The sequence below is a fragment of the Glossina fuscipes genome, unplaced genomic scaffold (genome assembly GCF_014805625.2).
Source record: "Glossina fuscipes isolate IAEA_lab_2018 unplaced genomic scaffold, Yale_Gfus_2 86, whole genome shotgun sequence".
Taxonomy (NCBI): Eukaryota; Metazoa; Arthropoda; class Insecta; order Diptera; family Glossinidae; genus Glossina; species Glossina fuscipes.
In genome coordinates, this window is record NW_023998440.1 from 2581628 (window position 1) to 2725806 (window position 144179).

Genomic DNA, 144179 nt, shown 5'->3' on the forward strand with positions numbered 1-144179 from the left:
CTTTCCTGCCGTCAGTGGATGGATCAAGTTAACTTTTCCCTTTAAAATATATATAATATTGGTATCCAAATACTGAATACAAAATTCTCACACTTTAACAAAATCGAATACACAATGTCCACACTACAACAAAATCGAGCACAAAATTCTCGCACTTGAACATTAACTATTAACAAAAAAAAAACCGTATTCTCTAGTCATACATGTGAAGTCAAAAAACGTCAGTAGTTTTCTATTCTTAAGCCGAGGGGGTGGGTAATCGCATATAAAAAATGTAGCTTTTGTTTTTGCATTCAGCTGTTTGGCTAAGACCGCTCAGAACGCCGGCGGAAGTTAACTTTCAGCTACGTAATTAACCGCAGCAGCAGAAAGAAGAGAAGACAAAGTGTTCTTATATATTTTAATATCTCTACAGATATCTTGATTACATGACAAGGAATTGTACTGTTTATTTGTAGTGAATTAGATTTAGGGAACAAATGAGAATTACGCAGAGGTAGCGAATTAATAATGGAAAGTTTGCCCTACAATTGTACAACATAGACTTGATGTATGACTCAATGTTTGTTATATTCGGAAATGTTTCTAGGCAGCAATCACGCCCTTTTATCAACTACATTTCTTTGTGCAAAATACCTACCTACACCTTTTTGTCTCTTAATATTGGAATCTTTACGAAAACCTGTTATCAATGGATTCCCGGCCTTGTGTGCAAACGACAATAGGCAATTTTGACAATTTGAAAGCATCGCAAAAATTTACATCATGTCATGAATTGTTGTCACATTCTGCTGGAAGTGAATTTCATATCACTTATGATGAGTTAATCGAATGTTGCAATGAAGTGGAAATTATGATGAAAGAAATAAACAACAACATAGACGAACCAGAAGGAGATCGTGGTGGGAACAAAAAGAAGACAATAATTTGAGGACTTTTCTACAACGCATTTTAACAGTCCTACAGCATCGCCTGAGAGCAATTTAACAGGCCAAAGACATAATGCAAACACCTTTAGGAATAAAAAACGGACAAGGATCTAGTGTTCGCATCTACATCTAGATGTGAGTGTATTTAATCAAAGACATTTACAACATATAGATTTCCATACTTAAGTAAAACTCTATATCAAATATTTTATTCTGCTCATTTAATGTTTTTAGGCAGCACCTACTGTAAATCGGTTCAGTAAAAATTCATAAGCTCTGTTGTGCTTATTTTCTTTTTAATTTTACATATTTTTTTCACGTGATGTGCAAAAGCCTATATGTGTACTATTATTTTCAAAATAAATTTTCTAATTTTTTTCAATTTTCATTTGGTTTGAAAGTGCAAACGAATTTTTTTGAATTGCATTGTGCGCCACTTTCATGTTATTCTGTATAGTTGCACTAGTTCCGCCACAACAACATTTTGCGTAGGTTTGACGAATAAGAACAGGAAATATATAATGAGTTGCTTGTATTTATGCATAAGATTCTTACAGGAGCTTCGCTTTTTGATAAGAGGTTCATTTGACTTTGACATCATAATCGTATAAATTATATTTTTACCCGTCCTAGCGGATAAAAATGACAATAATGCCTACAAACGGCTTTAAGAGGTGGCGCTTGGTGCACTAAGTAAATACAATACAAAAACTTTAAATGCAAACTTGCATCTAAAGCTTTTGATGAACATTATGCTAAAAGCTCCCATAAAACGAGTGTCGATAAGGCGTTTCTCCACTTCGAACCGTTACCGATTACATGCTACAACATCATTATACGTTGTATGATAAAAAAAATCTTTTTAGACTTACAAGCGAAACTTTCAATGCTCTTTAAGTAGATGGAAAAATTCAGCAAAGCGATTAATACCAACTGTGGAACACAGTTTCAATGTAAATTTAAAACTTTATATATATAACGTATAAGAATGGAAGCTTACATCCATGATTGCAGAATAGGGATTCAGTAATTTTATTATACGCCAATCTAATCAGATATAATGTGGACAGACTGTGATCGAAACTCAAGTAATTTGAGGGAAGAAAAATGCCAAAAATGTGGGACTCTCAAGATCTTTCGAGGTTGCGGAACCAAAATAAAAAGCAAACCCAATGTACAGTAGTCCTAATTGCCCACTGGTCCTATTCTCATTTTGCTATTTCAACGCTGGTACAAAGTCAAACTTTCTTTATTAATTTATTTTTATTGACTGTCTGCCTACGTATTTTGTAAATAAAGTTACAAAGCATGGATTTAAAGGCTGCCGGATAACTTAGATACTCTGCTCTTGCCTGAATTAAAAACTCTAACACATTTGAGATTTGAACTCGCAACGATTGGGTTGTTAGTCCGGATCCTTTGCCTATTCGACTATTCGTGCGGCAAAATGTTTATTTTTCCTTATCACCCTTTATTAATAAGGAATAAAAGAAATTTCTTTTGATATTATTCCGAAAAATTACATGCGGTGCCGGAGTTATGAGCAATCTTCTTTAGGAATTTGCGAAACAAAGAGATTGTCGGTATTCTTAGCAGCAATGTGGGCGTGAGATCGAAACCTACTTCTCACCACATTATTGTTTTTTTAATGTTTCAACTTTCTATTACCATATTTTTTTTTTTTCATACTTAAAGTTGGGCGTGTGTATGTGTGATAGTTCAAAAAGCTTGTGTCCTCTAAAGTGTATGTGTTAGGAATCAATATCTGAGTATTCTGAATCGATTTAGACATGTCTGTACGTTCGCCTGTCCATTGTCTGTCCATTGGTGCGGACATTTATGATAGACAAAAGTCAAGATAACGGTTTTAAAAGCTAAAACATATCGGCTAAAAGTTCTGAACTTTCTTGTATGCAAGCCACTAATTCAAATGGGCGGGACGACACTTCACGTGACAACGTAACCTGAAAAGAAGAAAACACGACTTTCTCGCTTATTACCCATAAGCCACGATAGCAACAACGATGAACGTCTCTCTGTGTTTCCTACGGGGAATTATCCCACGGCACTTGTATAAAAACAACGGAGGTCGTATAATTCACTATAGTAGAGTAATGAAAGTCCATCTTTTTTCGTTTTTGTTTTTCAGAATAAATGTACCGCGGGTAAAAGACCCTTCTAGCCGGAGAGAATTTCCTTAACTGCTTCAAAACGAAATCAATATGTCCCTTGTGAAAGTCATTGAAGTATTTCAGATCTGCCTGTAAATATAGAATTATTTCATATTCAAATGCTTTAAGTGTTATTTCAACTATACGTTTTTCCGTCCTTCTATCAATGTAATGATAAGGGTGATAAAGCTGCGCTCCTTTTAATACCTTTTTCGCAAATCAATTCTAAATTGAATTCGTTTAAAGACCCGCCTGCAAAAGCCAAAGCGACATTTTAAGGAGAAAACAGGGTTTCATGGCAACATTAGTATAATTGAGGTAAACGTGAACTTGAAATATAGCAGAGATCTTTAACGAAAACAATGGAAAGGATTTATTTAAAAATGATTTTATCGCCTGGATCGGAGCTATTCAAAGCTGCTGGCGAATATTCGCAACTGAACTTGTAAGGAATGCATTTTGATCCCAAGCATTGGAGTATGTCGCTGTTTGACTGTATTTATGTTTAATCTCATACATAAAGACATGCATGGTTTACTCGAATACGAGCCAACGTAGCCGATATCCGTTTGATCTATCTATCTGCCTGAGTTGTGTGTTTTCCCCCAATTTTAATTTACTTTTAGCTAATAACAGTAATTCCTTGTTCAAATTATTTTTTATGTAATCATTTTTTAGAATTCGTTTCGCTTCTAGCTTTTGTTGGGAAGAGGTACATTAACAATTCCATTGATGCACGGTAATCTAATAGTTATAATTTTCCATACATACAGTAAAGAGAAAATTACTATATACGTTCATTATCGTTACAACTTGATTGCCATAGCCAAGCTGGCCAAGCTTTTTCTTCTCTTAGAGTATGAGAAAAGAAAATTAAACTTGGTATGATACTCATTGCATTATTATCATTATACAAAATACTCGCACATGTACACACAATGCATACACGAAACTTAAATATGAAACGATTCATAGATGAAATGATTGAAATTTCCATATAATTATGTTATATAATTCTAATTATATTTTTTGACACAAGAGTGTTAAATATTTGCAAGTCGATTAAGATGCGAGATCCGTTTATTTGTAACACCAACTATTAGTTTAGTTAATTAAAAATATTCACTTTTCCACTTAACAAGTGCACAGTAATTGAGGCCAATGCTACTGTTTGCTCCATTAGAATTTTTTTTTAATGTTGTTGACATCGTTTGACTTTTAAAAATCAAAGTCTAACACGATTAGTAAAGCCTACTACCTACTTGACTTTTTATTATCGAAATTACTTAGAGAAACTCTTCGACTATTCTCGTAGTCTTTATGCCAAACTCGACTGCAGCAGATGATTGTCGTTAGAAAGAGACGCAGTAAGCAAATCAAAACATGCTCGAATCTGGCTATATATCCAACATCTACTAATATTTCTAAAGCGTGTTTTTTATACCGTTTACCTGATCAATCACTTTTCTTTTGCTGCTATGGACCAATAACTCTAACCGCTGGCAGCAATGACGCGCTTACGCAATAAACTTTCAATTGCATGAGCGTATCGCTGTTGGTTGACGGTAATTTTTTTGAAGTAATAAATAGGGTCGCGGTCGCAGCAGATATTTCCCAAGCAAGCCAATGCATGCAATTTTCGTCTCTTGATTAAATAATTAGGCTTTGCGAAAATTCAAGAAAGTTTCCGGTTGTTATTACTCTATGCATTTTCTCTCTTGCAATGACTGAACATAATTTGCGTCAAAAGCTCAACAATAGTTTTTTGTTTGTACTTTTTTGGGGTATCTCAGTGTCACCTTTTCTTTTGCAAAGACTGCGAAATGCATGTACACGGTCTATCGGAATGAGCGTCTGAGTTGGTTTAGTCATGTGCCCCTATTTCTGAAAGTCGTGGCAATCAACAATCGCAGCTTAATATATTTTCTCTAGATTTAATTAAATGATTAATTAACAAATAACTTTTGCCAATTTGTTGAGCATAAAACAGTAGGAATCTAGGCTACTGCCTGTTTTAAGTTACTGTTCTCTTCTTTATTGTTCTTGTCTTACTGTTGCTGCCTCCGTATGTCGAAGCATTTAGCAATAATTAATACTGAACGACTTCAACTTATTGTTTTGTTTTTATGGACGTGCAGGATTAATCGGAAAATGAACCAAATAAAATCACTTCCCGCGTGCAACAGCTTCAAACTTGAAGACAAGCGATAATATGGAAATGTAAGGTGTTGAAAAATTCGTTACATGCCATCGTGCACGCTGTTTCTTTTGTCTCAAGTTTAATATACCTTTTAATTATCTTTTGGTTGTTTTAAGTATACAGGTAGTTTTTATACAACATAGACCTATAAAAATACAATAAAATCGTATGTTTTCATGTTTATTATTGACTGACTGGCTTTGATCATAAAAAAGCTTTTTTTAACGTTGATAGATGTGGCCGATCGAAAAAATAGCGATGGCCTTCCGCGTTTATAACGCAGTGCAATACATTCCCAGAAAGAAGCAAAAATGCAAAAAAGTCAACGATCACCTCCTTAAATCGCGTGATGAAAACAAAGCGAAAGGAAGCTGTTAAGAACTTAAAAATATTCTCATCACATGGCGGCATGTGCAACCTGAAACCGATTCTGCGTCTGCTTTCCCATCCGGAGTTTATCAACTGTATGCACTTAAGCGCTCAAGCAAGTTTTTCAAGAAAAGGCTTTTCCTTCATAAAATTACATGAAATGCTTCCTTACGACGTTACGTCTTTTGAAATGAAGTGTGTTCCATCGTAAATTGTGATTATAGGACAGCATAGGTTTCATTTATAATTCATAGAAGACCTATTCGAAAATCGGTTATACACAAGAACTTATGTTTGTAATCTTCAAACGCTTCGGCTGCCCTTCTCCATTCAAATGTCAATAATCAAATCTCTTATCTTTCGCAAATATTGTGCTTATCCTTTTTGCGTGTATCCTTTTAGACGCGATCTACCAATGTCAAATATTCATCGTCCTTTTTTCGGTGAATTGTCGATGAATAAGCTTTGCCACACATTCCATCTGCATGAAGACATCTTCAAGTAATCTCGACTTCGCCAAATGGTAGGAGTTGGGTTCATAGAAAATCTGGTAGTTTTCATGTCTCAACAAGTGTGATGTGTACGTAGCCATATGAACACTCGATCATCCGATAAACTTCTATATTCATTCATTCACTCAATTTCTTAAGTAACCCTAAAGCCATAGATCTATTATCCAAGTACTTCCTGCACTTCATGTGCCAACAGAAATTACAACATAAGTGACTATGCAAGTCAGCTCGATGGCTGCAAATAGTAATTCACCTGGTATTGTCTTATCGTTTTAGCACTTTTACAAGATTACCCAGCAATAAAAGATTGTCATCCGCCTGAGTGGCCGAAGGCGAGGAATCTCGACTAGCAACTTTCAATGGTCGTGGGTTCGAAACTCAAGTGCGATAGAATTTTTAATGAAAGCCTTAGATGCTCGTGTTTTAAAAGTCTTAGAATTTATTTCTCTGGCGAAATTAATAATAATAATAAAAATAATGATAATAATAAAAGATTGCGAGTCCGTTTGCACTTTAAGCACAACAACTTTTACACATATTTATCTCGTGCTTTTCACAGCAGTTGACTGCTTATATTACTAAACTTTTATAGTTTTAATGCTCTCCACTTTAAGTTCAGTTACAGTTCTGTTGTATATTTAGGCGAGACAACTTGTCTCTCCTTTAAAGAATATGTTAAGGAAGTAAAGAGAAGTGAAAAAGCAACGTTCACCTTAGATCGATTTTTCGATCCCTATGAAGTGGAACTTGTAGACGTCTTTCGCATTGAAGTTCTTAATGTCCTACACAAGCATAGCCCTCTTTCCTCCAATCCTTAATCTAATCTCCTCCTAGTTGAGGTGTTGGCCACCGAAAAAAAAAAAAAGCATCGATCGATAAATAATTTTCGGAACTATCTCCTAATTACATTTTTCCATAGAAGAATTTGAAGTGCGATTCGGTTCTAGACAAAGATATACGTCAGCTTTTTATTTTAGTGCTTGTGATTGAGAATTCGTCCGTACCATCCAAATAAGTAAAAGCCGGGTGGATAAAGAGATCCGTATAGTTAAATCAAAATAGGATCTTTCATTGATGGGGGATTCTGATTTTCATTTGGGAATATGAGAAAAGGAAGGACAAATCTCTTTTATTCCCATAATTTTAATGCATGCAAAGGGACATATTCCCTTTAAAATTGCTTCTTCTTTTTCCGAATTTTTTATCGAAAAAGCATTGAGACGCCAGGGACGAGAGAGTTCTGGAACGGAAAGAGAAGTGATGAAATAATATTCAAGCAAGCTATGAAGGACACGCTCAAGTATAAAAAAAAAAAGGTATTTTCGAAAAATATCAAAATATTGCAACACCGCAGCCATTCTCACGAGACATGTTTTATTTAAGACCTCCACGGCCCATGTCTTTTTGATGCAATTTTGAATTTGAAAAAGAAAAAAAACAAAACATTCATATATGACTGTAGCCACAGAGTGAGAAAGATCAATTTCGGACCAGGACAGACAGTCGCTTCTTCAATAAAATACATGGAAACGAACTTTTCGAAAATCTCTCCTGAACTTTTCTAAAGAGTAATATTTTAAAGATATTAAGCAGACTGAAAATTGTGGCCTATTTTGACAAACGTTGTTCAAGAAAAGAACGGGTTTAAAGTTTTCGAAAGTGCTCTAAGTATGCGTTTTTATCACATTTTTATTAACTTTTTGTTATTGTTCGCCATTAATCTGCAATTCCAGGACCATAAATATGTTCTTTTACAATTGAGTTTTCTACGGATGGCGTCGCCTATATGCAGCAGTCGTTTATTAGTTTACAAGCAGCTGACGCCGTCTTCATATGCTAGATATTTATTGACTTATACTGCCTGTTGTGAAGCACTTTTCTATGTAAATAAATTGTTTTGTTAAAAATGCCTCGACATGAAAAAAAGTTGTTTATTTTTTGTTTTGAAGTTTATAGTGCATCATGTCGAAGTAATTTTTAACAATCTACAAGAAATAAAATGTGCCAAACCGATAATGTGATCGGCCAAACTGTTAATTGTATATTCATTCCTGTTTTGGACTGTTCATACATACCGCAAAAGATTATTAAAGAATATTATAAAATAAGTACAAAATTTATACAAACATATATCTGCCTGAGTGGCCGAGTACGTAGAGAGAGTCTAGGCTAACAACTTGACGGCCTTGAGTTCAAATCTCGAAGGCGGCTGATTGCCCTGCATGGTAGCGCTTTTAAGGCATTAATTTGAGAATTTATTTCTTTAGCCCAATTTAATAATAATAATAATATAAAGCGAGCGCAAGATAAAGCCGTACAGGTCATTGGGCAAGACCAAGAACGAGATGCACAATCAAGCGAACAGTCCTTGCAATGGCATCTAGCAAACGAGATATGGACATCGGTTTCGATGTCGCAAAGTATGGCACTGGCGTGGTCGCGGAAGGGTTCAAAGAATCTTCCTTATACTCATTCTTCGAAGATTGCATGCTTGAAAGAAGAGTGTACGTCTCTCAAAAACAGACAGACATCGTTTGGCTTTGCACTTTATATGTTGCGAACTGATCGAGAAAAAGTGGCCCAACCACAACTCACAACCAACTTTGAATACTTTATCTCAGCTTTTTCAATTCTTTGCCAGAATCATTGACACTTTTCGAAATGTGGTCAGTTTCACATGTATTCAAGGGAAGACACTCAAATATATTTTGGTTTGGCAGCGCTTTTCAACGAAACAAAAATTCTCTCAGTACATTAGAAACCTTAAAAATCTATAGGTAAGACATTAGACCATAAATTTCCAGCAAGGATGCATTTGGCTTTGGCAAAGCTAAAAATACGTACAAGGACTACATTCTTATCAGGTAACGCATTTTTTCCATGTCTTCTAACGGGTTCAAAGCATGCATTAAGTCAATAAGAAGAAAATTCGTTTTCTGGATAATTTAAAGTAGGTTGCCTCCCTCCAAGCACGGCCACCGTAACTTGCTGCGCAAGCTACCACAGTGCCGTTATAGAACCCATTTGGGCCCCAAGAGCTCTCATACAAAGACCACTGATACTAACGTGGTTAAAATATAGAAATCTATCAGTTAAAATCTCTTTAATAGAAGCTAAGCGGATGAGAAGGTAAACCAATCTATTTGAGTTTTGACTTCTAGTCGGTTACAGGAAGAATATATATATATCGATACATACTTTAGTCAAAGTTTAATTTTAATGTCTTCAACGAGTAGCGACGGACAGATGAATCCGTTGTTTATATGAAACAACAACAATTTTTTTCTTTTCTTTTTTTTTTGCAGAAAGTTAGTTAACACATTCCTTGAGGTACATATAAAAATGAAAGTTTTCCTTTTATTTTGCCAAGGTACAGCCGCATAATTTATTTTTGTATTTCTCTGTTTGTTTATGCATTTATTCATTTTTATTTGATAACTTTAAATTAAAACACAATCTACTTTAACCTAGTTTAAGAATGAATGTTCTATATAACAGAGATCATTATATACCTACATACATAGACATGCGCGCAGGGTATAGTGATAGCAACATTTTTCCACCATAAATAGCAGCATAAAACCGTTTTCAAGTAAAAGACCAAAAGAATGTAAAGGAAATCTAAACAGCAACCACATTATGATTTCCAAACCAAAGTCTCGTCAGTCTGATATGAACAAAACGCGTATATTAAATGTATTGAATGTACGCGGTGCGGCTCTTAGGCTCAGTGGTGCAATGTTTTCATTTGTAAGTTAAGCATAAAGCAACACAATCTAACACAAACACATGGTTTAAGACATGTTTTAAACTTTAAATCAGTCTTCAATAGAGACTTAAAGCATACAGACGTCACAGCGAATAGACGCGAAAAAAATATCATTTCACCCTACGAACGTCGAATAAAAATAACTCGTATTGTAAGCACGTTGTTGAGTACGCGATACATTAGATTGTCTTCTAGCTAGTAAACTGCATGTTGCTTTGCGGGCTATGGCTCTTACTCGCAACTGAAATGATCTTCATGATTACCATTGTTATCGTAGAATAATATATGTTCAACCTTGAGAGTTTTTTTTATTGGTCGTGTTGTTACTTGTGAAACTAAACGAGCGTGTAGCTACACATCGTTGTGCCATAGAGGAAAAACAAAAAACCAAAAAAAAAAAAAAAAAAAAAAACAAAAAAAAAAAAAAAAAAAAAAAACTGTGCAGTGTTTAAAGTTATTAGTGTCGATTAAATGGTAAATAAACATCGAAGAATTTCTATTTATTTATATTTATTTATTTATTCGCTAATGGTCAATACATGCATAGGCATTAATAGCGCGATATACATAAGTAGAACATTAACACTTTGTTAGAAATGTTTTGTTATGGTAATTGCTCTCGATCCGAATCTGAGAAAGCAAGCTCGCGTTGCAGCTGAAAACGAAAAAAAAAGAAAAAAACAACAAGGAAAATTCATTTCGTTTAACGCTAATATGATAAAATTACATTTTATCGGTCTAATAACAACAATTATGCGCAGCATGTTGAAAAATATTTAAAAAAAAAAATTGTATTTTCGAAAAGTTATTTAAAATGAAAAAAAAGGAAAAGCCTGAGTTGTCTGTCTTTTCAAAAGTCAGTGAAATTTTTTTCCATTTTCCTGTCATTAACTTTTTCATATGTAAAGCATTTAATAGATCAGAAATGAAAGAAAAATAACATCTCGTAGGAGTCAATGTTCGCGGCTAAAGCCTACTTGGACGTACCTATAGTGAGTGCTGTTTAGGTCAAGGCATAACACGAAAGCACAGCACCTCATCCGCTACGCCTCACTTTCCTCTTGCCTCTTCCTGACCGTTACTGTGTTGCACGTAAAAGAGTAATCAGCGGTTGATTGCACTAAAAAAGAAATAAACCAAAAACAAGAAATATTTATGATAACTTTGAGGCCCTTTTTTGGTACTCAGGGTACTTTTTGCCGAAAAGCATCAACAATTGAAAGTTGAAAGTCTTCCCGGATTGACTTTGAAAGTACTTAACTACTGAAAAATCTAATGGAAACCCTCCCGGAGAGCATCTATTCATTACTTGTTTTCTATAAATTATCTTTCGTCGTCTTTTGATTTCTTCTATTCAAAGAAACATTGAAGAAAGCGATGATCATAAATGTCGTTGTTTAATTAACGCAGTATTCCATGCAGACTCGTAAAGGATTTCCACTGAACCGATAAAGCTTTCAAAGAGAGCTTTGAAGCGATTACACACACTTTCCTCATCCCGATCGGCCACCCGAACATCATTTGAAGAGAATATCACTGACTTAAAATAGTCACAATTATGTTGAGAGAGAGAGAGAGAGAGAGAGAGAGAGAGAGAGAGGGATTGTGTAAAATTCAGGTCGATTGCTCTTGATATTGACATTTCTAATATATGCGTCCGATGTAGTTTCGCAAACACTTTGCGAGGACCGTACCTGCGTAAACATCATCGGCTCTGCCTTGGCACACATTGTGGTGAATGTTGCCATGAAAGGTGTCATCACCGCTCCGCATGGATAACCGGTTGCTTCTGTAGCAGAAAAATCCAAACCACTTCTAGTGAAGCCTTGAAACTCAATCTTTATATCCCGTTCTGCTGATGCCTGTAATAGCGGCATCAAGGATGATGCATACTCTAAATATCCGGATGTTAATCTGAAAGGGCACTGAACGCTTTTTCCGCAATTCACACGACTAGCTCCATACCTCCTCATACCTCCAGGCGAAGCCTAAGATATCTACTTTCTTGGTATCGATGGAATTGATGTGGGACGATCCACAAAAATATATAAAATATTGTGCAGATATCAATAATCAGATCTAAAGATTTAGTTTTACAGGAAAATTTGCTACGTGAAATCGGTTATACTAAACTAGTCCTGAGAATTGTTTCCGTAACGAATCATTCCACGATTCAAATTTATTGCTTTTGTCGTTAGTTTGACTTCGTTTATGAATCTAAAAAAATGTATATATATATGAACATAATGTGCTATAAACAGCCCTTACATAGGTTGATTTCGAATTATGTAAAATTCAAAAAACATTCGAAAAATAGAAGATAACCTGCTCGTTGATGCAAGTTCCGCATAGAGTTCGGTTCGGCTCATAGCTAGTAAAGAAATTATAAAAAGCGGTGCCGCAGTTGCGGTTCTGAATGGGTATGCACAGCTCCTCAATGTATCCTTGTCCAAAATTTTATCTTCGATTGGGTTCTTTCTGTCCAAGGTCCGCGATAGCGTGAGGCTATAAAGCGTTGTACAGTACCACGCATTTTGTGAAAGGGCGTAATTTTAACGCCAATATGTAACTCCAAATTTATAAATAGCCTTTTTTTGTGTTAACTGTTAGCTTAAAGCAAAGCAAAAACACCATTAAATGCTTTACATCTCTTCACTTAATATAATAGTTGATAAAGTGACTTTTCAAAATAAGACGTTGTGGGTGACTTGTAGGTTGAGCAACGGAAACCCAGACAGACAGCAGTGCAGACAAGCTTAGATCGTATCCGAAAGTCACTCTAAATCGAAGGTATGTGTGCGTCACAAGTACTGCAGGGTGTTATATAAATCTGATATGAAAGAATTTGAGAAATGCAATAAGAAAAAATTCTAAAGTTTGTAATGATCCTAAAATTTATTATGATATGATCTTTAAAGGCTCATCATATCTATTGAAAAAAAAAAAATTCGTCCAAAAACTATGTCACAATCGTTAAAGTGCCGGTAACTGAGATTAAAACTTGAAATATTTTCATCGCTAACTTGCTGGTAATAAAGTCTTGCGCTGAGCAAGTAAACACCAACGTTTTCTGACGTACTTAGTGTACATGTCAGTAATTCTTTCCTAAGGTCCGATATCCTTAATATTAATGTGACAGGACATTTTATTTTCATTTCACTTGCCCGTCTTTACCAATGATAGTCCAGAACACCTGGAGCTTCAAAAACATTTCGAATGCGTCTCACTATATAAACAAAGCGTAAAGAAAAAATTGATTTCATTTACTCCAATTATTTTCATTAAAACTATACCATCTTGCAAATATAGTTAGTTTATAGCACATTAATCGCAGAAAAAAAGAAACACCTTTGAACACCACTCAAACAAAATCATATCATTTTGCACAAACTGTTTAAAGCAATCTTCGGCCGATACCAACAAATCAGGTTTTTCTTTAAAATCTTTTTTTTATTTTTTTTTTTATCAAACCATAAAAATATAACATTTACATATATGGACGTATGGTTGAATTTAATTATGTTTTCACAATGAAATCGGCGATAATAATGGATCTGAAAGGTATATATACTTTCTTACTACAGTATGGACGCGCAACATCAAGAGAAATTTGTTGCGATCAGCGGCAGAGTTAGTTCATCGATTTGCGTGCCGTGCCTACTTATCGAAGTAAACGTCAATTTTTAGTATTTCGGAAGCCGACTCAAAGCGAAAAAGCAATATTCGTCTCAGATCTGTGGGCACCTCAACCCAACATATAAATAATTAAATAAAATTTTATTTAACTACAGGCATGTTAGTTAAGCGATTGTTGCTCTTTTTGATAGACGATCCTATAGACAGTCCCCAGTCCCTAGCCCCCGGAGAGAGAAGGTTACAATCAAATTTTGTTTTTCAAATTCCACCGGTAGAATATTTAAATCTCGGTCTATATCTTGAATCGCGCACTTGGTATTTCGCCTTCAGGAAGTCGGCAATGCTAATAGCAAGCTAGCATTACTAAGCGGGATGTGCGCCTCGGCTCAAAAATATGTTAAGGTTTCTCGGAAGACGAACAGACGACCGAACAAAATCTGCAAAGTCGACTTCTAAGCGTCACAAACACGAAGCTAAAGTTAACACACTTGTAACTTTCGTTAGAAAATATAAATTTTGTGACCATGTATACGAAACTAATTAATATTGGATGGCAATGTAATTTCAATGAAAGAGAAGACATCGAATTCTTTAATAACCGCCATCGCCGTACACCTTAAAAGAAGAATGGGAGGATATTTAGTATGAATCGAACCTTTCAATACGTGCACCGTGTTCTGACTATTAAACTGTGCAGAAACTGCGCAGACTAACAGACGAATCAAATGTGCGAAGTGATGTAGATTTTGTAAAAGCTGCAACGCTCATGGCACGTTCCTTAACATGTATTGAAAATTTCGCTTCTATTCGGTGCGAATAGACAAATCCGTATTATAAAAGTACATTATAATAGGGTCTGGAGAGTGGGCGCTAAACGAAAGATTTACTCGGACATATCTTACGAAATATTTGAGGCGGAGATTGGGTATTCCCGCTCGCTCTTGACAGGTATTGATGTAATTAACGTAGGAAAATCAGATTTCTCGAAACACATTTGATTTAAAGTTAAGCAAATAGAAAAAAAAACAAAGGACTCTGTTCACCCTCTTCGTGTTAATCTACTACTAACATGTATACTTTAAATAGATTCCAAAGTGCACGCTTTGTGGAAGTACAATTACAACTACCCTTTCTCTCTCTCTCTCCTTCTCTCTCCCCCTATTTCTCCTCAAATCTACCCTATAAAAAGTAAGTCCATTAATATGATAAATTAAAATTTTAAACACGTCGTATATGCGCGGACGTATCCTTACTTTAGAAGAAAATATGGTTTCTAGAAATCATATATCCGCCTGAGTAGCCGAAGGGGAGGAATCTCGACTAGCAAGTCAATGGTCGTGGGTTCGAATCTCAAGTGCGGTAGAGTTTTTAATAAAAAGCCGATAGCCTTAGATGCTAGTGCTTTTAAGAGTTTAGTCTTAGAATTTATTTCTCTGGCGAAATTAATAATAATAATAATAGTAATAATAGAAATCATAGAAATTGCGTTAAGCGATCTAGTCACACTTATATAATTGAAAAGATGTCGAATTCTTATTTTAGATAGGGTTTACTTGAAAACTATATTTGTGTCCTCTTTTTTTTGTGTCTCATTAAATTCTTAACCTCAATACAAAAGTGAAGTGAGTTGGTATGGAAATAAAAAGAAATGAAAAGAAATAATAAACACTAATCCTCACGTTAGAAGGCAATAAAATCTTTTGCAATATGCAAGCCTAACCAATCGTTACGATAATTTGATTCAAAGCGCTTGCAGGCCGGACCGGACCGGTTGCAAAATGCGTAAATATCTCCTTTGTATGCGTTTGGCTTTATATATATCTGTATATATATATGTAGGATTTTCCCTGGCTATCACTTTTGCAAAGATAGCAATTTCATTTTTGTTTTCTCATTTTCTTCTTCGTTTTCTTCTCATTTTATATAACTCAAAAGTATATTAACGTTCAAGTTGTTTACTATTTTCATGCGTTCACTAACCTCTTTTTCTTTTTTCTTTCATATTTCCTTTAGCGTAGTTTTGAATAACTCTTAATTTCTTGTAATTAATTGTTAAACGCAAGCAAAGAGACATCGATCATAGTTTTGCGGCGCTAATGCTATCCGATACATGTACATATGTAGATTTGTAAAGATCAATGATCCCACGCATTTTTAATACGTCTATATAATCATTTGAGTCGCAGCGATGAGAAAATCTATAGATAATTGAAAGCATGAGATCAAATAACAAGAGTATCGAATATGGTTACATACAATATCTTATTATTGATGTCGAAAAATTAAGAGTTGAAAAACCGCACAAATATTCAATTTCCTGACAAGCGTGTACGCTAACAATGAACTAAAAATAAACAAGTCAGTTATACGTAACCCATAGTGAATACTTGGGTATCGCCTCCTTAAACAGATGTGTAACAATCCTTCCTCGCAAAATTCTCTCCGTATTTGTGAAAATGACAATTTTTGCATTAAACTTTGAAACATCAGGATGAATAATTTCTCAATATTTTTGCAATGAATGACATTTGAGTACTGTTCTTAAAGACGGATTCGACTTTCCGGACAAATTATTGGCAGCACTATTTTGAAATCCTTCATTTGTTGCAACCGTTAATCATTCTCTGCACCATTCGTACTAGAACGGATATTTGTAGCGGCCAGGCGAGCTTAATTATCGTTTATTATACCGATCGGTATCATCATTCAGTCTAAACACTATGGCGTTTCTGGCAAAATCGTAGCAAAATTTTTGATGCTCTGTTAAGTGAAAACGCTGATAAGTAAAATCGAAACAAACGTTTATTGATATTCTGTTAAGCGAAAGCATTGGTGATTAAAATTACCTTTTTATGACTTAAGGTCATAAAAATGGAATCACTGAACGAAATTTGTAGCAGCGAAGATGAGTTTGAAATTGTGTTTAGATCGATTGATAACATTCTAAATGAACCTAAGGAAGATAGTGATCAAGACAATAGTAGGGAAGAGGGTGATGAAGTGTTTGGTAAGAGAAGAGAAAAAATTAGAATAATAGAAAGTGAAAGTGAAGATTCTTTTGAGTCAGACATATGTAAATAAAAATGAAACATGTACATAAACTACTCTTGTTTAAAATTCTTATGGTTGATGTCTTACAATTCTTTATTAAAACTACTGTCGGGTGGCTGAACACCCACACTAACAAATGGTTCGGGTGCAAAGGGGTAAGTCACTGCGAACGCATTTACGTACGAAAAACATTCGTATGTCCGTCGTGATATCTTCCAATAGGTTGTATTTGGTTACTCGAGTTTTCGAATACTTTTTTCTTGCAGTTATGTACTCTAAATCTCTCAACGAATGTTAATTTTTAAGCCGTAAATGGTTTGTGAATTATTTACGTTTGAAATCACTTCTAACAAAATCGTTTAAAGGTAGAAAATTGCGTGGTCTAGATAGCCTACGGACATGTGAATTCCTTACAATTATTCGGTCATCGAAGTGGCATGACATTAAGTTTATGGTTTCACGAGTTGTGTTCAACAATTTCTTTTGAGACAAAATGAAAAAATTCAAAAAGGATTTCTGGTTAGCGAAGTGAAAAAGTCTTTTTTCCCCCGAACTTACTATGAAAGGTTATTAGTGTTGCCAACGTTTAACAAATGCTAAATGAGAAATGGAATATGAAATTTGTGTACATATTCCCAATCATTAGCGAAAACCGCCGAACATGGTACGTGGATCGTGTTCGTAGGATTCTACTTTACTTAAATCTGATGAATTCCTTTTATTTTATTATTATTACTTAGCATTTAACGAGATCGGAAAGGATCACCAGACATCCTAGGGCACGTAAAACTTCCTTTAGACCTATTGAAGAGGAACTGTTGTCGCCCGCTTTTGAAATATCCGAAGGTACGAGCATTTTCTTCTATTTGCATATTAGTTTTGTTATTATTGTGCAAGCACCTAGTCAGAGAAGTAAATTCTAAGAATAAGGTCGTAAAGCAACAGCACTCTACCGCAGTTGAGATTTGAATCCATGAGATCCTTTGCCTTCGGTCATTCAGCCCAATTCTATTTTTTTAATACATAGAAATTTGACGTGAGTCACTCATTTGTACTTAGAAAAAACCTGATAGAAAGCTATCGTTGTAAACTTTACTTTAGAACAAGTTGAAGATATCTCAGCATCACCATGATCATCGATGCTCGGAACAATGATAATCAAATGCCCATTTGCACATTCCTGCGCAGAAACACACAAAACGCGCAATAAAAAACAATAGCTCAGACCGAGTCCGCAAATTTCCCAAATTCTGGAATTCTTTCGAAACATATGTTTCTAAAGAAGTGTTTGACATTGCATACTGTCCACGCGGGATTTTATTCACAGATGATCTCTCATTTCCTAAAACAACAGTTATTTAAACCCCTAAGGTTATCATTTGATAATACTTCATATCCGTGTAGAATGTTGAATAAAAAAAATCGCAAAAAAAAGTCTTAAGAGAAGAGTATAATCATACGTTTGCATAAAATGTATACGAAATTATAGTAATAGCTCAGCGCATTTTAACATTTTTACTAAAATATGTAATCGTGAACGTGAACGCAACGAAATGAAAGGAAGTCACCTTATGCGATAGGCATCATCAGCGAAAAACCGGTTTTTGTTCAAATGATGCATAGATGAGAGGAAAAGCATAAAGGCGTGTGCCTAACATTAAGCAAATCATAACTCTCTGCTCGTAGTTACACATGAATTTTTATATAAATGAAAAATTTTTAAATTTATGCATTTTTTTTTTTTTTTCTTTCAAACTATAATTTTTTTCTGTGTTATCGTAATTTCACGAGATAAGTAACTTTGGTGCTGCTTTCTTTCCGCCGTTTAAAAATGTTATGCTTCTGAAGTTAATTTCATTCTATATTTCAAGAGCAATTGGAAATTTTTCTTATGTATGCGCATATGGTCAAATATAGAACATTGTTTAATACGAACAACAAACAAAGTCGAACTACTAACCTACTTTTACACATGTATGCATGTAGCTGTGGAATTAGCAACTCTTCAGAATTAAAACAAAAAAAATTTAATCACAGCTACTGGGTATTAATCATTAAATTGGCAGTTTTGTTCTCATGTAATAAATATATGCTTCGTTCCTTTTATTATATTTAGATTCGTTTCTTTGTACCTGACATTCTGTTGAATGATTGTTTGTTATCGTGAATAATTACATATAAAAGTGTTAGGAGTGTGCGAAACTCTTCTCTCTTGACAATAGGCGGCAAGTCGTAAGAGCGCATCATTTCTAGCGAGTAATAATTTCGAACATGTCTTTCCATTTAAATTATATGCAGCGCTAGAAAAGTAGAATTCATATAATTTTAATTGTTTAAAATCTAATCAATAAAACATCAGAATTTGATCACAACCATTAATACTCTCTACCGAGGAACCAGTGAAAGGTTTCTCATCGAAAAAAGACAAACAAAGAACATCATTGAAGTCATGCCAATATATACGAGGATTGTGGGAAAAGTGCCCGAGGTTAAGTGAAAAGCTTTGTTTATTTCTTTGCCAAGTTCAATTCTGTTCATTAACATGGTCTTCTTCAAGAATGATGCATTCACTTCAAGCTTTCTAGATCCATTGATAGTAGCCTTCAAAGTGCACTTCATTTTCCACAATGATATCATTCTATGATGCAAAGCTATTTCCTTACAGTGTCGTCGTTTCTCGTTTTGTCAACTGATAATAGTCACGGCGGATTAGAGCGGGAAAACGCGGCGGGTAAGGCAGCAGATCGAACTTCCATTCATGCACTGTGCCGTCGGTGAAGTCATCGACTTGTTTCTCGGTATATTTATTCCGCAGTAAGCAAACTCGTCATCAAAATTTCTCATGTCTAAAAGTTGATTCAGTAGGACTCTGCTTTATCTCCAACTTCAATTATTCAGTGTGCCTCCAACCACTATTTGGTGAAACTTAACGATATTTTCGTCAATGGCTACAACTTTTTGCTTTCCCGAACATTCATCGCTACACAAGCTGGTATGGCGCAACCAAATCCTCTGTCGATAGTCAATTTCCTTCCCATTCGCGCATCAGTTCACTCAGACTACGCGTATAAATTGACCCGCGCTTATACAAAGGAAATATTCCATATCTCTTTTGGACAAATGCAGCACTCTTCGTATTCACTTCGCCGCAATGTAGCTGTTCTGCGCGGTAGCGATCTGCGGAACAAAGTGCCGCACTAGCTGGTTTTTGCCCTTATTGGACTTGGTAAATATCTCAGCCTGCTTCAACCGCGTCACTGATATCCTATAGGTTTATGTAGAAATCTGCTATTCATTCATGTGATATTTTTGCTTTAATTTACAAAATTAAATTACATGTATATATTATAAGAAGAAGAATAGAAACAAGTATTTTGACTTTACGAAATGGAAATAAATTTATAATAATTTTTACGCCTGACTACATCGCTCTATATCTCTCTCTAGCACCAGTAGGCATCTTTTTCGTTTACTCTTTTTAATTATGTTGACATACATTTTTAAACCTATTACCGAAGAATGAGGGGTATATTCATTTTGTCAAAATGTTTGCAACGCTCAGTAAGACGCTGCAGAGACTCCACAAAATTTGTATGTGTATTCTTAATGAGCCTCCAATTCTAAATCGATCTAAGCAAGTCAGTCGGTTTGTCTGTTGGGTTATCTGTCTGTGTAATGTCTGCTATAAATTCTCTTGGACCCAAAAATGAATCTACCGACTTCAAGTTACGAAGAAACATTAATAGTTCTTCCACGCACGTTGGTATCAAAACTGGACCAAATCGATTAAGGGACACGCATACAATTATGCGAAAAATGAGAACATATTTGGTTTTCAAAACATGCAAAAAGTTGGTTTTTTGCCCATTACTCATTACCTACAGCAAATAAATGTACAATAATATGGACCATGCCTTAGGACCATTAGTTAGTAGCAAATGGAAAAAATTGACCACACCTATCCACGCCTGGTGTATCAAAATTTAATTCTCTATTCAGTGCCTTTATAACGTGAAGAAACAAGCTTCAAAAACTCCAAAAAATGTATAAATTCTCGGAGAGTTTCAAATTTGGAATGCACCTTAACATGTTAATCTGGTCGAAGGACACGCGTGCGACACCCACACGCCAGCGCGACAAAAGGTATTATTTTGAAAATAGAAACAACCAGCCACACCCACTCGATGTTATAGAGCATGAAAATTTAGTTCTTTTGCTTCTTTTATCTTTTATCTTCGGTTACGGTGATGGGTTTAAGATAATTCAGTCACGACCGAATACCATTCCGATTTGTTTACATTTCCAATTAATAACTACAAAAGAGTACAAGCTTCTAAGGGAATCTCATTGGCGAAGGACGCTTTCAAATCTTTGCATTCCTAATTATTCACCTTAATTATTCATTTTTTTAATTAGTGATTGTCTACATATTTTGCAAATAAACGTACAAAGTGTGGATTTAAAGGTTGCCGGATAGCTTAGATCATATGCTCGGTTGCATTGAAAACTCTTGAGATTTAGACTTGCGACCTTTGAGTTGCTAGTCGCGACTCTTCGCCTAATGGGCCATTATTAATGGGAAATTATATAACGTAGTATATAATGTCGACATAAAGACGACATAGCTTACGGCCTCAAATTAAACTTCACAAATGTGCAAGTAGCGAAGTCTTCGTTATTTTTGTTAATTTGCGTATGAATGATGTTCTTCAGGCGGACATAAGTTCCGTTTACTTTAGGCTAAAGATTGGAACAAAGAAATTCAACGAAACGCGATTAAAATAACTTTAATTGAAAGGCAAGCGAGTATGCTGTGGATAGAGGACCACTGAACAGTAGATATATGCACCTGAAGGCGATACTTTCATTTGGAAAATCACGTAGAAATAAGGCTTTGTTTCTTTTCTCCTCTTTAAACTGATATACAAGCACTCTGCTCGTTAGTAAAAATTGCTCTCTCTTTTACGAAAACATTATTTACACAAAACTGCCTCGAAAATTTCTTTCTATAATTATTTCAAAAATAAAGTAAGATAAATGCGCATTATGTAATGTCTGCAGCTTAACTACGGTTGCACTTTTTTAAACCTTACCCGCAATGATTAGACTTTCAAAGGTCATCACCGAACAAAATTTATTGTTTAATAAAATAAATGAAGTAAAATCCAATTAATTTATGATTTTTTTGCACATTCAAAAACTTTCCAAAACTAAAAATGAACAAATCACGAGTACACATAAACTTACAATTTTGTCGATGTGACAAAGACAAAAAAATTGAAGGACGCAAACAACTTCCACAGCCTATGGAAACGATTAACCAAAATAAAGAAAATGTGTTAAATAATTCCGCAAACTATCGATTGCGACACTTTCTACAGTCATGGTAAGCAACGCGTAACTTTATCTAATGCAACGATGTGCAATGATTACGATTTTTTTTTTTCGTATGTTACTATACCGTACAGAACTTGTGGTACAAGAGTGTTTCGCAGAAAGACTTGAGACGAACCCCCCTTTTACTGTATCAATCAATTCATGATCACTTTCTAAATTGATAGAAGCTTCCGTTCCGTTCGTCAACGAGGTGCACTGATCTGTTTTGGCCCAAAGATGGACGCGAACCAATTTTTCGTCCCCTCGTTTATTAGAACAACTCTAGAGTGGCGTATGGTGTTGAATAGTGAGCCGTTGCCCACTATAGTGTTTTTGTTTGCTTATTTATTTTCAGTTTTTGCTTATTTATTTTCAGTTTCCAATGGATGGTTTTCGAATAAGTCGTTCCTTTTTAAATTAGCTTTTTTCAGAAAATTCATAGAAGAAAAAAACTATAGTTTTCCGATACTTATCACGCCCTCAGTTCGTGGACGTATGTAATGCGCAGGAGAGCTTAAGATCCATCCCGGTTTAAGCCTGTTTGTCTGCCTGTTTGCAGGTCGCAATTGGTGAAGCTCTCTGAAAGTGAATCTTGGAAACCAAGTCTACTAAATAGTCTATTAAATATTTTACGACTACCGAGTAGTGTTTTTTATTTGTTTTGCATTGATATCGAAAGGCCTTTGCACGCCTTCCATTGTATAAAAATTATTGTCAAAAATCAATTCTCGAATTTATCTAACATTAACGTCCTATTTAAATTTCTTTTGAAGCATTTTCTTTAAATCTTAAATGTCCATCTTTACTTTCTGATTTTTATGGAAACATTTACTTAAAATATAAAAAAACAACGCGTGCTCCAATACTTTTGCTCACTGGGAATGATTGCGAAAACTTTATTACTTTCTTTACTTAAAATTGCTAACGCGATGATTAAAATGTAAAACAAGTCAGGTTCAAAAAAGTGATCATAAATACGCTGCGTTTACATGATCTTTGTACTGAAAATAAAAAGTCAAATGTGAAGAAGAAAACCAGCCATGAAATCGACCTTCTGTCAAGAAATTGCAACCGATGTTTAAGTCAAGAAAATGCAAACGCAATGACGAATGAATTTTAATAGCAATCATAAAACATAAACAATTATGCCAACAACATATCACTGTGTGCGAAACGAATCTGCAAAGCGCAGACACTAATGAGCAAAATTTAGCAAACATATTAGTTACATAAATACATATATATTGCCAGTGTTCAACTGAATGAACGCATTTCTGGCTTAAGTTGACTAATCTTGAGATCTCGTCCATTCAAGCAAAGCGTAAATTGAGTTTCGCGATTAAAGTCGCGGAACACAGTGGCTGTGTTTCAACAATCGGAATAAAACTAGAGTTATCTTGATTGTTGATTTGATCGAAATATATCTTCTTTGTTATTTACCTCGACCTTATATAACGCAATAAATTTAATAGAAATTCTTATGTTGACAAAATGTGGAGTGTGAGAAAATTCTTATGCGACAACGCTTATGCTAGTGTTATATATAACGGATGCTTAGAATACAAAATAATGCGCGATGGTAAACAATGAATTATGGCGGAACGATAATACTACAATATATATATATATAATATGATCAATCAATGAACATGAATCAGAGAGAAACGAGGACATAGAAAGAGCTAAGAATAAAGCCGCAGCGGGGTAGAAGAGTGCCAAGCCGATAAGTGTTACGCCTTTACCGGCTGAGTTGAGAAGCATTTTGCAAGTATAACAAGCAAAATGGCAAAGTATGTAGAAGCTCTTCCTGTATAATGAGTGCAATGTGATCGTAGCACAAGATCAAACACATTATTCCAATCAGAACAAAGGCAATCTTACCTCAGACTCCATGTAGTTGACTTAACTCTAGGAAGAAAAATATTTGGAAAATATAAAATATTGAACGTAAATCGAATATAGGCAGAGGGTCACTACTTATGCTCCCAAGTGAAAGAAATACTGTGAAGTTTTTTGTCACTATATGGTGCTGGGAATCATGTGTCAGACAACACTTAAGCGTTTTTGAATGGTGATATTTCAAAACGTTTTGTACCTCGTTAATCATCAAAAATTGCATTCGTGCAAAATGAGTCAAATTTCCAAGAAAAAAATGCTCGACATTTTGAAAACGATGAAAATGCTACCTAAGCACTAGCAAAATTTCCTACGCTTCTGGTCAGGATGCTTTATCAAGCGCGACAGCATACGTGCGTGGCTGCCAACTTTTATTCTGAAAGTATTCATGTCAACAACGAGCTTCGCACTGCCGGAAAAAGTAATAAAATCACTTGCGCAAAGTCCTTTGTTGTTTATCCCATATATCCGTAGGGTGGTGTAGAGTAAGAGTAATTGTAAGCCGTGGCCGACTATAGTGTTCTTTGCTTGTTTTAACATATATTTCTAGAGAACAAAAATTATTGCTTTATTATTGCCCATCACTGTACATGATGTATTAGATTGCAGGCTTACGTTTTCCTATTTATTTATTTTCTCTTTCTCAGCTAAGAAGGTCACGTGTCACTTGTAAAAATTATAAGTAATCAGAGTGGACAAATTTTTAGATACCTGCACGAAATCATGGTTTCTTTTTAATTAAACAACAAACAAGACTTGCATCCAACACTGCAACGTATACGAAGTAATAATTACATCCAGTTGTTAGCAAAAACTTTAAACATTTATCGTTATTTTATCGTCATTTCATCATCATCATCATCATCATCATCATGTACAAGTAATTACGCATTTTATTATGACCATCAAATTCAGAGAAGTCTATAAACGTATATGGGGTAAAATATCCCACCTTCAACAAGAACTTTATTTTTCTTTTTCTCTCTTGCTTTTTCCATGAGTGGCTAAACAGGCCATGCGTGCATTTAAATCCTGAATCAATCCCAGATTATATATGCAGCCTTAAGTAGATATTTTAATACAAATGTAATACAACGTATGGTAAACAAAACCAGATTTCCTTAAAGCCGGCACATTTATGCTTATTGTGAAATGAAAATGAAAACGAAAACGAAAATCGACATTGTCTTCAAGATAGAGCGCAAATAAAAATATCTTCATCATTAGCTGTTTAGATAGCAAAAATTATTTTGCCGGCAAACACAGCACTATATCAATGCGTCAAACTTCATTACGAGCATTGCTTTGCAAAATTTTTATATCAAGATCAAAACTAGCCGATTATTAACAAAGTTAAAAGCCATGTAAACGAAACTAAATACAAGTTTCTTTCTCAGCTACTCATGAAAATGTTCTACAAGCGATCAAATAAGAGAAATTGTATGCAGCTCACGACGAATCTTTCAATGCTCTTCTCACTTTTATGCTCAAGAAAGTCGGCTATAGTAACAGGTTTCATTAGCGAAATAGAGATAAATCGAATTGAACTTATTTCACTTAAGAGAAAAAATTAACATAGGCTATGGTATTAAGTGTGTCCTTCATTAAAATGTAACTTTTATACCCTACCCCACTTGCTGTACACTGGCATATTAGGTTTGTGCGGGAGAACGCAACACCCAGAAGGACTTGGGATAGAGCCGCCATTTATTACACTGATGTAACTATGTCTATCCGCCTGTCCGTCTGTCCGTCTTATTTTCTTGTGTTTTGATGAAATTCGCTGCACTGACCTAGTTTGGGCCAACGGTGATTACTATTAGAAATGTTTTAGATGGGACCACTTTTTCGACCGCTTCCCGTACAACGTTTTACTTTAAGGAATCGTTATATGAATAACTGTAGAGCGGCTATAAAATTACAGTTTGTTCAATGCATTTGCTACCAGGGTACCTTAGGAGAAACATACCTCGCAGCTCAAACGTTTTTCGCGATTATATGATATCAACTGAAATAGGTTTTACGTATGCGTATGTAAAGCCTTCTAAAACAATACAATAAACGTTTTTTTTAAACTGGCATACATACGAGACGTCGGCCCATGTATATGTGACGTGTGGTAGCGAAGGACTTAAAAGAATTTCATTCCTTTTTATCCTTCTATATAGAAAGCTTAGATTAACTGACAAACCACACCCGATAGTTATAATCCGCTTCTCTTCATTCCTGTTAAGATAGGCGCACAAATAAATTTTGTGCATTTTTTTGATAAAATTGAGATTTATTTCAAAATACTTCTTGTGGGCCATCGGGCCCTCTTCGCATGTCTTCAAATTCGCAGAAAAAGCTGATCTCGTAAATACAGCTGCATTGATCTGAACCAGTGGTAAACCGAAAAAGACAGGTCTGGAGAATACGCCCCAATGGAGATGTGTTCCCAGCCGAAATTGAAGATTATTTCCTGAGTTGCTTTTGCTGGAGACAGCACCGTCCCTTCACATCTTCATTTACGGCGAACGGGAATTTCTTTACAAGTAAAACTTATATCTAAGCTTACTGTAGATGAGATGAAGTTAAGAAAGAAATGAACGCGTCATGTGCGTTTTATGAAGCAACATATTTTAATTTACAAAGTTCACAAAGTACACTTAATATTAGCTGCCTTGCTTACCTGATTTTAAGGATCGTAATGACGCTTGTAAATGCAAATCTACCATAACTGCAAATGTAGTAAGGAAGACCGTAAAACTTGACCGTGTACTGCACCGTATATTGATTGAGACCCTATCTAATGGAATATTGGTTCTAAAATATCGTTTTACCGGAAAGGTGAATCTAAAACTTGAATAAGTAGCACGGTTAGTATAATAAGGCAAAGATTTTTAAGAGTGGCTTGTTATTGAAGTTAAAAATGCAATGATTGGTTAAAGCGTAATATAGAGCTCTGATGATATTTTCTCAATCGATATTAGTGATTTTTCTGGCGAGCTTGTAACGGCCAGTAGCCAATGAAAAATTCAACAGTAGGCATAGATGTACGCTCCGTAAAATAATGTCAAGGACTTTATAAAACCACTTTAGATCCCAAAAGCGCTGCGTGTCCATGAATATACAGCTCCAGTTTGGCAACCGGAAGCGAAGTAGTTCGAGGTAGTTTCGTGGTGAATGTAAACAATCCTAATATTAAATATTTACCCTTCCACACACGAGAAGGTACGATTCGTACGGATATCCAGGGGTGATGGTTCGTGTATCTTAACATCTCTCGATCCACTAAAGATATGATAATTTCATAATCTACCTGACCACTCTAATATGTCGGACAAGCGCAATAACGAATTGAACATTCCTGTTTCCTCTACTGTGTGTGCGCTGGTGATTACACTAAGCAACAACAACAACAACAACAACTAGAAAAACTGCTGTTTGTAAACAAAAGTTATGAAAAGAGTAAAACATCTTCGGCCACCATCTGTTTAGCCGGCAGTGTACATATTCTGCATAAAGTTGCAGGAAATTGAGGTCATGTGCACGCATACGTAGAAATAGCTTTTTGCGATTGTCATCTTAACAAAATGTAGGTTATTATGCCATAATCACTATACTCTCTTTTCTATATAGAATGTATATCAAAAATAGTAAAATTCGTTACAAGCAAGCATAAAAACTATCCATGAATGGGAAATGGTTTTTCCACTATACAAATCTCTTACTAAATTTGCTTTACACACATTTTCTATACACAGGTTGTACATGTTCACATTTGTTCTCTATGTTGACCATTAAGGTGAATTAGGAGCTACACAAGAACAAACTATGTTTTCCTGCACATTATAAAAGGAATTCGTTGGAACAAATAAATCATTTAAAATAAACGGTTTATCAAGTTTGACACAAATATTGAAACAATAGCATTTAGCTCAGCTTCGTACAATATAATTAACGGGCATATCTAGCACGTCTGAAGAATCCATTAAAATTATACAAGTATTTTTCTATTCGAAGACTTTTACAATTGATTTAAGATAAAAAGCTTTTAACTTAGCTAACAGCAACAATGTAATCGTTTATCTTGACAAACCATTGTAGAAATGGTTATACAATCGGTACAAAAATACCGCAGTATTGTAAATTGCTTGAATTGAAAAAAATTACTGTGCAATTATCTTGCTGTAGCTATGAAAAACATTTGACGAAATCTTCCAATTACGCGTAGCACATGTGACCCATTATCTACATTTATACACTTTTTACTTAGAAAGTGGCTTTTACGCAAAGGAAGATAATGAAAAGAGCAACTGGCGCCAGGTAGGCCTAGTTCGCCCATTATTCATATCTGCTTGTGATTGCAATTAAAACATTGTCAAGCGAAATCGGGACAAACTTGTGAATAATTTAAAATTCTAGATCAATTATTCATCAATTAATTGCACGCAAAACACAATTGCTTTACATGATGAAATTATTCACAATCTATATACATATATGTATATATATATATGTATTCCTGTCTATATACATATATGTTTTTCATGAAATATTTTGTGACATAAAACATGTAAAAATGGCTTACTATTAAATACCCGACACCGCCCTACAGTTAGTTATTCATAGTAAGCTCTTCAAAGTAGATTCTTTTAGGGGAAGCCATTGAAAAAGTGGTTCAATCCTCACCATTTTCAATAGCATTCGAAACACGGCGAAAAAAGGCAGTGTGCCGGTATCTCCAAATAAACCCGCTTAGAGTCGCTTTGTAAATTGATCGGCCCAGAACCTATCGACTCAAAAGCATTTTCTGAATCGATATAAGCAGGTCTGTAAATCTGTCTGCCTGTCTGTTTATTTGTCGTACGTAAATTTGTGTTCAATATACAGGTCGGAATTTTCGAGATATTTTGATGAAATTTCATATAAACATTCTTACGAGAACTGAACCTTTATATGGTGAAAAGGTACAATTTTCAGTATTTGATGATGAAAACGGGTTCATAATAGTAAATTGACGAACAAGTTAACCTTATCCAATTTGGACCACGTAGGTCTAATTTTCCGATACCACCGCATTTGAGGATTCGCAGGAAATGTAAACCCTTATATGCCAAATTGCCAATGTTTTATGATAAAAACTTGTTTTTGGTAATAACTTGATATAAAAATTAAGCGGATGAAATTGGAACCACGTAGGTCTAATTCCTGTGCTCCACTCCATATATGATTTTTCATGAAAAATGTTTGCTTTTCAATATTTTACGATAAAAACTGGTCTGGCAACAAATTAACAGTACGGAATTACATCTTATAGGAAAGCAAGCTTTTGCATGTAGAGAGAGTATAAGTTCCATTCTTCTGTAACGGAAATTGCAATACAATAACATTTTTGGGGAGTAAATTAAGTTTGCCCAATTTGGATCGCGTCGTATGATGTTTTGGGAGTCCTAAAGTACGCTTTTGCCTGAAAATATTGTGTAATGTGACGTACAGACGGACAAACCAGCTTAGATCGATTCAGAGTTGTTTTCTAAATTATTTTCCAAACAGATCGGGGTAATAAAAGGTAGGCCTGTCTCAAGTGCTTCAGGGTGTTATATACATCCGCATAAACTTAATACACCCTGTACACAAATAGACCAATGCTGTCATTTAGAATAGTTTTTCAGAAGTACGTAATGCACAACACTCCCCAACTAGTTTATAAAGTTCTTTTAACCGATTAATATTTATTATAATTCTCTCTACGAACATGTAGTTCAAATAATAATTTCGATGTTTACACCATTCACCCCTTGTGCCACAAGGACTTCAGATAGGTCCATCTCTTAGTATATTGTTGAATTTACAATCAACAACAACAACAATTTTCTGTATAACTTTCTGAATCAATCTATACTTGTCTGTCTATCTGTCCTTCTGCTAACTGCCATTGTATTCATGTGTGCAACGTACAGGTCGCAAATTTTTGAGATTTTTTGATTAAATTTGGTCTAATAAGTAGTGTAGAGTATCTAATGGTCGGCCTTGCTCGGCTATAATATTCTTACTAGTTTCTTTGAGAATAGAATATATAATCCGATATATACGAGTTATATTTTAATGATGCACTGCACGATTTTTAGTCTTTTTTTTTTTCTTATCTGGTACTGTTTCTTGTCTTTAATATTTCTCTTGTCCGTAAGTACACTGTACATTTACGACTTGTACAAGTTTTTTATCAAATCTTCTTCGCGCGTGAACATGGGTTAAATATCTATTTTTTTATCTAAAAATGTTTTACACGTAAGTCAAACACATCTGTGAGAAAATGTAAGTCATATTTTGGAGACCTTTTATATGAAACGTACACACATATACGCAACGCTCAAAATAATTCCTTCTTCAAATAATAAACCGACTATTGTCTCTTTTTAAAGTTTGCGTTCTTGTACAAAAATATGATAAACATTTAAAATTTTCGAAATAACCGCCTCGCCATTGATGGAAAACTAATGTAACCCCTCTCACATATTTATGAGCAGCAAGGGAAATATATATTTGAAATACTATCAAACATAAATTGACGCCGATCCATGCACCATGGACGTCGAAATAGGGATCGAACCAATTATTAGCATATGCACTTATGGCACTATTGAAACATCTAACAGGTTAGCAGGAAAATTCTATCGTATATTACTACTTGCAGGCCATTTTACTCATTAGGTCAAAGTAACCAAGTAGAACCTCTTATGAGGTTTTATTGTTTAGCATAGTTCTCGTTATATACCAGTACTACTTGCAATTACCTCCATCAGTTAGTTGCGAAGTTTATATTAAATAAAGTGTAATGGGCAAAGAGGTTTTCAGACCGAATTTGGCATGAATTCAAGAAAGGAAGCAACTCATGGGCTGCTTGTAAAAACTTATCTGACACATTGGGAAATTAAGTTGTAAATATTCGGACCTGTCAAAGATAGTTTGCCAAATTTCGTCCGTCCGCGTTCGAGAGTATCCCAGAACTAACCGTTTTGCAATTGCAAAGGAACTCAGCATCCACTTTTGGATTGCTGTGGAACACATCATACATCCAATTCTAATGCTTCATCTAATATACGACATAAGCTTCCCGCCAACCTAATATTAAGCCATTATTAGCCTTTTGTGAGTCTATCTTAACCTTGCAAAGCTAAAGCTAGGAAAGGTTATGATCAGCTCAGCCCATTCAAAGAAACTCTATCTACTTCAGACCCAATTCATTTCATTTATATTATAATTCGTCTTTTGTCTCGTTTCTGAGACATTTAAAGTGCTATCGTCGAAACCAGCAGTGAATAGATATTGGGTACACCGATCGCAAAAACCCAGCCGGCGACATATCAACATGGCGTTGAAAGAACAAGAGTAAGGCAGAACTCGTTACGGCAGCGCCTAGTCCTTCCACTATCGATTCATCATGAGTGCAATTCTATTCGGTCGCAACTCTCGAACAAATGTGAAAGATCATCTAGACTTACTAAGAGACTAGTTCAAGGGGCTCGTAGCAAGCAGCTCTGAGGCCCCATCCCAACAATACTTTTGCGCTGCGAAATCCACTGCTTTTTAAATATTACAAACCAAAGGATAAAATTAAGATATCCTCGTAGAGCTTAGCGTAAGCCTTTCCAAAACTCAACCTTATATTAATTCAATGCCACAACTCTACTTACGTATGTTTTCACGTTAAGCGCAATGGGTTAAGTGAAATATTGTTTGAATAAAAGTAAAAAATATAATCAATTTTTTTCATTTCCAGTAACTTGCTTTTCCAATAACTTACACTTACAAAATGGGCAATTCTTTAACAAATCGTACGAAAACTCCCAACGGATCAACATATGCACCATCGATTTTGAACAAAAATACGTGGAAACGTGAAAGAAATCGCCAAGAATATGAATTAAGATCGAAAACTTTACCAGTACGTAGCAGTGCGCCTGCAGTAAATTTAGAGCCAACAGCCATAAAATCATTACCAAAAACAACAAAAACCGCAGCAACATCCGCGACAGCAACATCTGCACAAAACGCAGGCGAAACATCGCGTGTATTATTTTTATTGTATTTAATACATCGTACATGGAACGTTTTAACGGACAATAAAAGCAAAAGGTATACCGTACATACAAACATATTTATTAAGAATTATTTGAAAACTTTTTCACTCTTTTTATATTTCATTGCAGCTCTCATCACAGTCAATCCATGGCTAAAACAGTTAACGATTCGGCATATTTTGAATCGTCCGACTGTTCTTTGGCCGTAACAGATCTGCAAAGTGGCGGTGGCGGTGGCGGTGGCGATTCCATATCACAATGCTGTTCGCAGTACTCATTATGCAGCTGCAGTTCGTGTTACAATGAATTGCAACAACAAAATATTTATAGCTCTATAGACGAAGAGTATTCACAGGATTCGATAGGCGAAAAAGCGAAACATTTTAATAAAAGGTAGGTTTCTTTTTCCCCTTTCAACACCAGATGTACCGATATTTTCTATAAACCTTTTGTGATTCCTAAGGGAAAAAGGGAAAAGCACTACATTTTTATGTTCTAGACTATTGGATGGACGCGGCTGGTTTTGTCTGTTTTCAGAATAGGAGTTGAAATTTATACGGTGTGTGTGTGTAGTAATTCATGAGTAACAACCAGAAAACACGGAAAGCAGATGTGCTCACAGTTTTTGCTGCATAGACGTTTGGTCGTAGGCGTGTCCTTTCACGGGTTTAGGTTATTTTCACTTTTGTCGCAACTTCATAGGCGATATCTTCATTCTTGGTAAAGGGGTTTGTCATATGTACAACACATTTGGGTAGGGGGACAGATGGACAGACGAACAAACTGACATGTTAAGGCGCATTCTTCATTCATATCTCTACGTTCGCTAACAGAAGAATGTTTATCCCAAATACTACATATTTGGGTAAGCGGACGGATGGGCATGCTTAGGTATATTCGAAATTTGAAACCAGCCAAGAATTTGTAAAGTTTGTAGCGTTTTTGAGGCTTGTTTCTGCACGTTATAAAGGCACTGAATAGACAATTAAATTTGGATACATAAGGCGTGGGTAGGCGTCATCAATTTTTTCCATTTTTGCACAGGTACTACAGTCCCGCCCAAAGAACATGCATTCACATTTTGGTAAGTTTATCTGGTACAGATTATGAGTAATGGGCAAAACAGCAACTTTTTATTCCATTTGAATAACAGAGGTGCTCTCTGCTTGCGTGGTATTGTAGGCGTGTCCTTCGGCTAATCTGGCTCATTCTTGATATCAAAGTGTGTGCAAGATCTTCCAATGTTTCTGCAAAATTTAAAGACGATAGCTTCATTTTTGCGGCAGGAGAATGTTTACAACCGACATTGCACAGCTGGACAGACGGCCACGCTTAAATCGATTCAGAATTTGATGCTGATCAAGAGTGTATATACTCTGTGGTGTCTCTGAAGCTTCTTTCTGGGCGGTTTGACAGAATGAACGTACCGTTCATCACTTCCTGATTAATTATAAATGTGCGATTAAAAAGCGGACTAGACCCGTTCGAAGTAACAAACGATCTCAGAAAGCACTAACCATTTTTTCAAATTTTCGTCTATAACTTTCGATTCCGTAAATATATTTTTGAAAAAGCTAAGCATTCGCCAGAACCGCCTGCAAGTTCGATATAAATAGTTGGGCAGAAGCGTAGATGAAGAGTCGAATAGACGGACATGTTCGTGTGCATTCCGAATTTGAAACTGGCGAAGAATTCGTGCCATTTAAGGGGGTTATGAAGCGAAAAAAATTGAATTTTGATGCACTCTAGCTTAGGGAAGGCGTGACCAATTCCTTTGCATTTGCATTTGTACGGGTACTACAGCATCGTTCATGGAATATATGTTCAAATTTAATTGGCTTGTGAGTAATGAGCAAAAAACATATTTTCTATTCCATATGAAAAGTAAAGATGTTCTTGGCTTACCTAACACTTTCGACCTGTCCTTCGACCGATTTGGCCCATTTTGAATAACAACGTGCGTGCAAGATCTTTCAATGTTTTTGCCAAATTTGAAGTCGATAGCTTCATTTTTGCGGCCATAAAAATGTTTAGAACCGACGTTACACCAAGGGACAGACGGGCATAAGTAAATCGAGCCAGAATTTGATGCTCATCAGCAACAAACTCATATACCTGCTTTGGATTCGTTGAAGCTTCCTTCTGGGCATTGCAAACGCCCAGACAAATTCAATATACCTCCCATCCTTCGGTGATAGGCATAAAAATTGATCTCATTAAAACTATACAGCAACACTATAAATGTCACTTAGCAATTTAAGTAATGGGATACAAATTAAATTTCTACACTTAAGAATATTCTTTTTTTTTTTGAAAATAGGATACAATCGAATGCCACGCCTATAAAAATTGTATAAAACTATTCAGGAGACGTACAAGGGGAGATGAATTTATATTTTTGATACATTTATATAAAAAAGAATATATATTACATTTCAACCAAACCATTTCTGTGAATATATATGGAAAGAGAATATTCTTTTTTTTTTTGAAAATAGGATAAAATCGAATGCCACGCCTATAAAAATTGTATAAAACTATTCAGGAGACGTACAAGGGGATATGAATGCATATTTTTGATACATTTATATAAAAAAGATTATATATTACATTTCAACCAAACCATTTCTGTCTATATCGGTTTAGTAATACATCCATAAATAACGATAACATTTTAGTTCAAACTTTTTTACAATTCATTCTAGCGATCAACGAATGTTTGTGACGATTATCAGTTAACTATTTTAATTTAAATATTCAAAAAGGTGCCCGATCAAGTTTCGGTAAAAATATATAGAAACGCCGAAAGTGGGCTTGTCCCAGAAAAGGGAGTTGACATAAATATTCGCTGCTTTAGATCGTTAAAATCCAATATATAACATTTGAACATATATATTTTCTTATGCAGAATTTTTGAGCTAGAAATCACAAACCCGACAAATACAGTGTTAAGTGCAAACTGCACGGTTTACATCCTTCATGTTCACCGCAGCCATATCAGATTTTTGAAATAATCAGTGTTTCTCTTTTTGTCACATCGACAGTTTACCTAAAATAGAAATATTGTTGCGCAGCGGCTCGTCAAGTTATTGCAGCCTTCAAAGAAATAATTATTATTATGTTTGCCATATTGTGTGTTTGACAAATTTATTTATGTATTATTTGTTTTGATTCTCTCTAACGAAGTCAACAAATATAACCAAACAACAGGAAAAATTATATCTTGGTTGAATCTACAATTGAGTTAACAATGGAGTGGATAAAGCAGATTCAATTATGAAAGTTTTTTCACTTGAAAAGTGAAAAGGTTCGTGTCTACGATACTTGATTGAACCTGAAGTTAGGCAATACTTTTTTAATATTTAAAAGATTTACACTTGGAAAAATATTTAAAGCACTTCCAGGCATTGTAGAGTGCACAATACATCGGAAAATTAAAAATCAATAAATGTGATACTCCGAGCAAAAAGTACAGCAAATTGGGAATAAATTCTTTTAAAAACCATTTGCTTTAAGTTTTAGGAAAAGAAGGCCAAAGCATTTAATTCTCTCTAAAAAATAATGATTTGATTCTTGATTGGGAATTGCTGTGAACAAAAGGCGATTTCTGTGATTTCTTATGTAGCACATGAAAAGGATTCCTGATCTTTGGAGATTATCAGCAAAGGAAACAATATTGTCATAAGGATGGAACCACCGCCCAAATAAGCAATAAGTCCTCTATTGAAATCTGTTTTAACCAAAAGGAGTTATATGTACTGATAGCATTGTGAACAGTTAGGCATTCCAAGCTAGAATAGTAGGCATTTCCTGAGTGAGTTTTGCTACATGGAGCCGAATTTCCTTATACTGAAAACTCACTATATCAGGCGTTTTGGAATATTGCTCCCGCTTTTCATCTCATTGCAATCAGTTGGTGTTAGTAGCCTTCCTTAGGCCTTTTCACTATGCTTAGCCACTATAAATCGTGCCATCGTATTTATTCGGGTTTATTGTCGATTTTAATGATTCGGCCTCGTTGCGTCATGGCAGAAATAAATGAAAATCCGCAAATGCCGCAATAATTATTATTATTATTATTGTTATTATTATTCAAGCAGAGTAAAATTAGTTGCAATACTGTGCAACTTAAGGATAGTGCTTTCAAATGGACAAGTCACAGTATTGTTCAGTGCTATTTGCTCTCTCCATCTTAGAAAGAGGCGGACATTTATTCACACACCAGACGTATTACAATAAACAATCTTTCTTCAAAGACAAGTTCCCAGTAGTTTTTCGACATTTGATTTGTGTAAGTTATCATTTTAAATATTAGCTTAAAATTTTTTATTATATTTTTAAAAATTTGAATACTTTTTGAAATTTCATTATTCTATACCGTAGATACGCGGTGGTGTACACATTAAAACTCATTCCTAATTATTGATAAGACAGGCTGATATTTAAGTAACTGAAGCTAATAGCTTTGGTGCTTTTTTTTCTTTGTTATACATACGTACTAATATAAGAAAATAAGTACTATGGACAGTGAAAAAGTTCGCTTCAGTACTTTATTATCCACATCACCGCTTTATAGCTGTTAATAAAAAATGAAAAGGTAGTGACAATGTGCTTTGAGAGAAAGCAGATGATTTTCAAGTATCGCGTTAGAAACTTAAAAGAGAACAAATTCAAATCGTAACAGAGTGGGGAGAAAGAACAACAAGCGAAGAGCAATAGAAATCATGAAATAAAAGCAAAAACCCCTTTCGTTTACGTGCGTGAAATATTGTGCATATATTTGTTACTTGGCAGCATTGGGGAATTGTTGGCAATGCTGTTGAAAAGTTTGATTTACCCTGAGAGAAGATTTATTTGATCATTTTTCATCACAAGGGAATGGCTGGCATTGTTATTGCGAAACTTTACTTAATTAGTGATTGGAAAAGAGAAAAAGAAAGATAGAGAGAAAGAGGGGAAAAAAAAAAGAGAGAGAGAGAGAGAGAGAGAGAGAGAGAGAGAGAGAGAGAATCATCACTTTTTAACGAATGTTTGTCATAAGTATAAATTGAACTTTTTCTAATTCTAAACATTTTTCAGTCTCTTTTATTCTCATTACGCTTATAAAAGTCAAAACAAGTCTTATAAGAATTTACAGCAAAGACGGCAGCAGAGCAAGTTCGAACTGTTTTAAATCACATGCGTATATACATGGTACATATGTTTAGAATATTTAAACAAAATTTTAAATATATAAAAATAATATAATAAAAAAAAAATTTATTTATTAAATTGATATGTAAAGTAAAAAAAAGAAAAAAAAACATTTTGTGTTTATTTATATTTTCTCAATTTTCAATTTTTAACATTTAAAGTTAATCATAATAATTTCATTTTTTTTATATTTTTGACATTTTTGATGTCAATATGGCATACAATTTTACTTGATTTATATAAGAGACGGTTTGTGCGCATTTTGAAAAGACCCTTCAAATGTTATCAATATGTGAATGTTCTATACCTTTGTAGAAAGCATAAAAAGTTGTTTCCGGAGACCATCGCCCATAACTTTCCATAAATTTACATTGTCACATCTTGAATATTTTGAAAAAAAATTTAGAAGCGCATCCCCGAAATACCCCCGCTAAGCCCACTAAAGTTAAAAAAGAATTTAAAATGCGTACGGATTCTCCATGAGGTTATTTTTGTCGCACAGTATCTCTCCGATCTCTACGGCATTTCTCCATTCAACAATGCTCTGCAGCCTTTTGAACTCAAAAGGCTATTCTAAGGCTGAAATACCATCTAGTCCGTCCAGCTCATTAAGTTTGAAAAAGTTTCCTTTCTGGTCTACCGGACAAATGAAATGATATAAATTAAAAATGAATATAATGCGATGAAACTGTCCGTCCATATATTGTTTGTTTTTTCAATAGTAGTCAATAATAAAAATTAAAAATTAGTTTTTTTAAATAGCCTCTACTCAGCGTACAGAGTATTCGGACTACAGAGTACAATATTAGATTGTAAACATTCATTACATGGAAACTGACTCTGAGTCAAGTGCATACATACATATCTTATGGGATATATGAAGCTTCTCTCTGCTTGTTGCAAACATCTTGACAAAACGAACATACTTCTTATCTCTTGCTGTTAATCAAGCTAACATATCTCCCGTGTCTCTCGTGTTTGTTGCTGTTGTTAGTGCCTTTACATGCTCTCAGCAGTCGCAGTCTCAGCCTCAGTCTCCGTCTCCGTCTCCGTCGATTCAATGTTCATTATGTTTATTGTTTCATTTGCGTCAGTCAGTTTCAGTTTGAATTTAGTTTTTACACGAGCTAGTTGTATAAATTTCTTAACGCATGAGTTACTATTTTCTCTTTTCATTGTGAAGATGTGTAAACTTCTTACCGCGAGAACTCTTCCGAAACAATACTCGTAAATACATATGTAATAACACTTTTAATAAATTTAAAGTATTTAATTATTTCTTAATAAAACATTTATACGTTTAACCGCCTAAATGGGATGTAAAGGTAAAGATTCGCTCGTTTCGTAAAAAGAGAAGCTTAAAAAAATTGTAAAAAAATAAACAAATAAATAAACTAAAAATTAGTTAAAAATATATGCAGCATTGAATTACTAAATGTTATACGGTTTTCAATTTTTTTTTTTTTTTTTTTCGATTACATATTTATATAAACTTGGACAAAGTGAAAGAGGTCACTTTTTTCTTTTTTTGTTAGCATTTGCTTTTCAAAGATTGATTTGTATTGATAAAAACAATCGGTTGTGTGTGTTTTATTGTCGCGGTAAACAATTAAAATATTTAAAGCTTAGCATGTGTGAAACGCTTTAAAGAAAACTCATCACATCACGTTTTGGAAACAAAACAAAAAAAAAAAAACTCATCAAACGTATGCCGCAACCAGATAAGCAATAAAAAGAGGTAGCGATTTTATTAAGTGCTTTCATATATTTTTATGTATTCGCTCATTCATTCGTTCATTCATCCATTCATTCATTTATTTAATGTACTCAGAATAGTAGATAAATCTATACATTAATAAAGTAAATGTACGGTTATGTGTATGTGCCTCGGCCGGAGGACTCTGACGTCGTCCTTTCGTTGCAAAGTTTGTGCAACTTGCTAAGGCACGTGCCAGATTCCTTATATGCACGTGACGATAAAGTTAAGAATCCATCCTCTTAATGTTACAGCACACACTTTACAAACACAATGCCCCAATAATTGGAAAGCTCAAAAACATTTCAATATATTTTTGTTAACCATGTCCAGTTCGCGATTAGGTAACGTGACATTGTTACAATACGCGCGCGGGGAAGTATACTCTGAATTCACATAGGACATAAGAGAACAAGAATGATCAAATACTTGCAGCTGCATCAAGTAAAGCCTTTATCAAATCTTTTCTCAGCGGCCGCTCTATGTTTATTACTCAAAACCATATTACTAGTCCTCCAGCCTTAAGGCGACAAAAATTGAGGCAAACAGCTTAACCTCACAATTGGACCACGCGTGCATTATCTAAACAAGATAACTAAATTTGACGCTCGTAAAGAGGCGCAACTTTAACCAACCAGCTGTGTCGGCCTATTTAGTAACATACTCGTGTACTCGTCGAACCCAGAGTGCCCGCAATATAAAATTAGTGGCGTTTATGAAAAGACCTGACATTATTTTGACAAATCCAAACTTATAATGATAAAGTCTTACGAGGACATCCGACCAGGACGGATGGACGAGTTGTCATGTATGTATTCGTTGTACCTACTTAACTGGTCAAATGATTAGCAATACTGTATGCAGTGGTTGGCGGGAATAGAGCTGATATGTCTACGGATGTGCCCACGCCCAGATGACAAGATTAATTTTCTATTATTACACAGAAGTTCCCCAGAGAGAGACAGGGCGCGTTTTTAATTTTTCATTTATCCAGAAGCAACTATCTGTAAGCAGATAGTTCGGAGGTAACTACTTCTGCTGCGTATTTATTGTAGAGAAGACAGGGAGTCATTTCAGTGCTGTGCTTAGTGTTATTTTTTCTTCTTCTTCTCTTAATACATATTCTCATTTTCAATATTGATTGCAGGTGTACTTTGTATAATACGGCTAATTCGTACCGTGATCTATCCGAAATCGCTTTGTAATAAAATTTTTTATTTATTTCTTTAAACTAAGGTAAAGGGTAGGATAATACGATTTAAAGATAGATTTTTTTGTGACATGAGCAGTTACTTGGAGGATAAACTCTACTGCGCTGGTGATCCCGGACTTGATAGTCGCGATTCTTACCCACTCGGCTGTTCTTCGAGGCAATGTGCCGTCTTGCATGGGAACGTTGTCTTATATCAAAAGCGGGTTATAGTAGCCCCAAATTTTGCGGGCTTTAAGTGCTTTAAAGAATTGCGTTTTACGCACTATCGTGTTGTACGAGGAACGCCCGTATATTGCAAGCATAAATTTTTGCTAGAATTATTCAATATTTGTTGAGCAAAAAAAGAAACACAAAACCCGAACCTATCCTTCCTGAACATTTCTTGTTTTATTAAAGCTGCTTAACATTTCTGCTTGCTATTCAATAAATGTTTCTTTGTTTTTATTTTCGATTGTGTTCACTTGTGTGAACTTTCGCTAAGCTTTCATTGTGATTTCTTTACTCAAAATGATAGAAAATTTAAACTGAAATCAATAACTCTTATGGAAATTATATTCGCCTAAATGTGAACGAATCGTTCAATTGCGAATTATTTATGCCATCGCTTAAGCTGCTGCTAGTTTAGAATCGTAAGAAATCCTAAAGTCGTAAGCAGACTGTCCAAAAAGTGGTTAAATGTAAAAATCACTGACATATACTAACCTATGCAACCTTTCTAAATTTCAAACATCTTTCTATCTTTGCTATCTATCGCTCTGACGCTCTCACGTTGGGATTGGTTGCAACGGCTTATTTGCGTTAATTGCTTATGTGTTGAAAGGAACTTTATTGGGCAAAAAAACATTTACGATCTTTTTATGAACAAATCGTCATTACGTTCGCGCTAAACTTTCAGCTTAAAAGTCTTACTTAACATTCATAATAAATTTTATTACTGCCTCTGCATCAAATTATTAATTATTAATAATATGATATTGAAGTTTTCTTTACACGCTCTCTCTCTCTCTCTCTCTCTCTCACTCTTTCTCTCTCCCCCTCTCTCTCTCTCTCTCTCCCTCTCTCTCCCTCTCCCTCGTTCAACGCTATTAAGGTTATTGCAAACCTCCTGAAATCTAATACCCGACATCAACTGCTGTGAGCAGCAGCAGAAGTCTCTCACATCATGTCAATAGACAGTTTTGGATAAATGGATGCATAATCTCTAACATGGGATATCCGAGTAGAAAGATTCCGATTCACCTTTCCATGTTAGTTAATCTGAACCTAATAGAGTTTGCAGATATATAATGCGTACGACTGTGGTATACGCGAAAGAACTGCACTCTAGTTATCATATTATATTCGGTCATAACCGAATCTTTTATACCCATCACCGTGATCTTCAAAACAAACTAAAAAAAAGGAAACACAAAAATTTCATACATGGCTGGGCGCGAACGATTTTTTCTATTTTCGCAACAAAAATGGAAATTTGCATAGCGTATGTGTAATACGTTACGGGTAATAAGCAAGAAACATGGAAAGCAAGGGTGATCACAGTTTTTATCGCATGTAGACCGTTTTGTACATGTGGGCGTCGTATGCGTGTCCTTTAACCTGTTTAGGCTATTTTCGCTTTTGTTTCAAATTTTTAGGCGAGCAGGAGAGCATTCACCACAGATATTAAATAGTTGGGCATGCGGACAGACGGACGGACTGAATTTAAGAGTGGCCAACAATTTATGTAATTTGTGGGGTTTTTGAAGCTTGTTTGCGAGCGTTATAAAGTTATTGGAAAAAAATCAAGTTTTCATATACTATAATATTGGGCAGGCTTGGTTATTTTTCCCAATTCTATCATTCCTACTCACTGCCGCATCGCCATTTACGCTCAAATGTTATCTGCTGTAGTTTTCGAGGAAAACGGAGGTGTTCTCAGCTTTCATGGTACTGCAGGCGTAACCATCGACCGATTCGGCCCAGTTTCACTACCAAACTGCGTTCATGAACTTCCAATGGTTCTGCAAACTTTAAAGTCGATTAATTCATTCTTGCCGCCAGGATAATGTTTGGAAAAGACCTTACACAAACGAAAATGTTTAAATCGATCCAGAATTTGATGCTGATCATATATATATATATATATATATATATATACTTCGTGGTCTTCCATCCCTTTCATTCTTCGCTGATGGGCATAATAAAAAAATACTTATGACCAAGTCAATCTTCTAAAATAATGTCCTGCTTAATAGAGGAGCAGAATATCGAATGATTTCCAACAACATAGTCCAAAATGGACTAAATTTATTCTTTAGAACAAGTAAGGTTTGCGATTGACTCTTCTATACCCACTACCTTTACCTCGAAGCAAATAAAATTTCAATACTCTATAGTAACGGATTGGTGGGGGCGAATTTTTCCATTTTTATACGCCCATAGAATATTATTTTTCCTTTTGCTTTTAAAAACAAGTGTCTTCCCAGTTCATCTTGTATCGTGGACCTGCGTGCAAAAACTTCCAATCTCTTTGCCAATTTGAAGCCAATATATCAATTCTAGCGGCGCGACAAATATTTGTGTGGTGTATAGCCAGGCGGCTAGAAAGTCATACTCTTGTTGCAAAGATTTTGACAAAATGGATCTATGCTTATCTTTATAAGTGTGTGCTCAAAATGACAAAGTTTTTACACTGGAACTCCTTAAGCCAGGACATAAGAAAAATGCTAATGGACATATTTTTGCTCTTCGGTCTTTCTTTTGCGAAAATGTAGTATTTTGAGTCGTCTTCTTACCGTCTCCTTCTCTTCCATTGTCTTTAATTCAAAAATCTTACATTTTCTGCCCTTCTCCTCTCTTCTTAGTACAGTATTCTACTTACTCCTTCTACAACCTCCGCGTTCGTTTCTTCATTTACTTTATTGGCATAAAGTAAAGACATGAAGTGAAGTTTGAAAACTTTGTCAAAAATATACGCAAAAAATCGAGTAAGTAACCTTTGAAAGAAGTACGTCTGCCATTGTGTCTACTGGCCCCAACAACAGGCTCTAGATACACAATTATGTAGCGAAAACAACATACATTCTAGAAATTTATGTTACTGACTTTTATTTCAATCGTGTATTCAAATCTCTACTAAAGTCATAGAAATATTCTCACTCCGAATAATAGTGTTCTACCTTTGGAGTGAGCTTTGCTTCATCAATCTATTCATAAGCCAGCGAACCACATTTCCTCCGCAGTAGAAGTGAACGGTCCACTTTCTAAACCAATGATATCTGCTTCAAGTGCGATTGAGAACCACGCTTGATTTAAAGTCGGTGTTTTTCTTTTCCAAAACGCGAATCTATCAATTTTAAGATAAGAGTTTGCTTTGGGGCACGAGGAGGCACACGACGAAGGTTGTACTACTTCTTTAAGCATAACTTCTCCGATATTTGCAATTGTTTGTTGCCACGAAAACGGCTAAATTCGGAATGTTGAGGAGAGCATGTCTTGCAATTGTAGTATCCAGTCTAAACTCTTGTCTATTATTCCTTTGACCATCTCATCGTGAATCATCATCTTAAGGTACATATCCATTCACCGCGTGGTTTAACCAAACGACAAATAAGTGAAATTTTCCTTTTACTTTATTTACCAAACCGTGTAAATATGGTGTCGAGGACAAAAGGCTTCGTTTTGTGTCAACGGAATTTTTGAAACGTTTCGCCTTATGGAACGAATTTCTTCACGTACCGCGATATTATTTTCGAAAAATGTTGATATCTCTTCTTCTCTTGGTTCTTAAGTTACTTGCCGGCTTATAAAACGAGCAATACTAAGCGTTCTATGAATTACTGAGGTCAATATCCAGTTAATCATATACTTCCACATTCTTATGTATACACAGATTAGGATAAACAGTAAGTGCTGTCTTATACATTTAAGATCGATATCTTTCTTCTTCGCGAAGTAATAAATCCAAGAATTTTATTGTGACATAGAAAGGCGATGTAATCAAATTTGATACGACTTGGATAAATTTTAATTGCAAGCCTATGACGATATCAAGAAATGTTTTTTTTTTCCATTCTTTTATTTTAGAAAATTTCTAAATAACAAGAAAAACTAATTTCGAAACTTTAACATTAACGGTATTCCAATCAAAGTAATTGTTATTGCGTTATTACAACAACAATAACAATGACAACAACAACAACAAATTGAAAAAGAATTTTAACATTAGAACATAAACAACGACTTATAGAAGACGATGAAGAAATAAAAAAATAAAAATAAATAAATAAAAAATGTAAAAAGTATAGAAACTGATTACAAAAGTTGAGTAAAGCATACAAATCATACGTTAATCCCAATATATATATATATGTATATATATACATACATATAGCTAAAGGCTTACACAATGTCAATTATATTGATTATGAGATTTTGTGTAACAAACGCCAGCAAAGATTTGCTGTTAAGAGTCGTAAGCAAGCAGAAAAGCGACCATCGTCATCAAGTAAGCAATCATTGAGGCATTTGTTCTATGCATCATTGCATGCATAACATAAGCTTACGTACACGCGCGCGTACACTTACGTATATGTGGATAACGATCCTTTGAAAATAAAAAAAAGAGAAAAAAAACAAGAAAAGAGGAAACAAATGAAGTAAAAAAATCAACAAAGTATAACAACAGCTACTTTTCTACTTATAAACCGGACAGTAAACTTTGGTCTTTTTTTTCATTATTATTACTGCTGGTGCTGCTGCTGCTGTTGGTTGCTGTTACTTATCTTCTTACTATTATTGCTGTTGCTCTTGATGCGTTTGTCTCTAACAACGTATGCAACACATGTATGTTTGCTTGTGTTAGGCTAGTATTTCTGCAATTCTTCTTGAGATCATTCACTTGAATTCTAACGGTAAAACGGGTATTTTTTGCCTATACATACACGCACGCGTGCATGTAAATATATACACGAATATATTGAGAAGTGTATTAGCAATAGTAGCTACGAACCGAGACAACACCATTCTATCCATTCTGTAAACACAAACACACACACACACACACACACACACACACACACACACACACACACATACATATACATGCATCAACCAAGTTATATTTACGTTTAGCGTTGTTTGTTGTTGTCATTGTTCACATTGCTGTTGTTGTAATTTTTAATACAATTTCTTTACTCAAGCGCAAAGATGAAGATCAATATTTAAACAAGTAAGAAAGTTGTAGTCGTCTTAAAACGAAGCTTGGGTATACCACCTCCTAAACTACATAATAATAGTTAGTCTAAAAAATATTGCGACCAAAAGTTGAAACATAAAAACTTTATGTCAAATGATAAAACTCACGAGCGCAAGGAACTTAAATATTTTAATTGGCTGCAATGGGAAGGCTCAATACATTTTAGACTTTATAGTATATGCAAATGTATTTTTAATTAATACTAAGAATCGGCCAATTAAGAGCATGAAGTTTATCATTGACTCTATCATTGAGGAGAATCTTTTTTAAATTATCCGTCAAACGCCTTGATAATATACTCCTCTAGCGGCCAAAAGGTCGATATCAAGTTACAATTTGTCACCTCTACTTTAATGCAGTACTGACAAAGAACGGACTGACGGAGATGGGTAAACTAAGTTAGGCTGACATTGTTATCAGCTCCTTTATTCCCATACTGATGATAACTTTCAAAATCTTCACTCACCATTTGTAAGGATATACTCACGGTTTGGATTTTCATTGAACAAAAGTTTTTAAAGCTGTCGAACGGTCACTTTACCGGCAGGTCAAAGGAAGGAGGCCATCTTTTGAGGCTTTCGATTCCGTCCCAATCTTGAATGTTTCTGCAGGAATATTTTAGCCTTGTACATTTTCTTTCAAGACCCACGACTATTTAGTTATCACGTTATTGACTTACTTCGTAAAAGTCTTGACCTCTGCATTGATCTCTGCAAAACTACCTCCCAAAGATGTCTCACGCTGCCTCGAACGTCTGTAGTTCTGTCGAAAATCAGATGAGATGCAAGCGGTCATGATTGAAATGCAATCTTCTCTGAGCGTATTGCCCTGGAATAACAAGTGGAAAAGATATACTTCTGGGCACCCTTTATGGCAACTGCATGTGTTAAAGTCTCACTACTTTTTGCTATCCGTTCGAATTATCGTCGACCGTTTAAGCAGGTGTCGTAAACGTTTACGTCAAAGAACGCGTACATATTACGTACATTTACAAACTTGATATAAGCACCTCAACGGAAGATATATGGGTCAAAGCTTGCCCTTAAATCCCAACTCTTGTCACTTTCTGAATTCGAAAAACCAATGGCCTCGATAGATTGACAGAAAATTGTTTTCATTCTGCATGGAAATTTTAATACGTGTATCGAGAAGTTGTAAACCAATTGCTTTTAAGCCGTATGGCACCACCACAAAGAAACAATAAACAACAAAAGAAATCATTCTAAATTTTTTTATTATTTTTTTTATTTAATATTACTTGTTCTCCTTCCCATTTCGCTTATATTTTGAACACAATAATGACATGTAATAATGATGATGATGATGATGATGATGATGATGATTATGATTAAAAATATAAGAAAACTATTTACTAACAAACATTCTTGAACAAACACAAGAGAGTTTTATTCACATTGTCCAGTAAAAATAACACAACAAAAACGCATTAATCTTACACACACATGCGCGTACATGGCGTACGTATACGACACTAGCTTATAGAACCAGACCTATAAAATCAGCAAAACATTCATTTTTCATAGTATGTTGTAGTCTTAACCTATTTCGATGAAAGACAAAAAGTGATAGAAAAACACCAAAGAAATGATGTCAAGCACATAAGAAAAGCCGGGGAGAGAGAGAGAGAGAGTGAGAGAGGTCGAAAGAAGGAAAGACTAACAATCGTGTCCTAAATTTTGCTGTCAAGTGTGAGGTTGTGTTTTTTTTTTTGGAATTTTTTCTACTAGAAAACAAACAAAAAAAATCCTTAAGTAAATCCCGTAGAGAAGAATTTTTTCTTTAATTTCTTTTTCTTAAGATTTCTTATGTATTTTTATGGCTTGTTTTTTTTTCTTTATATCAAACAAATGTTATCGTTTCAAATTGCAATAAAAAAATATATCTCTTTCTTTTCTTTACATCCGTCACCGAAGGATGAAGGGTATATTCATTTTGTCCAAACGTTTGCAACGCCCAGAAGGAAGCGTCAAAGGCACCACAAAGCATATATATTCTTGATCAGCATCAAATTTTGAATCGATTTAAGCATATCTGTCTCTCCGCCTGTGTGTCTGTCCGTCTGTATAATGCCTGTTGTAAAAATTTTCCCGGCCGCAAAAATGAAGGTGTCGACTGGGAGCTCATGCACGCCGGTTGTTATTGAAAATGGATCAAATCGCTCGAAGAACACGCCCACAGCGCCACGTAAACTAAGAACGCCTCTGTTTTTTGAAAAAAATCAAAAATTGGAGCCTTGCAGATGTACAAAAATTCCAAAGCATATTCAAGTGGAAAATGGAAAATATTGGGCACGCCTGTCCGATATTATAGCGTATCAAAGTTTGACTTTTGTTTTCAATACCTTCATTACGCGCAGAAACAAACGCTTCGAAAACACCATAAGGTATATAAACTCTTGTCCTGTTTCCAATTTGAAATGCATCTTAATGTGTCAGTTTGTTCGTCTGCCCATAGGTCTGTATTTGTGGTAAACATTCTACCATTTGCAAGTGACTTAAATTTTCCAAGGGCACGCCTACAACGCCCACATGCCTATGCGACATAAAAGTTTTATGTGGCGAATAGAAAATACCAACCGCGCTGATTCCATATCCTAGAGCGAGCATGAAAATTTAGTTCTTTTTCTTGTCATTTTTAGGATAACGGTGATGGGTAGAAAAAATTCGGCCATGACCGAATATTATTTTCGTGCTTGTTGCTTGTTGCTTTTGAAAACAGCTACTATTTACATTTTGCTTAACGTTTTATTACCGGGTCATTGCCTCCGAGGCAGGTCAAAGTTAAACTGCAGTTGCTCTTTCAAAATCAGTCTTGAGAAATGAATTTTGTTGATCAAACTTACTCACGGCATTGATAATTAGGGCTATGTTAGCATAGCTTTATTTAAACACTTATAACTTTTTCTACATCAACTAATTAGTTGAGATTTCATCATTTCCTTCGACTTAGTCAACTAATTGAAAACTTTCTTCGTAATAAATGACTTGGCAAAAAAGAAAAGAGAGAAAAGAAGATGAAATTAATTAATATTTCTGCAAATTTGAATAAAAAATCAAATCGACTTTTAGGTCGAATGTGTGACATTGTGCCAATCGACCGAGAGACAGTCTCCGAAGCACTCGATCTGGGAAAAAAAGCAACCTAACAGTTTTGAAAAATGTGTCGTTATTTCGTTTTCTATCTTTCCACTTTTCGCAGTCATACTCGACAACATTCTTCCATAGTTGGTTTACATTGACAATCGTCGAGTTTCTCAAAATAGTCATCACTCGCAGACTCCACTTATTCATCATTACGAAATCATCTATCAATGAACCATGTTTTCAAGTTTGCAGAGAAAAACAACCAAGTTCGGCTAATAGCTACATGAGATGGCAATTAATAATTTCAACTGCTTGATGATCACGATAACGCATGTGCGAATTGGTGCTTTATCTTGATGAAGCGATAGTCGCTTCTTTGCCAAAGGTGACAATTTTTCAATCAATCAAGCATTGCGACAAGTTTGCATGATTCTCGCCATTGATTTTTTCTTGTCTTTGAGGAGAATCAATCAAAATTATGCCAAACATGTTCCCTAAAAAGCTAGAACTTAATTTTGCCAGAATTTGCTTCGCCCTGGTTCGAGCCGATCCGTCCTCCTCAATTCATTGTTTTGGCTTTTCCTTCGTCCCATATGCAAACCAATGAATTTAGGTTTGGTCCACGATTAAGCATTTATGCAAAAACGCGCCCAGCATTCGATTAAAGCGTCCTTATGATTTCTGTTAGGAAATCATGTCTACTAACTCGCACACCTACGACCTATGGATTTGTTTACTATGTTTAGCGACATCAACTGATTTGCTCGATCACCGTGATGGTCAACTTGGAAATTCGTACGAATTCGTTTCACTCTCCTTGCTAATATTTCATTGTCGTTAACCTAGAATCAGCGGTCTTTGATATTGATTGCACAGAGGCTCTTCAGACGAAACCATTATATCGCATATCGCTGACCAATTTTTTCTCTTTTTCTGCTCATTAATGTTGGCGTTTGGATAAATATTAAAGAGTATCGCGTCTTCATACTTTAAATCTAATCTTCATAAACTGCGATTATAGTAATGCTTTTTGAATAAACAAAGGCAATATATCTAGTCGTGGACTTTTCAAACTCTCGTCCTATTTCAGCTAATGAAGTATGAACTTTTGATTTGTTACGGCCTTTTCATAACTTATTGTAGTCCCATCCATGCATTCATGCCTGCGCAAATCAGAGTCGTTCGATTCTTTCTCTTGTTATCTCGCCATTAATCGATCGCTCGCAAGCGTAGACCGATGATTACGGAAATAATAAGTGCATCGACGAATTTTTTAAATCTATGATTTCTGATGATTGATCATTGGCAAACGGTCGCAGTATCTTAAATGTAACAGTCCTATCAGTTTTGTTTATTTATGACTCCATCCCTCCGAAGAATATCTACATTTTACATAACCTGTGGCACAAAATTTGTTAAACCCAGCTGGGCTTTTGTTATAGCTTTTGGTTAAGAACCATTTGTTGAATGCATCTAAGAATGTCTGTTCGTCTGTCTGTCTGTCTGTCTGTCCATGTGAACTGCGTTTAAGCTAGAATTTTCACGATTTTTGAGACATTTTAATGAAATTTTGAAAATAAACTGATGTGCTTTGTCGCAAGGATGAGTGCTATTGAAAGCTGTTTGGATCGACCACTTTTCGACCACTCCCCACTTTGAAAAGTTGTTATATGGAAAAAATTTCATAGTAAAAATGTATATTTTGAATATATCATGGTGAAAAGTGGTTATCATATTTGGACCAGAACAATTCTTTGGATACCACCATAGGGATTCATTCAATACACAAGCAACTGTGAAAGCTATGCCTTTGTCTGAAAGTAATGTGTAACTTTTAGTGTATTATTACCAAAACGAGATAATAACTGTATTACGCAAAGTGGTGTAGGGTACCTAATAGTCGACATCGCCCGACTATAAAATACATTTCTTTCTTGGTTTTTTTTTTAATAATATCCCCTGTCATGCATGTCCAGTTACAGGTTACGAGCGGATGTCGCCTTATATTTGAATACTTCCTCTTTACCTTTCTACTTGGTAAATGTTATTGCAATGACAATTATATGTAGACACTTGAAAAACAACCTGAATAATAGATTTGATCAAGATCTTAGAAAATTTCTGAAATATCAGCTACGTATTTTTTAATATGGGTATTTAGAACCATGCGAACCGACCGTCAGTGTTTACGGTGTTTGGGCGGTGGCGGCCAAAAAATAAGCTATTAATAGACTGTTGGTCGGTTGTTAATAATAAAGCAATATTCGTCCGCACTGGTAACACTTCTCTTATACGATATCTATGCCTAGTTTCCCAAAACGACTCCTTAACTACGTAACTTTTTTTACTTATATTTTCAATAGTCGCGAAGACTAATAAACAAAAATCGTCCCCAAGGGCTACTGATATAATTTGTACAATCGTAAGCCGCGTACAATTTTGCTCTACCGTGCATATAAAATACGTTGCTCACGTTCGAATAAACGGTTGATAGTTTATTACATTGCTTGCTATAATATTATTATTATTATGCGCTACGCTTCCAGTTCATTACAGACACATTCAATGAATCAATAAATGGAGCAGCACACAAATGAACACCCAATGAACTTTGTTAAATTTCATTTGATTTGAATGTACGAAGCGAAGCCAAGCTGTTAACAGCAAAATTAAATGTAGAGTAAAAGGAAAGAGTAGACCGTTAGTAAAACGATAAAAAAAGTAATTATCAATTTAATTGAAGATATCAAACTTTTATTATAATACCCATCACCGAACGAAGAAGAGTGCGTTCGTTTCGTCAAAACGTTTGCAACGCCTAGAAGGTAGTTTCAAAGACTCCAGAAAGTACGCAAATACGCTTGATCAGCGTGCTATTTTGAATCGATTTAAGCATGTCCATCTGTTCATCTGTGTAATGTTCGCTTTAGATATTCTCGTGGCCCCAAATATGAAACCGTCGGCTTCAAATTTGGCGAAAAGGTTTGGGTGTCTTGCACGGAGATTACTCGATAATAAATAGGCGAAAGACACGCCTACAGGACTACGATTGTCTTCCAGCGACGAAAGCATTGGTTTTTTGCTCATTACTCATTACAAACTACAACAGGTCGTCAACCTATAAATATATAATATGTTTACCAAGAAGGAAAAATCGACCGCGCCCACCCACTATTATAATATATCGAAATTTGATATAAACTAAGCTATATGCACCCTTGTATCTCATCTGTCTGTTCATCTGTCCGTCTATCCGGCACTGTGGATGGTAAGCATTGCCTACAAATTTGCTAAAGAATTTGGATGTGATCCAAACTGGTGAAAGGACACGTCCCCAATGCCCACAAAACTACGAAATAATAATTAATGACACTTTTGCTTTCCACGGTTTTTTTGCTTGTTGCTCATAAGATATCCGACATATGTTTCACCTTTTATTCTAAAAAAGAGAAAATTTAGTTTTCTTCCTTTTTTAAATACTTTTTAGGATAACAGTGAGGGTACAAAGGATAACCTTTTTACTTGGTTCGTTTTATTCATTTATTTATTTAATCAACAATCTCGTATAAAAGCGACATTTGCTCTGAATCATACTTTGGATACTCGTGGGAATATAAAGCAAGAAAAAAAGTTATAAGCGGTTGTGATCGAATCTTTTATATCCACTTGAATTTTGATGCTCTGTGATGCTGGTTGCGCATGGCCGTGTTTTCAATTTTTATACGGGTCTTGTAGCATCGTTCATAGAGTAGAAATTTTTTGATTGAAAACGAACGCGTTTCCATGCGAACTAAAAGTTAAGATTTGCCAGATGGTGTCTGCAATACGCAGTTAGATCGTCTTAATGAGATAAATTGTAAAAGATAATATGTTACAATCCATTGCCTGTTTTCGATATATGAAGAACTGTGGCCATCAATTAAGAGCATTCAGACGAACGTTGGTGATCCGACTGAGAATTTGTCCATAAGATAAAGTTCCAAGGCCATTAATCTAGATTGCACATTTTTCTTTAAGGAGTCTGATGCTTCTTCTTCGCCAATGCGTATTAAAACACCATTACTTTTCCCCACGTCTGCTTGCAGTTATAGGCAAATTAGAAATAACAATAATCAAAACTTTCATAATAACATTGTAGATATTTTTTCCAATTTGTGCGAATGAAAAATTGAAAAAAAATTTATTATAATTTCCATGGCAAACAATGTAACAATAGCAACAACGATTGCGAATGGAGTTGTAAAGCGCACAACTAATAATGATGGTGAAGATGATGAAGATTTTTATTAAAAAATTTTTTAAATTAGACCGGAACAAAACCATATTTTTTCTTGTCATTAGCGTTTAGTTTGTTTGCTCGTATAGCAAACGTTTGGTGGTTTAATACATTTGTCTTTCCGTTTGCTATGTAAGAGGAGTTCAATAGTGAGATGACTAATAGAAAATTTTATGTTCCAGGTGATCGTGAAGTTTTACTTTCACTGGTTTCTAAGTAAGTCAGACCGTTTGTCTCTCCGCGACCACACAGAGCTCGGAATGTATATATGTTTTTATTGGCTCATATCTACATATATATATAACCATTAAGATTCTTAATCCATAGAAGCCGCGAAAGAGACGTACGAAGTGGCCGTAGCCAGCAAAGTGTGCACGATCGAGAAATGTTGTGAGTATTCGCCATAGCTACGACCGTTAGTCGTTATCAAAGTGCTCTCTACGGCACCAAGAATTGAACCGATGTATGCCCGCTATTTGCCTATGCAATAGCAAAAGGTAGCGTAGGACACCGTTATCACGTCGGTTTTTAGCTGAAATCTTTACACACCGAGCTTGAAATTTCACCTAACATATGAGCAAATGCTTGATCTTATAATTAAACAGTGAATGTATCAAAGATTCGCCCTACGACGAACATAGAGCTGCCGTGATTACGTCATCGGACGAGATCTCTTCTTGAGAACATTTGGAAACTACACGATAGGCATTCAAGATGCGCGTTAAACTAAATTGCTATCTTTTTTCTTTCTCCTCTTTATTATTATTATGATGATGATGATGATGATCATACGGACGTTATGGTTAAAAGCAATCAAAACCATTATACTGTGGGCTAAAAATGAATTATTATGAAAATTATTTTATAAATTGTTGCTGCCCGAGAGTTAAAAATTAAATTTTACTTTTGCTTGCTTGCAATTAAAATATTTACAAATGAAAATTTCATTTCTTCTTCTAAGTGAAAACTGTGGCAAATGCTTTATGTATTTGAATGACCTTTTTCTTCGCCGCTGAGAAATTGAAAATGCTTTATATACATTTTTTTTGTTTTTAATTCTATCTCCGCTACCACCATAAGCATAAGATTAATTAGATAGAAATAATTGTTTTTATATTAATTTTTTTTTTTTTTTTTTTTTTTTTTTTTTTTTTTTTTGTTACATCAAGATATTAAGTCCAGCTTAAACGTCATTTCTCTCGTACTTTCTAATTTTCATATAAAATCTTTAAAAAGATTTTCTGCAAATTTTGTGTAAGTGTTCGCCAGATATTTGATTATAAATTTACAAATTAATACCGGCGCAGAAGAAGACGACAACTCTTACTTATTTAATTATATAGTTTTCATTTATTAACCTAAATTTCATTAATATAAACAAAGACTTGTCATTTCAATTATAAACATTTTATTTGAAAATTATGCGCTTATACGATTAGCGGAATGAAGCGTATATTATTTTAAGCAGTGACTAGCATTCGTGCGGATCCTTATTAATGCTTATTAGCGAAAACATTTAATGAATAGAAAAAAGAAAAAGAAAACAGCTGTCGATCATAAAAATTTAATTTGAATTTTATTGCAGTCAAGATGTTGTAGCACATAAATCATAGATCATTTTTGTTGTTAAACCGAAAAATTAATCAATTGCGCAGTACTTTAATCAACCACTTAACCCACGTACGACCAAAGCAATGCCACTGCATTCTCTGTATATCTGTATACCTGTATACCTAAATAGCTAATCTCTGTATCACTCATGGGTTATGTCACCCATTCGTGTAAAAGCGTGACGGTTGGAGAAAATTATGCAGAGAAGGAGAGAGGGAGGCAGAGGTGGCGGTAATAGCAACAGCGTACTGGATATGTGCCCAATTGGTAATGTTGTGTCCTTAAGGGCACATAGCCGAGATTCTTGTCTACTCAGTTACTCATGCCAATATTGACTGATAATATGAATATCAGAAAGCTATACGCATGTAATGTACAACTGTCTCTAGGTTATGAAGTAAAATACACCATCTTGTCCGATGGCCAAAGTCAAAACGTCAATTGCTCCTTCCCGCAATCTGTTCGCCAGATCTATCCCTATGAATGGTTTTCTCGTTACTGCTAGTTTGAAAACTGACTCGACGGTAAGAGATTCTCCAATAGAGAAGAGCCTTTCAGACTTCACTATAATCAAAGCCATCGCATCTGATAAAAAGTATCGTCGCAGTAAGATACCAGTAGCGTAGCCTTTCTTTCATCCGTTATTTCATGAAAGTAAACTAATTATTCTTATACGACTTTGTTGAATTGGAAGCGCAGATATTACACTGTTAAAAAACTTATCAGATAAAAATCGGCTTTAAAATATGCATGCTATAGCCTTTATATCATTCTGGATCATAATGGCAATGAATGCTCTAGCATTCACCTTCTTAAACGTACTAAGTGCACTTGAAGATCAGTGGAAGGTTATTAAAAGCTACAAAGCAGAAATGAGACAAAATTTTAGTTAAATGTATTCTGTATGCGAGAACCTCGACCGTCTTTGGGAACGAATTGCGACCATGTTTGCACCGAGTGTTCCGAGTGTAATCCGTAATAATTCGTGGTACAAACGGACTTGCCAGGCCTATGCGCGCCTATTCTTTCGTGGTGTGAAATAGGGGGTGAACGAGAGAAAGAAATTCGAGGCGCGGCCGCTCTCGGAAATGTACCTCTTAAACACTTGATATAAAAGTTTGAATGAAGCTAAGCGAAGCCTTGGCATTTAACCTTAGCATAGCATTCAAATGAAAAAATTTTATATTTACATATAATGCATTGCCCTTTTCAACTGCACTTTGCTTAGTTTCAATGGATTTCGTATCACTACCAAAACGGCTAAGTAGTCAAGTTAATGAAAATGTGTGAAAAATATTCCTAATCCATGATACGTCCGCAAAAAGGCGAATTAATAACAAAGTTTACAATCCTCGGTATAGCCGTGCATAAGGAGCATATTTCTGGAAATTGTTATGCAACAATAACTACAAAACACAAAAAAAAAAAATAATAAAAAGTTAAAACGTTATAGGGAAACAAGGCCGATTAGTAAATAGCGTAGACCGTTTCGCTTAATACAAATCCTTATTTACATTCGCGATAAAATGTCACGTGAAGGCGTACTTTTCATTAGAAGTCTTATATGGGGTGAGGCCCACGACTGAACAAGGCAGTCAAAAAAAAGATATCGTAGAAAATTTGTATCTCGAATCTGCGGTCGTAGTGGAATTTATGAGACAGACAGACAGACAAACAGATAGAGAAGCTTAAATCAACTCACAGCATGATTCCATATCAATAGATACAATAATAGTTAGATATATTTCAAGTCTCTATGGCTGCCATGAGATCCACCGAAACTAATTTGATAGACCCTAGGCAACAAGTGGTGCAGCGTATAGCTACGATTAAGAAATTCGATTAGGTTACTCAAAGATCGAATATTATCCTACCATAAAATGCCGCTAGGGCTCAAAAAGTTCAAGTTCAGATATGTGAAAATGTCGAAAGAAGCTGAAAGTATAACAATGACATCATCTCAAAAAAACAAGCGAGAACGTTGCACTACTATAAAGAGCATGTTTCAGTTTAGGCTAAAGTGGGAGTATTTTTAAGCAAAGACAAGGTTCAATTTCAATTGAGTAACTAAGCAGCTAAAGAAGCGTGCAAAGTGGATTTTTTCTGGATGTTTGCTTTCTGAAGAATCGTAAAAGTACAGATGCACAGAACGTAGCATCTTAGATTAATTAAAATTAAAAATACATTGTATGTAACCCTCGAGGGCATCGTTTAACACAACTTGACTTGATATAATAGTCCACAACACTTGTGGTGATAAATGTCCAAATGGTTGTATTATTCTACTCTTTCTCTACTAAGAATATCTTATGCTTAAAATAAGCAACCAATTGCGAAATATAGTGAGAAAATAAGGGATTGTTGTATTGTAGATTGTAATAAGCCCAATAGATCGCAAAATACTTGCACCAGTTGTGATGCAAGAGTATACTAAGTTTTGGCGGGTGTATGAAATACTCAGGATGACTGGAGATAAACTCAACTTTTATTATACTAATTGTTTTCGAGTCACTTTCTCAATCGACTTAAGCTTATCTGTTTGCCTTTCCGTTTTATTTCCTTTCCTATTTTGATGAATTTTTCAACACTGACATGTTTTGCTTCGAATCGTGGCCCTTTTTCAACCACTTCCTGTGCAATACCTTATGTTGAAAAGTCCTTGAAAGTGTACCTATATAGTGCCCACTCCAATGCCTTTGCTTGTTACTCTTAGACATGGTAACAAGCAGACCTTCTTAACTGGACAACGGACGTAAAAATTATTAAGCACGTCTGAGTTGCTGAGTTGAGCATGTAATTGACATAACTTTTCCATTATGTTTTAATGAAGGCAATAAATACATCCTCGTTTTAACAGCTATTGTAATATTTATCAAACAAAATTTCTCTTTTTCTGTCTTGACAAAAATCATTTGATTATCCCGTATCTATTTAAATGAAAAAAGAAAATAAAAATAAAAATCGTCTTATAAACAATGACCTCCGCCATCAAATGCTATAAACGTTGGATGTAACCTTTTCGGTATTTCGGATAAATAATGGGTTTGCGTGCTTTGTCTGACACATGCATCTCTACATGCAATAGCATTGTGTACATCTCCGAATGAACGAACAAGTGAGTGAAGCTCAGATATAATTCAATATAAACGCCATTAATGTCGTTGTCAGTTACTTTATACTGATGGTGATAAGGGGGAGGATAACCGGTCCTTAATTTTATTCAAAAAAATGTCTTTTTTTTTTGTCGCTTATAAATTTTACTTACCATTCAAATTGTATTGAATTTATGTGATGGTAAGAAAGTTGTACGCAGACACTTTAATGCAAAAGCTTTTAAACGATCCTACTGATAATTTTAGTTTTTTGCCTTTTAATTTCTCAAAGAGAGAAATTTGTATTTTTCGGCGGAATATTTATTTTCAAAATAACTTAAATTCAATGCTTCGTTCAATTAAATTTAAAATTACAATTTATTTAAAAAAAACGTCGCAGTGTTAGATGTTCTTTGTATACTCTACACCGCACTTGTCATACGAGGGCATATCTAGTTTGTGCGGATGTATGCAACATCTAGAAAGGCATGAGAAGAGCCCACCATTTATAAACCTAAGCTTGTCTGTCCGTCTTCTTTTTCTGTGTTCATCGTACAATTGATGCACTGACATCTTTCGGCCCAAGGACGAACACTTTTAGAAATGGTACGGACCAGACCATTGTTTCGACGACTCATCATGTATCCCATTATTTTGGAAAGTTATTACATTAATAATTGCCTTAGGTGAACTGATGTAGATAAATGTACCTTTTATGTGCGTCTGTCCGCCGGCCCGCCTTTCTTGTTTTCTTGTGTTTAGGTCGCAATTTTTAAAACACTTTGCAGAAATTCGATATATTAGTTGTTTTGGCCCGAGAACATAGTTTTCAATTAATTCAGAATTTCATGCTGATCAAGAATGTTTACATTTTATAGGGTCTTTGAAGCTTCCTTTTGGGAGTCGCAAACATTGTGACGAAAACAATATATCCCCGATCCTTCAGCGATGGATATAACAACTTGAAGGGGAAACTGAGTTAATTCTCGATGTGATGGATTGATATTTGCTTGAAAAATCTTCTGCTATGAATGTCACATAAAATGGCTTAGAATGGAGCGAGCGAATTGTCAGAGACTAAAAAGTAAAAAATCAATCATATAAAAAAATTTCTTTTAAATAAACTTTCTTTTGAATTATTGAAAACATTAACAGCGTCTTTTATATGAATCGGAGCAAAACAAACTTAATTAATAAGCAAATTTTGCTGTTCCCCTTTTTCTTTCTTTTCTCTTCTGTTACTTATTAAAGACACTAGTATTTGAATTGTTAACCTAACCTTATGATGTTTGATACATAAATTTATACATATTCTATCACGAATTTGATATCTGATGACTAGGCTCCAAGCTAATTGATAATTTGAATGCGTGAAGCAGTAAAGCTAATGTAAATATATATAGGGAGACTTTTAGTATATAAATGAATGCATTTACAGCCAACCCTGAAAGTTCAATTATGAAACTTCCTTAAGCTATGATGTGTAAAATCACTAAAGCATAACTTGATTGAATTTTCTGTTTTCTTTAAAGGCCTGAAGCAAAATTCAATTTCATTTACCTTAGATTCAAAAAGGCAAATGTATTCATCTCTTGCTTTTAAGGTGTGTGATTGAAAAATATTTTATCTGACTTTTGCTTTCAAAGCTTTAAGCGTAAAAAGCCTTTCTATTGTACTCGAAACTATTTATGTTGCATTAAATTTTCAAAGATTTTTTTTTTTTTTTTTTTTTTTTTTTTTTTTTTAAGGCCACTTATCGATTATGAACAATTGCTGTCCAGTATTTTTTTTTTATAAAGAAATCCATCGCAGTCCAGAAGAAAACTTTTTATTGTCTATTGTGTTATATACGATATGAAGCCTTTGAAAAGCGTACAATACAACCGGATGACTTTCCTTTTGCGATCATATTACATTAGAAAATAATGAAAAATTAATAATAACATCAAGAACAATTAGAACTCGTTTTTACACTTTAGTTTCATTAAACGTATATATATATATACATATATATTCTCTAAGAAATTCCATTTTAATAAAGACTTGATTTCTTGATTGAGCAACAATTTCTGATTACAAACGACTGAAGCATTCTTTTGCTACGTCTGCATTTAATGCGTTAATTAAGATTATCTGCACATTATTTATTTAACCGAGAAACATTTACTTGTTGTTTAACATTATTATACGTTTGGCTATTATCAAGGAAGGCGATACTATTTATTCATTTCTTTCGTATTCTTTAAAAGTACATGAAAGCATGTTCCATACACGTATTGCATTATCTAATAAAATAGCAACAGTTAGTTATGATGCGTTACAAAACTTGAAAACTATGATAATAATTTTTTTAAATATGTTTACATCATTAGTTAGATAAGAAGACTAATTAAAACAAATCGACGACTCGATCAAATAAGGCAGAAAGAAATAAACAGAAATGGTTAAGCAATGAAGTTTTTGATTGCAATTCACTGACTTTACATTCAATTACATACAATAGCTTGATAATGTTTTGACGAGCATTAAACAGAGTAAATTATATGTGTGTGTATATATGTATATATAGATGTGATGGTAGATAGCAGCAGAATGTTCAAACTAATATTTGCGGTTAGAAATCTTCTCATCATCCATAATAGCTATTGAGATCATTAGGTCATATCGGTCCATTTGTTATTGTTATTCTCAAAACGATTTACGCAGCATTTTTAAGTGTTTTCCATAGAAAGATGTGAAAATCGACACAAGTTAGAAGGCGAAAAGCATTAAATATACTACAAAATTTTCTAAAAATAAATTTCTCGTAAAATAAGGTAAGAAACAAACTTTTCATTCATGTTTGGATCTTGCCATTATTTGTGGTATACTATACAAACATAGCTAGCTGGACAAGGCATCGAAATTATTAAAACTTATTAAACAACAATGAACAAGCGGCAAGGTTTCGTGCATGGGTAAATGAAGCCCACAGTTGGTTAAATGGTGTCGCAAATAAGAAATATTACCCCTTAGTAAGACGAAAACCCACCCGCACCCGATGATCAGAAAACATATATAAACTTTATGGAACTTTCGAGGTAGGGAGGAATTCCGTTTAAAACGAATTTAAAGTCTCTACTATTCTGCCCACCGAGGAGTTCTCCTGTCGAACTAGTTGTTATAGTGCTTTAAAATAGTGCAATGAAGTACATAAAACATAGCTCTTCTATTCTCGATCAACTCCAACAGAGCAAATGACTTATCATGACATTAAAAATTTGCAACATTTTCTATAGGACTATCGTTGATCTCAAATATCTTCTTACCATTCTCGCCTAATATAATTTTATTTTTTCTTAAATTTGTTCATTTTCTTTCCATTTATTTCGAATATATTTGCAATTCGACCAAACTACGGAAGGAAGGAAGCAAGGAAAAAGAAGACAACTTATAATTTACATAAAAATGATTAATTGAGTGTAAAAGAAGAGTAAAAGCGAATAAAAAGAAAGCGTATTCACAGTTGGACCGGAACAATCTGAAGCGATATCCCTCGAACTAGGAATATATTAATAAAGTAACGCAAATATACAAAGGACTTGTAACTTCTCGGAACTATGCCATTTGGTACTTTTTCGCGCGATTAGGCGACTTTCTTAATGTTTTAACTTAGACATCGGCAACACTCGAGCATAAAAGAGAGTGGATTTCATTATGGTCTGTACAAAATGTGATAAATAGCTTAGCGTGTGAACATTCTTTAGAGTTTTGGAAGAGTTTTCGAAGGTCGAACAAGGACGTTGAAGTTTATATCACTTCACCTGACTTGCGGATTTGTAACATCACTTATTTATTAATTTTACTAAAAATGAGATTCCGAAGACAAGGCGATGGTGCTTTCCGTTAAAATAAATCAATGATTCCCTAGCTAAGGTAATGCTGTAAGTAATAGTCCGTTTCTCTATGATGACAATATTGCTTGTAAGTCGTACGGAAAATGTTATAATGTAATATGGGAAAATTTTTGGAACCGATTCGATGGCGAAAGTATAATGCTGTGTTCATGTAGCCAAAATCGTACACGATCTTCTTGTAACGTTTGCGTCAACGATTTCTCTTGACCAAAGTTGAATAAAGCCTAGCCCTGGACTTCTTCTTTTTTTTTTATACAAAAACAATATTCATAAAGCCCCATGAAATATGCGGTAGTTTGAAATCCCAAATAATACGGTAAAATGTATGAGTTTGGGCCTTAACAAGATTTTGGATAAGAATTTCTTGCTTAATATATAGATTGAGCTATCCGGTTTGAAAGGAATATATATATATCAGCAGAGTAATAGGAAATTTTTTTTGGGATATAACCCACCAATAAGCTGTAAATTAAATATCAAAAAGAGATGAGGGCTCGAATGCGTATGAATGCAAGGTGGATGCAGCGTTTATTGAAACCTCCGTTTTGATCGCACACGTCTTCTCTAAAGATCTAAAACTTATAAAGAAAAAGTTTCGACGAAAAGGAAGATCGGGTTGAATCAAAGTTTTAGCGCACACCACGGAGGAGAGTTCAGTACTTGCACCTCCAAGATAGTTACTATGCAATCAGAATTAAGGCGCCTTATATTTCGATACACGATAATCACAAGTCGAAAAGGAAGGCGGATTCTTTGAGCTGATGTTAATTCCAGAATATATAGTTGGAGGCCTTTCCCTTGAAATGAAGGTACCTGCTAGCCACAATCATAAATTTAGGCAAACTTCAAAATTTTCAGTGAGTACATGAATTTTAAAAGTTAAATAACTCGAGGTTAAGATACAGGCATTCTTAAAATGCTCATTCAAACCACGTTAATGGAAGCAATTATTGATGTTAGAGAATAGTTTATGCTACCGCTTCAGAATTCCGGAAATAAATACCGCTTTCGGAGGAGTTACTGCAGGTGCATCGTACAAAAAAGAGGAAAAAAAATTGCAGCCAAAAGTTGCATGAATGCATTTGGAGGGAACTGTATTTGAATGTACCCTTGCGGAGCCAGTGAAACCGAATAGGTAGGGGAAGGAGGATCAATGGTTGTCTCAGGAATGATGACGGGACAAGGTGGAACAAGGTTTGATGGTACAAACCATATATGTGTGATATGCCGGCTTCGATGATTCATCTCGTAACATATTCTTCAGCTACCTTAGGTTAATTGCTTGTTTCCAAGGAGAATTAGTAAAATGCGATATGTTTCTTAGTGCAGTCGATCACTCTATCGCAATTTCTGTGATCGAAACGCTCATATAACCAACACGTTACGTACATACCGCACTCTTTGGCTTGGCGTGAAATTGAAGTGTAAACAATTAATTATTGCTTTTGAATAAGTCACTGCGTGTGTATGAGTCTCTCTCTAAAAATATTCAACTACATGTTTTCGTGTAAATACACAACTTTTGAAGCAACGAGTTGAACGCTACCAAAACACGAGTTGCGTTGCCAAACCTTATGTGTATAACGCTTATAATAATATTTTTATATAATATTTAGACGAGCAATTAGAGAAAAAGTATAAGCTTTGGATGTTGCCGCTATCACTATTGTTATCGTTTTGATTATTAGTGCAATAAACGTTGGTGGAGTTATTGATTTATATTAGTGTTGTTGTTTTGTCGAAAAATTAGTTGATTCTATTGGTGAAACTGAATCTGTTATTACTGTGGCTGTCGTTGTAATTGATTGTAGTTGGCATTGATATACTGTTGTCACTGATTATTTACGCAGTTATTATCATCGTTGTTGTTGATGGTTCCTTCTCCTGCTGTTGTTCATATTGTTATGTTTTATTCCCGTAATCCCTTCAGGAGTTGCTTACAACTGTGTAAGTGATTGATTTCGTTACTGCCTTTGTTCGCAGTGCTCTGCTGATGTCTTTTTAGACTCGATTAGACTAGACAAGGAGAGCCGTTGCACTCCAGCTGTTAATTCTTTCCAGTTACTATTTTTATTTTCGTACTCACAGTTTATGTTGCTGTACTGCTAGAGGAGTTATTCCTGATGCTGTCACTCCAAATGTTCGTTCTGATTGATAATAAGAAAAAAGCTGTTGTATTCAATATTGATCTCACGAAAGTGCCAGCGCATCACGTGTCTGCACGGAGGGAACCTGCTATTGAAACCTCAAGCCCCGACAATGACCACAAAAAGATCTTGAAAAATAAAAGCGCACTTCTTTCAAAGTAACCGATTCAAATTTAAAAATTGAAGGAATGAGATGCTATGTTGAACAAAAATATCATCCGCAGAATATTCGATATATGATATAAAACATATACGAGATATAATATATTCGAAGATATTAAATATATACGATATGCGATGTAAAAACTTACAATGTATCATAAAGACACTAAATATTATATGCAGCTTACGATATGCACAACATATGGATTATAGGATATGAGAGACAAATGCATATATATATATATATATATATATATATTCATCAACGTATATATGTATCTTCAAGTTATTTTGCACATGTTTTGTACACAAGTCTACGCACATACGCTTTCACTTTGCGAAAACGTTTGCAACAATCAAAAGAGATGTTCAGAGACTCCACTGGGCACATATATTTTTGATCGACACCAAAGTCGATTCAACTTTTGCATGTCCGTCTGTCTGTGTAATGTCTGTGATAAACGTCCTGCTGTTCGCAGCAGATGATGTGTAGGCTTTAAGTTCGTGAATAGCATTGGAATTTATGGCAGGCATGTTGGCATTGAAAATGAGTCAAATCGGTCAAAGCATCCCACACGGTCACAGTAGAATGTAACGTGAAGGCTACTCGGTTTCTAAAACCAATTTGAATTTTTCCTTCTTGCTTACAAACTGCCACAGTGTATTTGTGTATTGTGTTTAAAAATAGAGGAGGTCTTTGATTTCGTTACTTGTTTTCATTTTCTCTGTACCTTTATATAATACATTAACTAATTGTTATAGGGAGTATCAGCAATAAAAATCCTTAGACTTACATAAACAAAAAACGACCAATTTCCAGGATAAAATAAAATTTACGAATACAACAACAAAACGATACCTATCTTGGTTCTGATTTTGTTTACCGCTGATATCGTTTGTAATTCCATAGAAATTGTGTGTTATCTCTTCTATACCTTCAGTCCATTCTATGCACATCCACTACTCATTCATTCTTTTTTAAAACTCATTAGCTTCGTTTCACTAATTCTCGATTCAATATTCTGCCATGTTGCTATTATTATTATTACACCTTACACCGCTTGTGATGCAGGTTATAGTAAGTTTGTGCGGACGAGTGTAACACACAGAAACGCTGACAATAGACCCATCTTTTATTATTAGGTGGTTGCATGTATTTCGATAGGTGAGTTCTGTAGATAAAAATTATATAGAAATAGGAAATACCATTGTACATAACGACTAAATTCGCTGATTTCGACTCTTCTCTATCTGAAATAACAGTTTTGCATTTAGTATTATTGAGTTTATTCAGTGCATGCAGACACTAATCATGGAATACTTGTGATTGCTTTTTCGACATTTTTCGTGACTTTTGTTGTTTAATTTGAGGAAATCTATCATACCACAATATTTGTTGTTGGTTTCAATCGGTTTAAGAGTGACGATTTTGATCAATCAATGACAAAGAACGGCCGGGAGGATCGAAAAACTTCGAAGACAGCGAATGCCAAGACTAATTGACCGAAAACCCAGCTCATATTCACAAGGAACTTTTGGACATCTTAGCAGTGAATAAATCAACAGTTTCTAGATGTTTACATGCGATGGGAAAGATCCAAAAGGAGAGAAAACGGCTATCATACGAATTGACTCAAAATGCCATTTCGAGCAATAGCACTTAAGAGACCCAACGTTATCCTCTTGCACGACAACGCTAGGCCACACGTTGCAAGGCTTTTCAAGCGTAGACTGTTGCAGCTATTGCGGGGCGTTCCGCCACACCCAGCGTGCTCACCAGATATGGCGGCTTCTGTTTACAACCTGCTCAGATCGATATACCATGGTTAGGCTGACACACGGCATATGCGAAAATGGGTCGATGATTGCATCGCTGCCAAACCAATATCGTTCCCTCGACACTTTGTCAACATGTTGCCAGAAAGGTGGGAAAAAGTTGTATAGAATGATGCAAAATATTTTGATTTATGTACACTGTAGCAATTTTTCTCAGTAATATAAGCTTTTCTGTCCATTTCTCCGTCTGTCTGCCCGTCCGTGTCCCGTCTGTCAATATAAATCTGTGTTCAAGCTACATGTCGCAATTCTTAAAATATTTTGATGAAATTTGATGCACTGACGTGCTTTGACACAGGGACGAACACCGCTCATAATGATTGCTCCAATATGCACGCTTTCATGAAAAGTATGCCTTTCTATGAAAATGTGTAACTGTTAGTGCAGTATTACCAAGGTGGGTGAAGAACTGTATTAGGCGAAATGGTATATCATATCTAATATTTTGTCTTGCTTGACAATCATATACTTACTTGTTGTTATTGTTAACTTAGCCAGAGATATAAATTCTAAGACTAAAGCCTTAAAGCACTAACAATCGATGGTTATCGGCTTTATTGCACTTGAGATTTGAACTCAGGACCATTGAGTTATCGGTCAATCACGTCCTTCACCTGGAGCAGCTTGCATCTCGCAGACAGCATAAATTTTTTGAACCACAACAACTTGGACTATGCCAGTTGCTTACTGCAAAAGCGTACTTGTTATGTTCCTACAGGAGTAACGCAGATAATTGTTCCTATTCGATCACTTGATTATACTCTCTTCTCAAGAATGTAACAAAAAATCCCACATCCTTTGTATAGAACCCTACTGCCGCACATGCCATTGAAAGGTTTACTGCTTATCAGGGATATTTTCAAAAAGACTCAGTACGCAATCATAAAAATAGCAAAAAAAAATACATACTGCACAAAATTATTCAAAAATGGAAAAAGCACACGGAACTTCATGTAACAAAAATCCCATTAACTTAAGCACAACAAAAAAAAAAAAAAAAAAAAATTTTGCATAATTGTTAAGGAAAGACGTCATAACTTATTTATTTATTTACTTACAACATAGTTGCGCTTAAGTTGCGTGCATGACTTTAGGTTTTTAAACTCAATTGAATGTTAAACAATTGTTCGGCAGGCAAGGGCTTTCTTATGATGAATCGATTTTCTTTACCAGAGTGTAAGAGAAAATTTCTCATATCGTTACAAACGATATGAGAAAATTTAGACATAATTACTCCATGCGTATGTGCCGCTAAAGAAACGTTAAAGAGAAACGTCAAAGGTTAAATAACCTTTCAAACTGATATTGACCAAGTCAAGGACCTTTGGAAGCAAAAATGGAAAAGGATAATTGAAAATGATGATGCGAACAACCTTCACACAAGCGAACAGCATACTTCAACGTTTCTATGAATCATTGAATTGTTCAATAATAATAACTATTATTAAAAATTTATTTCGCCACTTATTTATTTGTAGGTAAAATTTTCACTTGTTTCAAGATAAAACGTACGTGCATAACTTTTGTCAAGATTTATGTGTACAAGAAAACGTTCATTCACATGGCAAACAGGCATTAGATTTTCATCACTAGTTGTGGATGTACTTCACCTACAAACACACTTACCGATGACTAACTGCGCTATGGAAATAAACGTTGAAGCAGGAGACAACCTGTTTATCTTATTAGTTTTTTTTTTTTTTTTTTTTTTTTTTCTTTGAGCCAATAATGGATCATTTGTTATTTGCGTGTTGTTTTTGTTTTGACTGCAATTACTGTCACATTGCAAAATCATTTTTCATCATAAGCAAGTCGATTTTGTTATTATGAAAAAGTAAACAAATGAAAAATTTCACTTTTTTGTCTCGACTCTCTTCCAAAGGATGGAATATATTAACTTTATGACAATGTTTTCAACACTTCAAAATGCAAACAAGAGAACTTGTTAGATACCTACTAAGACCGTGTATTTTTTTCAGCGATTTAGTCAGCGATTTCCTAAATATTGAAAATTAGTACTAAATCTTAGTCGATCGGAGTTTTGCTTTTCTTTCCAAATTTGATCCATGACAAATTTCCATGAAGTCCATGAAATTTAGCTTTCTACGTCAGTTTTTTCAATCAAATCCTTCGCGTGGGCTGATTGAGAATAAGTAAGTTTTATACTTTGATGGGAATGAGGTCACTAACTACAGTCCGTCGTCTTTGCAGGCCCTGTCTGGAGTTTACAAGTGAAAGAACAATACCGCTATTGTCTTCACTCTTCAATCAGGTACATGAGAAAGTTTCCTGTTTTGATTATGAGATAAATTAATCCATTTTGCTCTTATTTACTAGTCATCACATCACTCTTGCTGATGAACTGAATTCTACTTCTGCTTATTTTGCAGCGCAAACATGAGAAAACTGTTACTCGTCTTACCTTTTGTATACAATCGATAAACTATTTCAATGCAACCGCATCATAACTCGTAAATTCCAAGTTATTCAACAGCAAACAAAACATGATGTTATCAAGTTATTTCACTGCTTGTCGAAAATGTGGGTATGTTGCGTTGAGTACATTGCTGGCAATATCAAAAATATCTACCGAAAGTTGCAAGTATTTTTCATCACATTAGAATTTCCAACATAGACACTTTCAGGACAATTTCTTTAATAGAAAAGTGAAACGTGGTAAATTTAGACTACGGGTGTACAGCATATTTAATGCAAATGTAAAATTTTAAAAAGCGGAATTCGGAAAAAAAGTGGTTACCCAAAATTGGCTTGAAATCAACGATAGAGTTATTTACCAGCTGGTGGACTTTATAAATATTTGCTCAATTTTTTTTTTTTTTTTTTTTTGCTACTTTGCTTAAATAGATATCTTCCATAACAGTAAAGTTATTTTAATATTATTTTAACAGTTATAGCGAATTTTATTTTTTTTTAATATTATAAAGTTATTGGAAATTAACGATATAAGAAGTTATGCATGTATACTGCATTCCTTCAAATTAAACAGCAAACTGTGGGCTACACTCACGCAAAGATGTGGAGAGTCCGAAACGAGAGTTTATTTAATACACTAGTTGTGATTAAGTTTTAAAATAATATCGATTTAATTTATTTGATTTTGTGTTATACAATTCTTAGTTTAATTTTTAACCCATAGTTAAACAGGCAAAAGGACGGCACTGGCATCCGTGTAATCAGAAGCGAAGAACAATTAAGAGAGAAAGAAAAAAAGTGTTCATTATTTTAGCGTTGCCTTCACCCTCCTCCTTACTGAGTTACCACCTTACAATGCATTATATAGTACAGTATGCAGTAATGAAATCCAATTTCAATGGTAAGCAAAGAACTCACTTCCTTAATTGAAATATAATTAAATAGCTGAAGATCCCTGCAACTTCTTTACATTTTCTTTCGTGGCCTTTAGAATTTAAGCGCCTTTTTTACACTTTGAATGAACTTTGTAAAACTCATACCCCATATACCCAATTTTTCTAATAAAGGAGGATAAAAATCCTACCTGTGATAATATTCTAAAGCTTTTGGGATTTTTGAGCGCAAAACCAAAGCAAGTGATTTGTAGAGACCTCCTTGAAATCAGCTTTATAGAAAGTTCCGCAAAGAGAGAAACAATTGACAATCGCACGTCGCAGACTTTATGATGGGTGTATAGAAAACCTTCTCCGACCTTCTCCCCTCAAGTCTTTTTCAGCTTTTGCCGAACTATTGATCCTGATGATGAACTAGGACGCCGACTTTCCTATTGATCAATTTTGCGAGTTTTAATTGCTTTAGTTATTAATAGTAGAAAATGGTATCGATATTATTTGACTAGATTCCAGCAAGCTCAACGCTCCCTCTAATCTAATCAAGCATAAAACATTTCTTTACAATTTTGTTTGTTTTTTTAATATGAGCAATCATTTAAAAGAGATAGACGGTCAGAAAGAAGTGGAAAAGGAGGAATGGACAGGGAGCGGCCGCAGCTTAGTAGGTACATGTCCAATCTGTGGGTATAACCGTAAGAGTGAACCAAATTATGGAATTTAAGTATTACAATCGAAATAGTAAAAGTACTTCATTCTCTTGCTTTTGATAGGAGAGGATAGAAGAGGTTTCCATTGAAACTTCTTCATCAACGTCTAGTGTCTTGTAGAAATCTCTTACCAGACTCAACAGAGTTTGATATCTGCCATAGTGATCTTACTATGAGTTGTTTCTTAGTTTCTCGTTTCTTTGTTATTATGCTAATGATTTTGTCTGCACACAAATAAATTTATTTATCATCATACATTTAATTGTTGCTATTTGTCTTTGAAGCATCACGTTAACCAGCAAGCTGCAAAGGCGTTTTGTTTACTTACCATGCGCTGTTAAACAATATGCGCCATGCGTTGTCTGAGATGTCTGAGTAAATTCAATGTCAGTGAACACACAAGCACTGCCGCGAGATTTCAAATAGTGAGCAATGATTACATATGAATTTATGAAGCGCACACACACATAAACAAAGTAATGGTGGGTGTAGAAAGCAGTTAGAATGAATTAATGAAGAAATCCAATTTTGAGTAACCAACTGAAAAGCAGTTTAAAAACATCAAGTTGCGAATTTTGCCTTTGCTCGTTTCTTTTTTTTTTTTTAATACACCTTTACTTTAAATAGAATGAACATTATCAAACTAGAGTCCAACTCATGTTCTTATCATAAAAAAGCACAGTAATTCTGTAGCGCACCAAGAGTTTATTTCGCCGGAAATGTTAACCTCTATGCTATCTATGCGACTTAAGTGAAAAACAATAATTAGATAAAATGTTATAATACGTCACTTATGGGTGGATCACTTCGGTATTCAAATCGAATTTCATTCCATTACCGAAATGCAAGATTCATGAACTATCTCCTCCTGTTTGAGCAGTGATGGGTATCGAGGACGTCTTGCGGAATTTCGATGAAACTAGCATTACATGCTACTCTGGTCAGAAAGTCAGACCAATTAATTTTATCTCTTTTAAATCTGTTTATTAGTCCTTCTCTCTCTTGTCGGCTTTAAAGTAATCGCCCACTGATATTATATCCCATATCTCTATATGTCCAATTCTCGAAACTGATGTTATAGCCGATTTCCCGAATGGCTTTCAAAGCTATGTGCGAATCAGTTTCTATCTCTTCAGTCGAGTTAAAACGTTGTCCCTGGAGTGGTCTTTTGGCCACTGGGGCTAAGCCAGATGAGTACGCTGGTTGGGCAATGATCTGTGTTGAATTTTTAACGAAATTGTCTCGAAGAGCCAGTTGCATATTTTCGATATCAATCGAGGTTTGACGCGTTGTTAATAGATCCGTTTTAAATGTCAACGGGGTCAACGAGGTGCCTAATTTTTAACTGACGGTTTTGTGAGCAAAGATTCTTTGATTTGTTAAATTTTAATTTAAATTACTTTGATAGCGGTTAACAGTCGTATGGAAAGCTTTTCATCTTCGACCCGTCCCCGGCCTTTTTAAACTATTCATACCGCTTGTAAACATTTCTTTCCAACAAAATCTGTTCACCAAGAGGTCTCTGCAACATCGTGAACGTTTTGGCAGCTTCCTTGCTGTGCGAAATCACGCATTGTAAGAATGAGAGAAAATACTCTTTGGGCCATGCAAAAACAAGGGCAACGGAAACATTAATGACGTTTACGATGCGAAATTTGCCAACAGCCATCTTGAATTGATTGAACTTGAATAACTCGGTCATGCTTTACGCTCACAATATTACTTTGACTTTTTTGTGTCAGTTCTCCGTTCCGTTGCTGCAGATTAATTTTTTGAAATTTGTATAAAGACAACTTTATGTTCGGAATAATTGAAGGGAGAGACAAAATGCCTACGAGGTGGATGCAATTTTTTCTACGAAGAATAAAGTTTTAATTCACTGCACTGACAAGAACGAAACATATCGTACGCTTTTATCACATACCTTACCGATAATCCTTTCTTGCCAACCCTCCTATAGTCTGTTTTCCTTACAACGTAATAATCATAATATTATAATAATATAATTACTTATTTTTCCCCTTTTTTGTTTGTACTGTTTTAAGCTGCCTACATTTTACATATTTATTATTATCCATTATCATTTTAGCATATCTTTCCATTTCACTGCTTTTGTAGAAGTAATTTCCATTTCTTTTGTTAGTTACTTTACCCCGTCTGCGATTCCTGTGAGAAATTTATTTTTTCTAATTTAAAGTTAAACTACTTTAACGACGATGATAATGCATATTAATGGAAGACCTGTTGCTTGCATTATAATGGATTGTTTAATATTCTTCTTATATATTGCATATATGTGTATCTTCGTTAAATGCATGCAGGCAAAGATATAGAGGTACTTCCCTAAGTACCGGTCACGCTATTTAACAACAAAAGCAGGAAATTCTCAAGAAAAAGAACAACAGCAGCTCAGTGGAACTCGAAAATTTCAATTTCAACTTCTCGCGAAGAGAAAATAATTTAAAATAAACAGACACACGCACTACACTCAAACATGTACTCGTACCTGAAGACATACACACGTAATTACATCATAGTTTTCTAGCTTACCTTAGAATGAATAAGAAGAAAAGGTTCATAAATATAATTTGAACTCGATGTAATAAGAAAGTTTCTTGTCTCCTGTCTCTTGGCTCTCTATAAAATGTTATAGAATAAGTAAATTACGCTTTCTTAAGCACTTCCCTTATGGTGGCTAGTAATGATTCTATTTATTTAACATAATTACTTAATTAAAACGATTTATTGAAGTCTGCTTTATTGGAAACTGTTTTCCGTTTATCGTGCGAAACAACCCAGATCCACGTTTATAATTTGATGTCATTAAATTTCCTTCTTTTTTTTTTTTTTTTTGTTTGTCTTTTACTCTAAACATAGCAAAAATATGTTAAATGTTGTGTTAAAGCTGTAATGTCATTCCAAATGACAAATGACTTTTGACGGTTACTATTGTGTGACATTTTACATTTTTCTGTGTATTTCATTGCATCCATTGTCTATCCAACTAGCAAACTAAAGCGAAAAAGGAGAAAAAATGTTTTTTTTGTTTTCAAATCGTCTTTTCTTATCTTAATGTCTTCTTTTAGACGATCACTGATGATAAAGCAATTAACGAGAGAGGCTTCTTGTATTTCTTAAAGCCTTTTTAGAAGTTCCCAAAGCTTAAAATGTTGCAATTTGCTTGGCAGAAAATGTTTCTTTTAAACATAGATGAGAACTCACTTTTACTTTTTTTCGTTTATTAATTCTGGCAAGAGCACACACTACACTAACCAACCAACTCGTCGATTTTTATTTCAAAACGAAACCTTGCACTATCGAAGGATTTTAATACATTGCATGCTACAGGCGCATAAAATATCCAGTTGTTTTATAGTTTCGCTCACGGTATTATTTCAAGGGAATCATTTAGAAAATTATTTTGTTGAAAGAATTATCTATTGTTGATTGTGTATTTTTCCCTTGTCTGCGGCAGCATATCAATTTTTCGTCCTTGAGATTATTTACATAAACAAACACTTTTTGGGATACCGTCATAGGAATGGCTGCGCTGCTCAGGCAAACATCAAATCATTGATTGAATTGGATTTAAATCAAAAAGTGGACTGTCTGGTGAATACAAAAGTGTACATTCCTGTTCACCGCCGCTAACGTTTCCTGACCTATAATATTTTTCCGAAACCTACGTCTGAGCAACCTCTAGTGATTTTATTGTGCTGTGCTGCGCTGAATAATTGTAAATCGCTTAATGACGCTTTAACTATTTAATTGAATATGCAAACATGGCCCCAAATGCTGTGTCAGCTCCTCAGACGATGTCCGAAAATTTTACCTGAGGCAACTACAGGTATTTTATTTGAATAAAATGCCGGTGCGGTAATGAGAGGTATCGAAAAATTTAAGAGAAGGGGAAAAACGTTAAGTGCAGCTTGTTTGGCGTAACCTCACAGCTTTCGGTTGTTTGCTCATGACAGCATTATACGGCGCTTATCTCATGTTCACCTCGTCCAAATGGCAAACTATTGTGTTTGTGTTTGCTTTGTATGTGGTATGTATGTGGTTTGGGCATCACAGCTGGCACACATGGGTTATGGTCACATCATTCATATAAAGCACAATGGTCATTGGGTCTTTTTCATATGGGGAAGGATATGGCGAAAAAGACAGCGTATTATTAAAAATTAATATTTGGTGGGGTATCTTTTTTGCTTAATAACATCTTTTAAACTTTTCGACATATGTGTGTAATTTTTTTGTATAGGAAACAAAGACTTACTTCATTGCTCTTATAGTCTATTTTTCAGGTCTTAAATAGAAGGGGTTGAGTATTTTCGCACATGGCGATCGAATTCATCCCACATATTTTGATGGGGTTAATGCCTGGTGATTTGTGGAAGAGGGTGAAGCATTTTGGAAAAGTTATATACGAACCATTCTTATATTAAGCGAAACCTATGCTTGAGCTCGTTATCTTGGTAGAGTTTAAATATTTCGGAAACACCGAGTTTGTCCACTCTTTCTTTTAAATTGTATCTCAGTATCCTTAAAGAAACCTTCCGTGTTTACAATGCCATCCATAAACACCAATTTTCCGTTTCCATTGGCCCAATACATACCAAACTATGCCCATTGCCATGCTCGCCTTAAGCCGTTGGTACAAGAATTTAACAGGAAACTAAGATCAGAAATTGCGAGAAAACATTTTTCTAAGCTCATTTCAAGGCTAAGATCTGAAAAATAGGCAGAATAAGAAGAATGGGGTAACGTCACTTTTACACAAAATATATGAAAACGTTTAAATGACGTTATTAAGCAAAGAGGAGATCACACCAAATATTAATTCATGGCAATTTTTCGAGTTATGTGTACGGTTCCAACTTATTAGCAGATAAAGCCTGCGACCTGAAACGCTACACACGTTTCCCGGTGTGATGGAAGAAGATAGAAGAAATGCGCTGATCTTGTGCAAGACGTATCTCGATATCAAGCCTTACGAAGGCGACATCCGAACCCCTAATCTCAAACGTGAACGGGACCCATAGGATATAGTCAGTCGACCATCGCGGTCCCGCGATGCCTTCCATCCCACTGTAAGGCCACTAGTTCGCAACGCTTTGTCGCCACGCCCCCAAAAAAAAGAATATATATATACCCTTGTGTCACTAGTGGTGTACAATGTTCAGAAGTTCTACATTTTTGTTTTCAAAACCATATTTATTACCATATCATTACTTTTCTGATATCTTCAAATGTTGGATTCGTTAGAAAGACGAATTTTAGTGTTGTTTTGTAAAGCGGAAAAACAAAATCGAAGGCGGTATTGAACTTAAAAAAACAAAGGAAAAGATCAAGAAAACGTCGACCAGATGGGCGACAATGTACACAAAAAACACCGCTCTCGGCTAGAAAATAAATTCCTACACCGGGAATTGAACTCAAGACTTCTTTATGAACTTCACATACCCTAACCACATGAGATATTGAGCTCCAATATTTTAGAGTCTACAAAAACTAATTTTGAATAGCTTGATATTAAATAATTACGAACGACGATCTACACATCTTACAGATGGAGAAAAAAATTTCTAAATGCCAATTAAAATCAAATCGTGTAGTAAACATTTTTACCAATTAATAATAAATTATTTGTCAACTTAAAGTAGGCTTCTCATCTGCACTCTCTTAAATGGTATAAAAGAAGACGTTATAGACAGCGTTCTTTATTGCTATATCTTGGAGCTTTTATCTTAATTGCTTAAAATTAATTATAATTACGCCTTCGACAAGCCACTGTCACTAGAAACTGACCTACGGAAAAAAAGCAATTATCGCCTGTAAAGAGGTGATAATTACAATTTATTACTTCTCGTTAAGTATTCGATTTAAATAAAAATAAAAAAATTAAAAAATTGAAATTCTAATATCACTGTCAGTTAGATAGTGGCATGAACATGTCATGTAACTAAATATAAATCATAGAAATGTACACCGGTATCTTAGTGGTGAATAAATCCACATAGTATATATAGCACCCACGTGGAAATGGATTCTTATTCATATTATGATTGTTAATTGTGGTAATATTACAATTTTTAACATGGAAATTACATGAAAACCAACACAATGTAATTAAATCTTAAGTATATGCAACCGGGATGTGACTGTGCGCGAATGATATCATATTTGAGACATAGAACGCATTAATAACTTGAGGAAAATAACAGAACGAGCAAGAGTAATTAATACTTGGAATATGTTTTTATTAACATGTTTTTCTTTTTACAATGCCGTGTTGTTTGCGGTTTAAAGAGAACATCATGTTGTGTTGCTCTAAAGTTAAAAAGGGAGTTTTACAAGATTTTTAACATGCACAACTCATGTAAAGTTAACAAAATGGAACTAATACTATTGTGTTCAGATATGTCATTGTTGATGACGTTAATCACAATCACAATCACAACCACAATCATCAGCTGTCATTGTGCTATTGGTGAAATGTCCAGCAATCGTTAGCTGGTCTGTCGACATAGGGCAAAACATCATTAGCCTTTAGAAATAAACTAAAGATTTTTTTACTATAAATTTTCTCTTTCTGTTTTTTTTTCATTTCTTTTTTATATAAAATTTCTGTGCCGTTAGCTGCAGTCAATCTATTTTCAGAGCTCATTCTTCTTTCCAGTGGTTATGCATATTCTGTTTACGCACCGAGCTAAACAATGTGCCGGTTAATTCTGACGTGTCGATGTCTACATATCAGTCTGTCTGTCTAACTGCCAGTCTATTAAATGCATATTGCATTTAATATATATCATGATTCTTGTTTCATCTTACTCTTTCATTTTTCCATGTACAACATAAGCAAATCTTTCAGACATTGCGTTTCTTTGTTCGATGGTAAAACGCATGTTGTTTGGTTCTGCTTGGTTGTGCCATAGATATTTTTTGGTATAATCTTTTTCGTATTATTCTTTTTCTTTTGAATTGCACAGAGTTCTTCGTAAAAATTAACGAACCGTAACATTCAACACTTTAACTCAATCAAAAAGAATTTATAATAGCCGCAGAAAAACCTGTGGAACGAATTATCTGAATTCACAGGATAACTACCTATTGCAACAAAGTAAACAAAGTTTATTATCGCGAACGAATAATAAAATGCGATTTAAGAAACCGTTGTGCCTTCATTGATATCCAGAGCACATATATGCCACATAAAATTGTTACGAAATCCTTTTAAATACCACTTACAAATATGTTAAGGTTCACAACTTAAATAAAGGAATATGTATCGAATTTTTCGTTCTTCCTTTGAGATACATGTCCTTCTTCATCACTATTTACAGATGATACGCGTACATCATCCAAGAGTATACTTCCCTTTTTAGCGCCAACGTGAAAGTCGATGACATTTATTTAAAATGTTGTTTTCTTGCAATCAATTGTGACGATATTAACAATTTTGGTTGCTTATGTTGTTTCCATACCTACAAGTGTGTAATGTTATAAATTTTCATTTTTTACCTTCATTTTTGAGACTGTGAACCTGCTCGCAATACACGTCAAGCAGCTGTGCTAATAGAACTAAGTCAATTCCTGGCCCTGCCAAATGGACTTCTAAATGATTTAAATACGATTATGCAAGATCTCAAAAGCGAATCACGTCGCAGAGACAACACAAATCACAAGACATTTTTTCTACACTTGTGTTATAATGAAATTGAGATTGGAGTATTTTTTCGCGAAAGGCCAGACTATATACACTATAGTTTTGTCCGATTTTGTTTTATTTTTTTGTTGTAATAAGCAAACACTCTTTTACTTAAAAGGCGGATGCTCGGCTAGCTTGCTCGGTAGTGCGTGAGACTCTTGGTCTCAGGGTCATGTGTTCGAGCCTCACGTTGGGCGGTTTCTTTTTTTTTTTGGTTACAGTGATTTTAAAAATAAATAACAGATTTTAGCTTTTGAATTAACAGTGCAATTTGCGAAAATCAAAATTATGTTTACAAATAAATTCCATATAATATCGTCAAACATCAAATATATATTAATTACGTATCTTTATCAAATGAAAGAGAATAAATGAATTTTTTTGTATCACGTTTTATATTTTAAACCAAATTTTTTTAAATATTTTTTTGTTATGTCTTACTAATTAATTAGTGTAAAGAAAAAATATAAATCCACTCCCTGGCAAAGGTAAACTGATCAAGAATCATGATAGCCCTCACTCTTTGTTCCATTAAAATTTAAAAGGAACGCCTTCCTATTGTATTTGATTTTTTATGGATTTTACGCTTACACTAATGATTGTAAGCTCAAAGAAAGTGAAGAGGCTGTAGCAACAATATTTTTGAGTTTCTTAAAATAAAGAGAAATACTTGTACGCCCTTTCTCCCATTAAAATGCCCGTCTCCCGGTGACAGGTGGTGTTAGTAACCATTGCACTGCCCAAAGGTTTTTATAAAACAAATGACTTATGGCTATGAAGATTAAAACGATTTTTTTGTTATGTTAAACGCAATTCCTCAAAGCTGCTAAAATTGCTTATTTTTTGCAAAATTGATTTTTTTTTACTATATAGTATTTATTCGTAGAAGAAAAGAAAGCAAAGACGACACGATAAATTGATAGATAGAAAGTGTAAGAAAAAAAAAACAAAAATAAATATTTTCATTTGTACACACAATCAGATATTTCACCTTTGGCAAATCTTTCTTAGACATGACGAGTTGCTTTTTAACACTTTTTCGCATTGGGAGTATCTTGTATGCGTGGTCTAAGTTGATCGAGAAACAGGGAACAACAATAATGATGACAATATGCAACAACAACATAAGCAACAAAAACAAATAAGACAGTTATTCTTTACAGATTTCCATCACAGCTGGAAAAAATGGGAGCAAACTAAATTTCACTCCTCTATAACATTTAATGGGCGTAGCTATTTTTCCATATTTTTTAGAATATTTATGGAAACTGTTATTGTGAGCTTATCGTAGTTTAAAAGCAATGAATAACAACTCAGAAAGCTGAGATGTTCTCAAGTTATGTTGCTCTGTAGGTCTGTCCTTAGACAAAATTTGTGTGTGTTTTTGCCAAACTTCAAGACGATGTTTTAGTTGTTGCAACGTGGAGAAACTTTACTAAAGACATATAAAGACGTATAAACAAAGGGACGTGGTTAAATTGATTTCGGTTTTGGCAAAATGATTATACCACTTGTCCTTCCGCGGTGAGTATAAAAAAATAAGAGATTGAGCAAAAAAATATCAGTTGTCCATTAGTAAATTAAAAAAAAACAACTTTGCATCGCGTAAACCGAAGTTCCCATACCGGGAATCGAACCCGGGCCTTCTGGGTGAAAGCCAGATATCCTAGCCACTAGACCATATGGGACGTTGATTGATTATGTTTAAGTTACCATAACAAATAATAGTAAACATATTTATATTTACTAATGTTTAGAATTTTCATAACAAGCCAACAACAACAAAAAAATGCTAATCAATTCAATATTCATTCATATACTGATACGTAAAATTAAATGTATATCTTCACAACTCTTTGCTTTGCATAAACTGCAAGAATGAAATCTTTCTAATCCTTTTTAAAATATTGTATGGGTAAATTTTTTATCCAAATTTCTCGAAAGGCATTTCGTAAATTTAAAAAAAAACATAAAATACAGCACTTACGTATTTCAAAAATATGTTTATAAAATAACATATTAATTTATGTTATTATGAAGTTTTGAAAATGCTACCTACATTTTTTCATTCTAATGATAATGTATAGAACATTACTAACACATTGATCATACCGCGTAATATCAATATTTTTAGCATTATTATGAAAGGATGAAAAACGAGAGAAATTACTTGCCCAACTTACAAATCTAAACCTTCACATTTCATATATGTTATAATGTTTATTATTTAAATAAACAAAGAAGAATATTATTATGTAAGAATTCAGGTAGATACGTACACATCTGGATATTTTATAATCACCTTTACCCACGAGGAAAGTATTTAAATAATTAACGCGGCAATTATTCTAATCACGCAATTGTCTGTAATTGATTTCTTCAACGTGTGTTAATGAATTATATGTAATTTTATAGGAATATAATATTCGTGTGTGTCGCTATTCATTCATTTTATTAAGAAATCATTCTTACATAATCCAAGCAATTCCTGAAACTGATTTACCTGTCAATTAACTGCGATACCTAGCAACCTCTAGCCAATTACTCTTACAGGTAAAAGTCAACACATTCTTTTCTCTGCCGGTAAGTTACTAATTATCATTCAAATCAGAATCGCCATTATGATCATCGTCATCATAATGCAATATAAATACAATGCAATAAAATTCAAAGGTGGTATTGAATTAAATGCCCATAAAGCAAAGAACTGAATTCAACGGTCAATATAATACCAATAACAAATAACATATAAATATACAAAGAATTTTAAATAAAATGTTTAAAGAGAAATTTCAAAACATAAATTAAACTAACTACAAGTCATACCATAGAAATTATTAATGGAAATTATGGGTATAAGGAAACCTTTACGAAAGCATTCACACAAAATAACCGCAAAGAATTAGAATGACACAAATACCGCCGTAATAACAAAGCATTGGTTAATAAGTAATGTTGAGCCTTCTAAACGCACGTAAATGTGCCATGCTTAGTTAACCCAACAACGAAGCAGTCGGTGCAACGACTTTATCATAATAGCTGCCGAAGATTATTTTTTAGATAATCATAGGAAGTAGTTTAATTTTATTATACTGTATGTTTTATAACTTTTTTCTTGAGAGATCAATTTCTGGAAATTTAAAATTTCAAATGTTTTCAATGTCGGATTCGCTATCTTTAGCCAAGCACTCCAATATATACGGGCTTTATTACTTTGGTGAAAAGAAAAAAATTTTTATTTTATCGCACTTGTATAAGTTACTCACATATCTTAGTAGACATTGCGATCGGTCAGTAGCCATAACAGAGAACAATGTCTTTGCTGACACACAATAGTCTTTGTGATTATATATCAGATTTGCTATACGGCAACAAAAGTCTGATAATGAAACTCTTTAATATCGATTTTATTAGAAAACGAATAAGAAGATTATATTCGGCTGTGCCGGTGACTTTTATACGCACGGTGTTTGACAAGAAAAGTAGGCTCACTCTACATTGTACTGTGGGGATTCCTTGACCGATATAGCTTCCAATGGCAAAATTGAAGCCGAAATCTTCATCTTTCCAACCAAGAGAATATTTGCCACAGATGTTAGACGGATAGATAGACAAGTAAACGGACAGATGGACGTACTTAAATCGATTCAGAATTTCATAACGCTGGAGAATGTATAAATCTTATTGGCTCTTGAAGACCTCTTCCGAGTACTGCACCATATGGGGTGTAGAAGGTGTTAAATAAATGCCTTACTTGAGTTATTTTTTTAGCACAATTGAGCAAGAAATAATTTATTTCGAAAACCAACCCCACAACAAACAAAGGAATCCAATCTGAAATACATATAAATACATATAAAAACCATTTTATATCGCTGTTGAAAAGATGGTGTGGAAAAATGCAAGCAAACAGTTCCATTACTTTCCTCTACTCCAATTGTGTTACAAAAATACGTTAAGTTTATGCGGAAGGACTTGAGATGCACTCATCTTTTATTACACCAATTGAATCGCAATCACTTTCAGCTTGTCTGTCCGTCCGTCCATTTTGTTTTCTTGTGCAAAACCCGGAGTTTTTGAGATACTTTAATGAAATTTATTTCAACAATGTATTTCGGCCCAGGAACGAATTCTCATCTACGACTGTGTTGAACAACTGTAGGATAGTGTACGGTATTTAAGAGTTAGCATTTGCCCACTATATTGATTTTTGCTCTATTTTTTTTTGTTCGTCTGCTAATGAAAGCATCTTTGTAATTATATTTTCACATATGTTTCTTATTTCAATGACTTTCTTCAAATTAATGCCTACCACTTAATTAGTTGACATATGTATTATATAATATGATAATCAGGTAAGAAAATAACCCGAGTTGAATTTTCTTTGCATCTGCACCATTAGATTCTAATTTTGAAATATGGCTTTAAAGAAAAGACAAAATCACTAAGTTGCCGTTACTAAAGCATTACCATAAATAAAAAATATTTTTTAATATAGTAAGTAATCGATGAAATATTGAAACTGAAATGAAAGTTAATAACAGTCAGTCGCCTTTGAGAATAAAAAAAGAACAGACACATATACGAGAGCATCTATAAGTACACTGTCAGTTTGAGACAACAATCCGCTGTGGAATGAATTCCCTACCCGCGAGTTCAATCTTTTTAGTCGAACGAATATCAACATAAATAAATTATTAATCAAGAAACCCTTAAATTTATTAATGTCTTCATTTCTTTCGAAGCATTCTTCTAAGCTTTATTATTTGTCAGCGAAGTGAAAGTGACAATAGTTTCTGTTTTCATTTATTTATAACATTTATTTTATTATGTTTTTTATATCTAACTTGATTTAATTGTTATCCGTGAATTCATTACCAAAAAAAAAAAATATATATATATATATATATACACATAAATAAATAAATATGTTAAACTTTTTTAATGGAAATATTATTTAAAAAAAAAAAATAATTTTTTTAAAATGAAAATTACCATAATTATCACATAAACTTGATTAGTGCGTAAAAACTAGTTTTTTATCATTTCTTTGCTTTTCTTATTGCAATATGTAAAGAAATTTGCATAAGTAGCTAAAGTATACACATACCAGCTATGCATATGCATGCTTGCCCGATTGCCTGCATGTTTTGCACCAACGACCCACTTCAAATTGTTCAGTTGTTAATATTTCTTCTGTATTTTGCTTTTTTTTTCGCTTACATTTTACCCAACGCCCATGCACAGAAATTTTTCTGGTTATTGACCTTTACGCGTGCGTGTAGCTTACATATGGAGTAAGAAAAAAAATGCATTAGAAAAGCAAATTTTTACAAAATTTCGATTCAAACAAACGTTGAAAAAGAAAAAACTATTATCAATGGTTTTGTTAGATCAACTTGTCAATATGGCACGAATCTATTGATCTCCATCGTTTAGATTACTACTTCTAATCAAACATACGCTGAGCGTACGCTTTTGCCGTATTATTACAAGGCTGTTTGACATTTGAAATTGGCTTAAAAAAATGTATGCATATACATTTAAAGCTTGCTCTAAGTCTCTGTGGTGTCAATGATGAAATTCTAAATGCCGTGACATGCTTGGGGATGATTATGGATAATAAGTTATGCTCTGACGCACACGTAAATTCTATATGCCCACCCCAGTCAAAATTAGAGTAATCAAAGATTTAATCATGCCACTTATATGTAATAAGTGTTCGTATAATTAGATATATATTATCCTAGCAGGGATATGACCACATCTCAGGTTATATTCTACATTCTCCAGGTTGTTCCTTCCTTCATTTACTTTATTAAAGTTCTGTCTTTTAACATCTTTTCTTTAAGTAGATCAGTTCGCAATAACCATTCGTTGTTTTCTCAAGTTACGTGCCCTTTGTCCAAACCCTTCCAGGTAAGAGTTATAAGAGCTTATAATTCCCTGCCTAGGGAGTAACAACAGTGTAGATACTCTTATCTCATTTACAAATATAAGCTTTTAATTTTTGGCCGCTAACAATGAGATGAGTATTAGGACGAAAATGTGGTTGTAGTATGTCTTTTATCCTTTCCTACCAGCCTCAGTCCCAGTATTCTTGTCCCTTTTTTTTCCTCTTTACTTTCAACTTTCTTTTCTATTCCTTTAGGTTGTTTAAGAACATTTTGCATTTTAATGTGCTATGGTAGACATTGTAATCTCTTATAATAGGCTATAAAGGCTTCGAGGTTACATAAATAAATTATTTAATAAAAAATTAATGATAAGGAACAAACAAATACATAAATAAATTAAAGATACGTAAAGAACTTTTTTCCTTCTTTGATAGTTACCAAAACAGTAACAGGTCCGACGACGTTTCTTCTTTGAATTTGTAACTTTCCAAAAAAAATATTTACATTAAATTTTAGTTCAATAACTAAAAGGTTCTTTTCATGACACTTTTATTTCACATGTTCAGTTTTCTCATCTTTTAGTACGAAAATACAACATAATCTCTAACAGATAAGCTATATACATATAAAGTGGAATTGCGTAGTTACATCAAACTTGTTAATAAAACAAAAAAACGAAAAAATGAGATAAGCCTTTCTTCTCTATTTAATACAAGAAACTGGCAGCTGCATGTTTTCACGCGATTCGTGATTAGCCGATCGCAAGTAGCACAAAACAGGACACATTTGCTATATATAATGCCACTCAATAAGTGCCCGGTCCGGCAAATGTATGGCAATATTGTTAGAACATCCATATAATTTCTGGATGGTATCAACCTTCAGAAAAACTTCAACATTTTATGACATTTCGACCATTAGCATAGCAGTTACGATTGTTTTAGTGACAGCACTTTTATTGTTGATCCATTGACACAAATCGCATGAAAGCATCCCATTTATTTCGCCTAAACAATGCCAAACAGCGTTCTGAGTCATCAATACGTTACTGTCATAAGTGAGCATTCATTTCGAACAGAGCTTCCTTATGGACAAAAGTTCTTGCAAAATAGTGAATACATTGATTCTGATGTCTCTATCAATCATCTCATGTATTCAGTCTTCCAAAAGGATTTTGTGCAATTTTTCTCTGTTTTCCACAGCAACTGCCAAATTCGTTGAGCATCATCGGTATCCATTAGGTTTTGCTTAAAATAACCAAACCAGCCACAAATTTATTTTTTCGACAGACAAGAGTCGCCGTAGCATCTTCCATGCCAATACGGATTATGAACGTATCTTAAATTAATACACAAAATTAAGAGTTTTCCAGCATTTCGAAAATTGCAAGAGAATCGTCACTAAAACAACTGTAGCTTTTCAATTAACTGCCAGAATGTCATGAAATTTTGATACGTTTCGCTTGAGGGTTGCCACTATCCAAAAATTTTTCATTTCGTGCATAGTAAAGGAATTAGTTAACATGTTTCCGACAATATACTTGCATCCTTTAAATATTAACTGAGTTGCCTATGTTCACATTCGCCAATTATAACCATGAGTCAAGAGCAAAAATATTACCTTGAGGTTTCTTAACCCAGTTTTACAACCATGTGCATGCGGGCAACTGCCGAGAGACCAATGAACGGACAGGCAGGCAAGATTGTGAAATTCACTTTCGCTAACGACTTGCTCATCTCATAAGCTTTTAAAGGGTATTGCTAAGAATTAGAAAGGGAAGGGATGTATTTAAGAGACAAATAATATTTGCCACCGCAAGAGTTATCGCTATCTGAAAAATATTATTTGCGTTGAATCTACCTAGTTGTCTGCCTGTTTAATGAATCCGTTAGAAAGCTGATAGTAACACAACTGAACGGTCAACGTTCATAGACGATCTTAAAAGCTAGCCACATATCAAGTTCAAGTGCTATGCGTCTACAAAAACAAAAAAAAACCAAAAACAAAAGCAGTTGATATTCAAGAATTGCAATAAGGTGAACATAATTTGTTTTACTTGTATTGTATGTCGCTGATAATAAGCGGAAATTAAAGACATCATAAGATGTTCTCTTGTTCGCGACTACGTTGTCGTTCACCCTAACATTTCAAGTCTAAGTGTTTCATTTACCTGTTTGGATAGAAACAGCTGAACGATCAACCAGTACGTTGAAAACAACATTCGATCTTTATCCAGTTCACTTTAAAAAGAAGCATAAACAAACACGTAAACATAACTAATTTTACCGAAAATTTTTTTTATCAAGATTAAAGCAATCAATTTGACTACTACACTGGTAAATTCTAACGTTCTTTCTTTTGGGTATAACAAAAGCTGGTTCTTTTACATAAAATATCTAAAATTACGGTAAACTGTTAAGAGGTTTTCAAAGGCTTAGGGTTAGGTTTTTTTATAGGTTTTTTATAGCAATTTTTTCCATTAGTATAATGGTTTGTTTTGATTGGTAAAACCATTTAAAGATTTTTATTTTTTTTTAATAACGCGTAATGGCATTCACGTGGTTAAGTTTATATCGCTAAAATGGTATATTTGACTAAACTCATTAGAAATTCATTAAATTTGACGTTTTACGATTGAACGGACACCTTCTAAGCAGATGTCACGATGTAAAGTTTAACATATATTGACAGCGCACATCAACGGGGAAAGAAATGTATGATCGTAAGCCTGTAATAAAAACTAATATTTTCTTGCATATATTATAGAGAGAAATGTTTATGGAAATTAAAAAGAAATCAAATATAAATTTGAAAAAAAGTTAATTTAAAATCATTTAAAATTCCGGTAGATAATAAAATGTTAGTAATTAACATAAAATATCTAAAAAATATCTTATCTCTTAAAAATATGCATAAATAATATAAGTTTATGCAAATGTGAGATAAACTGGCATACGCTTGGTTATCTTTTTCAACGTTTGTTAATTTCCTTGTAAATATTATTACCTTGTGGTTGGCTATTTCATATTTGACTTCCTTCTATAATTTATTTTTCAGTGACTTATCCTTAATTTCCCAACGTTATCAAATGGCACCGAGTGTTTGTCAAAACTCACCAAAACTACCGCCACACAACGGTAACTGTAATGGAGCGATATCAAGTGTCAGCATTGTAAATGGTGGTAGTGGCACCTTTTCAATAACACAACATAGCAATTGTGGTGCAAGCAGTATAAATGGTTCGATGGCATCCTACAAGATGTCCAGTTCAGAGAATAGCTGGTCACAGATAACATTCAGTAAGGTAAGCAAAATTAAATTGAAATACTGTACAATAAAAAAAAATAAAAATAAAATTGAAACATTTTCCCGTACCGGGAATCGAACCCGGGCCTTCCGGGTGAGAGCCGGATATCCTAACCACTAGACAATACGGGACTATGACTATACAATGTTAACAGAGCATATTAAGTATATTACTGTTATACCATTTACTAAAACTATAGAAATTTTTCATTTGAGCAAATGCAAAGCAAAAAATAGTATAACACAATCAAGCTATGTTTTATAAATAAAACAAAATGAAAATGTGCCGTAAATCAATAATCGTTGTTAAAGCTTTTGGGAATATTTTAAGTATACTTGCTACACGTAATATGCCAAGTAAGCATATAAAAAGTTACTCTGCATTTGTTTAGAATTGAGAATAATTCAAAGAGTCGGTCTGTATTTGTTTACAACTGAGAATAATTGAAAAAGTCAGTCTGCATTTGTAAACAGCTATTGCATTAGAAAATCGAATAAGAATTTGGAATCATCTGAGAGTAAGGGTATAAGTTTGGAGCTGTTAACAAATACAGACGCTTACTCTCAGATACGACCAAATTCAGACTCGTATTTGCTGCGCTGATTTCTACCACTTTAATAGATTTGCTGCGCTAATATCTCGTTTAAGGCATTTGCAATACCATGAATTTCTTAAAAAATGTTTATGTATTTTGATAACAGTGTTTGTTAGAAAATTCGAACCAGAACACAATGATTAGAGAATTCTAAAAAAACTCTCCTGTTTTTTGTCACATTAGTAAGTTTACCGTTGCAAATGCTGCAAATTACATATGTAAATAAATATGTATGTATGTGTATTTGATTTTCTGGGTTAAATATATTTGTACACAAATTTTTTACATATTTTGTACACATCCATAAATATGTATATATATGATGTATATAATTTGCAGCGTTTACGATAGTAGAGTCTGTACAGTAGTTCCCGTTCTTGGAGTGCATTTTACCGGCATACACGCTAATCCATTATTATGAAAACGGAGTATTAAGCAATCATTAACGAACTTTCTCAAAACTTGGATGCCGCCGTTTTTCGGCCCAACAGTATTTTTAATAACTTTCAAGGATTAATTTATTTAGTCTTTATTGAATTCTCTTCCAAAATGCACTCGTCAACGACTTTTTAATTCCAAATGAAACATTATACTTATATTGGTAAAACCATTATGAAGAATACCTTATATTAACAACCAAACCACCAGAATAGTAGATTTCTTGAAAAAAAGAAAAATGGATATTAAAAATGTCAAAATTCTTCGCCCTTTAGATTGGCTACAATATATTGTATTTATTTAGCTATCATTTATTTCTTATCTGCAGGAAAATCAACGACCACCTGTTTATAATCCCGAAGATTATGTGTTGTCTTTAAAAAAATTCGGTAAACGTCAAAATGGTGCAAACTCGCGTTCGATATATGATACAAATGATTTAAGTCCCAATACCGGGGAAGCTCACAAATCAACGACATTACCACTCAAACATTGCGATTATAAGTAAGCCAAAAAACAAGGCAAATGAATTATTTAGAATAATTTGTTACTTACCTCACTATCCCAGGAATCCTATTCTGTCGCCACCCGTTCATGAGAACGAGATGTCATTACGCCAATTTTCATCTATAACAGATTTACTGACTAAATTGAGAGCCGACTTAAGAGTATCATTTCCTAGGTAAGAAATTCCTTCGATAATTGTAACGACTGCCTTCTCATGGATAACGTTTTATGTTTAGCTTTGTGCAAGAATTTGTGGCCACACCTTCCGATGGCATCAGTTTACTTTTGGAGGTCTTAAGATCTATACAGTTGTCACAGACTACTAATGCTCCTATGAATGCGATACCGAATGCGAACACCATGCCTCGTCACTCACAAAGTTATCAAAGACGAGCTCTATTGGATGAATTGGCCTGTTTGTAAGTATTTCGAAATGGTTGTTTATGGTTTAACTTATTAATCCGTCCCACACCGTTTTATTGTAGACAATGTATAAGTATTTGTTGTTCACGTTCTTTGGAGGCAACAGCCCGTTTAGGTAACACACCGGTGGGCTTAATGCCTTTAGCGGCTTCAGCGACCGGCCAAGGGATCAGGGCACGTATTTTGGCTATGCAACTGATGGCAGCCGCTTGTGATAAACAAGCTTTTGGTCATGGCAATCAGAAATCAGCTCAGGCTGGTCATACCGCCGTATCCGAAGCTATGTCTACTCTACGATTGCGTTGCAGCGAACCGGTACGCTTTCGCTTATTGATGGGCATGCTTAACAGCGGTGGCGGTTCAGGTGAACTACAAGCAATGGGTATAAGGTGGGATCACGAACTTATTTTAAGTATTCTTATACATAAAATGGATTTTTATTCTAGATTTATCAATGCTTTTTTGGAGAGTTCAGAAAATCTGCAGCAGCGTTTATACTTACAGGCGGAACTCTTTCAAGCCGGCTTTGATCCCCACAATTTGTGCAAGGTATTTAACGTTTAACGTTCCGCGTTCATTCGGTCGTGTTTTTTATGTACATTTTATAAAATAAATAAATTTTTGGCAGACGATTTCATCTTCCTCCCCTTGGTTAGATGCGTTACGCAATGAATTGAAACATTTCAATGATATTTATGTTGATATAGACAAAATGATTGCTCAAGCTCGGGAGGCAGAACGTGTACGTAGTCAAATGGTTATATTGGAAAGGAGAGTTCAAATTTTACACGAAGAAAAGGCTGTCCTCACATCCATGGAACGTCGTTTGCAAGAACGATGTGCCGAATTGCAGAGGGAAATTTTTCGCCTACAGGGCGCGCAAAATGAAAACGGATTTAAATCTTTGGACAAACAAGAAGTAACCTTGCCACCTCATATACCACCTAGTAAGCAAGAAGCATCCGAACATGAAGATGAAGGTATTAGCAGCTCTGATACTGGACCATCTCTAAGTCCAGTACCCATATTGGTTTTACCTCATCTAGAAAATGAACCGGAGAAAAATGCAAATAAATCAGTCTCGGCCGATACTATCGAGGCGGCAATGAAGGAATTAGATAACGTGGTGAATGAGGCGGAAAAACAGATTTGCTCAAGTGAAACGAAGTTTACATCAACGCTATCATGCAGCGATACTAAAGAAAAAGATATTGTACCAGTAAACATAGTGCCACAGCCGCCTCGAAAATCTCGTTCGCTAGCTCATCTCGTACCGCATGAAGGTTCCGAACTGGATGGATCTGAATACGGCATGCTTCTAATACAAAAGCAAGTCGAGCAAACACAAGATGAAAGAGTAGCGGCTATCAAAACATTTTTCGATGAGACGGATTACGAGCTGCAAGAAATGGAAAAATCATATCATCGTCCATCTCTAGAGTCGCCAGAAATGCCAGAAACAGATTTGAATCGTACGCAAGTCTTTGCACATAGCAACACTCGAGAATTGTTGGATGTTATAATGAACGCCCGCCATAGCGAAGATGACCCCACCATAAAAGCTTTACGTGAAATTGCTGCTACTAGTGGCGATAACAATACTGATAAAGATCGTGATTTAAAGAATGGAGAGACGAAATGTCATAACTTTACCGAAGTCGTGTCTTCACAAACAAGATTGGCTCAACAATTTAATGGCGTATTTTTCATGACCGGCATGAACACGCCACAAAGATATCCCAAACCAGATTTAACGGCTGCTCTTCAAGCTCGTCGTGTTACCAAGAATGTCGAACGTTTAGAGGCAGCTTTCGCCAGTCACAATGAATCTTACAATCTCGAATGTCTAACCGTCGCTCACAATAATCAATCTCGTAAGAGTTTGACACCATCTCAGCGCGAAAAATCACGCAGCAACCAACAAATATATTTCGGTAGCAATCCTACGTTACGTATTGGCTCGTATACCAGCATTAATCATAATATTAATAATAGCCGACCAGACTTGCTCAATCAAACGAATATTACCACACGAACAAGATCATATACACAGGGAGCAAAAGTAACCGATATACCTTCGGGTTTATATTAAAATAACTTTCCGCAGATTTTTTGTGCAATAATCCATTTCTCTAAAATTTCATATAAATTGTAACCGAATTTTGTAGATAAATTAAAAATTAGTTGTAAATAATCTTCGCTCACCGGATGACCGTTATCAGGCAATTACATATGTCAAATTGGACGAATGGTAACGGGAAAGGTCTGGTGGAAACACATTGGGATAAAATTCGTTAAGTTTAATCATATTGATTTATTTACTTGAGTTCAACGTGAGAGCAAATGCACGAAACGTTCAGTCATATTCCTCGGCTAGAGAAGCCCCCAAAGCTCGCTGAAGACAAAATGAAGGCATGAATTTATTCAAAGCGCAGAAAGAAATTGAAGTACATAAACATGCATCTTAAGTCCCTGAAGAGATAGCTATATATATTTTTCTGTAAACTTGTAACATTCAACTTAGCTCCCCCGCGAGATTTAAAAGCAATTTGTTATTTTGTTTCAAGTTGACTCTGATAGAATTTTGGTCGGTATTCTGGGCACGAAACGCCTCGAGATACTGCTAATTGTGAAAAGGCTTCATTTCGTCCATCGTCGATCGTCCATTTTGCAAGCCTTTGTAATCCAAACCCAATGTAAGCGAATAGGTGGTACCGATATGGTAAATATCTCACTTTATCTGAGTTTTCGGTATTTTCAAACTGAAATTGTCACTTCGCGAAAAATTAAAGAAACAGAAAATTCTTAAAGATATTGACGGCAACACTTTGATCAATCGACCCATGAAAAACTTATGAACTAAGGAAATGATTACATTGTAAGACACGAGCTCCACTTTGAGGATGAAAAAGTATTATTAAATAAATAATTTTTATTCTCTTAAAAGGGTTAAGCAAGTGATCGCCACAATTGGTAATGATAGATTTCAATCAAAACAATTGCATTATATCTTTCAAAACTTCCATGGCCCATAGTGAGATTAACTGCACTTGAAGCAATTGAGAATCTACGATTAGTATGTCAAACAATTTTAACCGGATGTCGCATTTCGGTCTTCCGGTGATTAACGAAAAGAATTTACAAAATATTTCAATACATTAATATACTTAATTATGCCACTAACGAATTTCTTAAATTATTTTATACTTAAAAAAATTAATAATCGAATTAAGTTTTTGTTACAATTTTTAAATGATATTATTTATGCTTAAATGTTAATAGCAAGTAGTATTAAGTTAAATAACCCGAAAATGTTTTTAATTTAATTTATCAAAGCGAACATATCCCTTAATAATTTCTTAATGTCGGCTTTATTTGAACATTTTTTGTTTTTGTATGATTTGTAATATATATTAGAATGGGAACTATCGTGAATCTTTTCCTCTTAACTTTTTTTGCAATTTTTCTACCAGTCTCGCCACTTATGGGCCAATCATCAGATGAGGAAATTGATTAAAATCTTGCGCATCTTGCTTCTCCACAACCGATGTAATAGCAAAAACAACCGCAACTCGTACATACGATCTCATTTCACTAACTCAAAAAAATTTTTAATTTTTTCGAAAAATGTTGTATGAACTTGCAAGGTTTCTCAACATTTTCCTAAAACATACACCTTGAAATGCAGAAGAAGAAGGACAAAATTATTCATGTATATAAGTGATATGTTATACGGTTCACAAAAAACGCCCTCAGCTTTCACCGTTTCCACGAAAATGAATATCTGAAAAAAAGATATGAACCATCACCTAAAAATATCCTATTTTAAAATTTTAATTCAAGAAGTGTTTAGTATAAATATTTGCAGGTTCTGAAAAAATGAAAAAAGCATGCTATCAATCGAATTTTAAAATGGGCGTGAAACGCCAATATCAGAGAACATGCAAAAATGATTACCACTAATTGGTGGTCCACGAACTTGATCTTGGATTTGTAAAGAAGAAAAGTTTAGGGAAACATTCTAAATGAAGTTTTGAAACCACTACTTGGGAAAAACAAGCCGTTCAGATCTTTTGCTGGTTGTATGGACCTGGTGATAGCTTTGAAGTCTAACTTTGAAAGAAAAACCTCCGAGTAAGCAAGCTTTTCCACAAAAATTTTTGTGATCGTGATACTTCTATATAGACGTACAGACTTCGACCAGGAACACATATGATTTTTGGAATCTGCGATGAACACTTTTTTGTATTGCAAGCATTGGGAGTAGATATTCTGAGTTTGTTTCCTTATTGAGCCATAAGATCTAAATAGTTTGAAATGCTAATACCATTTATATATACATTATATCGCGCTCGTTAGGTCGATCTAATAAAAGCAATTTGGTCGCAGCAGCATTTTTACAAACAAAACCACGTCTTATATTTCTTCTTAAGAGCCATGCATTTCGAAAGTGACCAAAATCCATTATCCAAAAAAATCAATCTAGCTATTGTTATATTTACATCTCCGCGTTATCTTTTCATTTTAAAGAAAGTCGCAAATAATTTATTTAAAATCGCTTAGATTTTCTATGGTAAAAATTTACTGGTTAATGAAATGATAAAGTATTTGTTTTGAAAATGACTTAAGTTGCGATTTGAGAATTTCAAGTGGATGTGAAGGATAATATAGAAAAGAATTTTACGAAATCGTTGCCTATCATTTAATATATAAGTTTAATATGAGTTTCAATGTAACTTTAGTCTTAGCAAACAAAAAAAAGATCGCATCGAATAACGACGAAGAAGGCAAAAATTTTATTGAAGAACATGACGCTCCATTAGACCAATATTTGCCATTCCATAATCCTGGTCGCTATTTTAGTTTTCCTTTCGGCTTGCAAACAGCACTGCCTTACCCAAAATTAACCACTTCTATTCTAATATTACCAAACAGAAATATAACAGCAGTTTTGACATGGTCCACTTTGAAAGTGGCTTAAGTCCAATTACAGTCATCAAAATCATATGGTTTTATAAATAATGCTAATTATTATGCTAATTGGACTGATAAATTGTACGTCGTGAGAAACTCAAAAGCTTTATTATTGATAAAGGGAATTTGTTAAAACCCAAAGCTTTAGATATGTCGGTTTTAACGCAAACGAACTTAAGCTGCTTCCAAAATAACCCGTTTATATATTTTTAACTTACTATTATTTTTTTTTAATATTTCATATATGACAAAATTATTTCACACAGTTGCAGACATTTGCGTTTAGTTTCTATTGTCTTCGGTTTATGCAGGTTGGATTCGGTTAGCGAAATTTTAAATTTATTTATAAAATTCTTCAAATCTTTTTTGTTGTTTTATTTCGTATTGTTAGTTTAAAAAGTTTTTATTTTTTTGCTAATTAGTACAAATGCAAGTTTAAATATACAAAAATAATATGAAAAATATTTTATTTTATAACAAAAAATTTAATTTTGATGCATATTATCTAACATTAGTTTAATGAATTTTGGAATATCGTAAATAATAACAAAAAATTTAATTCAAAATAAAGTATCACTCGATTCAAATAATCTTTGTAGTCATTCGATTTACAGCAACATTGTACATTTCTTTTCAAACTATTAGGTAGGCTGAAAATTTCTAACGATTTTTCACTGAAATAAAATTTTTTTTTTTTATATAAAAAATAAACTTGTTATTTTGGATGAGTGACGCTTTTCTGCAATCTCACGAATCGTTACGTGCCGATCAGCTCCAATCATAAGTTGGTCGTCCGATTTAAAACATTTGCAATAGTGTTCTTCCTTGGGACATGTCGCTGTAATAGATTCCATCGAATTACATTCCATATTGCCCCCTGTACGTTGAAGACAGACATACAGGGATACACATCAGAGCGAGAGATATGCTTAAACGATTCAAAATCGATCAGTATAACGAGAGATGAGTCTATCCTAAGTTCTTCTACGAATTGCTTACATTCGGAGAAATTTTAAGTAGCCCGGCATCGGACGTAACCGTTAAGATAAAGCTTTTTGGAAATTTATAAGAAAAAGAAATAAAAATTGTATACAGAAGATTGCATCTATGGTGAGCGTATGTTATGAATCGAGTTAAGGTTAATTTTGTAGGTATCTTTGGTGGAAGACTGTTCTTCTTGTATTGGTATTGTCATAGCTTAGACCTTATGCCTCTATTGGTTATATCATGAGAAGGCCCCCTTAATAAAATAAAAAATTTGCATAGAATTTCGATAGTTTTGCATCAAAAATTTTAAATGGTCTAATTAGGTCGTGCTCTCTACATTTTTTATTTGCTTCTTTCTTGCGTTGAGATGAAGATGTAGTCTTTCGTTTAATAAATGAATAGCAAAGTAGTGATAACTATTATCGTGCTCTAATTATTCTACTCACTTTAAAAATCTATTCCTATTAGCAAATTTGCTGGTAATTGTCGCCAATGAACTCTCAAAGTTATGTTAAATCTGTAGGTTTATGCAGATATTCCGCGTTTTCGAAGCGGCTTTTGATTACGACCTGCGAAAGGTAAGTATGAGTGGTGGCATGAGGATATTTAATAGCGGACGCGGATAAGCAACCCAAATTAGTAGGAACGTAGGAATCTAATAAAAGAGAATTGGTGTGTGAAACTGCTAGCGACTTAATTGAAGGCGGAGAACAAACACGAAAAGAAAATAAACGATGTAAAAGCGATAAGAAAGAAAGAAAACGAGGGCAAAATAACTTTCAGCTACGTGATTATTCACCTTCTCAAGGCTAAAAAAAGGGATAAAAATAATTTTTTTTTTTTTTTTTTCAACAATAACTCCAGGAGTGAAAGTGTTCCATATGCATTTGATTAAAATTTTTGAGTCATTGCAAAATGATGAATGGTTCAAACGACATTTAAATGAGAACCACACTGTAAAGAGAAGTAGGAAAAAGCGGTGTATCATAGAAGCGGTGTATCGCTCTTTGTGAAACGAAACTAAAATACAAGGGGGTAGCGAAATATTTTTGCTCTTTAAATCTTTTTGCCTGTTAGAATTTCTGCTTTTGATGTGCGATGTTGTGACTAACGTTGACGTAAGAAAACCCACCCTTCTTTTGTAAATGCAAGCAAACATTCGGTAAAACATGGGTTTTTCCCGTTAAGAGCATCAGAGGCTGTAAACACAATGAAGCCTAAGTACGTTTTTCGTGGTGGAACTTTAATTTTTTCAAAGTCTTACGCGGTCTTATGTGAACTGAAAAACCCTAGAACGCAAAAGGAGAAGTTTAAAAGTTATTTATCTGAATTATGTTTACATTGCGACAATTTCATTCTTTGCATATTATATGATTTCGCATTTTGATGTATGCGATATTTATTCGATTCCGATTGTTTGCGGCACTATTGAGCATGCGAACCATCAGTTTGGCTTGTCCATGTGAGCACAATATTACTGTTTAGTTTTCCAGCTGATGTCTAGTAAGTTTTAAGTGAAATATGGTTATCTCCTTTTCGCTAATTTAGGCATGCGCAAGTTTGTCTTTCATAGTCCGTCAGCAAAGCAACGTGTAAAAATTAACTACCACAATTAATTTGGAATTGACACACTTAGCTTGTCGCATTCTACTCTCCAACTCCTTTTATTATATGCCCACACACTAGGTCGTGGCATCCACCATATTTATTTTGGAATTTTAACCGTTTGAGTCCTACACGGTATTGAGAAAACACTGTCGAGGAATCCCAATCAGCCCCATCCCGCTTCCCCTATATATGTACGAAAATATCCAAGCAGCGTGGTAGTGCTTGTTTAATTTTATGTCGAGAAATACCATTTTTTCATCACTCCGTCACTTTCATTGCAGTTTGCGAAGTGATCGGACGTATTCTTCCGTATTCTTCAGTTAATAATTCTTTTCATTATTAATAATTGCGTGTTTTAAAATGATTAGACGAAGCAACGCACAAAGTAAGTGAAAAATTAATCTCGATTTACTATTTAATTTTTCTAAGTTTGGTGCATCCCTAAATGGGTATAATGAATCAAAAAAAAAATCTTTAAGCACAAACACAAATCCATGTGATCATATTATTTACGTTAAAAGAAGCTGTGTGATCTACTGGCGTCAATAAATCTGAGCGCTCGACTTCGACAATACGTAACGCACCGTCAGTTGTCCACCGTGCTCGAAATGTGCTGGGTTTTCTCGACATAAAATCTGAACAGCGTGATCACGCTGCTTGGGACTCAAACTGTTAAGGCAGATAACATAACTTCATTTGAGAAATGTACAGAGTAGTTTCAAACATTCTGTCTTCTTTATCTTATGATTAATAATAAGGATACAACTTTGAAGATGTGTGGAAAAGAAAATTTAATCACTTATACACGCGCGGGCGCGGTCTATTTTTTCTGTTTTGCATAGAGTTCTACGTACAGTAAATGTCGAATAGTTGTGCCTTCTATCTTTTACAATTTTTGAGTAATGAGCAAGGGCTCATCAATTTTTTTTTAGAAAAATGGAAAAGGGTTCAGTTTATGCTTCACCATGGACTTTTGCTCTAACCAATTTGACTCATTTTCAATAGCAACCTGCGTACAAAAACATTCAATATTTCTACAAAATTTGCAGTCGATATCTGCAGTTTTGTTATCAGCAGAGTCTCATCAACACATGGTTTAATCAATTCGGAATTTCTTGCTGATCGAGAACATATATACTTTACAGGATGTCTGAAGCTTGCAAACATTATGACAAAATGCTAATACCCATTCTTCAGAAGTGAAAATATTTTAAGTTTTCGGAATGTCCCCCACACAGTAATATTGTTTTCCCTTATAAAAAGGCCAATTCTTCTTCTAATTCCCAGCACAGTAAATTCATGTATAATATTTCCATTTAGGGACAACTATCATCAGACTTATTGCCATTTTAGTGTCGAATTTTTTCGTGTCATCCTCGTCAACCGGTGGCGAAGAAACCAAAACTTACCAAATTAGGATTAATAGACGCCAGTCCGAAAAGTGTGTCGTTTGGTTTCCCTAAAGACGCCATGGTAGAAACGTTGGTTTTTGAAAAGCCAACTCCTTTATCAGAGCTAAATTGGGTTGTGACGGCGACCCTAAGATTACTACTTACAATAGGTACAGTAAAGTCAATAAGGACGAGGTTGGTATTGAAGTTCAAGACGAATCGGAACGTATAATAGTGCGTATATCAATTTGCCAAAGCAGGAAACCGTAACGTATCTGCGCTTGAAAATATATTAAAAAATACGGAGATACGTCGAGGAATTTTAACCGTAATTTTGAGGACACTACAACTAGCCGATACTAAGCTGCTATCGGCTGCAAAGCATCGACTATGGTTGGGATAATCCTTTTGAATCTGGCGGCTATTTATCTCGAGAGGTAGACGAGATTGTTAAAACATTGCTTGCTTGTGTGACTGTTAAAACATTGTTAAAACTATCAGTGGTGGAAAATTTATCATCCCTACAAAAGATCAGGCGGTAAGTGTAAGAAGAAAAACAAGGACGGCTGCGTTATACACTTTAGTTATCGCTATCGTCGTGCTTCTTAAAAAAAATCCACTATTTTTGTTCGATAATCATTGATTTAATTTATTTGATATAAAGGAATTAACACTAAACGTACCATGCGCGGTCAAATAACCGTTTTTAAAATTTTGTTTAAAATTTCTCGCATTCAACGTTATTGTATCATCATGTAGCTTATTGACTTTTCGTAAAATATACATACATCGAAAAGCGGGGAACGAGTTTTTATTGTAGCATCAGAAAAATATTTTGTTTACTATCTACTTTACTAAGATATATACGTTTTTTTTTTTTGAAGCGGTCATTTGACCGCTCATGGTAGGATGAAATGTCGGTACGTTTAGTGTTAACAAGTATTGATAACTAATAGTTTTTTCCGCTTTGTTTTAGTCGCTGACATTTGCAAAAAAAAAAGAAAAGAAAAAGACAAAACCCAAGCAATTCTAGACCACTATTCTCGGGTCTTTTCATACCAAAGTCTTTGATTAATCCTCAGACCAATCGTTCTTCATGTTCTTTGAAGGCAACAGCCCACTTTTATTGTTGTAGCTTGCAGAAATCCTTATTAAAGAAACACTACAGAAACTTAGTGTTCCGAGATTTAGTTGTCACTGTAAATTTCGAGCGCTGGCGAGAAATGAAAAGGAAGATTAAAATGTACACATTTATAGTGAAACTGCAAGCAAAGAAAGAAAGGCGGTAACCGGCTACCTTCGCCTTGACTAGATTGGCAAATTATTGAAAATAAACATGCGCAAGAAAAATCCATGACGAGAAAACACGGCTAATGAAAGCTACATTCAATATAGAGAAAATTGACTATTTTTCTTACATACATACATTCCCTTTAAATTGCTGGCAAACGCTTGAATGAAGATGAAGACAAAGAGTACGTAATTAATCACGTGTTCTTAGTTAGAATAGTTTTCTGTTAAGCAAAGAAATGAACGCCAAACCTCTGTAAATGTATGAAGTTTGCAAGGTGTTCGATAGCTTTTACCACCAAATGTCTGTTAAACATAAAAAGCAAAGCAAAACTTAAAAAAGAACGAAAAGAAATGCGCAATAAGAACGCTAACGAGAAAAGACATCAGAAAAGACGTCGGAACATCAAAGAGCAAAGGGATAAAATTAATGCGCAAAACGAGGAACTGAAGTAAACACCTACTTAAAACAGTGCTTTCGGCATTTTTAATTAATTGTCTCTTAGTGTAAATTTTTTACTAATTTTATTTTTAAACCTAACATTTTAATGTGAAGATAGCTAATCCAATCATTACTTGATAGTTTTTGAGCTAAGGAACTTACGCCCGCAATGAAATCGTTATGATTGACTTCAGTTATAAAGCAAAAAGGTTCTACATATAGAAACATGAAATTGATATTTCCTTCAAAGATACTCATAACCCATATTATCGAAAAAATTCTCCTTTTTCTTGGCGCTGTTAATTCAATTTGCTTTTGTCCAAACTGTTGAGAATTAATATCCTTAAAATTGTCAGCGTCGTCAAGAAATTCTAATTGTATAGCGTAGCTGCCAAATACTCCAGGGTTTGATCTTTTAAAATCCGTTCGACTTGGAGGGATCCTTAAGCTGTGAACTCTATACAAATTTTTTGTAATATTCATAAGCTTAGATAGACTACCAATTACACGCCAGTACAGTGGACCATCTTTGTACAGAAGCAATTTGAGTCCAGCTTCCCATGCTGCTCGAAGTTAATTATAATCGAAATTCAACGGCATGTTTTCTTCGTGGTTTTTCCACTGAATTTACATGAAAAAGATATAATTAAAAATAATTTCTTTCCACATATTTGTCTGATTACAAAATAAACGTATACGTTAATTAGTGACAGTAGTAAGTTTTGGCGAATTGAAAAGTTCATAGAGCGTCATTAATAAACTAGTAAAGTGCTTTTAGATTGAAACTTAACTGTAATGATGTCGTTTAAGTCCGTTATTGTACCCTACGCTGGCATGGAATACGTTAAAATCAGTCGGGTGTACGTGGCAATTAGAATGATTTAGGAGGACGGCGGTATATATATCTTCTTAACATCTCTGTAGTCCACAAGATGAAGCGGTGTAAGGAGACGATCTAAATCGGAGCTGCAGATCCCACCATTTTATTTACGTTTTTATTTACCCAGTCTTAATACAACCATTACTTTACGAACTTCATAAAAAAAAAAATATTATATAAATCCCTCTCCTAGCAATTTGACTGAATGAATGTAGAAATGGAAAAACACGATTATAGATCTTTCCCAAACCTACGAAGGTTCCTAGTATAACCACATATATATAACTTAACGAAAATTATTCATATAAAGAGCTTGCTTAACATTTACGCCACACACACACAGACAAAATAACAAACTAGAGTGGCTACCAAATTCTCTTCATTTCGGTTACTATTACAAGAGGAAATATGATTCCGATTTGCTCTACAACAATATGTATCATTGTATATCTTATGTTCTTTTAATGCGTTTTGAAATTCTGTATCATTAACTTGAACCTTTTTGTGAATCAATTTATAGCTGTCAAATCTAAGCTCATGGCTTTAATCAAGAGTATTCAATGGAGGCTCATGGAGGCTAAGGTGACTTAGAGCAAAATTCTGGTACCAATTGATTTGAGAGTTGAGCTAAGGAAGTCTTATCATTACCATTCATTGATTTGATTGGACTTCATCCAATGTAACTGTTTGCGTCATATATGTAGTATCAATTTGCGCCAATTACCGAACATTAATATTTTTATTTTGTTACATACTTTTCTTTATTAATTACTACAATTATAGATATTTATATATATGCGTACATATATTTGCATTTAGTTTTATTTGGATTGGAAGCAAAATTTTCTATCATCTCTACGTATGTGCGTAAGCAGATAGTGTCAAGAGCACTTGAACACACCAAGTAAACCAAAAAGAATGAATGAATGTATTATTATATTACGTATATATGTCATGTTAAATCGTGTATGGATATCGAAAAAAAGAAGCTAAAAAAGAGAAACAAATGATATAAAAACCAGTTGCTGTTTGGAAAAATCATTTTGTAAAATGGATTTCAAGAAAGAAAAAGATCCATTCCACCTAAATTTGTAAAATATTGTTACGAAAATGCCAAGTTCAGTACATTCCAACCAATTGATATTCCCAAAAAAAATAAATTCCCTAGAGAGGGAAAACCTAAGCACACATTCGCGACGCGTCATGCAGCTGCCGGCCGACGGAATCAATTAGCGGAAAAACAGGTTAACCCATTAAAAATGAAGCCATGAACTTGGGTAATAGTAACATACTTGTAAAAATGTACATAAATGGATTGTTTGCAGAACGCAGAGACAGTTGGACAAGAACATTTGAGTCGAAAAAGAATATTAGAGTTGAGAAGTCGAGAGCACTGCCAAAGTAAAATGGAAGTAGTTGTACCCTTAAACAAATTGCTTGTAAATAAACGTGTCTTGTAGTGAAAACGTGCAAGTGTGTTTCTCTTAAAAGGAATATCCACGATCCAATGATATGAACCGTATCCGAGAAAAGCGAATTTCGTAAGAATATTATTGTTAAACCTTTGTTTCACATGTAGTGAATTTCTCAAGATGTAATGTTAGCGCGATCTTAAACTATGTCCCATAGAAATAAGGTCTCTTGAGGCGAGACAATTTTTAGTGAACTTTTTTAAAATATATCGAAAATTGCTGTATAAAAGTTGAACATAAAAATATGCACCATAAACATCAGGCGGGCAGATACTATTAAATCGATTGAAAAAACGATTCTGATCACGGATGTATATACAAATATATATAAATATATATATTTCGATGCTCGGCTTCATTCATGTATAAGAGGCATATATAAGAGCTGACCTTCAAACTAAATCTAAAAGAATTAACAAAAGAATAAAGAAAATATGATTAACGCAATTCAAATGGATAATGATTTAAAATGGTAAATTTTATTTGTAGGCGTGCAAACATATATATGGATCCGTTTCAATCCAGAAGCGACAATTCATCTTAAGTGAAATACTGCATGATTTCGTTTAAGATTTTGTCGCTCTTTATGAATGTCTCTGAACGTCACCACCACTGAACGTTCCGCCACCACTTGTTTAAATACACTCAACTCTCTTTTGCACGGTAAATGCTTTCATCAGAAATCTGTTCAAAAAATATCGTGTAAAAAATACGTGCGACATTTGGTAGGTTTGGTGATATGTTTCACAACTCTAAAAAATCGTGTAAAATGGAAAGAGACAATGTACACTTTTTCAGAACACTCTGCAAAAAAAAAAAAAAAATAATAATAAAATCCATATTACATATTATATTTATAAAAAAAAGTAACATTCTTTTTTATTGCAAAAAACAAATTAAAATTAGTGTACAGTGAAAATCTAGTCCCCATCGCTGTTGCATAAATGCTATCATTAGCAGATATATCGGGTACGTCCAGCACAACTTTTGGGGTTTGATTCAAATGAAAAATTGCGTTTGTCAGTAGCGGCCTAGTAGCAGTAGAACTGGTTACTAACGCATGTGCGGGCATAGACCGCCTAACTTCTGAGCCTAGTATTCCCTCATTTGTATTTTATTGCTGTACACATAAGTTTTTATGAGATACTTTCAAAATTAGAATTAAAAACCTGAACGTTGAAGTCGCATCCCGAAAATAGGAATAATGCCTTACTGTGGTGTCAGCCTCATTATATATATCTCGGACTTGCGAACATTAGCGCCGATTCATTCTGCGCTATAAAAGTATTGAAAAAAAATTAAATTTTGATACACTAGAATAGGCCAGACATTACATAGGTGGATAAACGGACATGTTTAAATCGATTCGGAATTTGATGCATAATCAAGAACATATACTAGGCGTTGCAAACGTTTTGACGCATCTTTTTCAAGGATGAGGAGTATAAAAAAAGAGCTAAAATTGTGTAACACAAAATATTTGAAAGAATGCTGTTATAGAAGTCGTGTATATTTTGTTTTCCTTATGTCAAATAAGCATTAAACCTCAAAAAAGTGGAAAAACGATCATTTAATCACTTGGAACTTTGTGTGGGCATGGCCAATTTTTTGCACATGAAGAGTAAAATACTTCCTAAAGTTATTGTGGGAAATTTGGGTCTTCTAACTTTTATAATTTGTGAGTAACGAGCAAAAACCCACAAAACTTTGTCAAGAGAAAGGGAATATGCTCCACTACGGGCTTCTGACTTCATCAATTTGGCCCATTTTGAATACCAGATCGCGTGTAAAACTTTCCAATGTTTTCACTAAATTTGCAGTCGACATCTTTATTTTTGCGATCAGGAGAGTGCCAACAGCACAGACCACACAAACACACGGACGGGCAGACATGGCTAAATCAACTCAGAATTTCACGCTGATCAAGGATGTATAGGCTTTATAGAATATCTGAAGCTTCCTTTCGGGTGTGACATACGTTATGGAAAAAACAAAATGAGTATACCCCAATCTTACAGTGGTAGGTATAACAAGAGGAAATCTCTGGAATGTCAGGGCATTGCCAAGCATTTTCTGAAGGGTTTTAAAAATATCTCTCAAAATTGTACCTTTTTTGGGAAGTACTTGGCAGTAATTTCTGCAATTGCGACGACCTGCGTCGATCATTGAGCGTATAAAGTTGCTTTTCTAAAAGTAAGGCTGTACTATCTGAAGACATGAAAAATGGTTCGTTTCATATTAACCATTACTGCCAAACTTTTTTTTTTTTTTTTGGGTTGTTGAGTGGAGATACACTAAGCCAATTAATTTGTGGCCTATATGTCCACACTGCCAAACTTTGATTTTCAATTGGGACGAATATTTAAATTTACCACATGTTTTTTTGTTTGAAACAGGTGGTCTTGACAACAACAAAATACACTGGCCCGCGTCTTTGCAGAAACATAAACAGATATTTTTTATTTGAAGCTACATTGTTCATGGTTTGTATTAGTATCGGTTTTTTTTTTATTTTGTAAATAATAAAACCAGAGAAACTTGATATGCAGATCTCATTCTGATTTAAGCGGTTTAAGGCTAAGGCAGTTCATTTTTACGTAGATTGGTGATATATAAATTTTCCATTTGACGCTTTGCATTTAATATCGGGTTGTTTGGGCCCCTTTTGGTGCCGGAATGCCAGTGCAAGTACCTTTGGGGTTACCCACACATCTAAGAAAACATCAAAAATGTTGAATTGAATTTGTCGAGAAGAAATTAAGGAAGCCGAGAAGAAATATAAGCAAATTTGCAAAAGAAGTTTCATGAGAGCAGCGTCGATGTTTATAGTTCCCCAGACGAATTCATAATTAGAATTCCAGAAGTTTAAAGCGAAAACGAATGAAACAAAAACAAGTGAAAGCATTATAGTCGGACTAGGAATACCCTACAACAAATTGTCTCACACAATTCTTATTTTTACCATAGAACACGAAAGTTATGCTCTGTTTTCATATGGATTTGCTATTATGGAACAGTCCATTAAAAATTAAAAATAAATAAAAAAAATAAAATAAAAATTGCAAATAAGCGGTACTTTCCATAAGAATGGTAGCGATCAAGATCTTTAAAATTCAGGACAATTAATCATTGGCATCAAATTACTGGTTTGGATCAATTCTCATCGTGAAATATTAAAACCTAAATTTTTCTGCCCTAACAATAAAGGATGTTAAGAAAATTGGCCCAGCCGGTCCAAAGTTTTCAACGCAATTTGAAATGTGGTAATGCTATTAGTTAGTCAAGTTCATCACAATATCTAAAAACTTGCGACATGTAGTTTGAACACCAAATACATGGACAGACATCAGACGGACAGGCAGATAGACAGGCTTAGGTCGATTCTGAAAATGATTCTGAATTGACCGGTGTATTAAAAAGTGGATCTATTTTAGGCCTTTCTGCGTGTTACATACGTTCGCACAAACTTAATATATCCCGTAGCATGAGGGGTGTAGGGTACACAAACCGTATTAAGTAATTTCGTCAAGAAATTGCACATTCTTTTCGTATTGCTTTCTGGCGCATGCTGTTGATCGTATTTATCAATTTGGCGTAACTCTCTCTTGCCAAATTCAAGAAAATGGAGTCAATGCTAAAATGTGTGCCAACAACGAAGTCTGGGGTTTATGCGCATTTGTAAGAGTTCGACGGTTGTCATTATAAACTACGCAAAATGTAAAGGAAGGTCATGTTGGCAAATAAATATTTTTACAAATTTTTTTGCATCTTCCCTGTTCGATGGATACTTCCCGGGCTCATTTTTTAACCTTCTATATTAACTACTAATACTACGCGTTTATTGTATGAGAAATAGTTGACGATGCGGAAGTAAATAGAAATTTTCATTAATATGACATTTCAAGAGACAAGCTACACAATACGTAATCGATCAAAACAAACGTGTGGACTTCAACTATTTCTAAGACTGTCTCTTTAGACTGTATATGTCTCCCTATACTGTTTGTGTATATATATGCACATGTTTGTTTTGAAGAATATTATAATAATAATAATAATAATAAAATATGAAGAATATTAAAATAAGAGAGCTCATCTCTTTGTCGAACATATTACCCAATGCTTTTTTAACCCTTACGGTTTTATTTACATTTATGTTTTCGCCTGAATTAATTATAGTTTCTTCTGATTTTATTTCGAATTGGTTCGTTGGAAAATGTAACAAACATTTTTATCAATTATTTTTACAGAGAGCAACCAAAAAACCACTATCGGGGATTGGGGTATCAGTTAAGCCAAATATTAGGCATACTGGGTGGGAATGCTCTGAGTGAATGAAGGATTCAGAAGTGGTTTTCTCGATTCTGTTCCGGAGATTTCGATCTCAAACATGCATCTCGCAATCATTGAAAAAGCCGAATGAATTCTGCAAGAGAGAGAAGAGCGAGAACGGCACGCAAACTGTCAGGAAATAGCGGAGGCACTAAACACCAACCACGTAACAGTTTGGAATCATTTGAAAACAACAGGGTACAAAAAGAAGGTCGAATCTGTGGAATGTCTTAATATATTTTCTCTATTCTCTTTATTCTCTTTGTTCTGGAAACTGAAAAGTTCTAAAAAGAGAGAGAAGGAGTAATAGTAGCTAGCAAAAGATTGCGACCAAATTGAAAGTAATTGCTTTGTTGTTCAGTTGGAACATTTATTTTTAACGAAAATAAAACTTCAATCTTTGCGAATATATTCTGAAATAGAACGGCAAACATGATATCCGAATGAGAACCTGGTCTTCAAAAGTTATTTTCGCGCTTCCTATGCGATTGTCTACTGGAAGAGCCACCAGCGAACAATTCGGACAAAGTACTCGGGTGTTACGACATGTGCATGGCTATTCAATTACAAGTGGAGTGCTGCTTAAGGAGGTGGAAGAAAAGATAAAAATTTAAATATTTTCAAATATTTGCAAAGTAAAATATTTGCCTCGAAATTGGCCGAGTGTAAAATACTACTCTTGATGCTGTTTCTGAGTTGGTAGGCACCCATGTAATTGCCACTAAGGTCATCAAAAACTTAAATAGAAATCTTTATGATATAATTCAGTTGTATGAAAATTTTGCTGATCCTTTCAGTTTATGGGAATGCAAACTAACAACTCGAAAATGTTCGCACCATAATGATTCTCACTTAACAGAAGTTATTGCGTTTTCCCCAACTTATTTATTCTACAATATTACACATCAATTTAAAGAAAAATAAAGCTTTTTAATTTATACATAAGTAATTTCAATTTTGCTAATACTGGTCTACGTTTTAAATATATGCAAAGTTTTACAGATTATGTTTTAACTTTTGGTACAAATTGCGTTTTAAACACACGTACGCATATATATTATTACATTAAAAGGGATGGAAGAGAGGTAAACACATTTCACCAGTGAATTTATTTACTCTACGGTATAGGTACGGGTACAAATTCCAATGTCATCTTTGTCTTTATCACGTTTGTACGGAATTTTACTACGGTTGCGAGGTGGTCGAGCTTTTCGACGAGAACGACCAAGCAAGGGCGAACGATCCCTATAGGATTTCTCACCGGGGGAAGGCGAGTATTCACGAGAAAGAGTAGGGGGCGTTTTTAAATGTGTTGAAGTCGTTTCACTTCGGCTGAAAGCTGGCCAATCGCTAATAATGGGTGGTGGTGGCGGTGGTGGCGTAGATTTTCCTTGATCGGTTTCCTCTTGTTTGCATGATTCACGTGAGTAATTTGGACCATCGTCGTCATATCCCAAACGTTGTCGTTCCTTTTTAATAAATTCATTTCGCGCCGAGGGGCACGCACCCTCCGGTTGTCGCAAAACACGAGCATTCTCAAGATACTTTTTTGGATCATAGTCTTCAACTTCAGTATTATCCCAATTTTCATCAGTCTCGATGGGTTTATGCTGGGGATGGTCCTCCAATTTCGGTACACAATTGTACTGAGTAATCAATTTGCGATCGGGACAAATATTTACATGGTTAATGAATTCCGCATCTGTGACCAAGTGCGTGTTATTGAAGGGACATTTCTGCAACTCCACATTGAGATAATTGGGACGGCATTTAACTAGATGTTTAGCTAAACGTTTCCGTAGCATCATATGTAATTTGTCGTATGGGCATGCAACCATATCGTCCTCATTTTGCGGAGCAGACATCGTAAGGGAGCCTTATTATTCTTAATTTGTTTCTTCCACTTTTTATAATAGCTGTCGAAATCTTTTATTCTTCTTTTAAGAAAATTGATAATGCAAAACGTTTGTCACTTTGATTACAACTTTTGAAAAATAAGTCTAAGAAATCAGCTGCGTTTTCAAAAAGTAAATTAATAGTGCTTGCATTCTATAAATAAGGCTTGCCACATGTACTGTGAAGAGGTTAAAGGAAAAAGAGAAACAGAGAAGAAGTTGGAAATAATAGGTTTGAACGAAAAGCTAGTGGTAATCCCCTATGAAAAAGCAGCTTTCGCTTTCCTTTTCAGCTGATTGACAAAACCTCCTGAATAGCAAAGCGAAAGCAACTTCTCAGCTACGTGATTAACCCGCAGAGAATTATAGGAAACGTTCCGGGGAATATAGAAAAAATAATATAGAATTAAAAGAACCGGAAGAACTAACAAATAATGTTAAGAAAATGAAAATCGAAAAGGAAAGGACAAAGGATCGCAACTAAGAACTCAAAGGTCGCGGATTCAAATTTCATATAAGTCAACTGGTAGCCTCTTCAAACTCTCATTCTATAAATATGTTTACAAAATATATACACAATAAACAAATAAAAATAAATTTGATGAAAATCGTCAAAATGTGGATACCACCACTTACAAGGATTCCTCCATATGACATAGTACGCTTTTGCAAGAAAATAATGCGTAACTTTTTTTACCAAAATTACCAAAACGAGTGAATAACTGTGTTAGGTGAAGTGGTAGGCCGGTAGATACTGGTTGGCCTCGCCTGACTTAATGTTCTTACTTGTTGTTAAAATAAAATGAACAGTAAAATGTACTGCTTTCTCTGCAATGTTAAATTCACGACGTATTCATAATACTAAAAGAAGGTTATGGCTCTTCTCATCCTATGTTGCAATCTTCGCCAAGTTAAGATTAACTAAACGGATCCTTGTGCCACTCATGTTGCATGGAGCGAGCGTATGTATATGACAAGTTAGATTATGTTTGCAAGTTGCCGTAAACAAGTGTAGTAGATACATTTTCATCATATGACAGTCCACAAACTTTCTATACTCTTCTCTGTGCCGACAGACTTTCTATACTCTTACTGACACATTAATTATTAGTTATGCTAATGATTATCATTATATAACGGAATTATCATTAATAATAATTATTATTAATTACTAATTATAATAAACCTAGACTAAAAATAAATTTAGAAACGAAAAATTCAGAATTGAACAGTAAAGCAAAGAAAGTCTTTTTCGAGAAAATTCGCAAGCCATTCAGACCATTCAGCATTCGTGGTGGACGTGTTGACGTCTCTTTAAGCCTTCGAAAGTAATAATGCATGCAAAACATATTGTTTTCCCCCGTGAAATATAAATAATTTTTTTTGTGCTAAAGTTAATCACATTATTACGGAAATCGCAAATCCAGTTCATGCCAACTAATTGATTTACCCAAATAATAAGTTCCCTAGAGAGGAAAACCCAAGTACATATTCGCAGCGCGTCATGCAGCTGCCGGCCGACGGAAATTTAATGGATTAAAAAATGAAGCCATGAACTTGGGTAATAGTAACATACTTGTAAAAATGCACATAAATGGATTGTTTGTAGAACGCAGAGCCAGTTGGACAAGAACATTTGAGTCGAAAAAGAATATTAGAGTTGAGAAGTCGAGAGCACTGCCAAAGTAAAATGGAAGTAGTTGTACCCTTAAACAAATTGCTTGTAAATAAACGAGTCTTGTAGTGAAAACGTGCAAGTGTGTTTCTCTTAAAAGGAATATCCACGATCCAGTGATATGAACCGTATCTGAGAAAAGCGAATTTCGTAAGAATATTATTGTTAAACCTTTGTTTCACATGTAGTGAATTTCTCAAGATATAATGTTAGTGCGATCTTAAACTATGTCCCATAGAAATAGGGTCTCTTGAGGCGAGGCAATTTTTAGTGAATTTTTTTAAAATACATCGCAAATTGCTACATAAAAGTTGAACATAAAAATATGCACCATAATCATCAGGCAATACAATACAAGTTTACGCAAAAATAAATTGCCTTTAGCTATTATTATTCCCTTCGAATTGACTTCCAATAAGAGATCTTTCACGTAATCGTTCTCTGATTACTATATATTGTAACGTCCGCGTACAATTGTAGCGTAGGAGTTCCGTCGGTCTGCTTTGACCGCTACTCTATCACAATTAAGTAAATAAGACCGTACTAACCGGCTGCCGTTAGGCAACATCGCATTTGCAAAGAAAAGGGAGAGAAGAAAAAAGAAATGGTCTCCCTTGCTAAATCGCTCTATCTATGTTTGCAAGAGAGAACCGTGAGAAGAGTCCGTCTTCAGCATAATACTTTTTGCTTGTTTCTGAAGGTCTGAACAGATTTGGAGTACTATGTCATGTTAAAATCTCGCTCAACCATATTTAAGAGAAAAGAAGAGAATAAATTAAAGATGAGCAAAACAACTTTTGTAGAAAGAGATCGAAATTGAAAAATAATATTCGTGAAGAAGAAAATTGTTAATATTAGGACATTAGAAAAGAACAAAAAAAAAATTATTATAAAAAGATGTTAACATTAATTTATTCGCCAAAAATTGCCAAACGATTGGCGGCATCAGGGACTTAAGTTATGGAAATTTAAACATGGGACCGAACAATCTTTATGTGGCAACATTGTGTATTAAAAATTTCATCAAATTTAATAAATTTGCTATATAAGTAGGAGTAAAATGAACTAATTAATAGATTTCAAATTAAAAATATGATTAGTTATGGCTAAAATTGCTTATATTTTTTAATATTACGACTACAACTAGTTTATTGGTATGATGAGGCCTGTTTAATAAAAAAGACAAAAAAATAACATTGAGAAAAATTGCAAAGTATAACAAATATATTGTGTCATAATATGAAATAAACTGGACCGATTGAAATAATTTTTATTTAAATTCTTCCGTATATATTATTGATATTAGTACGTGAGTGCTAGACAAATTTTGCAAAGACGACGCGAGAATATACATATGCATGCATATATCCACATGTCTCTGAAAGCATTCTGTTATAATTTCCACGTTTTGCTATTCGTGTTTTCTTTAAAACCACCGCAGACATTATATCTTTGCACGCCATTACGCCAAATATATATATGAAGAAGAGTGTTGCCAGTATGGTGATACGAAAGCGAAATACTATTAAGGATGTTGTTATAACGCCCACAAACAAGTAAATGCATTATTATTGTCTATCACACAAGCTAAACGACGAGCGGAAATATCAGCAGCTTTAGTGAGAAAATTTGAAGGAAGTTCGCGAGAGGAACTCACGCTTATTACCAAAGGTATGGAAAATGAAGCTTTACTGCAGCGTCAACGTACGCATTTTTATTAAAATCAAAGATAAAACAAAATGCAAAAACAAACAGTACGCATTTGATATAAAGAATACCCGCACTATTTAAGAGATTTCGAAAATAAGTACAAAGTATTCCCTTTTATTACAAAATATAGTTTAATCTATATACCAGAAATTCAAAAATGTTTAAGAAGTGAATATCGAAAATTCATTTATTAAAAAATAATTTAAACTTATGAGAAAAATAAATAAATACGTACTATATATATATATTAAAAAGGAAAAAAGAAAGGGTACTGCTTGGCTAAGCGATATATCTAACCGCTGACGCGGAGTATGGGTGGGTGTGTAAGGGGGCAACGAATGTGCACTGTCCGACTAGGAAGGGACCAGCGAACAGTGAACAGTACAGACAACGGGCCTCGCAGACGGACATCGCTCGTGAGCGCAGTTGCACCGTGAGAGTTCCCTAGGGGTTTCGTTAGATCCTTCTTTTTTTTACCTTATTTTAATTTTCATTTGTCGTCCGGCACGGCATATCGTAAATTTTAAAATTAAACGTTCTACCGTAAAGGAGCTACGCCGTTAACAATATCTAGTATCAAAACATTACAACTCTCGTCTCTCGGTTGCTGCTAAGAAATGTGGTAAGCTCAGCTTTAAATCATAGAAAAATTCTACCAAATCATGGATAACTTGTCGATATTTTGTATTATCATAAATAATAATATATGCCCTTAAGATTGTGTTAAACCGTAATACATATATAAGTTTCATATAATTGAGTCGATACCCTCTTTAGTTTTAAACATGTACACGAACTGAGTGAACACCAAAAACGTAGTGGTTGGTAGGCATAAATAGTCCGAAGGCAGCTTCAGAGATACTACAAATTATATATATTCTGGTTCACCATCAAATCCTGATTCGATTTAAGGATTTCTGTCTGTCTGTCTTCGCAAAATCTGTTGTAAACATTCTCCTGGCTGCAAAAATGATGCAGTCTTGGCAGAAACATTGAAAGGCAAGAGTGATAATGAAAGGGATGATAACGTACTTGCAGAAAATTGAAAGAAGAAGCAAAGTCCTCTTACCGCAGTGAAGAGGCTTGTGTCCCTGCTAAGTTACGGTTTATTGCGAAGTGAACAAAAATGAAATTAGTATTCAAATCAAAAAATATTAGGAAGAAAACACATATAAAACCAACGTACACTTTAATTACGAACACAACCTAAAAGACGAAGTTGTTGTTACTGGCTCTCATGTACAGTTAGGTAGAAACACTGAAAAGCGCAATAGCCAAATCGACAGACATCACGTAACTACAGATGACAAATACATGTTGAAAAGACGTAAAACCTGTCAAAAGACCTAACTTCACCAAATACGCCCTCGCCGTATACATAAGAGACTAAATTAATTATAAAAAATGTTAATGAAATTAAGCAAGTGCAGAGTATTAATATACTTTAAAGGACGGTCCACGCTATCAGAACAACCTAATTTCATTACTAAATTCTTCTTTATCACCGCCAAAATCCTACAAATATGCGCTTCCCGTACACATAAAAGGCTAAGAATTCTAAAAAATTCGAGAAAATTCCTAACGTGATTTCTCTTTTTGTTTATGTTTGTTTAGTGTTTCCCATCATTTAGTTATTCTCTCAATATCGTTCAATTATCTCAGCAGAAGAGCGAAGCAAGCGTGAAGATACCCGACCGGTTAGCAAAAATAAAAATAAGGGCTACGCACAGTGGGCTAACTTCACGTCAGTGTATTATTCTTATGGACAGGGGTAGTGACTTAGAAAAACAGAAGATTATAAATATGAATACTGAAATCTTGGATGATACACAGGGTAAGGCGTTTGAGGATTGTGATTTGAACAATTATAGTGAAAGTGACATTGAGAGTGAAATTGAAAAAGAGATTTGCTGACAATGCTACAAAGAGATAGACATAGTAAGTACTTATATCCAGCCTCGATTATGTCTCGAAAAAGGTTGCAAGCGCTATCTTTAACCAATCAAAATAACGATCTTATGCCCTCTAACTATTTTTGAAATGTTTATCATTTTTAATCATTGCCTTACTTTGCATTGCATCCGTAGTGTTAAATTCTTTCCCCGCAATAAAAATTTTCTCTGGAGCGAGGTGTAGACGCGGAGTGCAATTATCTTAATTGTACGAATTGATTTACGAATTGGGTGATTTCTTTAGTAAATCATTTTTTTTATTATAAAAAAAAAATTCATTTTTGAAAACTTCACCCTCGCTGCGTTAAGGTGTTTCGGAAATAATACAGTGCTAACATTGCTTTCATTAAGATTGGGTGGGCCCAGCAGTATCAGTTTCTCTTTCTGACCGCGAAATGCGCGTGGACACCGTCACACATTTTGTTGACTACAAAATCTTTCGCCTGCAGTTGGCTCCGCGCTCGGGCTATTAATTAGAATAATTAATAAAACAGGAAGAAATAAGTTCTCTTTAATTATATTTTTAATAATGATTTAAAATCATTTACCCCCGAGACGAAAGCTCTTTGCTGGCGACATTGGCGAATACCCCGCAAAAGAAATGAATAGCGCACGTAGGCATTTGTTAAGACTGTTTTCGTAAGAGACGCCGTTTCTCGCTTATTAGCGTTTATGAAATCCACAAAACTTGAACCATCTACGCCTGTTTTTAGATTCTGCCTGATGTAAGGATTAAACTTGCACTACTTTAAGTTGCGTTTTTGGCCTGCTTCCCCAGAACTACGAACATGAAAAATATGACTTTATATATAAACAAGATATAATTTTTGTGGTCTATAATAAAAATAATAATTGTGTTAGACAATGTGTTGTAAGGCATTTAATGGCGGGCTTACCCGACTTATGTTCTTGCTTGTTTATTTTATGTACGATGTATAATAAATAAACACAGTTTGCGGTGGTATATGATATAATTTATTAAAGCCACCACCTGCTGGGTATATTCATTTTGCCAAAACGTTTGGAACTCTCAACGGGAAGCTTCAGACAGTGACTGAATACTCGTTATAGCTACAAACAAGTATACTCCACCGCACTGAAATTTAAGTCCGCGAACATTGTCTTGGTATTTAAAATTGGAAAAATCGGTCGAAGGACACGCGAACAGTATTATGTTAAATGAGGCCACCTCTGCTTTTCAAAAGGAATGAAAATTATTTTCTTGCTCATTGCTTATAAACTACAGTAGGTAAGGTTTTAAAAATTTTGAATACATATTCTAAGGGCGAAGCTGTACAAAATGGCAAAAATCGGTCACGCCTACTAAATTTAATAGTTTGTCATAATTTCATTTTTTTTCACAACCTCCATAACGCACAGAAGCAAGTTTCAGAACCTCCATAAAGTATATTAATCCTTGACCAGTTTCAAATTCGGAATGCGCTTAAGCACTTCCGTTCGTTTATCTGCCCGTCTGCCCAATCGTGCAATGTCTGTGGTAAACGTATTCTCGTTTGCAGAAACGAGGATATCGCCTATAAACTTGCAATAGAATATGAACCCGACCTTTTCAAAGAGCACGTCCATATAGCGCCCAAATGTCTATATAAAAAAACTTTGAACAATTTTGTTCCGCGTTTCTTGCTTATTACTCATAAAGTACAACAAAAATGCATTAAAGTTTCCTATTTTAAACTGAAAATAAAAAAAAATTAGCCACGCCCACTCAATATTATAGAATAAGAAAATGTAGTTCTTCTCATAAATATTCGGTCACTGCCGAATATAATTTTCGTGCCTGTATTCATTTTGTCGAATATTAATAATAATAAATAGTCTTGTTTTATAGACTTGTTTTGAGGGAACGCGCTAAAGTATTACCGTAATTTATGTAAAATGTTATTGTGACTAAATAATAATAATATTGAGTATATAATAATAATAACATAAATGTACATCGATGTATAATCTATACTAATAACAATGATATGTATATATGTATATAGTTGTAGATACACACATACATGCAAACATTATGTCTAAGCATACATGAGGATGCAGAGCACACTGCTTTCGGCTCGTCGGCTTGGACATCTATGAGAAATTTGCTTACTAGATCTCTGGAGGTAGAAATTATATACCATTTAACGCAATGACAGCTATGCTGATGGGAAAGATAAATGGAATGCACCGGTTTTGTGCCCCACGGAGCAAACCTACACAAACGCGACGTCTCAAGCTTCGAAGACGGGAGGCTTAGGACGAGATAATGACGATCAACAACTCATAAAAGATGGAGCGAAAGTGGTTGCGTGCTAGTTTACTAATGGTCGCTGCGCTGCCACTGCGTTCTTTAAGAAAAAACTTGCAAACTTACTCCATAAACAATATCATAGGTATGTAGATACGTACACCGGAATAAAAAAAAATATATCCGCTAACGATATTAAGTAATTTGTCTGATATTTTATTAAACTTTTTCCAATGATATGAGAGTTTTATGTATCGTTTCATTCATTATATTTCACTTATACGCAAACAGTATTATTTAGCAAATACATCTGCGTGTATATATATATATATATATATATATATAGAGTTAAGTCTGAAAGATTTATGCCGGTAGCCGGAACTTTATGATTTTAACAATATTGTGTTTTTTCATTATATTTTGTAAAGCAGGCGTATAATTATTTGGTTGAAAGTCATTTTTTTGCTCCTAAATGATGGTTTTAGCACATTCCTGTTATTCGTAGCGACGCAAATTTACGTTAAGAGTAACTATTTAGAGAGTAAAATGAAATTTTAATCAACTATTTTAGAGAAAAGAAAGAAAATGCATTCGGCTTAAGCTAAATCTTTTAATACCATTAGCTTGTGCATGATGTTTTGATGGCAAGATGCAACGAAGATCCATTCAGTCGTTACGTCGTTTTGTCATGCACTGTATACATTGAGGTTCGGTTACTTGTATAAAATGGAAATCGTATTCACGTGCTACGCCTCTCTTATGCATTTTATTTTTAATGCGTTTTTTGATTTTGTTTTAGATAAATTTCAATTCTACTAACACGTTTCCCCACAAAGTCAAAATAAAAATTGGATTATTCACAGTTATTGTATTGGTTAAGATGTACCTCAAATGGGACATAACAACTTGGCGTGGAATGGCCTACAGAAAAGTTGTAAATCTAATCTTAATACGTAAACTAAAAGCAAATCTAACAAACGTTATGATGAAATCAGTATGTCCCGTTAACATAAATAAGAAAATTTAATTAGACTTTTACACGCGATACACTCGGCAAATGTAATTTTAAAACACGTAATTTTTCAAAGCAGCATATAAGAGAAATAAGTTGTCGTGCAATGACTTTGTACCTAAATTGTAAATATCTTGCAGGCATTAAGCATTAAATAATCGAAAAAGTTTGTGGCACCGTTTATTACAAGCGGTGATTTTGCGGAGAGATCGGGAAATTGCTCACAATTGGCGAATCAGTAGGTATATCTTATCGAAAAAGTGGATGGAATAGATATCGAAAACTGTTGCTTTTATGGAATTGTAAGCTAAGTCCCGCTTTTGATGAAAGCTCCAGTCACTAGTGGCGTTCGTATTTATCTTGCACTCTTTAGCTTGTGTGAGCTTTGCACTTAAACACTTTAAGTGCTTTTCATTCTGATTTACGCAAGTATTTGCATTCTTGTGACAAAGTTCATCAAACGTTATGGACCAAGTGCCAACTATACGTAGGACTACTTTCAAACCATCATCTCGTGATAGGTAAATCAAATCGTTAAATGCCATTAAAAAAACGAAAATTTATGCAACTTGTAAAAATTGTCTACAAAAATATACTTGAAAAGTGTTCGTCACATAAATCTTGATATTTAACTAAGAAACAAATCATATAGTATTAGGTTGAATTATCTGTCATATAAATCTTGATCAGCCAGGTCACGTAAATTTGACTGATTAGGTGAAGAAAAAGTCTTTTAAATCCCAAATACTCTTTTGACAACACACGTTGTGCTTCATCGTGTAAATCTTTCGCTTTAAACTGATTTTATAGTATTTGGATATGAGAATAAGCAACAGTTTGTACTAAACTAAGACTTTCTGTTGTTACTTTGTTTTTTCTTTCAAATCAATAAATAAAGTAATTAACACTTTGTATTCAGTAATGATTGTTTATTGTAGTAGTAACTGTATTTAGTTCAATGCGACATGCACTGCAGAGGATAATCAATTTGTAATAAGATCAATAAACCGCAATAATGTGTATAAATAAATTAAAAAAAAAAAAGAGAAAAAAAGCATAGCAATTGGTCTCTGACTGCATTGACTTCAATAAAACATTTAATTCGCTAAATGGGAAAGACAGTAGAAAAATGGAACAAAATAATGGCTGAGTGATTATTCAAGAGAAAACAAAAATTTAATTTAAAATTTATTTCCATTTATTGGAAGAAAAAAACCAAAGCAAAGTCACTTATCTTGTGTGTTTGCGCGTTTATTACTTGGCTAACGTATCCGTCCGTTTATCAATGAATGATTGTAGTTTAACTTTGCTTCTCTGGCACATGTGCAACTGACAAAAAGTAAATGAAAAGAAAATTACACAAAACAAACCGGAGGCTAATGTAGACTCGGTTGTGTTTACGCAAGAAAATCATATCACACAACAAACAGTTGTTTACGAATGTTCAACGTGAACGAACACTTACTTATCAAGTGCATGAGAAAGTTTTTTGGTAATAAAAAAGATAGTACTAATATAATATTCGTCTAACGTCAACCACCGAGGTAATTATACAAAATAAAATAAAAGCAAATAAAAAGAAAAACGTCAAAAACAGGTAAGAAAATTATAATAGCTTCGGAGCGAAACTTGGTTACCTTTCATCTAAGGTAAACGTATAAAAATTGGCTCTATGAAGGATAAAAGTGCAATAATCTCACTTTAGTTTGTGTGTTTGTTACATCGGACGAATTAAGCGAAGCGCCAAAAAGAAAGCCTAGTCCGCCTCATTTATCGTTTATCGGTAATAAGAATTCTTCAAGAAAACTGTAAGCTTTACATTTCTAGGGTTTGATTTAGTAAATCATGTACCCAAACGTCTACAATCAAACAAGAAAATGATCTTTGCAAAGTTGCAGCGTACAGCAAATGTTAGTCTAAAATATGGTATGCAGCGATTTAAAATTGCGGTATAAAGCGGTCCTGACGAACTCCATTGCCATATTCATCAAAAGGTAAAAGAAAATACGAAAGAAAACATTTCTACGACCACTTAAAATTATTCTGGTCAGTTTACTTGCGTTGCTAGTAAAAAAATTGTTGGGTTTTTCAAACAGCGTTTCTACGCGGATGATAGAAGAGTCACAAATTCGTCGTTTCTTTTGTGAGGCTTTGGAATGTGAATCACAAGAGCTACAAAGTGTATACACAGTATAGATAAACTTGAAATTCTGAGTCGAGTCATTCGAGTTCGTTCCCTCTTCATTTGATGGTCAAAAGATAAAAAAAGTAAAAATTGAAGCCAAACGCAAATGTTATATTAAATATAAAAGCTCTCGTACGTTATTCGCACCGTAAAGGTAAAGGTTATGAAGAGCTGGCCGTATAAGCCCGCACCATCGGTGAAAGTATAGCGGTGAGGTATAACAATTTTGTTATTGCCTTTTGCGAATCGTCAGAGTAATATATCGGAATATATTTTAGATCAACGTGAAATTCGATATGCTTTTGAACCTCTCTTCTCTTCGCTCTTTATTGGAACCCTTATTGATCGGAAAATTCATCATTCATTGCGGTTGACAACATGTGACGAAAGCGAAGAAAATTTTATCATGTGTTCTGAGACATACCGCAGTTGCCGACTCATAATCAGAAATTTCGCGAAATATATGTATAATTTCGAATAATGTAAAATGTTGAAGAAGCTAGGCGAACATAGTGCCCTGGTCAATATTGAGTCAGAAACAACATTTTGTTGTTTTGTAAAATGCGACTTTGTTAATCAACAAGGTCAAAATCCTTGAAATGTGCTTTAGTTTCCTCAACAATTTTGTTCAAATGTGTGCTGGAGCCATCTCACGAGATTCGCAAGCAAATATAATATAATAAGAGCTAAGTCTGAGCTAAGTCTTGGCTGTGCTTAGCAATAGTCGCATGAGTTCGGCTAAACTCATTTGGGGAAGAGCTTGGTCAGGCCTTTATTCTTAGCCATTACTTTGCCTTTTGATATTTTTGCGACACCACTTGCAACTTCACTTTTGTATTATGGAGAGTACTCTGGAGAATTTTTTTTTGAAGTTTTCTCGTGTAACTCTATCTGTGTTCAGGCGGATGATCACGCAGCTGAAAGTAACTTTCGATTTTGTATTTAGTCGTTTTTGCCAAACAGCTGCATACAATCGCGAAAGTTAAGTTTTTCATTCCTGTTTACCTCCCAGTGTCGATGCTGTTCGCACAAACATAAGCTGTGACTTTCGACGAAGAAGGCCAAAAAACTTTTCAAGCTAATCCTGAGTGTGTATGGTAGATTTTGCACTGAAAAACTGGTGTTTATCCAAGACATAAAATTCCCAAATTTTTGATAGCAAAAGCATTGTCACTACAGCCGCTGTGATTCGTTAAAAAACACTTAAAAGGACATGAAACTTTAACTGGCATCACTTGTGCGTTCGCATTTTTTGAAAGTAGTGTAGATTTCTTGTTAGAGACGTCACATAGACATCAATATCAGTATTTTTCAACCGATACGTTATTAAGACGTACACCACGTAACACACAGAAGGACTTGAAATAGACCCACCTTTTATTGTACCGATAGACTTGTCTTGTCTTTTGTTGGGTTCAACCTACAGATCGCAATTTTTGAGATGTTTTGATGAAATTTGGTACACGGACATGTTTTGGGCCAAGGACGAACACTATTCAAAATGATTAGGTGGGTCCACTTCTTCGAGCATTTTCCATATAATATCTCATTTTGAAAAGTCATTTTGTGACTATAGTCGGAGAAGTGGTGTAGAATATTTAAAACATTGCCTGACTGAATAAGAAAACAATTTTTAAAATTCTGTTGTTTGCTTTATAAACATTGCCACTGGCACTAAGAAGAGTGTATAAATATAACGTGTGACAGTTGATTTGGTGCGTATGCCAACAAATGATCTTAAAGCCAATACGTATCTGCTTGACTGCGGTAGTGAAAATACCGAGAGCGCATACAGCTTTATCACGTGTTAATTATCAAAGTAGAAAAACAAAAAACGTGAAAGAGAAACGTGTATCCCGGCTTGAATCGAATCGATTAAAAACCTTCACTCACTTCTTTCGCTGGCACTCAAGAAATATATGCCGTAAAAATTTGTGACGTTTAACTTCAAGAGTTCAGATTGAAACACGTGAAAACACCATAGTTCGGCTAGTGCGACTATTAAATATCCTGCACCACATTATTCTTATATTTGCATAGAATACAAAAATTACACCCTTTTTTTCTAGAAACTTACTATGCGGTTGTGCTCGACTGATTCAATAATTGGGGTATTCAAAATTCAGGACAATTAATTTTTACATCAAACTACTATTATGGATCAATTTTCATTATAAAATGTTAGAACTTATCTGCACTAAAAAACAACAATTTTCATGCAAACGTTTATGTAGGGTAAGATCCGAAAACAGGCGCATGTGGTGCAAATTTTGTGAAATCGATTTTTATATCAAGTTACTATTGTAGGTAAATTTTCATCATAACATAATTACATTTAGACTTTTCTGCTCAATAAAGCATTATTTGAAATCCTTATATAAAGTAAGATTAAAAAAATAAGCCGTGATGGTTAAATTAATTTTTTTATCTAAAATTACTATTGAGATGTGTTTTTGTCATATGAGCTTCGCTTTTCGTTATATAAGAGGAAGTTCAGGAAATTGCTTCAGCCGGTCCAAAGTTTTCGCACTAATTTAGAATGACACAATACTACTATTTAGTCCCTCGTCATATAACGACTTCCCAAAATAGGCGTTATATGAAAAGTGGTCGAAAAAGTGAACCGATCCAAACCATTTTCAATAGCGTTCGCCCTTGGATCAAAACATGTCCGTGTACCAACTTTCACCAAAATATCTCAAAAATTGTGACAAATATCCACGGACAGACACTCTTACATCGATTCAGAAAATGATATATAACAAAAGGTAAATCCATTTTAACATCTTTTGCGTGTTAAGTAGGCCCGCACAAAGTTAATATACCTTGTACAATAAGTGGTGTAGGTCATTATTTCCGATCTTCTGTTTGTATATAAAATATATTACTTAACTGTAAGGCATGCGTATATCGTTAGAAAGACAATCTGAAAGGCATGTGTAATAACATAAATCACTTAAACAACGCAATGGGCATGTGCTGGACACAAGTGGGTCGTTCCAGAAAAAATTCAAGAACAGCACTAGCCAACGTCTGCCATATAAATATAATAATAAATAAATAAATAATACCAAGCTTGTTATTATCAATTTTTCGGAACTTTTTTGATTATTGACGAGCACTAGACAAAGTTTGATGTTTCTGGCGAAATTTTATGCATTATTTTAACGAGCAGACAGGAGGACGCATGTAGTTACGTGGTTGTATTGACGCCTGATGATTTTCCACTAACAAGAATATATGGATATGGCTACAACACATACAGAAGTTTCCGACGTACGAGACCTGGGTCTTTTTGGCTGCTAGGGACGGCATAATAATACTAACATACCTCAATGTTTGTTCATTGCAAATGAAATAAGTTGGCAGCAAATAAACGTGCTGGCGCTTGTGCCAGCATATTCGTGATTATCGGAGACGCACAAACTCTAATGAAAAGTGACTAACTTCGCTTTGTTTTTTTAATCAACGATATTACTTTCCATTTTTTATTTTCCTTTTTCACATATATGAAACATAACACGAACGATACCGTTCGCTAATAATATCGCAAATCGTTTTAGTAAACTTAATTTTCTACGAAAAAATAGCTAATAGCTGGTTAATATTTTCTGTTATCCCAGCTATAATATGAATAATTAATTTTCATGCCCGCAAATTTCGCCAGCTGAATGCTTCGAAAGGCCTTGTGCCGACTTGGTCGGCACGATGTAGTGATCTAACAATTATTTTCGTTTGTATTAAAACACTACCTCATGGACATGGTCGACGGTTAAATATCTTATAATTTTTTTGCTGGTTGCACAATAGAGCTATGTGAGTTTATATGTCAAATGATAATCTTTTTACATGAAAGGAGGTTCAAGAAATGATCCCATCCCAATCAACATAATCGTTGTACAAGGGTGACTATTAATTTTCCACATCGCTTGGTTTAATATAGTTCTTCAGCTATTTTAGTTACAAAAAGTTAAAAGTTAGATTTTGGAGTCATACGAATGCTTGTAAATTTTGTTTAGATAGCTCCGCGAAAAAATCTACAGGGGCAAACATACCAAAGTGAATTTATATGCCCAAAAACACTTCTAATATCAGTTTTCATCATAAAATACTAATACTAATACTGTTATCATATAAAGGCTTTTTTATTGCACAAAGATTTATATAGGAAAAGGCTCAAAAACAGTCCGGTCCCATGCAAATTTAATCTGCTAAAATATAATGTTTTACCAATTCGTATCGAGAAATATTACGAATGGAAAACGTTTTCATTGCATGATCTACATATATAATTCAAAAGACGCCTTTAGATGGAGCTATAAAAGTGACTTGGACCAATTATTATTATTTTCAACAGCGTTCGTTTTTAAATCAAAACTTGTCAGTATGTTAAATTTATTTGAAACGCCTCGAAAGTTATTAGATGAATATTGGATGGACACAAGATCATGTGGGCTGATAGAGATGCAGACAAACTTTGCGGTCCCAATTTTTTTTTTACTTACCACTACCGTCTTAACTAATTTGCAAGAAACGTATAAAAGGTGGTCTCAACTAGATTCAGAAAATGATTCTAAAGTCCTTTTGGGCACGCAAGACTACAAAGTTAATGTATTGCTTTAGGTTGTTATGATTTTACCATATCCCTCGGACTTGGCCCGTAATCAAATTAGTTAGTCAACCAAACAAAAAAAAGCCGAATGAATTCGAGTGCAAAGATTAAAGACAAAGTTCGTTTCTTGCATGATTACTGGTTATCCCCGCAAAATGCTCACTTGGAAGGCACTCTCTTCACAAGGTATTCAAAAACAAAGGTGAAAGTCCTCCCGGATGTCGCATAGATCTGTACAAATTTAATAAGCGCTCGTAATAAAAGCGGCGTAGGGTGTAGAAACAAAGCAAAGTAAAATTCAATGTTAACTATTAAGAATGTGAGTTAGCTTTTATTGATATTGATGTTTTCGAAAAGTTATCGGAAAGTTTTGTTTCCCAACGGAGACCTTCAAGCGATCATATGAGCGACATTAATTTTCATGCTGCATAAATCCAACTTTTACTGTTACTTACAATTTTCATTGACGACAAATACATAAATTTTCTCTTTCATTTAAACAATAACAACACCCGGCATTTCTTGAGTATGACATTTCTTTTTCTTCATGTACGACCTGAGCACCCTTCGCATTTCAATCATTTCATTGTTTCTTTTGTTCGACTTAAGGCTATAATCAATGCCAATATGTACATTACGTTAGTTTGCTGCATTAAAAGATCATCAAAAGGTAAGAAAAACAAAAACAACAATGAATAATATTTACTTTGGCTAATGCGGATTAAGCAATTGTCGAAATTGAATAGTAAGCCACTAATTGGCTTACGCTGGCATTAAGTGACCACAATATAAACGAACGGCCTAATTATCTTGTGGCGTCATTTGTACAATAACAATTATACATATGATATGCACTAGATTTACGTTAGTAGAGCCACTAGATTTATGTAATTTGCACGGAAAGCTTAAGATAGCTTAGTAGAGCAAAATATATTTTCAGAATTTTGTGATTATGGATCCTATTCATATTGAAGCTCCACCCGTCATAAGGCCTTTATCACCGGCATTAGAAAACGTAGCGATTAAAGAATTAAATGAGAATCCTGCTCGCTTAGCGGAAGACCTGCTCATATTGAGACGTTGGATTTGGAGTCAACCGCATTTAAAAGCTCGAACCAATGATCAGTTTCTTTTAGCCTTTCTAAGAGGCTCAAAATTTAGCTTAGAAAGGACTAAGCAGAAAATTGATCGTTACTACACTTTGAAAGCAGCTATACCTGAAGTATTTAATGAACAGCGCCAATCGGACGATCCTTTAGTATTGGAAATTGTTAGAATGGGGTATGAGTAAGCCAACTCTGTAAAATGAAACATTACGATTAAAAAAAAAATATATATTTAAAATTTATTTTAAGGGTAATTTTACAAATACCGTTACCGCCCGATGAAAGCAGACCTTGTGTGACTATTATAAGATCGACAGCTTACGATATTAATAAATATAAATTTGCCGATATTATACGAGTGGGTTCAATGTTCGGGGAAATCATGATGATTGAAGACGACAATTCCACTGTTTGCGGTTATTTGGAAATAATGGATATGATCGGTGTAACCGGTTCACATCTTTTCCATTTGCCGCCGGACTTGGTTCGCAAGTTTTCAATATTTGCTGATGAAGCTATGCCCATGCGCCAGAAGGGTACGTGCTTCATAAATGTACCCCTATCATTTGAAAAAGGTTTCAATACAATGAAAGCTTTCTTCCCTGAAAAGATGAAAAATAGGGTAAGTCCGATATATAAATTACTTAAATAATCCAAGTTAAACAAATTGAATCGCCCACAGATAACTGTCAGTTCTTCGATAGATGTTATCTATGATTTTGTGCCGGCCGCCTATTTACCGGAGGAATATGGCGGTACTAATGGCACAATAAATGACATCATTAAGCGTATGGAAACGAAATTATTAAAATATCGTGATTATTTTTTGAATGAACGTCACTACGGTACGGAGGAGAAATTACGCGAGTGTAATGTCAAATACGACTATGAAAGCCACTTCGGTATTGAGGGGTCGTTTAGAAAGTTAGATATTGATTAAGTTTACATCCGTCTTATTTGGCACTTAGGAATGGACAATAGTTAAGTCATCATTGCAGTTTATTCACTGTTCAGGACACTTGATGTAAAACGTCAGCAAATGTTAGTATTTATTGATATTATATTTATAATACCACATTGTCAAATAAAGACGAATGTAGGAAATGGTAATGTATAACTGCTGAGGACTGAGTAGGGAGAAATTAAATTGAGAAAAAATCATATTTGAAAAACAGAACGAGAATCGAAATACTCTTTTTTTTATTAATCGATTTGGCAAATGAACAAATTCATTGATGATTGTCTGTCCTGCATTTAATAAAATGAAAAATTTTAAATAATTTCAAGATATCTTTTCATTTCAATTGCTATTTTGTTAAGATATTTTTTAGATATTATACCAGAAGACGCACAAGAATATATCACAAAGTACGCTAATATTGAACGCACGAACAGGATAATTGCCAGAGAATTGCTACGAAGACTCAGTATCTTAGGGCAATTAACAACAAACAGATTTGCGCGACTCTTTAGTGTATGTAATCTTGGTTATAAGAAATTATAGCATAGGTCTAATATTCTTAATCAAAAATGATTAAAATCAATGTAAGATGGTTTCGAAAAACACGTCCTGTCAATAGCTTTAAGCGCCCAATTTGATGAGTCTTTTAGAAAATGCGGGTGAGACTTTATTTTAAAACCGCGACTCGCGGCAATAAAAGACAAAGCAAGTTAGAATGCTACACTAAGCTCTTTTGAAACATAAAGATGTTCAAAATTGGGCAAAGATGGTTGGGATATCAATTTTTATGAGGGGAAAGAATTCCGTTGTTTAACTTCTAAATGGTGAAACAATAACAGAGATCTGCGATTACGCGCACCGTGAATTGTAAGTCCTTAAAAGATTCGCTTTAGTCTATTTTAAAGATTCCCGACAATAGCATAAAAACTAATTTATAATTTTTAAGTAACGTTCTTTAAACGCGGATTGGGTTACCAATCTCTTAAAAACGCGAAAATGTACTGATATTTTAAATCATAGGTGGCGTGCTTTGATTTAATTTCATTTAATAAGGAATTTCATATACACCTAAACAAAATTAGTGTAGAAAACAATGATATTTTAAGAAAATCTTTTAATTTCCCGAGTATTCAATAATTTCGCTAAGACTGCGTTCATAATGAACATACCGTGTAAATTAAAGTTCGCCTATTCATTTCAATCATTTATTTCATACTCATCAACAGTTACGTTGAAATTTCGAAAGACCAAACTAAAGCTATCTCTATCGAAGCCGAGTCAACCAACATACAAGTCAGCTTCTACAGCAAAAAGTCAACTTTAGGCGCAAAGCATGAAGTTGTATCCTTTGTTGGTGCATCAATCGACGTTGCATAGCGGAAACGTGGTCCCAAGCACCACCCGGTACACGGACTAGCCGATAGCAATGTTGATCGTTCATCACTTCGTTCATGAAGATGACGAACAAATTTAGGGCGCAATACAATAAGCAGCTCTTTCGAAGCTGTGTGGATGCTACTGGCAAAAGAGATCTGCTCGAAGGCATTAATTATCAAATAAAGGAAACCACAATGAACCGCATCGGCATTACTATTAAATTGCTTTATCCCAATATTTCGCAGGAGCTTTGATACTATATGGTTTAACCTGTAATGAATATGAGTGGACGTTATAGGGCTAGCAGTATTCCGTTAGTTGCTTCGGAATAATGCTGTTCAAAGACCCCATACCATTAAAATCTGTCAAGTCTGGGAAGAGCGTTCTAAGCCAGAATAGGGTTTAGAAACGATGGACTCATAAAGCTTCCCCATTTGTATAGATAACCATAGGTGCCGTAAAGGCAACCGCACCTACAAAATCGTGTAATGGCACATCAGTCGGGACCAATTTAAGACGAATGCACTGAACTCAAAAACAACCAAAGTCGTTACCAGGGTACAGCAGTAGCGAAGAGAGCTGAAATATGGCAAACTTGGATTTTTTTTTTTTAATTTTTTAATGAATTGAATGTGAAACAATAAATGTTATTAATAATGTGAAAGCATATCTAATAGCGGCATTATGAGAACTAAGGCATGATGTATGAAGTTCCACACGTTATGCTTTTGACATTTTCCGTCTATCCAAAAAAAGGCCACTAATAATATTAATAAAACGGGCGAGGCAGACTTTCAATCCTCCACACCACACCGCCCAGTAGGATTTTTTAATTATTATCGTTATAAAATATTAAAATTTTGTATCTTTTTCCCGTAAAAGGGCACGTTTTCTACGGGATCCTTTATGTGGGAGAGATTCCAAAGCCTGAGCTGGCGCGGTCGAAATGCGTAAATTTAGTTCCCTTGTTAAGGATCGTTTTGTTCTCAAGTAGAGTACTAAAAATGACGCGTCATTGTCTCATGACGACTCGTACTTAACCTTTGATGGCGTGAGGTCGAAATAAGATTCCCTTGAGTTCATATGCTTTCCATAAAACGACTTTCTTCGCCGTCGAACTTAATGCTCACCACATATGGAAAAGAAAATTTCGGGCGATGTTTAGTGAAAATGATGCAGACATGGACTGATTTCGCGATATATTTCGTTTGGGGTAAGTAAAATAATCGATTACACTTCATTCTGAAAAAAATTTCATAGGTATTGCTTTCAGTATTTATTTGTTTTCAGCGATTCTGTTACTTGATAATGGCCCACGCCTATCCGCAATGGTGTATTTCCGATCAAGAAATATGGTATGAATGAGTTGTCATGGATATCTTGAGTTGTTGTTGATATCTTGATGCTCGAGGACGACTATGCCCCAATCAAAGGTTTGATAATATGCCGAAAATGGAAACGTTGCGGAAACCATTGATGAATGGGATAAAAAATTAAATAAATAGTTAAACGAAATGATTAAATGGGATAATGAGTATATTAAGGGTGTTAAGAAACAAATAAAATTGTTTTTTCCTTTTCAAATGATGTTTTGGGTTAGAGAATGATAAACTAATTTTGATAGCACTTCACGAACTGTATTTAGAATCTTCCTATGAATTTAAAATTATTACTTGGTGCACATCATACCTGTTCCTTTAATCTCTCGACCGAGAAGGAGACGAAGTTTTTTTGTAGGCGCAAAAGAAAATTGAATGTACTTACGCTTTTTCGAAATGTTTGTAGCACTCGGAAAAAAGCGCCAGAGACTTTGTAGACTATACATGTTCCCGAGCAGTATTAAATTCTGAGTTGATTTATGCATGTCTGTCCTTCCACCTTTATGGATTTGTGCACTAAAAAATATCTCGCTTCCAAAAATTCTTCTTACGGACAAGTTAACAGTTCTGAAAATAGGATGAAGCGGTCAAAACATACATTTAAAACACAAGCATAAAGTGAGAACATTTCTGTTTCCAAGAACAAAAAAAATGTTGTGCTCCTCTCATCGACATCACACGCACCAAATACGTCTGTAGTCTGCTATGACAACACTGCTGCAACAGAAAAAGATAAACAGTTCTTAGAAAATGAATTGTTAATTCAAAAATTTAAAAAATTAAAGCGAGCCCGAAATTAAATTTGTGAATGTGAAGAAAAAAGCAAATTTGGTAAAAGTGAGTAACATTTTTTTTTTAAGTATCGAACTAAATTAAGCAATGTGAACCAATCCGTACATTTCCAGCGCAATGTATCGTAACTTCCTTTCACGTTTGCTCATTGAAGAGGTGAACCGCGACGCAGAAGAAAGAAACACCATGAGACGGGCAAGAAAGGCTTCGCGGGATGCTTCCGACTCCCAGCGTTACCTCAAAAGCAGTAAATAAATTGTTTCTAATGTTTACAAACGACCTGTCTTTTGTTTTTTTATGCCCATCAAGGATGAGGGATATATTCATTTTGTTAAAACGTTTGCAACGCTTAGAAGGAAGCATCGGAGACCCCACAAAGTGTATATATTCTTGATCACCATCAAGGTATATTCTTGATCACCATCACCTTCTTAGGTTAGTATTGAAAATGGGCCAAATGGATCGAAGAACATACCCACAGTATCACGTAAACTGAAAATAATTCCATTTTTTAAAAAGAATGGAAAATTGGTGGATTGTTTATTACTCACAAACTACAGCAAATAAATGTACAAAAATTTGAATTCATTTTCTATTGGCGATGCTGTAGTATACATATAGCACAAAAATGGAAAAAATTGACCACGTCTACTAAATATTACAGTGTATCTAAATTTAATCATTTTTGCATACCTTTGAAACGCCCAGAAACAAGTTTGAAAAACCCCATAAAGTGTACAAATTCTTGGCGAGTTTTAAATTTTGAATGCACCTAAACATGTCCGTCTGTTCGTCGGTCCATCTATCTGTTTGCCTAACTTTGCAGCATTTGTGTTAAATATTCTCCTGTTAGCGAAAGTGAAGATATCGCCTCCAATTTTGCAAAAGAATTTGGAATTGACTTAAGCTTTTCAAAGGCCCACATGCCTATACGACAATAACTTTTATTTTGCAAATAGAAGAAGCACCCACTCCATATTGTACAACATAACAATTTTGTTAAATAAACCATTGTGGCCAGTTGGCTGTTTAATATACGAACTAATTCTTCGGAATCAAACTTCGGTAGATCTTCCACTCCACAAAAACTAAATGTTTCTGCAGGCCTAGTAACTTACCAAAATTTTAGGGATCTAAACTCAAAAATTCGCTCTATTTGCCTAAATTCAGCTATCATGGAGTTTTTTTGTTTGGCTTTTATCGAAACCTGGTGAAAACCTGATTTACATTCGTCAGAAGTTATTCACAATTCTTTCCAGCTTCTTAGAAAGGATCGATTGGATCGTGTTGGTGATAGTGTTTTAACTGCCATATCTGCTGCCCGTCCTATTCAATTGAATATTGTCGTTCGGGCGAAAATTGGCACTAAATATTTGTACGTAACTTTCTCCCATATTCCCCCAAATGCGGTTATCTCTATTTATAGGAAACATGCTGTCCTCATTCGCGACGTTGGATGACTTCAATTTGCCACAAGTCACTTGGTGTTATAGTGATAATTCTGGCCTATGGTCCCTGCTTCAACATCTGATAGAGCTTTGTGTTTTTCAATGAATTATCTGATCGTAACTTAAATCAATGCAGACGTATTACTAACAGTAATAGCAGGCTGCTTGATCTTTGCTTTGCCAATTTCCCGCAGATAGCTGTAAATCGCTGTTCACCTTTTAATTTACACGTGGGGATCATCTAGTCATTTGCATTTTCTTTCATTACAGGCATGATGGCCCGTTGAAGCGTTCTAACGCGTCAAATCGAACTACGAAATAAACATTATGAGCTTAATAAACCCAATATCTTAGTGCTTACATCTCATCTTTTACACATTACACTCGATTTTTCTGCTAAGAATGTTGAAACCCTGAAACAATCTTTTCGAAGAACTTATTAAAAGCGGTTCTGCTTACAAATATTTTGCCTATTCTGCTGCAAGGCATATATTTAATTATCACAACCACCAATATTATCGCAGATACTTTAAGTTGATAAAATGCTCACTGATTGTTAATCCTAACTATTTTTATAAGTTTGTCAACTCAAAAACAAGAATCTTCACATATCCCTCGCATGAACACATGGAAAGACATTTCAATAGCTCCGAATCCTCTAACGATGTTGAAACCTTACATCTCTTTGCTGAATGCTTCCGATAAAATTTTTCGGCTGCTGATACCGATTTAACTACCTCTGTTTCGATTGCTAACTTGGTCATTTCACTAAACGACGTTTTACATGATGTAAGGTTTCTAAATTATTGTTATATGCTTGGGCTATCATGTATACTCAAATCAAGTTCTGTCAAACTATGTTGTGTTATTTCTAAGATTTTTAATTAGTCCTTGAAATCAGCTGTTTTCCCTTTGTGTTGGAAGAATAGTAGAAAACATCACATTGGGAAATGTAGAGGCATATCCAAGTTGAGTCTCTTAACTAAATAATTGAGGAGAATTGTTACCCCGCGTTGAATTTTGCTATCAAATCTTATATTTCTCCATTTCAGCAAGGCCTTCTGAAGGGAGGATCTACTTTTACAAATGTCTTGCGCGGATGTCGTATATGCTGCTTTCAGTAGAGTGTTTAACTTAGTTAACCGAAACTTATTGTAAGATTTTGCCTGTATAACAGATCATTCCGGTGACGTCTGACGTTCCTCAAGACAGCTACTTAAGACCCCTCTTATGTAATCTATGCAATAATGATCTGCCTTCGGTGATTGAGTCCAGCCAGATCTTAATATACGCTGATGATGTGAAACTGTTTTCTTTCCTTTTCTTAGGCGTTCTATGTGACCAAAACTTAACGTAACTCTGTATCAGTGCCTTGAACTTGTATATTGAGCTGTCGTCAAGCAAAGCTAGGTCCGCGCTTGGTTTTATGAAGAGGTGGTCGAAAGAGCTTGACGATTCCTGCATTATGAAAAGGCTGTATATCTGTTTGGTTAGACCAATACTTGAGTATGCCTCTGTTATGTGGTCTACTTCCTATAGGTGCTATGTAGATTCAATTGAATCTGTTCAAAAGCAATTCTTGCTGTTTCCCTAAGGAATTTGAGTTGGGACTCGATTGCCTCTCTTTCCCGCTGTGAAAATAGGTCGCTTCTGTTATCCTTACCGTCACTTAAGAAACGTAGATTTATTCTAGACGTTTCCTTCTTAATCAAAGTAATAAATAATAAATGGTACTGTTGACTCCCCGCATTACTTGGTGAGATAAGGTTTTATGTCCCTAATCGCTTCTCTGGGCACTTTATGTTCATTAAGCTTACTCAATGTAAATATAATTACGAACAGTTCAATCCGTTCAGAACTATTTGCAGAAACCTAACCGACGTCTATCATTTATTCTTAATATCGTACTCTTTAAAGTCTCGCAAAACAACTATGCTTAATACGAGCGATTTGCCTTTGTCGAGTTTAAACTAACTTGCAACCTTAATATCGCGCTATGATTCGAAAATTAACCGCTATTTTTTACTGTTATCGGTTGCCAAGCTTTTTAACGTTTGCAATGGGTAAGGGGTTCACATGTGACTTGGATCTCTACCAGTTGTGGGTACGCCTCTGTGGTAGTGGTGTACATGCTCTTTTCTTTTTTTCTTTCTAATTTTTTTATGCTTAAATTATTATTTTTATACTTTTACTTTACTTCTCCTTACATACGTTGCATTAGTTCTTAATATTAATTAGCATAAGATTTACTTTCAAGAGTCAATTGAATTCGACTGTTAATTTATTTTAGCTGAGATTCATGTGTAAGCAAATAAATAAATTAATAAATAAATGAATAAACCTTTAGTAGCTCCCCTTTGCATCGCCACTGGCAATACGTCATAGAAAACGCTTCTTTTCTTGTCTAGCCAGGAGCTATTTTGAAACGGTTCGAAATGGCGTTTTCAGTGAATTCGTATTGTACCCATTTCCCTCCTTTTGGATACTTCTGTCATCTGTTTAGAAACTGTTGATTTGTTGACGGCTAAGATATCCGAAAGTCCCTTGAAAGTATACGCTGGGCTTTCCTCCAATAAGTCTTCCAATTCATTGCCTTCGAACTTTCTCAGTCTTCAAGCGCGTTTTGTAATTGGCAATAAAACCATGATTTTCAATGGTTCAGAAACTAAAAACAACAATTGGGATATGACGAAGCAGCATCACCGTAAGTTTCCGCAGCTGTTTGATGTGCTTCGGCAGAGGATTTCTTCAAAACAAACAACAAACGTAATGCATATCGAAAGTGCAATTTTGATCATTCCGTCTGTATACAGTGAATAACTCAATAATGCTAAATGGAAAACTGTTATTGTAGATAGAGAAAGGTCAGAATCATCGAAATTAAACGTTGTACACATTGGCATCACTTTATCGTTTCATAGAAGTCACTGAACGAAATACATGCAAGCTATGTGTAGCAATTCACGTCTTTATGCCGCCGGCTTAGTTAAGTATGTGAATTTAAACTATAAACGAAAACAATAACATATTAATTATTAGCATGACTTTCATAAGTGAGAGTAAAGGCACATCATTGCATGATTCGTTAATACTATTGCGGTTAAATTATTAGAAGAAACAAGTTTGTGATGTCTGTTAGCGTGTTATTCATCTATGCTTGCAATTATTCCGCTAAGCAAAGGCGATAAGTACTCAGCGGTGACAAGGAGAGTAAGGCACTGTATATTCTCTAGTATTTACTCGCTAGCAAGTAGCGATAAAGACCGTCCACTCCGCTAAACACAAAAAGTGTACGTATGTATATTAAAATGTTTTCTATAAACTGCCTTTCATCGCCATCAAATATAAACGCAAAGTTCTTCTGCTAACGGCTTAATGACGATATTTTATTAATGTTATGGCCATGCAATGACTGATTAAATAGAATTTTAAAATTTTCTACTTTTTAGCCTTTCAAAGGAACAAAGCAGCTTACATCTAATACATAAAAAATAATAAAAAGCTCACAGCTTATAGGAATATAGTAAGCGATATTTTTCTATAAGATTGAATATCGTTTTTAGAAATACTCCCAAGTCTCGATAAGTTAATTAATTACAAAAATTGATTGCATTTATAAACTGAAAAGTTTTCTTATTTTTCTCTACACGTGTTACAAGTGCAAGCATTCGGGAACTTTCTTACATAGGAAGTGTAACGAAAGGCTGTATGAGTTTCCTCACCATATACCTGAAGGCTGAAAAGTATTCACAACATTAATCCAACAACATTCACATTTATGCCTTAATACAGATGATCGACTTTTAATTGCTTTCTTGCGCGGATACAAAGCCTGATTTAACTCCCATTATACCCTAAAAGGTACATTTCCTAAAATGTTTAGAGGAGATAATGAAGACAAAAGGATAGTCTTCGAGAAATCTTCTAAATGGGGTAAAAAGGATAACAAAATCAGTACCATATCTAGTAGGGGTTTCTTCATGTCCTCAATATTTGATCTGCAATTTCTTTCGCTGAGAATGTCCGGAGACTAATTCGGAAATTCGGACTTCAATTCATGTAATATTGCCAGCTCTGTGTATCTGCAACAGGTTCAATCAAACACAACATTTTGCCAACAATCTTGTTATTTTCGACTCAGAGAAGATGTCACGTAACTTTTCAAGCCAATGTTGAACTTGAATGGCATATATTTCCATCAAAAAGGCAATGCACGTAAAATCCACATATTTCAAATAACAAAAGCAGTGTCACTGAAATCGCATTGTAATTAGTAAATGAACGATAAAAAGCAGTTCACACTTCGACAGGTATCATTTGAAACTTGGCACTTTTTTAAATTAGTATAGGTTTTTTTTGTTAGAGACGTTCCCTACATGTCAACACCAAGTACGCTAGTTGTAGTTTATGACCGATTCGAAAAATTGACAAAGGTGCTCGGAATAAGTAAAACATTGCTTACCTTATTGAATAACAAAGCAACTTTCTTAGACAGCCCGGAAGTTATGCGACTGGGACTACTAAGATCACTTAAATGCGAACGCTGGCACTTAACTGTAAAGGTCTTGATCAAAGCGTATGCTAACAACTAATCTAAAAATTAAAACAAGTTCAAGTCGAGCAGGCTCGATCGTTAAATGTCCTGAATGGCAAAATTTACATCTTGTGGTCATTTAAAGACTTACTTCTCACAAGAATCCTTGACTTAGAGGGATTCGAAAAACAGAGCTATGTAATTTAAATATACGCCAGTAAACTTATGTGTCAAATCACTTTTTTATCAGAAGATATTTTTTGTCTAAAGCTGCACGAAGGAGAAAGTTCAAAAAATTTTTCTATCCGACCCAAATTTTCCTTATCGGCTTAATTTGTTGAAATGCAATCTTTTATCGATTTTTGTCGAGAAATAGTAAGAAATGCCTTTATGGTTATAAAAATGGTTCGATCCAATTTTCATTATCAAGAACTTTACTTTTTGAAGCTAAGCGAAGTATTTAAAAATATTTCCATAATTGCGGTCTCCACGTAGGATGGATACCATAATACATGGGCAGACATCCCAGCCAGAGAGACAGGTTAGCCTAAAGCATTTCAGTTTAACCTTGCAGGCAACGCTGCAAAGGTAATACATTCTAAACACAAGGGTGCGGAGTACATATAATGTTATTTCTTATGACTTCATTGACGATCTCGACGATGAGGCATTCACCTACCACAGGACAGCCATTTGGCACACAAACAAGTTAAATTACTTATTTTGCGACATAAATTTGGGAAAATAAATTAAAATTTAATAAACGGATATATTGCGACTTTATACATATTCAATACCAATTTATATCATCATTAAAACTGAAGTAGTGGTTCTGCTAACCGAAGCTGAGATCAGTATGACAATAACCATTACGTGGTTTTATGAGGAACGTGAAAGAGGGTTAAAAAGGTCACAGTTACAACGATAGAATGATTGAAGTTAATTGATACAAAGTCCCTCAGCACTCGCTCTGGACTGTCACAATTAATTTCGCCAAGTAAAACTGACCAATTTAACCAAAAAGACGACATGAAGTGCAAATCTCCGCATTTAAAGCATTAAAAGATCAGTCAATTTTGAAAAGTTAAAGACGGACCCACGTAAAGCAAATATAAAAAATTGTTTTCGAACAGACTCTGTTAAATCATTATCACGTTCATAACTTGAGGACCACACTTTTCACGCTTACTCTGGAGTTGGCTTAAGCAACACTATGTGTAAAGTTTTTGTTCTGCAAGAGTCTTCAAATAGGTGAGACCAACGTGATAAATCCTAGAGTACATCGGGCCTTGTTAACCATCGAATGCATATGCAGATGGAAGCGCGGTTTGGTATCAAAAACGTTATCCAAGTCTGTAAAATATGAAACATTTTCAATGGCGTTCCTATATACCTGCAGACGAATGTGGCGAAGGCTAAAAATTAGATATAAGTGATCCAAATTTTCTAAGGTCAATTTGTATGCCTAATTTTGACAACTTATTAAGTTTGCTTTCTATTAAAACAGTTACGTGGAAGATGTTCGAAAAACTTGGTTCTCGCGATCCAAATTTTTTCACGTCTTCAATATTAATGAATATAAGATTGTGGAGTAAATTCGATTTGTGGAGCGTTACATACCCTTGCACAAAATGAATATGCTAACTATTTCCTTTGCAAAGCTAAATATTTACAACGCTGTCTAACATTTGGTACACAATGTTTCCATCATATAATTTATAGCCAAGTTTCAATTGCATGTCATACGTATTTATTCGTTTGGGGATGTAATAATTAATATAATTGAGTCAACTAACAGCTAACTCCTTTGCATTTCGAGTTAGGTACTACTTAGCATTCTTTCTAGATAATTCTCTAGGAATCCCACGCTTTCCATTGCTATTTCGTAATTTATTTTAAACCAATACATTGAATAGAAAACAAGTAAAAGAATTATAGGATGTCAGGGCCCACCATCAAATATATTACACCACTTCTCCTAATAAAATTCTATTGTTCTCGTGATAATAATAATAATAACTTACACCTCTTTTCCGTCGAAACACATACTTTTCATGGGAGAGGGTCCGAAACGTGAACCGACGTGGGTCAGTTTTCGTAACTTTAATTTTCTTGTTTCGATCTTGCTATTTTTAAATTGCTTCTGTCACAAATACTGAAAATTAAACTTTATTCGCATATAAACGCTTATATTTTGTGAGAACCTCTATTTGATGTAGATCTACGTAGTACAAACTTGGGTTAGTAAGGTGGACATAAAAGCTTAAATCGATTCAAAAAAAAATGTATTCACACAGAGTTGATGTAATCTGCAGCATAATTGGTGTATGGCAGAGGGCGGTGAAACGGAGCTGGCGAGCCCCACGTGGCTCTTTGAGGTCACCAATGACGTCGTGATGCTGCTAACAATAGTTAACCCTACTTATGGCGTCAGAAAGTAGTAATCTTTACTTAACAAATACTGTACGCTAGGTTGAGGTAATTGAGTATTATTCATATTTCGTCTGCCTTAAAAGACGTGAAGAAGAAAAGCATAATAATTATTAAGAGCTGGAAAATATTCCTGGAAAACTAACGTTCAGTGTTCCCTACCTATCCAATTCTACAAATATTCGGCATTTGTTATTCATGCAAACGGTCTTCTTGGAACATGTATCTCATCGTTAATAAAGAGTGGGCTTATTAATCAACCTAATTTGGAAGCAAGCCTAATGTATGCAAATCTTCGAAGAAGATGTAAGACTCATATTAAGTACGAGCTTTATCATTATTGACTCTTAAATGCATTTTGTTGCCAATTATCTACATTCTAGTTTCACTTAATTTTGAAACAAATTTGATGGATAAAATGAATAAAAAATTGAAAAGAAAATATAATTGGCAACAATATGTATTTAACGGTTAAAAAAACCATTCTGCAAAGATAGATGAGGTTTTAAAAACACGATGTATATGCTATGTATTTAAGAGTTAACTGCTTTCATCATAAAGTACTAAAAATTAAACCTTGTTGTCATGCATAGACACACGCTACAGGAGAAAGCTTTTATGGCGTGACGATCAAAATTAAATCCACGTTGCGCAAATTTGGAACAGTAATTATTGTCTCAAATTATTTTATATGTTCCGAAATTTCACCATAAAATATTAAAATTAGATCCTTTTACAATGTTAAAACTTCCGTTTCGAAGTTCACTATCCCGGTCCTAATTTCTTATAACAATATCCCGAAATATTTTTCAGTCATTTTCGTAGAGAAATTTTTAAAACTGCAAAGTTCTTCAGAAATCGCCTTTCTCAATTTAGGCCACTATTTTAGTCAAATTGATTCGACTCATTCCAATTTCAATATTGTACTGTAGGTAAGGATGGCACCGGCAAAACAAGTCCTCCTGCGATCGTGGTGATATTCGTAGTGGTATTTACTAAACCTATCGCTGAACTGCCACCCACCACCGTCGGTAGTTGAGTGGTTATGCACGTCATAGAGGTATTTAACGCTAGGCCGCTAATATTGTCGCTGATTCCATTCGCATTATTGGTATTATTGTTATTATTAATAGTCGTTTGAGTTTGCGTTATTGAAGTCTTTAAATCATCCTCGCCACTATTAGATGTGGCTTTGGCCAACTCTTGATATCCCAAACCACATTCATTATCTTCATCTTCTTTGAGCGGTAAGGTGTTGGCAAAATATGTGGATCTGTTTTCTTTTTGCACCATTTCCTGGCTCTTGATAGAGTTTCAAAAATTCCATGTGATCGGCATGAGCCCAATATTGATATTTCTTTAAATTTTTTGTACCCACACGGAATGGACGCAATATATATATATATATATATATATATACATATATATAATTATTCATGTTTTGCCGAAATTTATTTGGATATTAATAATGCGACGATATAATAGAGGGATGTTGCGGCGGTGGAAAGCATCGTAAGTGCTCCACATTGGATCCTCCAATGTCACTACCTTTCAGTACAGCGAAAATCGGTGAGCCCAATTCTTGAAAGCGTCTTATAGGGTCTGCCATAAGTTTAAGTTTCTGCATAATTTTAATAAAAATCAGGTATAAATAATTCAGTAAGTATGGAAAATTAACTAACCCTTAGATGACTAAGACTTACAATCCCTTTGGCATCTTCATTTGCGCTGCACGCTTAAGATGCGATAGCAAAAATCCAAAGCTTCAAAACGCCTTTGTTGACCCAATAGAACAATCATTGCACAACCAGCCCAATTTAGATTTCTCCGAAAAGTTCTTCTATGGTATATTCAGTGCCTCGTACCGGTAATAAACAAATTGCAAAGCCGACCATAAATTATGAAATTTTGAACATTCGTCAACATGAATAATGCCATTAGCTAGCGATGGTCCATTTCAGACGGGATCTCATCCAAATAACTTTTAATTAGATAGAATACAACTTCGAAAATACTAAGGCCGCAATAGAGGCGCATAATAAAAACGCAATTTTGGAATTGGGAATTGGGATTCGTCAATAACAATTTTGCAGAATAGATAAGTTATGCCCACAGGATAAGTAAAAGAATGGGAGAAAATGGAAGAAAAGAAGCATTTTCAAAAATTCTAAAATATATGTAGATTTTTTAGCTTCGCAACTCTGTGTTTTCTTCATGCAGTGTCGAATAAAAGTGACCAGTCCACGGTTCAATAATATTAGGCAAGCGAAATGTGAGATCAGATAGGCCGGTCACAAGCCTGCATTTGATTTTGATATCAAACCTTCTGCTGCTGCTCGGCCATTTACACCAAAAAATTCTAAGAAAAATTCTTCTGAATTAAATTTCAAGAAAATGTACACTTTTCCTTTCTTCACTTCTTCTTCTTCTTCTGGTAGGTGTTTAAATCCAAAGTTATTTAGGACTCATCTTCAGATGAGATGATGATTAAGAATTCGACATTTTAAACTGGATTTCCTTTTTTTAAAAACGTAAACGATGTAATCCACTGGATTGGTTGCTTGTTGCAAAATTAAAACCATATAAGCGTTCGCGTGTCAATTAATCACCTTCACATGCAATCACGCTGAGAATAAGAAATCATAAAGTATTTAAAAAGTTTTAAGCAAAAATTCTCTCAAAGCTTTTACCTTAGCAGTACCCAATGTTCTCAACATTTGAAACAATTTGTAAATTTGCAAATTGACCCTCCAAACGTTTTTGTTAGCTTCTCGCTTTTCATTTTCTAGAATTACATCAAACATTACCAAGCATGTGGTTGTGGGTATTTACTTTACTCACCCTTGCAACTGCATTTATTTTTTGGTTTTTTCCTTTGGTAATTAACAAATTATACACCATAAAAATTTACTAATGAAAAAATTGATGGGTTTTTTTAATAATAGCGTTTATCAAAATGTAGTTGTTTTCTTACTACTTTCATTTGAGCTGTGGCTTTGATGAGTATCCTACACCGTAGAATATGCTGAATATCCTTCGTCTGTGTACTGCATCGAAGTTAAGTTGCACGATCTTGTCGTGAGGAGTTAATGTCCTCACGTGCCTCAGTGTCCACTACGCAGTCTTCATAGCCTTTATTTGTATTTACGGCTCGAACTCGTCGAGTGTCAATGTCCACAATCTAATTAAAAGTTATTTGGATGAGATCCCGTCTGGAAAGGAACACTTCAGAGCTATCATCAACCTCTGAAGGTTCCTTTTAAAGTCATCGTATAATAGTAGAAATTTTTATTGGAGAATAGGTTAGTTTAGGTGGACTTAAATCTACGCCATATAAGATTGATCTTCCCATTATACAAAAACTTAACTACTAACTAACTAGCAGTTACACGGCTGAAACAATGGAAAAGCTTCTAATAGAGTAATAACTAAGCGAATTGCTGCATTTAGCAAATAAATAAAAAAAAAAACATTAAAGGTTTTCATGATTTGGACGTTTTATACCTTATATCTCTTGCGGTACTGGGATATTTTAAGTTTGGGCGAATATATGTAATACACAGAAGGACTTCTGTTACCTTTTGTCATACTGATCGCTTATCTGTCCATCTGTCCGCTCGTCCGTTTTGTTTTCTTGTGTTCAATTTGAGGCGTGTAGACTTCGAAATATTTTGGGGAAATTGGATACACTGAAAGTTTCAGCCCAAAAGCGGAAGCTGTTACAAATAGCTCGCATTGGACCATTTTTTCGACCACTTCGCATGCAATACCTTATTTTGAAAAGTCATTGCATTAACAATTGTAGGGTGATGTAGGGTGTTTAAAGGCGGGCCCTGGCCCACTATGGTGTTTTTAATGGTTATTCTTCACTTTCATAGCAACAATATACTGATGCAGATAACGCTTGGTTATGACCAGAAATACTAAATATAAATAATAAATCATACTAAAACAAACTTCTCACATCAAACGAATTCTAAATAAATGTAAAACACGCACTCGTTCATCGAGAATTGTGAAACCTTTCATTTTAATCATTTCATTGATTTTTTGAGCACCTTTTCCATTGGTCTCTTGGTAGTATGGTAAAGTTTCCATCCATTTAAGTCAAGCAGTAAGTTTCGTGCACTTGCCAGCGTCTATATCAACAATATTCACTAAAGTCGTACCACTACTAACGCTACTGAAGTCATCATCTTAGAATAAGACCCTCTCTAAGAATTTAATGGATGTTATTAAAAGTTTTTAAGATACTTTACTGAACTTTCAACAGATTGAACAAATTTTACTGAACTTTGGACACATTTTAAATTCAAACTACAATATTAGCTGTAAGAAAATATGTAATGACAATGCAGCTCAAGTGTCAGCTTGGCTGTGAAAAAATGCGCTTAAATCCACTCTTGAGAAGAAACGAAATGACTTTCCGAGCCATCTAAGATCTTATGATGCTTACACAAGCGTACCATATGTGGCCTGCACCTGCCAGAACATTGATGAACCTGTTTTGGTGTGATCTTGCTCTAATGATTTGCAAATGGATGAAATAAACTTTAAATAAAACACACATGACATGCCGCTGTGGTCGTTAGTGTTGATAATTTTGTCATTTGCTCATGCTATTTTCTACCTTGATAAAACAAGACAAAACATGGGGACATATACATTATAACTGCCTGGATTCCATTTTCTACAAAATCTATTTTTAAAGGCAACATTCTTAATTTAAACAAAGAAAAATTTAATTTAAAAATGATATATGGGCAATCTAAGTATTTCGAATGACATCTACCAAAATATGTATTTTTTATACGACACGTATACATATATATATATATATATATATATATATTATATAACAATTTTGCAATTTACAAAACTTCCTCGTGCACTTCTGGAAATGCTTTTGTTATCTCGCTAAAAGCCTTTAGCTGGTTTTTTTCATATTGGCGGCACACAACAACAAATGTGCGCCGCCGTATTTGTATGCACTCGTGCATTATGTGTGTATGTACTTGTTGTTCTCATATCAGCCAATGCTTTTTTAAAATCAGCATTTAGAACAAAGAACATAAATAAGTTATTGTTGGGTTCGAATCTCAAGTGCGGTAGAGTTTTTAATAATAAAAGCCGATAGCCTTAGATGCTAGTGCTTTTAAGAGTTTAGTCTTAGAATTTATTTCTCTGGCGAAATTAGTAATAATAATAATAATAATAATAATAAGTTACTGTTATGCATGCGGATTGTGTGCAGAGAAATGAAAAGTAACGGTTAAATGCAGAAAACTATTCTGCTCGTTGATGATAAATACAATAATTATATGATTGAATTTTAGCAAATGTATTTAAAAAAATGTCCATAATAATTTGTTTTTTTATATGATATTTTTATATATAAAGTAATAAATAAATAAACAAGTAATACATATATGTATACATATGTATTCGTATGTATAGAGGGAGAATGTCTCAATGGAAGAAAAGCAAGGTTCGCTTATAAAGCGTGGATCTATATTTTTCCTTTTTTATATTTGACCATTGGGCTCATGATTTTGTGAAGTGGATTTGGAAAAAGGCAGTGAAGTTTTCCGATGACAATAACCAATCCAACTCTTCGATTCCTAATTTTTAAAGGCCGCTGTATGGGAAAGGGTGACAGTGGAGGTGCTTTATTTCAGTTGAATGGATATAAACGGTTTAAGAAATTCATGCAATATTGCATAGTAGCAGCGGGAGGAACGGCCTGTGATTTCCGCTATCTTTTGCCTACTCTTTTTAGTAATGTTGTGACATTTATGCCTTGGATTACTGAACATATTGTTTATTATTTACTCAAACCCTACAGTTACGTCGTGGAGTCAACCAAATAATCTATAGATGTCTTTATGTTGTGTTTAAATAAAACCACCTTAAATGTTCATAGATTTTTGAAAAATTGTAGAAAGAAACGCCTAAAATACCTACGCTCTAAGGGAGGGTAAAGGAAGCAATTGTCACTTTTGTTTCTTTAAAGAGGTCTAATTTCATACCTTTGTTTTCTTATTTGTATATGAAAATATATGGCCATTTGCAAAATTTTTCGACAAAATTCGGAAAGTAGTGCTTCTTCGAAACTCGAAATTTGGTTTAGCGAACAAATTTATATATAGTTAGGATAGCGTTCGATGTTTCCATTTCCTTTTATGACTTTTTACAACAGCAGCTAAGCTATTTAAGTCGTTTCGTCTCTTTAATGATTTCTTTTTATACGCATCGCTTGAGGACGGGGCTTATATTAACCTTGTCTAAACGTTTGCAACGCCCAGAGAGAAATTGTTTGAGTATGAAATTAGTAGCTTTAGCTTTGGCAGAAACACTAGAAGTTTTTGCACTCAGATTAGCGTTGAAAATGAAATATCAGAAATATTCTGCTTTCTGGGTTTTCTACTGACTACTCACAATCTTGGAGCACTTGATATTATAATACAACAGAAACCGGTTTCTCGTAAACGTCAGGAGATTTTATGTATTAAGCGTCAACTATAATTAATTAGAATTAGAACAATAAGCTTCTCACATACTACTCTTCAAGTCGTTTTATTTGGTATCGATGGAATTAGATGAAAAAATTAATTCGTTTTAGAATTAACGTATGCTTGTATGCTCTTGTGCAGATAATATATTTTCTTTCGAAAAATGTGCAAAAGGACATATAATCGCTTATAACTTTGTGTGGGAATGACTGAGGTTTTCGATTTCGGCAAATAAACGGTACAGTTTTCCGTAAAGTAAATGCAGAAATTTTCACTCTTCTGGCTTTCATAATTTATGGGTCACGAGCAAAAACACGCAAATTTATGTTTAATGAAATGGAGTTTCGTTCAGCTTACGCTTTACTGCAGAGGTGGGTACTGACCAATTTGACCCTTTTTCAATATCAACCTGCCCGTAAAAACTTCTCATGTTTCTACCAAATTTGAAGCCGATATCTTCATATCACGCAGGCATACAAACGGACAGGCATGACTTAACCGATTCAGAAATTGTAGCGTCTTTGTAGCTTCCTATTGGGTGTTGAAAACATTATGACAAAATAAGAG

At 34.5% G+C, this 144179-nt stretch overlaps 2 protein-coding genes, 2 non-coding genes and 1 pseudogene across 7 annotated transcripts; 2 read left to right on the forward strand and 3 right to left on the reverse strand.

Moving 5' to 3' along the window:
• Positions 1-31523: 31523 nt before the first annotated feature.
• LOC119638241 lies at positions 31524-93758 on the forward strand. 2 transcript variants are annotated; one of them, XM_038034909.1, is made up of 10 exons: positions 31524-31614; positions 31675-32030; positions 32105-32368; positions 86193-86439; positions 87804-87979; positions 88044-88157; positions 88219-88401; positions 88468-88794; positions 88852-88954; positions 89034-93758. In XM_038034909.1, exons 2-10 carry the CDS (start codon positions 31708-31710, stop codon positions 90495-90497), a joined length of 3201 nt encoding a protein of 1066 aa, XP_037890837.1. In that variant the 5' UTR covers positions 31524-31614; positions 31675-31707; the 3' UTR covers positions 90498-93758. The 2 variants fall into 2 exon arrangements, with proteins under 2 accessions (XP_037890837.1, XP_037890838.1); XM_038034910.1 differs by lacking the exons at positions 31524-31614; positions 31675-32030; positions 32105-32368 and adding an exon at positions 68821-68831 and having other exon boundaries at positions 89034-90497.
• Positions 78855-78926, reverse strand: Trnae-uuc. Its single transcript has one exon. It is a non-coding gene; the product is annotated as a tRNA-Glu (tRNA).
• On the reverse strand, positions 86502-86573 carry Trnae-cuc. The gene has a single exon. It is a non-coding gene; the product is annotated as a tRNA-Glu (tRNA).
• Positions 93759-117339: 23581 nt separating the features above from the next.
• On the forward strand, positions 117340-125457 carry LOC119638269 (retinol-binding protein pinta-like). 3 transcript variants are annotated; one of them, XM_038034947.1, is made up of 4 exons: positions 117340-117820; positions 124014-124354; positions 124429-124801; positions 124862-125457. In XM_038034947.1, exons 2-4 carry the CDS (start codon positions 124026-124028, stop codon positions 125117-125119), a joined length of 960 nt encoding a protein of 319 aa, XP_037890875.1. In that variant the 5' UTR covers positions 117340-117820; positions 124014-124025; the 3' UTR covers positions 125120-125457. The 3 variants fall into 3 exon arrangements, with proteins under 3 accessions (XP_037890875.1, XP_037890877.1, XP_037890878.1); XM_038034949.1 differs by lacking the exon at positions 117340-117820 and adding an exon at positions 123578-123743; XM_038034950.1 differs by lacking the exon at positions 117340-117820 and having other exon boundaries at positions 123767-124354.
• A 13105-nt stretch (positions 125458-138562) lies between these two features.
• LOC119638233 lies at positions 138563-139955 on the reverse strand (annotated as a pseudogene).
• Between the last annotated feature and the right edge of the window lie 4224 nt (positions 139956-144179).

Excerpts from the sequence above, each read along its gene's own strand:
- LOC119638241 (XM_038034909.1), top strand. The coding sequence starts at position 31,708 with ATGGGCAATTCTTTAACAAATCGTACGAAAACTCCCAACGGATCAACA. Across the intron at positions 88,402-88,467 it reads TTGGATGAATTGGCCTGTTT|ACAATGTATAAGTATTTGTT; the intron begins GTAAGTATTTCG and ends GTTTTATTGTAG. Across the intron at positions 88,955-89,033 it reads ATCCCCACAATTTGTGCAAG|ACGATTTCATCTTCCTCCCC; the intron begins GTATTTAACGTT and ends AATTTTTGGCAG.
- LOC119638269 (XM_038034947.1), top strand. The coding sequence starts at position 124,026 with ATGGATCCTATTCATATTGAAGCTCCACCCGTCATAAGGCCTTTATCA. Across the intron at positions 124,355-124,428 it reads TTGGAAATTGTTAGAATGGG|GGTAATTTTACAAATACCGT; the intron begins GTATGAGTAAGC and ends ATTTATTTTAAG. Across the intron at positions 124,802-124,861 it reads CTGAAAAGATGAAAAATAGG|ATAACTGTCAGTTCTTCGAT; the intron begins GTAAGTCCGATA and ends AATCGCCCACAG.